This window comes from Cynocephalus volans, chromosome 2, assembly GCF_027409185.1.
Source record: "Cynocephalus volans isolate mCynVol1 chromosome 2, mCynVol1.pri, whole genome shotgun sequence".
Lineage (NCBI taxonomy): Eukaryota > Metazoa > Chordata > Mammalia > Dermoptera > Cynocephalidae > Cynocephalus > Cynocephalus volans.
In genome coordinates, this window is record NC_084461.1 from 123604561 (window position 1) to 123727268 (window position 122708).

The 122708-nt window shown below is 42.2% G+C and overlaps 2 protein-coding genes and 1 non-coding gene across 3 annotated transcripts; 1 reads left to right on the forward strand and 2 right to left on the reverse strand.

Annotated features, from left to right (window-relative positions):
• Positions 1 to 2295: 2295 nt before the first annotated feature.
• Positions 2296 to 2399, forward strand: LOC134371413 (small nucleolar RNA U13). The gene has a single exon (XR_010022836.1). It is a non-coding gene; the product is annotated as a small nucleolar RNA U13 (small nucleolar RNA).
• Positions 2400 to 38469: 36070 nt separating this feature from the next.
• PFDN1 (prefoldin subunit 1) lies at positions 38470 to 89157 on the reverse strand. Its single transcript, XM_063087194.1, has 4 exons — positions 89092 to 89157; positions 86473 to 86639; positions 67161 to 67245; positions 38470 to 38892 (listed from the first exon to the last, which is right to left on the reverse strand). Exons 1-4 carry the CDS (start codon positions 89122 to 89124, stop codon positions 38809 to 38811), a joined length of 369 nt encoding a protein of 122 aa, XP_062943264.1. The 5' UTR covers positions 89125 to 89157; the 3' UTR covers positions 38470 to 38808.
• A 19337-nt stretch (positions 89158 to 108494) lies between these two features.
• On the reverse strand, positions 108495 to 120398 carry HBEGF (heparin binding EGF like growth factor). The gene is made up of 6 exons (XM_063086432.1): positions 120031 to 120398; positions 119640 to 119813; positions 116608 to 116785; positions 111106 to 111261; positions 110280 to 110370; positions 108495 to 109931 (listed from the first exon to the last, which is right to left on the reverse strand). The coding sequence occupies exons 1-5, from the start codon at positions 120074 to 120076 to the stop codon at positions 110298 to 110300; spliced, it is 627 nt and encodes a 208-aa protein (XP_062942502.1). The 5' UTR covers positions 120077 to 120398; the 3' UTR covers positions 108495 to 109931; positions 110280 to 110297.
• Positions 120399 to 122708: the final 2310 nt, after the last annotated feature.

Consider the following 122708-nt stretch of genomic DNA (forward strand, 5'->3'; position numbering starts at 1 on the left):
CTTTTTCAAAGGAGGGGGAGGATCTCCTTTAGCCATTCTTAATTGGGGTCTGGTAATTAGTAAGGGCTTAATAAAGGTGTGATGAATGGATGGGTTGGTGGGGTAGATGGCTAATCTAAGTAGAAGCTTCTTTGGTCATCAGTTTATGATTCAGAGTTCATTTTGAAGAAATTATAGTAAAAAATACCTTTTGTTTTTCTCAGGAAACCAGGCTTTTGGAAACCACGTGACTGGAAGCATCAGGTGCTTGTGGGAATAAGGCTTCCCTGAGAGCACAGGTTATGTCACGGATCTCCTGGGTGGTTTTTAATAATAATAGCAATAACAACTTGAGCACTGTGCTTGGTATGTACCTCATGTAATCTTCATAGCAACCCTGTAGTATCAGTCCCATGATAGAGAAGTGGAAGCTGAAGTTCAGAGCGGTTGTATTTCAGATCTCTGTTGTGTAACGTATACTCCCCAAATCAGTGGCTTAAAACAGTGTTTAATTGTTTCTCATGATTCTCTGAATTTGCTGAGCAGAAATTCTCTGAATTTTCTCTTCTGCTTGATGTGATCTCTCCTGGGGTCACTCATGTGTCTTAAGTCATCTGTCAGCCTGGCTGGGACCAGATGTCCAAGATGGCCTCATGCTCATGACTAGGGTGTTGGTTTGCCTCCATAAGGCCTCTCTCTACACATAATTTCTCATCATGAGGTTGTCTAGCCTGAGTTGCTTTACGTGGCAACTAGCTTCCAAGAGGGTGAAAGTGGAAGCTACTTTTGATGGCTAGGCCCAGACACCACAGCATCACTTACTCCATAGTCGGTTGTTCAAAGCAAGTCACAAGGCCAGCCAGATTCACCAGGAGGGGGAATAGATACAATTTGGCCTCTGCCCCCTATTTTAGAAACAGCTTCATTGAGATATGATTCACATACCATGCAATTCATCTATTTATAGTGTACAATTCCCTGGTTTTTAGTATATCCAGAGTTTTTCAACCATCACCACTATCATAATTCCAGAACATTTTTATCACCCTAAGAAGAAACCCCATACCCTTTAGCAGTCACTCCCCATTTCCCTCCAACCCCTCCCCTCTATTAATTTACTTTCTATCTCTGTATATTTGCCGGTTCTGAACATTTTATGTAAACAGAGGCATAATATTTGGTCTTTTATAACTGACTTCTTTCACTTTGCTTAATGTTTTCATGGTTCATTCATGTTGTAGTATGTATCAGTACTTCATTTTTTTCCATTGGCAAAAATATTCCATTGTATGGATATACCACATTTTTAAAAATACATTCATTAGTTGATGAACGTTTGGGTGGTTTCTACTTTTTGGCTATTATGAATAATGAATAATAGCTATTATGGACATTTATGTAAAATAGACTCCATCTTGTTTGGAGGAATGGCAAATACAGGGTGAGAAGAATTGTTGGTAACCATCTATGCAGACAGTCCACCAGATTCTGCCCTTTTGGGGGGTGGGGGGACTGGCCAGTACAGGGATTGAACCCTGGGCCTTGGTGTTATCAGCACCATGCTCTAACCAACTGAGTGAACCAGCCAGCATCTCTCTCTCTCTCTCTCTTTTTTTTTAATGCGCCCATATCAATAAAAGTATTCTGCCCTTTGCTCTCAACAATTCATGTCCCTCCCATGTGCAAAATATATCTGCCCCCTTCTAAGACCTCCAGGTGGCTCATCGAATAACTACATTAGCTTAAAATCCAGGATGTTGTCATTGAAGTAGTCAATATATAGATGAAGCCTCTGGCCTGCATGCTGGTCTGTACACCCTACCTTTGCTCTTGCTGCTCCCTCCACTCCCCTCCCCTCCTTCCCACTCTGTCCCAACCTACGGTACACATCTCTGGAGATCGGAACAAAATATCACTTCGTCCGTGAAACTTTTCCTTAGGTATACCACACCTCCAGTAGAACTTACCACTCCCATGTGCTTCACCTCCCCCGATACAGATTTCTCTGAAAGCACCTCTTCTTTTTCCAGATTCAGTTAGTTTCCACTTTATGTCCAGGTTAGCTCTTTAATGTCTGAATTCAATCAATCTTGCTCTTACTATTGTAGTTTAGGCTTTCACTATTTGTTTTAGTCAAGACTCTTAAGGCTGCAAGTGACAGAACCTCAGCCTTAAATATATTAACCAGCAACAAAGGATTGCCAGACACCTGAGTAAAGAAAGCCTCCAGAGTGAAAGATGGTGATCCGAACAAACAGAAGAAAGGAACAGGCAATGCAAGAAACAGAAACCCTCCTACAAAAAAAGGGGAAAAATGTCCTCTTTTGGTTCATAAGCATGATGATTGGGTTTTTGCGCTATTGTGTGAGATGTGCCTCCCTCAAACCTTGTTACAGTGTCAGCACATTACCCATGTGACGTGAACTTAGAAAAATAAAATAAAAGGGGAAAAACCCTAAAATATCCTTAAGATACAAGGAAGTAAATGTTATTGAAATAAGAGGAGTGCTGTATTAAAGGAACTCAGGAAACAAAAGCACTTAGCCAAGAAGAATGTGAAACTGACCTCAGCCTAAGGATTAGATCCAAGAGACCCATTTGGTAGCCAGATTTTACCAAACCAGAATTTAAGGCTTTTTGCCACAAGTGGAAGTTTGATGTATGTTTTGGTTATCTATAGATATGTCACAAATCACCCTAAATCCTAGAGGTTAGAGGTTCTGTAATTTGGACAAGGCTTAGCAGGAAGAATGGACTCATCTCTAGTCCATGTGGCATCTACGGAGGCTGGAACATAGATGGTAATAACCAGTGTGCTGGGTTGGGTATGTTGCATTTCTGCCCTCTAATAAGATTCATGAACTTTTCTCTTAGCTTTGTATCATGTCCAAAGGGGTAAAGTTGGGTTGACTTACACCTACAATAAAGAGAAGGAAGCCATTTGGCTTGGCAGATGGTTCAGAAGGGAGAGAAGGATGGGAGCATGATGGCAGGCTGACTGCTGGGAGGAGTCAGAAGATACCCATACTGAAATGCTCACAATCATCCCTCTGTGTGTTCCAAACCAGTCTTGGTCTGTTCCACTCTTGATGGCTTTATTTGATCCGCTTATTTCCCTTGAAGGTTTAATTAAGTTCAGCCACATTCTGTCAACGGTTTCAGTTTCAATGGAATCTTGTACTTCTGGTTCATTATATTAAGAAATCACATGTCTGGCATCTCAGCTGAAATGGTTGGATCAGCTGGGAGCTGGATGTCTCTCCCTCTGCCACTCCCTGCCCCTCTGTCTCCCTCCCTCTGTGTGGCCTCTCAATGCTGCTATCTTGGGCATCCTCACAGCATGGCAGTCTTTAAGTAGGTGGGCTTCTTCCATGTTACAGTATAAGAGTTGAAGCTGCCAGGCCTTCCTTTAAAAAAAAAAGAATAAAACAAAAAACTTTTTATTTAACTTTTAATTTTGAAACAATGTCACACAAAAACATTGCAAAAATAGTACCAATGATTCTGTATACCTTTCACCCAGAACTGCCCAAACCTTACATAACTGTAATACAATGATCTATCAGGCTTTTTACCCCCTGGTCCCAGAGGTGTCAGAATGTCACTTTCATCTCTGTTGGTCAAAGCACCCACAGGTCTGTCTAGCCTAGTTTCAAGGAGAAGGGAAATAGACTTCATTCCTTGATGGGGAAATGGTAAGATCACAGTGCAAAATGGCACACAGGATGGGAGATCTTTGGAAACACCACAAGTTCCAGTGGTGACAGACTAATTCTTTCAGTGAAGCATTCTGAGTAACAACTATTTCTAGATTATGAATATGCCATAGTAACATAACTGTTTAAAGTGAAAAATTAAACACAACAGTATCTCTAGTCTTATATCAGAAGATAGGCGATCAGGCAGGGTGCTGATAACACCAAGGTCCAAGGTTTGATACCTGTACCAGCCAGCTGCCCAGAAAAAAGAAAATAAGCCATTTGTCTTTTTAAGGAAAGTTCTGGGAATTGGTTAGAAGCTCATGAAAGATGGGGGTTTTTAACTCTATCATCACGTTAAAAGGACTCCCACTCAGATACTTCAGATCATCGGAAGTAGAAGAGTCCTCAGATAATATCCAAGTTAATCATCCTTCTGACCTCATGGCACACGTCCCTAGGCAGTTATGGCTCTTTCTGCTACCCACGAATGTGGCTTCAGAATCCTTACACAAGCGTTTAGGGAGCCATGTGAATAGGTATGAATTGTTAGTTAAGATGAACCCATTCACCGTTCCTTGCGAGGCTAAGCCCTTCTTCTTTAGATATTCAAACTGAAGGCCAGAGGGTTTAGTGACTTGCCAGGTCAGTGAGTTTTGACTAGGATATAAGTAAGCCTCCTGATTCCAAACTAAGTGCATTTCCCCATCATGCCCTGCTGCTGAGAGTCAGCACAGATTCCACAGACGTTCTCAAACACCTACCAAAGGAAAATGCTCTCTTTTCAGCCCTTTTCCTCCCTTGTCCTCTCCCCGCTACCCACCCACACAAAACAAAACAAAAAAACCCACTTAGTAGTTATAGCAGGACACCAGTTTCCTGTTAGACAGAGGTAAAGAGTGTAATAAAGCTAGATTCAAATTCCATTATTAACACTATGAGAATATATAGGAATAAAAAAAATGCAAAGTGTTTTTCCTGCAGTCTTACTCTGCAACAGTCAATGCAGAAGACTGTGACCAAATAGGTGGGGATTTTCCTCACACACCAAGCAAGCCAACAGACACCAGCTGGGTATCCTCGAATTCAATTCAGTCTGACACTATTTACCTAGAGATAGTTTCAGATCACACAGGTTGAGGTCTCTCCCCCAAGACTCTTCCCGCTTCAGATTCCAGTCGTAAGTTCGGTCCTCTGAAGTTTTTGACCTACCAGCTTCAAATTGGGGTTCCCATTACCCTCTTGGGTTCGATTAATATGCTAGAACAGCTCACAGAATTCAGGGAAGCACTGATTTATTATAAAGGATATTTCAAAGAATACAGATGAAGAGATGCATACGGTTAGGTGTGGGGGAGGGGTGGGGAGCTTTCATGCCCTTCACAGCAGTGCCACCCTCCAGGAACTTCCATGTGTTCAGCTGTCTGCTTCTGGAAGCTCTCCGAACCCTGTCCTTTTGGGTTTTTATGGAGGCCTCATTACATAGGCATGACTGACTAAATTATTAGCCATTAGTGATCAACTTAGCCTTCAGTCCCTCTTCCCTTCTCGGAGGTTAGTGGGTGGGGCTGAAAGTTCCAACTCTCTAATCTTGCCTTGATCTTTCTGGTAACCAGCCCCCATCCTGAAGCTGCCAGCCAGCAGCCAACTTATTAGCATACAAAAAGACATCACATTGGAGATTCTAAGCATTTTAGGAGTTGTACGCCAGGAGACTGGGATGAAGACCAATATATATTTTACAATATCACTCCCTAAGACATGGACAAGTTATTTAACCTCCCTGATCTTTGAGTGTGTTACATCTCCCCTGGTAAGCTTCATGAAGGCAGAGTTTTTCTGTCCTTCATCTCTGCTTCCACAACACCTAGAACAGTGCTGAGCACATGGGGTGGGGGGATGCACTAAGTAAATATTTATTGGATGAATAGAAATATTACCATTTCAAAGGATGACTGTGAATTTATGTTAGATGTCTGGTCCCCTGGCCACTTTACCTTCGAGACCCTTCCCTTGCTATTTAACTCTTGTAAGTCCGGATATTGGGGTTTTATACATGCTCTTCTGGGTTAGGACCCTGTTATCTGGCAACATATTGATTTAAGATAAAGTAAGTTGTTCTTCAGCACAATCCTTTGGGATGCCCCCATGGAGCTCAAAAGCCCAGTTGACCTTTGAACCAGCATTCTAAGCCTGTAAGTTGGGAACTACTTAGTGACCCTATTAGGGTTCTTTGCAATTTGAAGAAATGAAGGAGGAGTGCATCTTCAGGAGTACCCTTCTGGGCCCATTAGCACCAGCACAGCATTACTTTATAAGAGGCCTCTTTCATTCCACAGTCAGAGATGGTGGGGAAGGTGATAGAGGGCATATTTTTCCTCCTGTGCACTCTTCTTAGTGTCTCCTGCTGCTTTCATCAGTCAGTGTGAGGATAGAAGAGGAAGGAAATTTAATGATCTGGCATCTCTGGCTAATTGGCTTGGGGTGTGGAATTACAGCCTGGCTTGTTTGAGCCTTTTATGCTTTCTTTCATCAGAAACTCCAGTCAGGCATTTTTATTGCCTGGGAAGCCTTTCCAGCATAGGCAAGTCCAGTGCCGCCTTTCTTTACCAGGTGTCAGATAACAGAATGTCCCAGCAAGGATGCTGCATAGTGCCACCCCCAGGTCCATTGGGTTAGGAATCTAGGAAGAGTTTCTCCAGTTCTCTGGGCTTCTGCTTCCTTATCTGTAAAATTTGGATTATAGGACCATGGAAAAGAATAAGGTAGTACCCCTTATACAGTTTATGGCACTTTGATGGGCAATGAGGAAAAGTTAGTACCCCCCGCGCCTTGGCCCACAGAATTTTTGTATGGGGATGGATGGGTGTGGGGAAGACAGGAAGCTCTCAGAAGAGAGAGGAAGCCAGTTGCTGAGGGTCACTCCTCACCTACCCTGAGAATCACCACTGGCCTGAGGCAGCTAAAGTCATCTCTCATCTGCAGTCATCGCCATGTAACTGGTTTCCTTCCTCCTAGTCATGTCCCCTGCTGTTTCTCTTCTACTAGACTCCCTAATAGCTTTCCCACTTCTCTTGAGTAAAAAGCCAGGATCCTTGTGGTGACCAGCAAGGCCCTCTGAATGGGCTGCTGCCGCCTCTCTGACTCCTGCTACTCCGCCCCCTGCATGCTCTGCTCCACCTTCCCTGGCCTTCCTGGCACTCACCAGGGTCAGTCCAACTCCAGGGCCCTTGTACTTGCCATTCACTTCCTTCAGACATCTACTTGGCCTCACTTTCTTTTGGTTCTTGCTCCACTATCACCTCGTCCGAGTTCAACAACCTCCTCACCCGCCCCTTTCATATAGCATCCCAGCGGGTGCTCCCTGTCCTTGTCCTCTGTCTCTTTTTCCTGCCTAACATGTTCACTTTTTTATTGGCTGCCTTTCTCTTCCCACTGGCATATAAGCTCCTTGAAGTCAGAGACTTTTGCATGTTATGCTCTCCACTTAACTCCAAATATTTGTTGAATGGTTGAGTGTGTACTCTCTCCTAATGTCCTCTGGCTGCACAGGATATCTTGTGAGGTATTTCTCCTTCAGGCCTTACCTTGGATTCCTTTTCGTCCTCATTTCATCTGTACAGATTCCTGGGGAGGCCCTATTGAGCTGCTCCTTACTGAGTTACTGCCATGTGTCAGGCCTGGTGCTGAGCACTGTATATCTTTTATCATTTAATTGTCATGACAACTCTGTGAGGTGAATCATATTAAAGAAGTTAATTTGCCCAAGGTCAGAGCTAGTAAGAGGCAGAGCACAGTTCTAATACAGCGTATCTGACTTCAGAGCCTATGCTCTGTGACAGTACTGCCTCAATGGCCCACTTCCAGGATGGTCACCAGCTCCTTTGGGCTCTGCTGCATTGCTGCCTTCCCATTGCAGATCTGGCTGAGGGCCACACTTGGCATGCTTTGTGCCTCTTTGCTGCTACTTCCTTCTTGGCCTCCTAATTTATCCTCTGCCTTCTTAATGAATAGTAAGAGTTGACTGTCATGCAAAATATTCCTCTATAGTTTGTCCTCAAATTATTTTTGTTCAGTCCTTTTAACTGTTCTTCCGCTTGCATGTCTTAGCACATATCCTGGGACATTGACTTGAATCTTCTAATGCCCAAATGATATTTTCATGGATCCCTTGGGAAAGTACCTTTATGCCTCACATAGGCCTGGGCCAGCATCTTTAAGACTTTAGCCAGGCCTGTCAGAGGCTTAAGAAGCTTGTGGTTTCTGACCCAGGAGGTACGTCTGTGTGCATACAGCTTTTTCAATGAGAAAGGGGAGAGAGAGTTCCAGTGGCCACAAGGACTATCTTCTCTGACCCATCAACTGGGAGAAGACAGGCTGCTTATAGGGGGCCCTCCTGGGATTTATGATTCCTGAAAAGGTCCCTGACAGCTGTTTCTCTCAGCCATCTCGAGGGCTTCCCTTTCCCTACCCCAGAAAGGACGTTGGGCTTAGAGCTTGGTGATTCATGGTTTGGAGGGAAACCACTCCTCCTTACTTTGTACAGTGTTCTGTTGACCTCCATTTAGTTTGGAGGCTTGGCCACTCTACAGGGCTTTGGTGTGATTGGCGAGAGGTTTTGACTTACCTGAGAGTACAGAGGTTCAAGTGGGAGCAGGTGCCTCACCTAACCCTTCGATGTGCCATGGTAGTACTGTATGTACAACTTAAGGGTTTAAATATATATTTCTTTCCTCCTCAGTGGTTTTCTATTATTCTTAAAGAATAAAGACCAGCATTCTAAAAGGGCTTAGGGCCCTTCATGGTCTGGCCCTGCTACCAGGTTCAGTTTCGGTTCCTCAGCCTCACCAGGCTTCCTTCTCCCACATGGCTTTTGCAAGTGCCACTTCCTCTGTATACCTTGGGAAATCTTCTCTCTGTTGGCTCAGTGCAGGTAACCCCTTTTACTTCTTCACATCCCCCTTATGCATCACTTCAGTGACACTGAGTGGAACACCCCACCTCCCAGTCTGGGTCAGATTTCTGTCCTTCATAGTACTATCTTAATTTGTAATTTTATAGTCTTTACTTTAGTTATAAAATTAAGGTCTTCCCTACTCTCTGAAAGCTCTATGATAGGATACCTTGTCTAATTTGACTGACCAATGGATTCCCCAGTAGCTACTTGTTAAGTGATTAAAGATGAAGAGCTTAGAAATATGCAGGAGAGAGGATAGGGTGAGACAGGAATGAGTTTTTTCAAATTATTAAATTCTGGGCTTGATTTTGCAGAAAAGACTATTTGGACTACTTTTCCCTCCCTCACCTTATTCATTTTTTGGTCTGGGATGTGAGCAGAATATTTATTGTGTAGCAGGGCGTTGGAGCACTGTTATGATACTGGCAGTCACAGATGTCTGAACAGTCAGAACCAAGAGATATAGTTTGCAGGCATTTTTGCTTCCACTGAGTCTGGCCTTCATTGTTTCTCTGGTCCTTAAACATAGTAATAATGCTCATAGAAAATGTTTTTTAAATTTCCACTCATAACCCAGATACCCCATCATCTCAAAATCATTTCCATGTTCTTGTTTCCTAGGTAGTTCTTGCTTACATGCATGTGTCATTTGTCCTTGGCTGCCACTGTAGTGCAGATACCACTGTGTATTCTGTTTTCCCCCACTTACTTTGTCATAAGCAACTTTCTTATAGGACAGGACTTTTAAACCACAGTGCTATTGACACTTGGGCCACATAATTTTTTGTTGTGGGGTCTGTCCTGTACATTGTAGGATGTTTAGCAGTATCCCTAGCCTCTACCCACTAAATGCCAGTTGTATCTCCTCAGTTATGATAACTGAAAATGTCTTCAGACATTATCACATGTCCCCTAGGGGTCAGCTTCACCCTCCTTTGAGAACCACTGTTATAGAGTCTTAATAATTAAAAATGTAAGTAGGCTGTTGCTTTTGAACCCAGCAAAGGAAGACGCTTTCCTAATCAGCTTCATCAGTAGCTGAAAAATACATGACTTTTTCAAATGGCCTGCTGAGGGAGAGGGTTTTGGGAATTTGGAACTATAAAGAACTCCCTCCTAACTGGACAGGCTTTGTTTCTGAGCCTCTCTGTAATTTGGGGCTAGAGAATCTGGATGTTTGATACCAATTCCTAGATTAAAACCATCAGAACAAAAAGAATTTGGGGTGGTTCAAGTCTTTTAATATCAAATATTATTAAATAATAGTACTTATTAAATAACTAATAAATAGCTAAATAATATAGCTAGTATTTGTCTAGAGGTTACTGTGTTAGGCACTTTTATATATTAACTCATGTAGATGAAGAAATTGTAGCATAGAAAGGTTAACTTGTTCGGGGTCACACAGCTAGTAAGTGGTGGAGCTGAGATTCAGATCCAGCAGTATGACTCCAGAGCCTCTGCTCCTCAGTAACTACTATTTACTGAGCATCTATTAAGATCCCTGATAGAGGGCTGAGAGCTTTATAGACATGGCTTTCGATTTTTACAATAGCCCTCCAGGGTAAGAGGTATTATCTCAAATTTTACAGATCTGGAACCAGGGTCTTGCTGTCATGTCTTGCCTGTGGTCCCTCAGATCTCTGACCCAGAGCCTGAAATGCTTCTATGTATCATGTGGCCTTCCATGTATGAGTAAAAATTTTTTATAACCTTGTCTTCCTTTTTCCCTTGGAAACCACCACTCACTTGTTCAACAAATACCAGTTAAATGCCTTTTGTAATTTAGTGCCAGTCACTAAATAAATGTTACCATTTTTAATTAAACCTTATTCAGGTACTTTGTGTACATTATCTTATTTAATCCATACAGCAGTCCTGGTGGTGTCCCATTTTAGAGATGAGGAAACAGATTCAGAGAAATGAAATAACCTTTCCTAAAATCTACTTAAATAATAACTGGCTGAGTCACGAATTGAACTCAGGTCTGTCTAGTTTCAAATTGTATTCTGAACTGTTGTGCTCTTTTGCATTTCATTTGGGAATATCCTTAAAATACTTCAAAATTAGTAATAACACAGCTTGTAGGCAGTGGTAAAGAAGGAGGACTCTATGAGCGACTGTTCTCTCTGGTGGCACTCAATTGCAACTCTTCACGAAAGTGGATGAGAATGGCCTTTAGTGAGTACATTAGAGACTTAGCACTAACTTTGGCTTATTCTACATACGTTTGACTCCAGGCCTTAACTCGACAGATCTGCTCAGCTAGGCCCCTCTTCGATGATGGTCTTCCTAATGACTGCACTCAGTTTCATAGACCTTTTGTATCATGTGAAGACATTCTGGTCATGATGACAGTAGGGGACTGTAGACTACTAAAGATGGCCTTGGGTTTTTCCATCTTTTGGGGGATAGGGACACAATTTGCTTCAGTTAAGTACTTTATGCTAAACACTCTCTTTTGCCTTTTCCAAACTTGGTTTGCCCAGCACTCGGAGGTAATGCAGTACAAAAAGACAGCCGTTCTTTGCAGGTCCAATTTATAGCTGGCTGGTGGGATGTGCCCAGTGCCTCCTAACTGAGAGCAGGCTGGGTTGGCCAGACCTGACTGGCCTGGGGAAACAGAAGGTGTTTTGAAGTCACGCTGCTTTCCAGACCAGCTCACTTCATTGTGCTTCTTAGCCCCCTTGTACCCAGGAGCTGCCTGGGTTTTCTGCAGGAATACTACTTTTACACAGCCTTGAAAACATAACACCCACATTCCCTTCACCTCTTGCATAGCTTTCTTCAGTGAGGTTGAGATATACAATGAGGACATAGATTTGAAGGGCAAGACAAAGACAACTACTTTTGGTTAAAAGGTGCCTAAGGAATTGGAAGGTGCAGGTGGGATAGAGTAGGTCAGACTCAGGAAGATTTCAGTCAAGCAGGCTCTGTTGGGACCTCCCTGTATCAGCTCTACTCTGCAGAGCAAGTCTAGTGCTGCAGGTCATTAGTGTGGGGGACACCCAGGGTGGCTGGGATCTTCCCCTAGGATATACCCTTCCAGATGGTATTCAGGCATTAGCTGTACTGGAGGGGCCCAGGCTCCAGCTCCTGTGCACAAGGCAGTGTGGCTCTCAACACACCAGCTGCCTGAGTGGCACGGTGCCCACAGGCACCTAGTGTCATCTTCCCAGTGGTCGATGTTGATGTGGTTAGCCACAGGGGAAATTTGAGGAGGAACACCTTAAAAACTGACAGCTTTTTCATTCCCTGAAGCTTCTCTTAGGTTTTTATGGAAGCCATTCTCAGGAGAACTGGCTACTGTGGTAGAACTTGGTACCTTTTGAAAAATCTATATTCTGCCTATATTGCGGCTGCCCAGAGTTGAGGTGCTCTAAAGATCAGGACATGACACAGGATGATTGTGATTAAAATGCTGAAAATGGAGACAGTGAGGATTGGTGTCTGTATCACTGGATGAGGACTTAGCCCAGCAGACCATAACACGAGTGTGAGGACCAGGTCTAGAACAATCAGTGGGCCAGCAGAGCTGGTTTCTTCCAAACCCCTACTTAGTTCAGCTCTGCTAATACCGCAGAGCTTCTGCTCCTGGGTTTATATCCAAGCTCTAACACACAGTAACATGGCTGCTTTTAAAAAAATAACCTTTTAAATTATAGAAATATTTCTTCCTTCTTGAAAGTAAATAATACCCGTAATTGTACCAGCCAGAGATGGCAGTTAATATTTTGGTATACATTTTTTAATGATGCAGTCCTTTTTGAAATTCAACTAGTACATTTATCTCTGTCCATGGGATATATTTGCAGATAATATAATGCTATATAAACGTGGTGTTGGGTGTTTTGTGTTTTGTTTTTCATTTTAAATTCACCAAATCTGTATATCTTCAGCTGCATTTTGACCCCTCAGCATATGCAAGTCTTCAGGAGTAGTTACCAATTTTTACCAAGGTCTCCATTTCAGATGTTAGTCTCACTTACTATGCTGACTTCATGGTGGCTTTTTCCCCCTAGTCTAAATTATTGTCTTTTTTCTTTTTTTTTGCAGCTGGCCGGTATGGGGATCCAAACCCTAACTGAGCTAGTCTACAATATAGATTGCTTTTCCTTTTAGCCCTTTATTTAGTTTACTGAATAACAGCAACAACAATAGCCATAATTTATTGTCTTTATTTTATAAAGGCACTGTGCTAAGTGCTTTTCAAGGAATATCTCATATAACATAACCATCCCAAGAGGTCGAAGCTGTTATTGTCTCCATTTTCAGGTGAGGAATCTGAGCCACAGAGAGGTTAAGAAGCTTGCGTTTTACCTAAATGAACTGTGTCAGGTATATTAAGCATAACCCCTGAATCCAGTGAACCCGGACCTTGGGGAATACAGAGATGAAGAGGACCCAGCTTCTGCCCTGTGAGCTGAGCTGACAGTCTGGTGGGGGGCCAGGGGTCAATGGAGACATACCCATTGAGGATTATGACAGTATTTGAATAAGCCTGTTCTGGTCTTCTGCTGTTCCAGTCTTGCCTTTGCTCCCTGGCAGAATGGGCCCTTTCTCCAGGAAATACTTAATTTGCCTATCAACTCTTATGGAAAGTCTTATCAGTTTGCCCCAGGAAGCTTGCTGCTGTGTGCTGTCGGGGCTACAACCCATTTGATTTTGAGAGGCCACTACTGCTCCCCTCCTTTTCCCTTTCTGCTGGGCTCAGTGGCCTTTTCCTCATTTGATCAAAGGTGTCTTCCTCATCCAGGCTGGGATCCTGATTGGAAAACGTAACATACTCCTGGGGTTTTCCTGACCTCAGCCTTGTAGACTTTAAGGGCTTTCCGAAGCTGGGAGAGGGAGGACAGCCACCCCCCTACACCCGTTTTCTTGTTCTAGGGGTTGTACCCGAACTTTCTCCATGGGGTTCTAGACATCAGACCCTTCCTTCCCAGGAACACACCTTCTTAAAAACCATAAATTGGGAACAGCCTAGAAAAGATTCCAGTGCCTTTCAATTGCATATTCCTTAGGGCAAAAAAATCTCCATTAAGTCTTTTTTTTTTTTTTTTTTTTAAGTAGTGTCCATTTACCCTTGAAATGAGTCCATTTGGTAGTGCGCGTTACTTGTCATGGGAGATTTTAGAGAGAGAGTGAAAGATTGTATTATGAGTTCTTAACAGGCAAAAATGGATTTTTGCTTTTGGGGGTATGTGTATCATGGGTAGTTTATGAAGGATCAATATTCCTTTCCCTTTCTCCCAAGCCTCCAAAACCCTATCTAAGTGCCCTCAGGCAGCCTGTGGGTAACCATGAACTCCCCAGGGCTGTGGGCAGGAAGCCCTGTGGCTGCAGATCCACGGAAAGGCTGAAGGAAAGGCTCCAAAGAGGCCTCTGTGAGAAGGCGTATTCTGTGGCCGCAGGGCCTGCTCTCCCTGGCCTAGCCTGGGACCCTGAGCTCTCTTTGCTTACTTGACCCTCTCCCCGATCTCCTCCTAGGCAGATTATTCCATTATAGTATAGAGTGATTGCTCCAATACCAGGGACTGCCTCTCAGCCTCTTTCTGGAAAGTTCAGGGGTGTGCCAAGATCTCTTTTGAAGGGTTTGAACTGACAGAAGTGGAGTGACTCCCTTCCTTAAGAACTGGAGACTGACTGGGTCTTCATGTTTTTTCTTATTAATGCTTTCTAGTTGCTTCAGAGAGTGGCCAGCTAAGCCCATATCTGCAGCTTACTTACAAGACAGGCTAGAAACAGCTTTTCCAACTGAGGTAAGAGGTGCAAGGCAAATTGTTCATTAGTTCATTCATTCATTCGGTGACTTCTGTGTGCCAAGCCTTATGAGTGCCCTGTGCTAGGCTGTGGGCATAGAGTGAAAAGTGGCATTGGAATCCTCAGCATTTTTATCCAGGAAGAATTAGTAGCTAAGGGTCACCAAGGTTCATCTTGGAGATCAAAAGGAGTTCTAAAAAGGACCTCTCCCCTGTTCAGTCATGGGAGAAGAGTGGTGAGGGTGGGGGATAGGTAGAAGGGTTCTTGGTATTTGCCAGCTCCAGCTTGCTGATATGGTAGGTGTAGGTGAGAAGGACGCCTATGGGTTGTGAATGTCCTTAGGAGGCAGCACCCTGGCATCCACAAGGAGTTGTACTATACCTTAAGGAGGTAGACATCACTTTTACCCCATTTCCATATCTCTTGTTTGTTCTTCAAAAAGATCTTAATTCATTGTGTCAAACAGATCTACCAGCTTTATGTAATTAGTGTCCATGTTGCTTCCAGGTGTCTTAGCAATTGGGGAGCCCTGCCTTCTGTCTTCCAGGTCTCTGTCTTGGGAGAAATAATAGCAGCTAACATATAGTGAATATACTGTATACCTGCTGTATACTAGGCACTGGCCTATGTGGATTAACTCATTCAGTCCCTGAAGAACCCAGTAAGGGAATAGTGCTATTCTTATCCCCATTTTGCAGTTGAGGAAACCAAAGCTGGAAGAGGTTGTCACACCCTCAAGGTGGCACTGAAGCTGGACCCCCTGGCCTCAACTCTAGCACTGGCTCTCCTCACCTCTGTATGGTGTTCCTTGGCGGGCTGCTGGGCCCTAGAAATTGGGTCTGTTTGTGCTGTGATATGGGTGGATGGCAACAGTAGCATTGCAAACAGACTGTCCAAGTGTGCCCTAGGTTGAGTCCTCTATGTTGGTCTTTTGCAGTTTACTGAGAGTCCTTCTGTTCTATCTCCTAGTTCTCCAAATTGGTGGTACTATAAATAAACCCATCACTTTGGGCAGCTGAACTCTGCTCAGTTGCGAGTAGAAATCAGATGCCTTCTAGCCTTCCTGGCATATTGGAGGCTTCCTACATTCCTGCTCTACCTACAAGGCCAGTCCCACTTAGTTTTCCACTTTAGGGTTTTCATGGCAATGATTAGCCTGTTTTAGTGGAAGGGTGGTTGGTCGTGATGTTGGAGACCTTTTTGACCTGGCTTCATTAACAAGCTGGCCAGCACTGATGGAGTTGATTGTGGGAGGAAGTTGTTGCCCGAAACTCCAACTCTGCCTCCCAGGCTAGCAGAGTTCTAGTGATAGTCCTACAGGACAGTCCATTCCTTCTGTCTCCCTTTCTCCACTGGGAAAGTCTCTGGTCTCACATTTGCCAAATAAGCACATCTCAGTAAGGTGGTGGTTTTTAGGACCCTTTATTGATTTTTGCATGGATGTTGGCTTGTAGCAATGTTACAAAACAGCTGGAATTGCTGTTGATAACATGGCAGAGCCCAGGCACCCCACATGGTTCTTTCCAAATCTACAAGGATGACCTTTATTTCTCTGAGATGGTGCTGCACGGAGTAGAGGGAGACAGTCCTTACAAGTGAGGTCTGCCTCAAATCATCTCGCCATATTTGTTGAGAATAGTCATCCTGTCCCATCCCTGACCTCAGAACTTTCTGTGTACTGGACTTTAAACTGAGATGCATTTAGGAGAAAACAACTACTTTTACTGTCATAAAATTAAGTCTGACAGTGGAGGAAGAAAACAACCTGGAGTGTTTTGTATAAATATATGTGCTGGAGCTGTTAATCAGTAACATAGGAATCTGGTACGTGTAGAAACCAGTTGTGGTCTGTATACCTAAGATAAAACACACTTTGTGTTCAGTACAAATGATATGGCAGTTGTTTGCCTTCTTAGAAAATGCGACAAGTCCTATTTGAGTGAGACTCCTGGGGCCAGTGCTTAGTGTGAGTCAGGCTAACATTGCTGATAACAGAGCAGCCTGTGCCTGTCTGTGCTTGGACACTAATTGGAAAAACCCAATAGCTACCTCCTTGGTGATCTTTGCCCATGTGGGCAAGTTCCAAAGAGCCAGCTCCCCTTAAAGTAACCACCCAGTACCTGAAAACCAGGAAAATAATCATTTTCCTGATTTCTGTTTAGCCTTCTAAAATCATGGCAGTAGTTGTTTTTATATTCCTGCCATTGGGGTTTGTGGTTTCTTTGTCATTTTCTATCCCTGTTCCACTCTTACCTTTTTTCTCCTTGCTTTGTTTCCATGATTCCCTGGTTCCAAACATCTCTCCTGCTGTTGGGCAGGGTATGAAATAAAAGGTCATGCATTAATGACCCTTACCACCATTCCATCCTGGGGCTGCAGGCACGTCGTGCCACAATGGCTCTATCAGCCAGGAGAAGTTAGAGATGATGCCCATTTCATGGTGAGCCACTCACTAGCCATTGTTTACTGAAATTTTCATGTAGCAGCATAAGGGAAAAGAGCGAGGACAGGGCAGTAATAAAATTGACATTCTTCCCACCTTAACTCATTGAAAGGATCTATCCCGACTCTGAATTCCAGTTGTGTTTATTGTTGGTCCTGCTCAGTTTGGCATGTGACTCTGTGCTTCCTCAGATAGGTCTCTCTTATTTCCTAGTGGTCTGTGAGCTGCCTGAGTCAGGGACAGTGTCTTTTATTTCTGGACTCCCCTGCAGGGTTGGCTGTGTCAGGAAAATGAGAAGTGAGCATGTGAGGTGGCAGGAAGACCGAGCAAAGTGTCAGCAAAAGCAGCCTCTTCTTCAGCACATTTGCTGGACCTAAGATATAGTTGCAGCAACCTGGAAGAGTCTTCAGACAGGTGGGCACACAAGCAGGAAGAGAAGACTTACTTTTTTCGGTGGCCAGGACATGCCTCTGGCTGGCAGCAGTCCAGGCTCGCCGCAGTAGACTGCAAAACCGAAGAGAACTGAAGCTGCTGCTGGAACAGAATGTCCCTGAGCCGCCAGCATACAGAGTTTTGCCTCCTGCAAAGCTCAGCTCTTGTGTTTCTCCTCCCCAGCGTGTTGAGGTGCCCTGGAATCCTCATGAATAAGCAAAGGATGAAAGAATGAAGGTTTTATGAGTGTGGTAAAATATTCTTAACATACAATTTGCCATTTTAACCATTTTTAAATGTACAGTTCATTGGCATTAAGTACGTTCACGCTGTTGTGCAGCCATCACCACCATCTGTCTCTAAAACTTTTCATCTTCCCAAACTGAAACTCTGTTCCTTTGAACAGCAGCTTATCATTCCCCTCTCCTCCAGCCCCCGGCAGCCACCATTCTACTTTTTGTCTGTATGAATTTGACTGTTCTAGGTACCCTCATAGTAAGTCGAATCATACAGCATTTGTCCTTTTTATTTCACTTAGCATTGTGTCTTCCAGGTTCACTCATGTTGTAGCATGTGTCAGAACTTTTTAAAGCTGAATGCTATTCCATTTTATGTGTGTACCACTTTTTGCTTATCCATTCATCCACTGAGGGACACTTGGGTTGCTTCCACCTTTTGGCCATTGTGAATAATGCTATGAACGTGGATGTACAGATATCTGTCGAGGACCCTGCTTTCAATTCTTTTGGGTAAGGGTTTTAAAGCATAAGGGGAAAGATGTCTTTGAAGATGAGTTTCTGATGAATCACGCTTCTCTGCCGAGGGCTATACTTACAGACCAAAGTCAGCTTTACTCACCATCTAATTTTAGACTCCGACATAACCACCATGGGTCACTCGTTAACATCATGCTTCATTCTGATATTTGATAGGTTTTCACAACATGTAATAATTCCAGTTTTATATATTACCTTTCATTGACTACACTTCAATTGGCCACTTACTGATGGTTGTGGGGGCACTTTTCTCACTCAGTGGTGGGTACTGGGTGAGGCAGTGCACTTTACTGCAGCTGGCTTGCCCTAGGGATGCAGGCTTTTGCTGACTTTGAAACTACTTTTTCATAAGTTAGACGGGTCTTTTGGCCTTGTCCCTAGACCTGGCTCCATCTTGGGACCTGAAACCCTAGAAGGCTTTTGGTGCTGTGTGTGTTGACTGACACTGCAGCCGCTCATAGTTCCCATCCAGCCTGTGCTGCCCTTCCCTGTATCTCAGGCCCTGTGGGGGCAGCCTGTACCCCACACTTGAGGAACTTAGAGTCTAGTTAGGGCCAATAGAGACACTGACAGTAAACCAGGCATTTTTAAGAAAGTCCTATTTTCTTCTTTTCTGATGAAAAAAGTAAAACTGAAAACATTACTGGCATACAAAGAGAATATTTCCTATTATTAACCCCCAAGCTTTGTCTGTTTCTGACACTGTACAGCGTGTACAGACTGTAGTCTACCTTCTCATCTAAGTATTTACCATGGGCACATCTCCTACTCGGTGCTATATCCTTCTTAAGGGCCGCTGTTCTCAAGCGAGTACTGGCAGGAATTCAGAGTAAGGAAGAACCCTGATGGGCGTGGCAGGTCAGGAAGACCTCTTATAGGAGCTGCCTAGAGCCCCCAGGTGGTGGGTAGGATCCAGTGAGGCAGTGCAGAGGAGGAGGACATCCTCTGCCTGCTCTTCTTGTGGCTGACTTGCCTTCAGCTGCTGCTCTGGCACATGGCTGCTGAGGCAGGGACGGTGAAGGATCAAGTCAGATTTTGTTACCAATGCGTTTTCACCTTTGGGGTCTCACTACAGACACCACTAGTCAACCCTGCTTTTCACAGGTGAAGACACTGAGGTTTGGAGAGGTGGTGGGGACAGCCCATCGGGCAGAGCTATGCTAGAGCCTACACCAGGAAGGGAGGGAAGGAAGGAAGGAAGGAAGGATGGGTGTCAGACTGAGATCAGCAAGTCTGAGCTGGGGTGAGTTGCAAAAAGGGACTGGTACAAGTTTAGTACTGTGGCTGCCGTTTTATTCCCCCAGCGGTTGCCTTATTTGAGTTTGTTCTGGATGCTAGAGGATGAAGGGAGAAGTCTGCCAGAAAGCAGATCTGTGTGGGGTGTGGATGAAGAGCCTTTCACACAGTAAGTAACCCAACTTTGAACTGGATCTCTGGTCTAAACTTGTGAAGGGCCTGCTAATGAATCAGGCAGCTAGCTATGAGTATTTCTGGAGCTGAGATGGAGGAGAGGGGGTAGTTTTCTGCCCTGGGCAGGCGAGCCATTCCTCTGGCAGGGAGAGCAGAATGAAGAGGTTGTTCAAAGGGTATGCAGCCAGATCAGTTCCCAGAGGCAGGCTAGCATCTGCTCACAGGTGTCACTGCCCATTCAGAATCAGCGGAAGGCTGAGGACTGGCAGGTGAAACTCACTGTGGGATTTCCTGCTGGGGTATCCAGGCCTTCACTGGGCGGGGTGGGTGGTTATTAGGCGTGGGCCTGGCAGTCAGGATACAGGTGCGTCTGTGGCCCCTGGGCCACACTCTGTGCTGCCGTATGATTGTTCCCGTGTTGTTTGTTCCCTCTTCTGTCCCAGGCTCAATATAGGAGCTCCCCATTCCCTGACCTTGGAAACTACTCTGCACTGGGCCCTGCCTGAGCTTCCCAGAGTCATACTTCCTAAAAATGTGACCATGTGTCCCTGACCCAGAGTCTGGGTTCTGATGCCACAAGGTTGGTTGAGGCCAAAAAACAAAACTGATGGAGACTGTGCATGTGTACGTATGAGTTGGGGCAAGGGAAGGTGTGAAGAGGCAGGGCTTGGTTTTCTAGCATTCCCCTCAGCATTCTTATATTCTCTCGCCAGGAATCTAGAGGAGAAGGAGGCCTTCTCCCTTCTTCCCTCATAGTGACTTTGGGCACATCCTTCCCTTGCCCTGGAACTCTGTTACCTCCTCCGTACAGTGAAGGGCTAGCTGCTCCGGCAGGCCCCCTGTTCCTGGAACAGCCTGTGACTCTGCCTCCTGGCCTCTTATTCATTTCTGCAGATCCTCCCTAGAGTCCAGGTGAGCCCCCACTTCTCTCTCCCTGTCTAGGTCTGTCTACAAGAGACTCACTCTTCACTCAGTCAGGGGAGGGGTCTGCCTGAAAGGTCACAGTCTTTGAAAAATAGAAATAACATCAGTGAACATTTATTGAATGTTTTACAATGTGCTAAGTGCTGCACTAAGCATTTTACATGCATGATCTCTTAATTTTCCCAGCAACTCTATGGGGTATAGATTACTAATATTACCCCTATTTTACAGCAGAGGAAACTGAGGCTAAGAGAAGTTGGCACCTATCCAAGGTTACCTGGCCAGTGAGTAAATGACCCTATATTTAAATCCAATTTGATATGTCTTATTAAAATCTCTATTCTGAAATCCTTATTGTGGTGCCGTCCATTAAATTGGGACAGGTTGTTTGAAAATTGTGACCTGGATTGGGAACGTCCCCCTACACACAGTGTCGGGTAAGAAGGGTTCCTTCCCTGCTTCTCTCTGAACTTCCCACTGCCAGAATCTGATGAAAACCCACTGCCTCTCTCACCCACACACCCCACCCACTACTTCCTGCTAAATCTAAGGTTCCTGGAAAGAGATGCTTGGAACAGCTGGGGTCAGCTTTGCTAAAGAGAAGGACTGGGGGGCTGAGGACAGAGGCTTTCTGAGAACACTCCTCAGGTTGTCTTTTTGCGTGTTGCAGGGTGGGTGGAGGGTACATTGACTCCCTACTCGGGCATGGGGCTGGTCTGTGCTAGGCAGTCCATGCCCACTGGAGGGGTGTGCTGCTGTGTGCCTTGCCACTGCAGCCAGCAGCATTGTTGGTTTGGGGCAACTCTGTCTCTCTGCTCTGTGAATACAGCCCTAAGATGATTCCTGCCTCCTCATGGCAAGACTGCACTCATACAACTTTCCACAGAGACCAGAGTTCTGCAACCACCAAATACAGGCCTTGTTGCTTGAAGCACAGAGGAATTTCACCACACAGAATTAACGCTTGCCTTTGGATTATTAGTTAGCGAAGTACTTGCCTTCACACCGTGCATGTGCCTAGAACTGGGCTCTCTGACTCCTGTGAAGAGGAGGTATTGGCTCTGCCTTTCATAGAACCCTGGAAGATCTCCTGAAAAGAGCTGTGCTCTATGAGACCAACTGAGTCAAGCCTGTGCCATGCTGTGCTAAGTAAGAGGCAGCCTTCCTTGTAGGACAGGTAGGCCTGATCTAGGTCTTACAAGCCAGGGGGATTTGGCTCTGAGGTATCTGAGGCCATGGGGTTAGGGCTGGGTATTGGTGTTGCTGGACCTGGCCAAGAACACATGGGATGCATGGAATCTATGGAATCTGAGTGAACTGTTTGGGTGGCTAAGGAGAAAGTGCCAGGACGTTTTTGAGCAAGCAGTGACATGATGGGTAGTAAGTGTGCTGCAGGAGGAGTCAGGAGACTGACACATGCATGCTACCTTTGAGTTGATTTTGGACAGACCACACAACCCCTCTCTGAAGCAGTTTCTTCTTCTGTGAAATGGGACTATAATGTGTTCTCTATCTATAAATGTGCAGCACTCTACAGACTTCAGTTGATGATGATAAAGAAAAGAATGATGAAGGCTGAGTCTAGGAGCAGCAGATAGTCCCATATCCCAGCAATCCGGGGTGTTGCTGGAGGGCCCTGGAGGAAGAGCAAGCAGAGTAGAAGTGTGGAGTGGGTATTTCCAGGGCAGAGGAGAGGATGAGCCCAGTGCCAGTGTTGCAAAAAGACCAAGGGGTGGGGCGGGTACTACTTTCGGGGTCGGATGAGTAGGCGGTGAAGCTCCTGACCTGGGTACTGCTGAGGTCGCAGGCTGGCAGGACAGAGAGCAGCAGCAGGGGGAGTAAGAATGGAGGGGCCCAGCTAAGGAAGTGAGAGGAGGAGGAAGAGGATGATGTTCCCACTCATTGGGGTGAGCAGAGAGAGGGGAGCAGGGGCTGGCCAGGGACCTGGAGGTGGCCCCTGGAGGATCATGCACACCTCAGAGGGTGTACACAAGCAGACACTGACTGCCGCTTCCTTGGTGACCTCTCCTCCAGGACCCAGCTCAGCTGGGCTCCTGACTACCTGCAAAACCCAAACCCTAAGAAGAGGAAAAGAGGCTGGGGGTGGTGTGGTAAATTCTGAAGTGCTGCCAGTTGGTGTTGCTGGAGAGGGAGGAGGGAGCAAAGAGAACCTTAGCAGTGAGCTGTTTGGGACCTGGTATGGGTTCAGTATGTCTTTTTTATTCACAGGGGCTCAGTCTTAGGGACTGCACCAATGTAGGGGCACTTTCTGGGCTCTGAACTCCTTGGAGGGAGGAGTGGTGATTTGATAGCATCTCCTGCTTGCCAGCTTTGCCCAGGGCTGACAGAGGTAGCAAGGCCTGAGGGGACTGAGACTTGGATTTAAGGCATATCTGATAGGTGGGGCTACAGTTCAGGCTGTGAGAGGGGCACAGGTTGAGTGGAGCTGGGCTGAATGGGACGTCTAGATAACGGTGACGGATGAAGGCAGTCCAGGACTGAGGCCAGTGCCACTGGGGCTAGGAACCCAGATCATCACTGCCAACTGCGCCAAAAGCCCCTGGAGCTGGCACTTGTGGAAGAGGCTAGAAGAGGTCCCAGGTGTGATAAAACTGGACAGGCCTGCCCTTCTGCCAACAGCACCCTGACAGTACTGGAGAGGAGCCACTTTGAGTTTGGCTTTGGAATCAGACAAGACTGGATTTGAGAAAAAAATTAAAATGCAAAATGAAAACCTCCATCTCTCTCTACATCCTGACATTTAAGTTCTTGTATTCTTTGAGAAGTGTATGTGTGTATCCTTTTTATTGCACAAATAAAATGAAAGCACTGCTGTATACCTTGATTTCATCCCTGGCTTAAAGTATTGGCCACATGAAAGAACCACCCAGTTCTTTTAAATGGCTGTTTGATACTCTATTATATGGTATGCCTTAATTTAGCTAATTGGATTCCAGTTGATAGACATTGAGATTGTTGCTAGTTTGGGGTTATTTTGATGCAGCTGCAATCATACCTTAGATAGATCTCTGAACGCTGAGACAATTATTTCTGTAGGATAAATTCTAGATACAGATGTTCTGGGTCGAAGTTGTTGCCTCCTCCCCCCCCATTCCCTTTCAAGGAGGCCCCACTTCACACTCCTGTGAGAGTTATGAAATGATGACAGGAATGCAGAACTGTTGTGAGGATTAAATGAGATGATAAAGTTTTCAGCCACTGCCTGCCACATCAGATGCAGGGGTGGACCTGAGGGCTACGCTTGCCTTGCAAATCAAATCACTTTGGACAAGCATCAAATAAGGTGCTGGGTGGGCTTCGTAGTTAGCTTGGGGAAGAAGAGATGGTGGGAAACAGTGGTCTGACAGCTGCCGAGGACCTGAGGTGTGTCAGACACTGGAGCGGGATAGAGCAGTGAACCACATCAGCTCCTGTCCTGCCTAGTGGAGCTAATAGTCCGAAGTAAACAAGTCTCTGTGAGTGTGGTGAGTGCTAGCAGGATGCTGTGACTCAAAGTCCCCTCTGACTGGGTGTCTCTCTCCCCTGCCCGCCCCTTCCTTCCTCCCGCCCTCCCAGTGTACGTGTTAGAGGGAAACGAAGACGGACAGTGGATGTCAGGCAGTCCTGGCCGCATGCTGGGCTGCTCTCTGCTGCTGCTGCCTCCTGGATACCTTGGACCGAGCAGCCAAGACCCAAGTGTTCCCCACAGCCCTGCTACCTCCTGTTCTGGAATAAACAACTAGTGTTGCACAATTTCATTTTTTCTTTCTCTGAAAAATATCTAATCTACAGACTTTTAAATTTTAGCACCTAAGATAGGCGTGAAATGGTATCTCACTTTTAATTTGCCTTTCCCGGTTACTAGTGACCTTGAACATAGAGATATAAATTTTTGGTGATTTGTTTGTACATATCTTGTGAATTGCCTATACATATTCTTAGCTTATTTTTTCTATTGCTTTGTCTTTTCTTATTGGTTTGTAGGGAATCTTTATATATATATATATATATTCTGTGCACTAGTATTTGTCAGTTTTATAGTGTTTCCCATATAGTCTTTAGTCCACCTGAATTTATTTTTGATCATGGTGTAGGATAGGGTTCTGGTTTTCTTTCTCCAGCCCCATTTATTGTATAGGTCATTCTTTTCCCCATTAATTTGAAATAGGATTTGTCATATACCAAGTTCCCATATACAAATGGGCTAAAATCAGGAATTTGGTATGATAAGCACCTTCCCTACCACCAGCACATGTGTGAACCCATACACCTTATTCTTTTTCATAATTTTCCTGGCTATTCTTGGCCCCTTACTCTTTAATCTTGATTTTGGGATGTGTGCTAGTTTCTACAGAAGATGATGTTTGGCTTTGATTGGAATGGCAGGTAATTTACAGAATAATTGGGGAGAGTTGACACATTTATAATATTGTCTTCCTATCGTGAATAAGATCTCTTTATTTTTGTCCTCTTTTATGTTCTTAAATAAAGTCATAATTTTCTTTACATAGGTCTCGCATATATGCTTTGTTGGTTTTTAAAATTAGATTTCTTCCCAGGTACGTTATAATTTTAATGCTATTGTAAATGGATTCTTTCTTTATAATAATTTTTTTACTTGGTGGAAATAATTTTTCATTCCATTGGGGTCACAGATTAGAAAATTTTATCCAAGTCTTTATCAAAACATTGCCTTGGGGCTCTTTAGCTGTGGGAGGAGCAGTTCTTCAGCCTGTCCCATGCATACTCCAGGGGGACCATCCAAGTTCTACAGGGACAATCATTCATTCTGTAAACACTCCAGACACAGCTTCAGTGTATTAGGAGACAGACCACACAGAACAGACCCCCATCCCTGCCCTCATGGGGCTTATACTCTAGGAAGGGAAATGGACATTAAACAATCCCATAGGTAATCATTGACATTACACTTTCCTATGAAGAGAAGAGATGTAATGCTAAGAAAACATAAAATATGAACAGCCTGGCTCAATCTGGGAGGGCTTCCCCATGGAGGTGATATATGAGCTAAGGTTTGAAAGATGAATAGGTGTTAATAGGCAAAAAGGTTTGTAGGAACAGCAGATGCAAAGGCTCAATAGCAGGAAAGAACATGGCTCATTTGAGAAACTAGAAATTGGTGTGGCAGAGAGCAATGGGACATGGGGGACAGATAAGAAACAGGCAAGAGCAAGACAGGGCTCAGAGCCCAAGGTACGGATTTTTGGTCTTTGTCCTGTAAGGAGCGGGAATCCATTGAAGGATTTTAAGTAAAGGGATGATATCAAATTTGCATTTTTAAGAGATCCCTTTGTCTTTTGTGTGAACAGTTGGGAGGGGAGCACACATACACTTGGCTTTGGTGGAGAGAAATTAATGCATTTGAGATATTTGGAAGAAAAAACAACAGGACTCGGTGATGGAATGGATATGAGGATTGAGGAAGAAAGTGAGAGGGATGACTTCTGGGCTTCTGACTGGAACTGGATGCCTGGTGGTGGTATTCACAGAGGTTTGGAACAAGGAAAAGGAACCCTGTTTGGGTTGAGAGGAAGGAAATCATTTTGGCCTCTGAACATGTTGGATCAGTTTGAGGTGCCAGGAAGCAATTGTGTATATGCTGCAGCTGGGAGCAGAGGTTGGGCTGGAGATGTAAGCATGGAAAGCTTTGGCATGCTGATGGTAATTGGAAAAAGATCAAGTTGGGTCAAAATATGGAGAGAAAAGAACAGGTGGCAGTAAGGGCTGAGCTTTAAGGAATTCTGGCATAAACCTGTAGATAATGAACCTTCAAAGGAGTCAGAGATGAAAAACCAGGAGCACTGAATGTCCTGGAAGGTCATCGAAGATGTATTAAGAAGAGGGGAGTGACCAGGAGCATCAGATGTTGCTGAGAGGTGAGGTAAGGTGAGAACTCAAAGTATCCATTGGAGTTAGCCACACTATTGTCACTGAGAGGTGGACTTCTCTCCAGTTCCTCTTCTGTGAAGGATACCAACAGATGGAAAGACAAGACAGATGCAACTAGAAGCCAGGGCTCCTTAGACCTGGAGGAAGGCAGACGTTCGTGTAGGCATGGAACAGGTGAGCTCAGAGGTGCAAAGAACCAGCTGGGGCATGAAGGCTAGGAACCTGTGCTAAACTGGAGAGAAGCATGCAACAAAACATTGAGTTCCAGAAAGGTCAGGCACCAAGTAAACGGGAGTTAGGCTAATGTCACTCAGCTTTGAGCCTGGATAGAGGAGACATTGTTCCTCAAGCAGATTGTATCCTCCGGGTTAGCTGTTAGAGGGTCCAGCACATACATAACCAAATAGATGGCCATCCATGCTCTGGGGAGGCCCTTCTGAACAGCAACAGTCTAAATCCTTCATGACCCCATTGCAGATTTTGCTAATATAAATCTTGACCCCATTGCAGATTTTGCTAATATAAATCTTTTTAAAAGAAAATTTACATGCAACTCCAGTCTGGAAAATAGATACTGTGGAATTGCTGTGGTTAGGGCATGACCACCACCTACCTTTTATGGAAGCCCAGGGATCTGAGGAATATATTGAAAGCCTTTGGTCTTTGGGGATTTTCCTGGACATTTGGCCAAGGGAGATTTGGGCTGGATATGTTTTGCCCTGGAATGTCATCCTGGGATACTGCCTTGCAAGCAAAATCATCAGGGTGTAACTGCTGGCCTATTCTGTAAGGATCCGGAGGGTGCTCTGTGACTGAGTAGTATTCCATTGTATGAAGGTACAATTTATTCATTCACCCATTGAAGGACCATTTAGGTTGCTTCCACTTTGGGCAGTTATACATAAGACTGCTATAAACATTTATGTGTAGGTTTTTGCATGAATGTAAGTTTTTATTTCTCTGTGGTAAATGCTCAGGCGAAGAGTTTCTGGATCATATGATAATAAGTGTGTGTTTAACTTTAACTGCTACTGTTTTCCAGAGTGGCTGTAGCATCTTGCATTTCTATCAGCAGTGAATGAGAGTTCCAGTTGCTTTGCATCCTTGTCAGTATTTGATATTGGCAGTATTTTTTAATTTTAGCCATTCTGATGAGTGTCATGGTGTCGCATTGTGGTTTTAATTTGCATTTTCTTAATAGCTAATGTTGACGTCATGTGCTTATTTGCTCTCCTCAGATCCTCTTTGGTGAAGTGGGTCTTCAAGTCTTTTCCCCACTTTGAGTTGTTTTCTTTCTATGGAGTTTGGTGAGTCTTTATATATTCTAGATACAAGTCCTCTGTTGGATGTGATTTGCAGATATTTTCTTCCAATCTGTAGCCTGTCTTTTCATCTCTTCACTCAGAAGTTTTTAATTTTGATAAAGTCCAGTTTATCAATTTTTTTCTTTTATGAATCATGCTTTTGGTGTCAGATCTAAGAACTCTTTCTGTAACTCCAGGTCATGAAGATTCTCTTCTGTGTTTTCTTGTAAAAGTTTTATAGTTTTATGTTTTACATTTAGATCTATGGTCCATTTTGGGTTAATTTTTGTGTAAAATGGGAAGTTTTAAATGGCTGAGGGTTTTTTTGTTTCTTTTTGCATACCATACCAATTTTTTTGACACCCTTTGTTTGATAAGACTATCCTTTCTCCATTGAATTACTTTTGCATATTTGTCACTGTCCTCTCTATTCTCTTCCTTTGATCTATGTGTCGGTCCCTTTGTCAATACCACCCACTAACTGTCTTGACTACTATACCTTTATATTAAATCTTGTTTTGGTTACTCTAGTTCTATTGCCTTTCCATAAACTTTAGAATTAGTTTATCTCTATAAAAATCCTGTTGGGATTTTGATTGGAATTGCATTCAGTGTACAGATCATCATGGGGCCTGATAGGTATTTAGCTGGGATTGCTTCCTTGTTCTTATACACTGTAAACTTTAATGATGCAAGGCAGCCTTCTCCTTCACTTGCTGTGTTGTGATTATTCCAGAGCTGAAGCCCCCGGCATATGATTACACTGGTGTCTTTTGAAATTTGGCATAAATGAGGTGTGATCTTCATCAAATTGGGTAGGAACAGCCATTACAAGATGACCGGTGTGTTGAGGGGCTGTGTGCCAAGTTATGCCCTGGGTCAGGTCAGCCACCATCGACCACAACCTAGGACTCTGTGTGTCTCACTTCTGAGCAGGACATGAGCAAGATCATGTGCTGCTTGCCAGCCACTGGAGGATTCTCCCTGCCTCAGGGTCTTTATACCTGTCACAGGGTCACAGAACTGTCATGCAGTAGGCATCATCAGGTTTTTTTTGAAGATTTTCTTTAATTTCTTCTGCCTGGCATTAAAAGCTCCATTCATAGTTTCTTCTGTAAAAACTATATTAGGGATATAATGAATTGCTTTCTCCCTTCTGCTGTAGTAATGTCTCGTGACATTGGATCTTCACCAGAAAAACGTTTTGTCTCTTCTCAGGTGCATTTTGGGGCTTCTCATATTTGTTGGCCCCTTTCTCCCCTTTGCTCTTAACAGTGACATCTTCCCATGGTTCCTCTGGCCTATCTATCTGAGGCAGTGGTAGTAGAGGACTTGGAGCAGAATAGGGGTGCTAAGGATTTGCTTATGTTCTGATCCTGTCCTGTGTACTCTTTCCTGTTACTGCCCTTCAGTCCCCTTCTGAGTGTCCTGGCTGGCTTCAAGACAAAAGAGAAACTTTTTTTTTCCTCCAAACTAAATGTGAAACATTTAATTTAAAGGGCATCTCTTCCCCTCAGGATATATAAAAGATCGCCTGCTAAAGTCTTGTGCAACAGAAATGGGGCCAGCACCTTAGTAAAGCATTTGAGATCCCCTTTTGATTGCTTCTTTCCTTCTCTCACCAGCATTAGCAGCTCTTGGTTATCTCAGATTTACAAAAATAAAATGAATTATTTAGGTTTTACTTAAGTGAAGTTGTCTGTAAGTCTTTCATCTTATAGACTTATCTGGATCCCCACTCCCCACATGGGGCTGTTGAGCCCTCCAGCCAGCTGGTGGCATTTCTGTGGATGTGCTGGTCCCTGCACTCTTGGGGCTTGGAATGCTGGCTGCATTGTTTTGGAAGACCAAGCTTTGTACGTGCAGCTGAACCAGCAAGCAGGAATGTGTGTGCCGCACTACAGTGGCGACGCCTCAGTCCTTCGGTAGTGCTGTGGACAGAAACAGTGCAATGTCTATCAAATTATGAAAAACTGTTTGAAATATACCATATGATCTCACTATTTAAGAAACCCCATGATGAAACTCTCCTGTTTGTAAATTGAGAGATTTTATTTTTGTTCTGTCTTAATGAGGTTAACCTTTGTCCTCATCACAACATTTTCCTGTGTTAGGCAGTAGCTTTCACAACTCTGTCTTCCCATCCTGTAGAGGAGGAAGCAGAGGCTCCAAGAGGTCAAGTGACTTACCTGACCCAGCTATGGAAGAACAGAGCTAGGACCTTAGCTCACGTCTGCCCAACTCCCAAGTTGGTAGCAGGGATGTGGGGGCAGGCCCTGGTTTTAACCTCTTCTTTTGTTGGTTTAAAAAAAAAGCCTTTATTTTCTCCATCTTATTTAAATGGGGTGATGCCTGCTTGTAGAAGAGTATGTTCTTTACTGGAAGATACCAAGCACTTCTGGATCTTCAGCCAGTTGCCCCCAAATCGTCAGCTTCCAGCACCACAGTTGAGTTCCACATGAGAAAAGTTGACATGCACTCGTGCATTCTCTCACACGCCTTGTTCAGGCTTCTCAGCAACCTTCTTTCCTTCTCCAGCATCTCCATCTGGGAGGTAGAGGCATGGGGAGTGGAGGAGGATGAACCTTTCACTTTATAATGTTTTGTGACTGTGTGCAGAAAATGTTGTCGGCTCCTTTACTGCACTTCTGAGTTTTCCTAGGCCAGTACACAGACTGGAGGGATCTGCCTCTCTAAAGACACTCTCTTATCCCCAAAAAGTCAGTCCTCTTCCCAAGATTCAGTGAACCAAGCTGTGAGTCTTGCTGGAATTTTTGACATTCACTGTCACATTTGATTAGCTTTTTTTTGAGGCATGAGGAGAAAAACCTTACTCTTTAGTTTTTAATCTTTTAAATGTCTTCTACCTTGGCTATTCTCTGGTTTCATATTATGTTCTATGGACCTTAGTGATTGTGATGTGTTAATGATAGTCATAGACTCATCACACCTAGGAAAATGCTCACACATATATGTATGAGGCTTTCCTTATTCCCTTTATCTCAGAAAATGGGATGTTTCTAAACATTTCACCCTCTCCAGTCTCTGAAGGGGCTTAACACCTAAAGCTGGGTGTGTCCTGCTGCAGCCGCTGCCTCCACCACATGCACAGGCGGCCTCTTGCGTCTCCCCTGCTTTCGTTTCTTCCCTCCCCTTTCTCTACAGGCAGCTGTGCTGCACATGGATTGCCACTTCCTCCGCCTTTGTCATCCTGTAATGATTTGGAGCCACATATGTAAATACTGATTGAATATGGATTGATTGGAGGAGCCCCTCCCCTCATACAGACCCAGAATAAGAAAACGTAGGTTTTTCATGATTTCTTTTGTAGGATGTCACCGCATAGTGGCTCCTATTTATTAAGTACTCCCTCCTTCACTCTGTGCCAGGCCCTCCCTGAGCCAAGCACTTTACCTTCTGTTTTTGTCAAAGCAGCCCTCTTAGGTATTACTTTTCTCCCATTTTGCAAGTGAGAAGACTGGAGCACAGGGAAGCTGTGACTTGTTCAAGGTCACATAGCCTGTCAGTGGTGGAGCTAGTATTGGAACTTGAGCCCATGTACATAAGCCACCTGTCCTTAGCTCACAAAGCAACCCAAGGGGTGGGGGTGGCCAAGAAAAGTCTGAAGTAGATCTCTTGAGGGTCCAGCCTCCCCAACCCCTCCCTGGGGTGCCTTGTCCTTGTTGTGGGCCAACGCATGCACTCACCCACCATGTGGCTGCCAAGAGGAAAGACTGACATTCATTCCATCTCCCTGTTGACTGCTGGTCCAGGTCATTCTGAGGTGATGGGCCCTCACTCCCTTTGGGACACACTCTGGAACAGGGCGAGGTCTAGATCTTCACCTCACAGACAGGCATTGGATTCAGAGGGAGAACAGAGGCACAGAGAGGAGAGAGGCCTTTAACCCCTTCCATGCATGGCCACATTTCAGATCACATGCAGCCAGGCTGCTGTCTGACTTGAAGTGAGCCTGAGATTGATGTGCAGAGAGCACTGAGATAAGAGGGTGGAGTGACAGCCCAGGACCTGCCTTTAATTCACTGTATGACCTCAGTCAGGTTACTTCCCTTCTTTGAGCTCATCATCCTCTTCTTACCAAAAAGTGATCCCTAAGGCAGTTTTGTCTGCAGTTCTCAATTGTCCCAGTGTCTACAAACAACTTTGTCCTAATGGCCCCAGCACCTCTACCCCAAGGATAGGGCCACAGGGGGTGGTGACAGTACAGTCCCACTTGTTAGGCTGGTACAGTTTGTCCAGATGTACTTAACTGTTTTTGGGGTTTTATCCACAAATTGTTCTATCAGGTCTACTATACACAGAACTGATTGGGGGTGGGCAGGGCTAAAGTGCCAGCTGCCCTTGTGACTGAGCCTGGGGCTTGTCTAGGACAAGATGACCCATTCACCTGGGGTTTCTAGGCTTCATCAGCCTCTCAGAAGGCTTGGTCTTGGCCCTGGGATAGCTGCTTGGTTTTGTCCAGGGGCTGTCTCCCTCACAGGATGGTGGCAGCTGCACTTCTGGGTACTAAGGAACAGGGACCCACATACAGGTCACAAGCTCTCACCCTTTCTAGACCAACCTTGTAAACATCTGGCACTCAATGTCTGGACAGCAGTGACAGGCTGAATGATCAGTTGAGCACAGTCAGTGAATGTACAGTTTAGTGGGTAAATTGGTTGGCTAGCTCCTAGTCTGTTCTTACTTGGAATGGTTATCTTGGGACACTAAAGCAGGGAGAGGGACAGGGACTTGGGAGACATGGTCTCATCTGATTCAGCCTCACAGAAGAGACAGTGAGGACCGAGCTGAAACTGCAGGAAAGGAGTCATGAGGAGTAGGCAGGCAAAAAGGCACGGGAGGCCTGAGGAAGGCCCGGAGCTTAGCAAGCAAAGGCAGCGGCTGTTGCGGAGCCTGGGCCAAGGCTGTGCCAGGTCTGCCAGCTCTATGTCTTCCTACCTGTAGAGGAAGAGGAGAGTGGAAGAGGTTCCTAACCATTCCTGCCCTTAACCTTCAATGAGTCCAGTGAAAACCGCAGACCTTTGATCGCCTCTGCCTGGATAAGCTCTGGAAGGGTAGAAGTTGGGCCAGTTCTTCTGCTGTTCTGGCCGTCCTTCACCCCATCACTCTCCCTGCAGCATACTTACCTGGTGCTCACTGGGCTTGAGCAGGTGGCACTGCCTTTAGGACATTTTGTTCTCATCATTGCAGCCCCTTTGTGCTGGTTGTGAATGATCCCTCTGCACATGCATATCCAAAGAAAGCTGAACCGAAGCCTTAGCAAGCTGTGTTCTCCTCTGTCCCTGCATGAAAGGACAGGAACCACCTCATGGCTGTCTTGAGGTTTTACTTATTCCATAAATGCTTAAATATTTCCCCCTCCCTTTCTGCCTCTTGGTCTGAGCAGTAGAAAGCATCCTCTGAAACCTCCCAGAAGGCTAGCTGACCTTCATCTGTTGGTCTAGATGCCCAGTGTGGGGCAAGGGCAGTTGAGCAAAGACTGCAGGTCCTCCTGCCCCTGACAAAGCTGTCATCTCCATGGGCGGTTCTTCTTGGGAGGTGCTGTGGCTGTGGTGGTCTTAGCAGTTGAGAGCCAGCCCTGGGTGCCGATCATTGGTCTGGGCCCTGAGGGGCTAGGGTGCTGCTTCCTGGCTCTGGGAGCAAGAAGGTCTTAGGCACTAGAACCCCCTAAGAGACTCATTTTTTCTGACTGTTTGCCTCTCCTACTCAGCTCTCTTGGGTTGGGACTGTGTGCAGACACAGTCACAAGCACACACAAACAAGAAGGACCTGGTAAGGCTCTATTACCACGCCAAAACACTTGATTAATCATTTAAAACGTCTGAGCTGAGCAAGTAAAGGTTTCAGATGCCAGCATGTGCCTAAGAATTGGAGCCTTCACCTGAGAAGGCCTCAGCTCATGTTTCTGGTGGCCATCCCTGTCCTGGCCCCTAAGGGGGCCTGGAGCCCCACTTGCCCATTGCCTGCCCAGAACCAGGTTTCTCAGTAGCCCTGTGAATGGCACCTTTGGGACTGTTCAGTATGGTAGTCCTAGATCCTGGGACCAAGGGGACTACTACAGTGGGCACTGGTGGCTCTGGAGAAGACCCCAGGGCATGGTGGGAAGGCATTTGGTCACAAGAGACTGCATCCCTCCCAGCATCTTCCATCTATCTCCTCTGCTTCCAGCATAAAAGCAAGAAGGTGGGTGGGAGCACCTGCTAGGAGTTGCTCAGCTCCTCCCAAAGCTGCTCTGCACCTGAAACCCAAGGCTTCTCTGGGCCTTTCTGACCTAGTCTGGGCCTCTGGGTCACACCTATATGCTCACAGACCTCTCTGCAAGTCTCCCACCCCCACTCTTGCACTTCTATCCACCTGGCAAAACTCTGGGTACCTGTACCTCTGTAGGCCCCACACTGGGCTGAGGCTACTGAGGGTTGATTCAAAAGACTGAGGGCAAGAGAGGCACGCCAGTGAATGGACCCCTGGACCTTAACTGTAGTCCCCTGCGAGTAGAATCCCTTCAGTCCCTTCTTGCCTGGGGCGAGGGCACAGGCCCCTACCACAGGCTGAATAGGGTGGGCCCAGAGACTAAATAGTGAATGGGACCGCTAGCCTTTTGGCTGATTCCTATAGAAGCCAACCCATAAGGCCCTGTGCCCATCAGAAGGAGCTGGAGCCCACAGCCTTTGTCCCCAGACTGGCCACAGGAGGGCACTTAATCTCCAAGAAGGAGCTCAATCTGAGCAGCCACTGCAGGCACCAGAACCTCTTCCCAGGCTGGCCATTGACTGCTTAACATACTCCCACCCACTAGCCATTTCTCTTTTGACCCCTCCCCTTTTTTTCTTTAAAAAACCCACCAAACTTTTATATTTTAAAATAATATTTGACTTACAGAAGAGTTGCAAGATAGTTTCTGTATACTGTATAACATCTTACATAACAACAGTTCTACCCCCTTTTTATGCTCTGCATGGCAGTAGAGAAGGAGGTTGCCAGCATGGCCCATCTGGCCCAACTGTGGAACACCTGGGTTGGAGCTGTCTCTGCCCCAGCTCCTGCTGGGTGGCTAGTACATGGGTTCCCTGGCTTCAGGTTCCTAGAGTGTCATGGCCCGGGACCCAGGCAGCATGGAGTGCATACTGTATGGCCAGCCAGGACAGTGAAGGATTTCTCAGGCAGATTCCTCCATTGGGGGATGGGAATGGTAGCAGAGCAGCAAGTGATGAACGGTGAGGCCCCTGGGGTGGACTGGTATCCTGGAGCAGAGCTAGGCCACGCAGCGCTCAGTGCAGCAGGCACCCTCTGAAGATGCAGTTGTAAAATATGCCGTTTCCAGGCCCCACAGCAAGTACTATGAGGAACTGTGAGGCCTTCCTTAGAGCTTTCTCCTAGGCCAGTTACCCCCTGCTTTGAGTGATTGAAAAGCAGGGAAAACACAGATCACTCCTATCTCCAAACCCACCCTGCCCCTATCTTCCCAACAGCTTGAGGATGGAGGTTCAGTTCTCAGCTAATTAGAAGGGAAAAGTCATAAGGGCTTCGGAAGACTTGGTGCTCCAGGAAATAACTGATATGGTCCCTAAGGTATGTGTAGGCCCTTACCACTCCTGGTGTGGCTGACGCGGCTTTCTGGTTTGAAGTTCTAACTCTGTCAGCATCGTCTGGGAGTAATGAGGTTGAAGTACCTAGTTCCCCAGGTTTCAGAGTATGCTATGTGAAATAAGCCCTGCCAAGGCCAAACTTGACTAATCTGGAGGAGAAAGGTGCCAGAGGAAGCAAGACTGGGACATTTTTGTTTCCCTGACCGAGCCGCTCAAGGTTCAGTAGTTCTGACAGAAGAGAAAGGCACAGCCGCCTTCTCGGCCCTGTCCCTGGGGACTGGGGAGAGGGGTGGGAGAAGGGGAAGCAGGAGATGGGTGTCCCGTTACCTGTCCCACAAGGTGGCTGTAAAGACTGAGCAGCACCATGTATAGAAGGCCTTCAGCACAGGGCCTGGCACTTGTGAACACCTCAGGAAAGGGTCGCCTGGGAGAGACTGTGGGACCTCTCACACAGCAACAGCTGGCCTCGGGCTGCGTCTCTGGCTGGAATCCCAGGGAAGGCCTGCGCATGAATCAAGCAGGCTATTTCTAGAGCTGGCAGGGGAGGGGCTCTTGTGTCCCAGTGGCAGGAGTGCCCATCCTGTGGCAGGAGAATACAGAGAAGGGTTATTCAAGGGGGTCTGCAGCCCATTGTGTTCTGCGTGACCCCAAGGCTTGGAGTGCCCAGGCTTCAGTGGGCGGGGTGGGCTCTGGCTGAGTATGAGAGAGGACTGTGCTGTAGCCCTGTCACTCCTATGCTCTCCTGGTCCCTTTTCTATCCCAGTTGGGTCTGAGCAAAACTGGCTTGCCAGAGGTGTTAAGAGCCATGAATGCCTGGGTTCAGTTCCTTCCTCTGCCTCTGCCTGGTCATGTGTGCTTGAACAAGAGACTTAACTTCTCTAAGCCTCAAGTTCCTCACCTTTGAAGTGGGAATGATGGTAAGATCTATCTCAAGGTTATTGTGAAGACTAAAAGAGGTGATGTACCTTATGGAGCCTCAGAATAAATGGGTCATTCTCTTCCCTTTGACCAACCATCCTTCTCAGACCTGGAACAACTTTGCCTATATTTTTGAGCAGGGCCAAATGAAAGTTATCTGGGACTAAACCAGCTCCACAAGAGAAGGAAAAGGAACATCTCTGTGGTGTGGAGGGTGACTGGTAACAGTGGGAGGTCTTGAAAAAGCTCCCTGTGTATCCAGTGCATTCTAGCTGCATCACCAGACTCCAGAGAGAGGAGCTGCCAAGAAAGGAAGTATAAAAAGAGATATAAAACACATAAATAGAACTAAAAAGAAAACTGCCAAAGGATTGGTTTAATTTATAAGATTCATGAGTTCATGAACTTTGAAAGTTTAAGATCCTTACTGCTTACGAGTTTGATGGTGATGGTGGTTTTCAGATTTTTTTAAAAGTGGCCTATCTGCCATTTAAAATACGTCCTCATAGGAAGAGAAGCTAATACTGGCCACAAGTCACCTCATGAGTAAAGTGTGGTCAGGGTCCTTCCTGACCCCTGGATTTGTTTAGTACTTGGATCTCTTACCAGAGCACTTAGCCCTGACAGAGCTCAGATTTCCAGCTCCATTCTGAGGAAAAGCAAGAGCGCCAGACTCAGGAGACGCCACCACACAGGCCCAAGCCAGCTGTCCCACTAGAGATTTCCATCCCTGCCCTCCTTCATGCCTTGTGTCAAAGTGTAGAGGTCGGGAGCACATTCTGAAACTGTATATTGCCTAGGTATGAAAAACCTAGGTTCTCGGTTATCCTTTTAGGGCTTAAAACCCCTTTTTAGGTTTTAATTCCCATTCCTCTTACTCTTGGGTGATGATTTACCTGTATCTGAAGAAATTCCCCTCAGTTCCTCTATTGGGAAGAGGACATAATGGTACCTGGTTATAAATCAAGTAGGTTAGCCAACTGGCTGCTTTGGTGTGGGGCCATTCTGTAAGTTCAGTAGTCCTTGTCCCTGCAAAGAGAGTATCAGTCTGGAGCAGCAGGAGGAGGAGAGAAAGGAGTTGATGAGCTGAGCCACCCTTCCTCCATTCATCAGCAATAGCAGGAGCAAAAAAGGTGGCATCCAGTCTGCTTAATAGTTGTTGCTAAGCCCTCTGCTTGGTCCTGGGAGGCTAACTTTGTAGGGCCTGAGGTTTGTACTAGTTCTTTCTTACCCTCTCTCCCCCTTCTCCCTCCAGTGTATGTGGTGGAAGACCAAAGAAGAGATGACGTGGGCCCATCCACCTGCCTCACAGCCTGCTGGACTGCTCTCTGTTGCTGTTGTCTCTGGGACATGCTCACCTGACCAGACCAGCCCTCTTGTCCTGCCAGCTCTGCCGCCACCTCCAATAGGTGTGCCTGCCCCCATCTCTTCTGATTGCTATAACAAATGACTAGTTCTGCACAGACACCTCTACCTTCAACACTATAGGATTCTAGATTAATGGGGGTTGCTACTGTTTAATTCAGTGACTTGATCTTTTTAATGTTAAAATCCATTTCTTATTGATCTTTAAACAAATGTGCTAAATGACTTTCCTTTTTTTTTTTTTTTTTTTTTTTGGCCAAAGGCTTAGTTATGAAATCTATATTTATAATTTAAAAATTATATGTTCAAGGTAGTGGCAAAATGTAACACCACTGAATGATTTCTCTGCTAACACCCTGTATGTTTCAATAAATTTGTCTAAACCTTAATTGTCTAAATTATTCCAGATATAACCTAAACTGCCCTGGGTCTGTGCTTCTATGTCTCCTGGACTCTTACCATTTCTAACTACTCATCTGCTAAGGCTTGAAAAATGTGTCTATCTCAGCTAGTAGCCACTGTCCAGTATATGATGAGGAGCCTATTTACCCTTTTCATTCTGGCTACTACATGAACCGTGGGGATGCCTCTAAGGCAGGCAGGTTCCCAGGCCGGGTGTCCTTCAGCCAGGTCATGGGGCTCTAGGGTGAGCTAGTGTTCTCTCCCTAGCCCCACTCAGAGATGGGCACAGCCAAAAGCATTCCCCAGCACAGCTTGCACTGGCCTTTTACCCAGAGCCTAGGAAAGGGGCCTCCTGGTAACTGTGGGCTACCCATGGCTTCCTCTGTAAGCCCACCGTCACATGGGGCCAGACCTGAGCCTTGCTTTTCCTACTATCCCCTACCACCCCTTCACCCCAAACTAGTCAGCTATGCCATTCATCTCATCCTTGGCCACAGGGTGGCGCTGAGCTGCCACAGCAGCAAGTCACATTTTAATTGTTCGGCATGCCTGCCCATCCCTGAGTTCAAGAAAAGCAGACTTAGCAGAGTGGGACATATGCCTTTTATTGGTCTGACCAGCATGCCTAGTAGAAGGCTCAGAGCTTCCCTATCTGTCATGGCTCCCATCTTCCTTCTCCTGGGAGTTCATAACTCACCCCACAAGAAAGGAGTGTCCTGGGCAGAGATGGCAGGAGAGCCAGGGTAAAAAGCACAGTGTTGGGATCTGAAAGGAGCTCAGGGTTATGCAGAAAATGCAGGGTTGCTAGGCCATCCAGATAAAACATCCATCAGGGCAGAGGGGAGGCTGTTTCTCCACAAAAGCCCCTCTACTTTTGCCAGGAATGGGAGGGGTCAGGAAGAAGAGCTTGCCCTAGAGGCTCCCTACTGTGCCCTTCGTGCCATCAGCATCTCCCGGATGTTGTCCTCAGCTTCCTTGACGCTCCGCTCCAAGTAGGATTTTTTCTGCTGTAGTATGAGAAAGAAACAAGGGTTAGGACCAGGGTGAATGGGCCAAATTGGCAGACACCACTTCTCTACCCAGTGTTTACGGCTTCTTTGATCGGTAACTTCCAGGAGCACACTATCTATTGGGAGCCAAGTATGCACACCTGCCCACAGTGCTCCTCCCACCTCCATCCCATGGGTGGACCCATGGTCAAGCGGGGAGGAGATTGCTCAGTACAGGAAGGAGAATTACTCTGTGGAAGACAGGCAGTGGCACTCTTCCCCCGCAGAAGGAAGTAGACTCTAAAAACAGGCAGCTCCGTACATGAGGTTATACCAGACAATGGCCAGGAAATTCCAAGACAAAGCTCCTGCTCCATAGCAGACTGTCTCCTCTCAAGGTTTTCCATGGCCTGGGCCAGGCGCCTGTAGCCACCACTGCTGCAGAATGGACAGTGTACACTTGCTCTGTCCAGCAAGACTGCAGGCTGCTGTGAGCGCTGTGCAATTGTACCACAGTCTCACTGAGGCAGATGAGTCAGGATGAAATCTGCTTTTCTAATGAAACTAATGCCCACCAGCAATCCAGGGCAGTGACACGCTGGATAAAACAGACCTTTTGGAAGTTCGTCTCCTATCCCATCTGGGTCCTAAATTAAAAATCTCAATTTAGACAAAGAACTTTACTTTCAAGAGCCACATATGGACCAGGACTGCAAAAGATTAGTCAAAGGAAATTATGTCTGTACATTATCTGCCCTGTGCTCACCCGAGAAGTATGGTGGCTTTACCACTGGTCCCTGCCCTGAGGACATAGTTGTGGCTGTACTCCCACTTAACAGACATGAAATGAAGGCTCCTTTTTGAGGATACTACTCATGTCCTGAGGGAATGCTCAAAATTATGGCCTCCCAGGGTGCAAGTGACTGTCTGAGCCACATGGAGCCAGTAATGTAGAGCCTGGTCCAGGCAGCCCAGGTGCAGCCAGTGCCCTCCTATCACTCCTGCTCCCTCCTCCCAAGCAGCTGTAGATTCAGCTTGACCATTAAAGTGCTCACAGGACCCAGAGACACCAGGGAAAGGTTGGGATGGAGGGCAAGTGAACTACACATCACTGCGTCACATGGCACCACAGCCTGGTCTGACTGCCCTCACTTGGGAGCTGATCCCCAGCTGCTGATACAGGAAAAATGAAACGAATGTCCCTATTCCTCGAGGCCTTCAGCATCAAACCCCACTGGTGCCCCCCTACAGACCCCTGCCTCTAACATCTCTATATCTCCATTCTCTGTCCAGAATATGATATATTTATAGCCTTTTTCCTACAGAAGCCAAATGCTGTGAGTTCTTGTGTGAACCTCTCATCCTGTTTGTCCTCTCTGAACTTTAAATTTCCTTAAGGCTAGAACAAACCCTTTCTTTACTCATCTCCCATCTGTCCAACTTGCACACAATTCCTTACAGCACAACAGGAGCTCCATAAAAAGTCCCAGTGACCATAACAATTCAATAGCCACAAATGTGTATGTTGCTAAGGAATTCTGTTTGACTACATTGTTAAACCTGATATAGTCCTATCACTGTGATAGACTGGGAACTTAAACTTCCTTTGATAAACAACTCTTAGACTTTACTTGTGGTGAGTTAGAAAGAGGCATATACAAATAACTCCTGACACACCACCAAAGAATGTACATGCAGTGGGTGTTGCATAGGGGAGCAGCAGCGAGGTAGTTCCACACACCACCCGGGCAGCCCCGCAGGAATCTAAGGGAAAGGCAAGTGGAGCCAGCAAGGTTCTCTCCCGCAATGGCCAGCCAGTCAGTGCTCAGGGACCCAGGTCTGCTGTATTTGATCTCTGCCAACTTGCTGGCACAGCTGGCAAACTATAAACTTGGAACATCAGTAAGAGCTTTTCTGCCATACTGCCAAAGCCTCGGTGAAATTCAGGTTGTAATTCCCAGCTTTAAGAATTCTTTATTCCATACCATCTCTTCCCTTCCACTTTCATGAATTTTGCCACTGCATATCCTAAAGTCTTCAAGTTTCAAAAAATAATGCAAATGATTTAATCCATCTTTAAATATCTGGTTTAAACGTAATGGGCATTTCTAAAAAAAATAATTCCAAAAGATGGAGCATCCCTAGCACAGCAGGATCTGTTTTCTTACTGTACTTCAACAGCACCTGTCTCATCCCCAAGCACATCTAAGCCCAGAAGACCCTCGTGACCAAACCCAGACCAAGGCACCTGTTGTGGGTTGAACTGTACCTCACAAAAAGATATGTGGAAGTTCTAATCCCTAGTACCTATGATTGTGACCTCATTTGGAAATAGGGTCTTTGCAGATGTAACCAAGTTAAGATGAGGTCATACTGAATTAGGGTGGACCCTAAATCCAATGATTATTTACAGGAAGGCCATGTGAAGACACAGGGACATACACAGAGGAGGAACCCCATGTGCTGATGGAGGCAAAAACTGGAGTGATGCGCCTACATGACAAGCAATGCCAAGGACTGTCAGCAACCACCAGAAGCTGGAAAAGGCAAGGAAGGATTGTTCCCTAGACCCTTCAGAGGGAGCATCGCCCCATAACACCTTGATTTTGGACTTCCAGACTCCAGAACTGTGAGATAATAAATTTCTGTTGTTTGAAACCACCAGTATGTGGTAATTTGTTACGGAGCCAGGAAGCCAACAGAGCACCTGAAATGAGAGATGCCCCCAGAGACAGAGTCTATCCCGAGGCTCTTCTGGACCCAAAGGACCCTATCCTGCCATAGCTCTGACCACACTGAATTGCAGAGGCCCGGGTAAGCGGCCCTAGTCCCTAGAAGTTTATATGCTGGGATCATATTTATCCCCAAAATAACTGCGGTAGAATTGACCCCAATCCAAGTGGGCCTGTCAGAGAGGATGAAGAAAATTAAGGAACTGATGATTAAGTCAAACTTTTTCTTCCTTGAGTCTCCGTAACTTATTCCCAAATCTATTAGTCAAGCCAGAAATTCTGTGGGCCCCAGTCTTCTCCACTTCTGTAAATGACAACTCCATTCTTGCAACTGCTCGAGACAAAAACTTTTCATTGTCTTGAGTTTTCTTTTCACACCCAGCATCCAACCAAGCAACAAAATCTGTTAGCATCATCTCGAAAGGTAATCAGAATGACTTTAAAGAACAGCCTCCAGAAAGGTCTCCTTTCTTTTGCTCTTGAACTCCTTCAGTTTCTTCTCCATACAGTGGCTAGAGTCATCTTTCAACACTCAAAACCCTCTAATGGCTTTCCATCTTCTCAGAGTAAAAGGCAAGCCTTTTTGTCTTAGTCTAGGCTGCTATGATAAAATACCATAGGCTGGGTGGCTTATAAACAACAGAATTTGTTTCTCATAGTTCTGATGCTGGGAAGTCCAAGATCAAGGCAAACAGTGTCTGGTGAGGACTCCCTTTCTGATTCATGGATAGTGCCTTCTCACTGTGTCCTCACATGGTGGAAGGGCAAATGAGCTACACTGGGTTTTGTTGCTTAGTTGAAAAAATGTGACTTAATCATCAGTTCCTTAATTTTCTTCATCCTCTCTGACAGCCGCACTTGGATTTGGGTCAATTCTACCACAATTATTTTGGGGATAAGTATGATCCCAGCATATAAACTTTTAGGGACACTTACCTGGGCCTCTGCAATTCAGTGTGGTCTGAGCTACGGCAGCATAGAATCCTTTGGGTCCAAAAGAGCCTTGGGATAGACTGTCTCTGGGAGCATCTCTCATATCGGGCACTGTGTTGTACTCTTTTATCAGGGCAATATCCCATTCATGGTTCATGACCTAATGATCTCCTCAAAAGTCTCACCTCCTAATACCATCACCTCAGGAGTTAGGATTTCAACATGTGAATTTTGGCGGGTCACAAATTTTCAGATCATACTACTTTTTAACTGCCAAAAGCCATGCATGGTCTTGCTCTTGGCTAAGCCTCTTATCTCACCTCCAACAGCTCTCCCTCTCACTTTTTCAGCTCCAGCCACACTGGCCTCTGTGCTGTTCCTCCAGTCCACCAGCTATGTTCCTGCGTGGCCTTTGCCCTTTGCTGTTCTGTGAATGAACCCTCTTCCCCAGATATCCACATTACCTACTCCCTCACTTCCCTCAGGCCTTTCTCAAACATCATCTTATCTAAAAGGCCTTCCATATTCCCTACTTCCCCTACCCTGATTTTTCTCCTTAGCACTTATTGCCACCTGAAACAGTAACTATCTGACTCCCCTTATCAGATGAGATTGGGCACGTTCAGGGTGGTATGGCCGTAGACTGACTCCCCTTACGAGAAGGAAAGGTCCATGAGGGCAGGATTTTGCTCTGTTCCCTGACATAGTCCTAGTGTTTAGAAGAACAGCTGGTACATAACAGGAACTCAACTCTTGTCGAATAAAGTGCATTTAATAGAAATGATGCCTTACTAATTTACTTGTACATACACCTTTCCTTTTTTCTCTCCCAACCTGAATAAAAGCAGAACACCCACCAGAGGAAGCAAAGGCAGAAAATGACCATTCTCCATCAAGGTGGTTTTCAGTTTCTGATAATGCTAACCTTTGCCCCTGGATATATACAAATTTAAAACTCAAACCTCACAGATCTGGTGGAAGCATTAAAGACTTGCTCTCACAAACAAAACACGCTCTAAGGGTAAGGCCCTTATCCTTTATCAGGCCAACTTGTAAAATTATAAAACAAACCATTCCAATTTCTCCTGTCCTGGACTGTGAAATCCTTAAGAAACTGCTCCATCCCACGTCAGCCTCAGGCTGCTGTGAGCTGCACAGGGACAATGATTGCTGTGTGCGCTCTGAAACCCACACCTCCCACGAACAGTCCTGGGAAGGCATTTGCTGTCCTCACAGCAGCATCTTCCTGTCTTGCTAAGCAATTTCCCTCAGAACCCTTTCCCGAGGAAATTCTCTAGTGGCATCAAACCACAAAGCTCTGGGTGCAGCAACATTCTTGTGGGGGCCTTGTTCTGACAAGAAATTCTGAGATTTCCTGTGGGGCTCTGCACGGCCAGGGAAATGACATTGCTGGAGTTATTGCTCATCAGCCTGAGGTTCTTTTTTCTGGGAGTCAGACAGGGGCTGATGTTTCACTCTCATACTCTCACGAAGGAAACAGACTGAAGTCCCTAGAACTTTTCTGCCATGACACAATCTCTCAAATAGACTCCTGAGGTAATTCCTGTGTTCTCTCTGTCTGCAAAACTGTAAAATTGTCAGAGCGTTCCAGCTGCCCACAATGGGGAAATTTAGCAAGAGGCCAAGAAGTCACTGAAGGCTAAGAAGCATGTATTGGCAGATAGGGGACGAAATGTGGAGGAAGGCAAGGGAAACAACAGGAGGAAGAAAAAAAAAGGCAATGAGCAGATACAATCAGAAAAGTCAGAAAGGGAAATGAGACAGAGATGGGAAGGGCTGTAGCATGCAGAAGCAGCGCAAGCCTGGAGTGAAGTGCTCTGCGTGCCTGAATGGGGAGGATTGCTGACCAGAGGCAGGAGAGGCAGGCAAGAGGCGACCAGGGATTTGAAGCTAAGAGACAGGGTACAGTGATCCAAGGATAGTCCACTTGTGAACTCATCTGGGTACATCCACTTCACCACTGAGGACACAACTAAGCTATATGGTAACTGCTAAACTACACTGCTGGGAGACAAGCTCAAAGAAAGAGAAAGCAATCTTAGACATGGAGCAGGAGAAAAAAGACAAATCTCAGAGGGGGTTACCGTCCCTGGATCTTCTAGAAACTGCTTTTTCTAGTACTAGAACCTGCTGAGAGACTCTGGCACTGCTACCATATGGGGTCAGACTCCCAAACCCCACCTAGGATCACATGCTGGCCAACTCAATCTGCCAGGACAAACCTCTGCACTACTCAAGCACCTCACAGCAGAGACTCACTGCGGAAAAAATTCCTATTTCCTCCAAACATAGCCCCTCAATCTCCCTAAGGTTTAGGTGATCTCTACCTGCTGCTGCCCTCCCTGACACATCAACTTCATTTAGTCCCAGAGAAAGAGCAGTTTATCAGACAACCTGGGAAAGACAAAGTAGAAAGCAAGCTCATAGCTAAGCACAGAGCCAGGAGCAACTGTTCCAATGCATATGGATAATCAGCGTTCATCCAAAGAATCACAGGCACCATGCTTAAAAAGGATGATGACAATCCAGTAAATAATGTCAAGTGATAGGCAACTGAAGTAGGTAGGGACAATTGATTCAGAGAAGTTTAAGGTACGGAATCTGATCACTATCTTAAATATCTAACACAATGACTCTTAAAGTGTGGTTCCTATATCAGCAGCATCAGCATCACCCGGGAAATTGTTAGAAACACACATTCTTGTCCCCAATTCAGACCCAAAAAACTCTGGGAGTGGGGTTTTTACAAACTTTTTACAAGTTTCTACAATCCAAGTTTTTACAAGCCTCCAGGTGTTCTGATGCACACTAAAGTTTGAGAACCACTGTTCTAAATCAGGAGTCAGAAAATTTTTCTACAAAGGGTAGGTAATAAATATTTTAGGCTTAGTGGGGTTGTCTCTGTTACAACTACTTGACTCTGCCATTGTAGCACAAACGCAGCCACAGACAATGTGTAAACAAATGTGTGTGGTGTAAATGAATGGGCATGGCTGTGTTGCAAAAACACAAAAGCAGGCAGTAAGCTGAATCTAGTCTGTGAGCTGTAATTTGCCAATCTCTGTTCTTAAAAAAAGATGGAACTTTAAAGAGTAGAACTCGGGGCTGGCCGGTTAGCTCAGTTGGTTAGAGCTCACTGTTGATAAAGGGAAGGACTAAGTCCAGTCGGTAGAGATTTCTCATATTTTAAACTTTCAATAAAAGCTACCTAATAAAAGGGCCAAGCCCGTGGCGCAGCGACGCTCCCGCCGCGGGTTCAAATCCTATATAGGAATGGCCGGTGCACTCACTGGCTGAGTACCGGTCATGAAAAAGACAAAAGACAAAAGACAAAAAAAAAAAAAAAAAAAAAGCTACCTAATAAAAGCATAAGTTTCCATTCATTTATCCTTCCATTCATTCATTCAGCTCACTGCCAAACCAGCTCTCCCCCTTTCTCTCTCAAAAACTCCGGTTCTTGAAATTCACAGCACCATGCTTTATCTCCTTGTTGCTGCAACCTACCAATATCCCGGGTACTGTCCCTCTGTAAGGAAAATGAAAACAGATAAGATGGTCAAGCTCCCTCAGCTGTTCAGAATCTTGCCAAGCATAACTTAGCATGTCTATTGTAAATACATTAATTGCGCACATGTGCTCAGGTGTTCCTTGGTCATCTGACGCACACCCAGGTGTTCCCGGGTTATCTGACTTAAGTGTAAAGGACAGACGGCTCTGATCCACAGTGCCCCCGGGACGCCCAAGGGAGGCCACCAGGGGGCCACTGGGGCTGCTGGAGGCTGAGCTTGCATCCAAATAAAGTATGTCAACCTTGAAACTTGCAGTAGCTTCCAGGATATTTTTCCAACTACCTAGCTCGCAACCTGCATATAAGGGGTCTGTGACCCAGTCTGCACAACGGGTTTGAAGGGTCTGTGTCCCAGCCTGACACCCTCCATCATCGATGGCTTCCTGTGTTCCTCTCCACCACAGCTGTACTATTCAAGGTGACTTCAACAAGAACATAGATGATCCATCCAATAACATGACCTCCTCTCCCCTCAGTTTTTACCTTAGTCCACCAGCAGCCACCCAGCCCATGGTCTTACCCTAGATCTCATCAACACCAGTAACTGCACCACCTCCAAAATTTCAGTTTCACCACCACTACCTTATATTCCAAGTCACTTCTATCTGATACTCACTCCAGCATTTCTTCAATCTCATCACTAAATAACAAATTTTTCATTATCCATATGCTTCCATGCATGGCCTTTCCCCCTCTTACCCAGCCTAGTTTCCACAGCCCATCATTTATGTTTATTCTCCTTGTAAACAGCCTTTCTTCTTGGTCCCTCACTCCCTCTGTTGCATTTACATGGCAAAATGCCAACCCAGGTTAAGCCCAACCATCTACCCACTCCATGCCTGCACCCAAACACCTAAACATTGCTGGAAGAAATCACCTGTGCTGAATGGTCTTACTTTAAATTCAGGGCCATGAATCTCAAATGGGCACTTAACACTGTCTGGAAAATCTGTTAAAACTTCCTCAGTATGTTCACTTGTCTGCTCTTCAAAATAACGACTCATACTTGTTTTTTTCCCTCAAATCTCCTATACTCCCTCCTCCCCTCAGCTAAGAAAATAAGAGCAACCTTAGGAAAACCCTCCTCCCACTACCAAATATACTAACCAACCTACACCTGTACACATAGTCTCCTCTTTCCCTACTGTTAAAATGGATAGTGTCTCTCTATTTTTACAGGAATCAAAACACAACCCTTCCACTTGGGAGCTGATTTCATCCCTATGCATATTCTCAGAAACTTCACTCCCCCTGTTTTCTTTTCTCTTTCTTCTTAACCTTCTATTTCTTTCACTGAAAGATCCTTCTTGGTGAGGCAAGTCATTAAAAAACCCTTTCTTAACCTCACAGTCCCCTGTAGGTACTGCCCCCTAACTCCCCTCCTCTTCTCAGCATAACTTCTTGAACCAATTGTTTTTAGTCACTGCCTCCACTTCCTTAATCCAGTTGCTCCACAGACCTCTCCAATCACATTTCCATCTGTTCTACTGAGCTGACTGTGGTCCAGGTCCAGTGCTCTCTATGTTGCCCGAAGCAGTGGTTGCTTCTCTGTTACCTTCTTACTCAACCTCCCGACAACATATAACACAATTCATGAAATACTTTCTCCGCTTAGCTTTCATGACACCACACTCCTATTTTCTTCCTACATCACTGGCTACTCTTTCTAAGTCCTCCTTTGCTGACTACCCCTCCTCTGCTCAACTTCTAAATGTTGGCATTTTCCAGGAAGGTGTCCTGGAACTCATCTTCTCCACATCTACACTCTCTTCAAAACTCTCATCTAGTGTCAAAGCTTTAAACATTTTTTGACTCCCAAATTTATATCTCCAACCCTGACCTCCCCTTAAGTCCAGATTTACATATCCAATTGTTTACAAAACATACCCTTTTGGTTGTCAAACCTGCACTTAACATGTTTAAAACAAACACAACTGATTTATAGTCACCCACACCCCTCTCCCAGTCTTCCCCATCTTAATGAATGGCACTCATCCAATTGTTCAACTTAAAAAAAACAAAAACATAAGAGCCATCTCTGATCGTTTCCATTTCCTCGAACCCCACCTCCCCCATCCAATCCATCAGCAAATCTTATTAACTCACTTCCAAATATATTCCCAAACTACCACCATCCTACTCCAAGCCTCCATCATCTCTTCCTTGGATGTCTGTCATGGATACTTTCACATGTAAATCAGGTTAGTCTCAGCTCAAAACTCTCTAATGGCTTCCCACCACACTTATAATAAAATCCAAACTCCTTAACCTGGGTTATAAGGCCCTATAGGATCCAGCTCCTGCCAACCTCTCCCACCTCATTACCACTTAAACAACTCCACCTCACTTATTCTTATCTTAAGACATTTGTATTATCTGTGCACTCCATCTAGAATGTTCTTCTAGATACTTTTAAGTGGCTGGCTGCTTCTTTTCATTCAGACCTTAGCTGAAATTTAACCTTTTCAGAGAGGCCTTCCCTGATTACTCAACTAATGGAGGGCCCCAATAACTCTCTAAAACATCACCTTTACTACAGATGGTTTCTTACTTATTTCTTTATTGCCAGTATCTCAGTGTATGCTCCATAAGAGTATGGATCTTGTCTGATTTGGTTAATGTTTCAAGCCTAGAAGCAAGAACTGGTACATAATTCATTTAACCAACATTTATGGAGCACCTGGGATATTTTAGGCCCAAAGAGCACAGGGATTAGAGCAGCAAACAAGTCACACACTTATTCATAGAGATTACACTATTGCAGGGCACACAGACATTTAACGATTGTTGTAATAAGGGCTCTGAGGAAAAAGCACAGTCTCTAAAGGAGGAGGTAATACCTGATGTAATCAACGAACTCACAGAAGCACTTTTAAACTTAGCTCTGAAGGATGAGTAGGAATTAACTAAGTGGAAGGGTCAGAGTGGGAGAGAGAGAAATTCCAGGTAAACAGAGCATGGCATGTTTGGAAAACTGAATGATGGCTAGTGAAACTGAAGCACAGGGTGACAGAGAGGGAGATAATATAGAGAGATGAGGCTGATGAAGTTGAGTCAGATCATGCAAGGTCTTAAGCCATATCAAAGTTCTGGTATTTATCTTGAAGACAGTGGAAAGCCACTGGGTTTTAAACAGGAGTGACAAAAATCAAATTCCCATTGAACACAGAATATCACTCTGGCTGAAGCAAAGAGAATGAATTAGAACAGCAATTCCCACAGAATGCCCTATGAGTCATGCATGGGTAACAGATATGTCTAAGATATTGATCCCTTCAGCTCCTGGAGTGGATCCAGGGCAGCCAAAGCTCCTCTGCGCAGTTGTTCCAACCTTGATCACTCTTTTCCAGTTACTCCGGTGAACCAGGCAAATACAATTTTCTGAGTGCTGTGATGTAAAAAAAAATTGGGAAACATTGGATTAGAGAATGTAAGTGTGAATGTTGGAAATCTATTAGGAGGCCACTACAATAATCTTGGAAAGAGATAATAATATCTTAGTGGTGGCAATGGAGATGGAGAAAAGCAGATAGATTAAAGAAATATTCAGGAGGAAAATCAGCAACAGTACTTCACCAAGTCTTTCACCATAATCTTCATTAGTTATCAGAAGTTGGGGTGGGGGTGGACTGTGTCAGGAAACTCCCAAGATGCCTAGCTTGGGCTTGCACACTGGCTGGATAATGTTGCCTTTCACTGAGATAAAGAATCTTAGGAAGAGGAACAGGTTTGGAAGAGAAGATTATGGGTTTTGTTTTGGACATACTGAGATTAAGGTACCTACCTGTGAGAGATCTAAGCGAGATGTGAAAAGGAAACTAGATAGGGTCTGAAGTTCATGGAAGAGATCTAGGCTAGAGATATAATTTTGCACACAGGTAGCACTTGAAGTCATGAGAATGGATGAAATTCCTAGAGAAAGAGAACATAGAATAAGAGGACATAGCCCTAAAGAAATTCAACTTTTAATACTGAAAGGAAGAGGAGGAAGCAACAAATAAAGCAGTACTAAAAAGAAGGGAAACTGTGTCATAGAAACCAAGAGAAAGGTAGTTCAGGAAAAAGGATGAGATCATTAGAAATCACTGGATGTGTTCAAATAAGAACAGTGACAACATGTCAGAAATGGTGAAAGAGTGGCATGCTACATCAAGTGGCCTATAGGATATCTTCCAACTTAAAAAAAATTGAGACCTGACCTCCATGATGGAAAATTAGCTGATATTTTAATTGTCACAGATGAGCTTTAAGAACACATGTAATGCAGTATCAGGCCAAATAATTTTACCTCCTATCTTCAATAAGACACTGGGCTTTGTGCAGGTTTAACACAAGGGTTGTAGAAGCATCAGTATAGTTATGCTCAAGGAAATGATTACACAGGCTGCAATGCTATGTTCAGGAAATAAAGGAGCAAAGAGAATGTCCTTCAGAGACCACACAGTGCCACAGCTGAGAATTCTGTGCATTATAAATGCACCAAAGGTATACTAAACATGGCAAGTATTTGTCTGTTTTGGGAACTGAGCAAAAGAGATCAGGAAAAGGAAGCAGAGAGCACTACAATATCCCACCCAGAAACCCAACCCTGGGATCTTTAGTTCCTTTCTAAAACAAAAAAAAACAACAAAAACTAAAAAGTACAGCCTACATAGAACAGACTTCTGAATTCCATCATATGTGAAAAATAAGTGTACACAGTACACAATAAAGAAAGGTCAGGAAGACAAATTTTACAAAAGCAAGAAGTTTCCCAATATAAATTATCTTTCTTCTGTTTTTCCAGGATTGAAAAGTCAAGCATTCATCAATAAGTGGAACTATTAAAACTCTACAAGTCTTCCAAATAAGTAAAACATAAAAATAAAACAATAAGTCCCACTATTTAAGTTTGTCTTTAGTTTGTCTCAGTCTTATAAGAAGAGCAAGAGGATCAAATCAACAGTGTTTACAGCGGAGTTTGGCCTGTAGGCATGGCAAAGGGGGAGGTGAGTAAGGGCGTGCCTGCTGACAGAGGAAGGAAGGGCAACACCTTGCATTCTTGGAAGTGGAGGTGTAATTGACTCAACTGTGGGGGCAAGACTAACATGCAGGTATGTGGGGCAAAAGCCTGAAGTCAGTCTGATCTTGCTCTCTGCTCCAAGCAAGTCCAGAATTCCTATTTTCTTACAACTAGACAGCAAAAAGACAAACAACCCAGTTAAAAACTGAGCAAAAGACTTGAACAGACATTTCTTTAAAGAAAATATATTAATGGCCAACAAGCACATGAAATGATGTTAACATCATTAATCATTACAGGAATGCAAATAAAAACCACAAAGAGATGCTACTTTATACTCATTAGTATGACTATAATCAAAAATGGAAAATAACACGTGTTGGCAAGGATGTAGAGACCCTCATATATTGCTGGTAGTAATGTAAAACGGAATGTAAGGAACCCTCATATATTGATGGTAGTAATGTAAAACGGTGCAGCTACTGTGGAAAACAGTTTGGTAGTTACTCAAGAAGTTAAAACATAAAATTACCACATGACCTAGCAATTCCGCTCTGAGGTACATTCCAAGAGAAATAAAAGCACGTGTTCAAACAAAACCTGTGAATGTTCATAGCAGCACTATTCATAGTAGCCAAAAAGCAGAAACAAGCCAAATGTCCATCAGCTGATGGATAAACAAAATGTGGTATATCCATAAAACAGATTATTCAGACATAAAAAAGAATGAAGTGCATATGCTGCAATATGGATGAACCATGAAAACATTAAGCTAAGTGAAAGTTACAAAAAAGCCACACACTGTATGATCCATTTATATGAATATCCAAAACAGGCAAATCTACAGAGACAGAAAACAGGTTAATGGTTGTCAGGTACTGGGTGGGGGAGGGGGGAATGGGCAATGACTGATGAATGGGTAAGGGGTTCCTTTTGGGCATAATAAAATGTCCTAGAATCAAAAAGTGACAATGGTTATGCAACATTTTGAATTTTATGTTATGTTATGTTATGTTACCTCAATTGTTTAAAAAAAGAATCCCTATTCTTCTCAAAATGCTGCACCACAAGGGGGAAAGATCAGACATTAAAGCTTTGTGTTTGAATATAGGCATGGCAAGGCAAGTTCCTGATGAATTATTTTCGCCAGCAAATCAGTCTGTACCCACCCAAAGACTTAGAGTAATACATATACAACTGGCCAGGGTAAAATAAACTGACATATTAATTTCTGAAAATTAACTTTCATTTTGTAAGTAGAAGCACTAAGCATTTAGATTAATGAGTTAGTACAATACTCTAGGAGAGCCCATGGACAAACAAGGGAAAGGAAACTTCTTTGTGATCACATTACTACTTTCCAACCGAGTAATATATTTAAACAACTAAAAAAATACAGATATGGCAACCGGAAACCCATAAAAGAGCCTGGAGATAGTGAAAACAAGCAAGAGCTCAAAGCAAGCACAAATGCATGACTCATAGGCACCTCCCTGGCTGATTTGTACGGGTCAGTGCAGGGCACAATTGGAGAACTACAAATACACTCCGATATCAAAGGGCTATTTATAAAGCTTTCCAAAAACCCCGGCTGTCTTTTCATTAAGAAAGAGAAAAGGAAAACTCATAGTTATACCTGTCAATATCACCCAAGAAAATACTGTCCTCTGATGCTAAGCTAAACTTCTAGGTCAGGCAAGCAACCCATGATCTTTGTTCATAATGCTGAGTGTTCTGCAAGGTACTGAGAGGTCAGGTCCACATCACCCAGTGACACTTCCCACTCCAGGGGCACAGACCATCATGAAATCATTCTACAGACCAAACGTCACAGGTGCCACTTGTCCCCAACTCCACACCCACCAAGTTACCATGGAACTGATGTAAACAGAATGGAGTTTAATATGCTAATAGCTCTGATCTAATAGCTGACATAACACCAATTAAATTTATAATGACACTGGAGTAATAAAAGAGCACACTTCTCTTTGCAAACATGATTCAAGGGGTGGTTTTCATTTTGCCCTTTCTTCAATTTCCAGATGCCAGGCCACTTAGAAACCACTTATCTCTTTCAGAGTTGGTGCTTAGGGGGTTTATCATTTTATAAGAAAAGGACCACAAATATCAGAAGGCTTAGCAACTCTGGAGTAACCAACCATGACTTAAGAATCCTCATTCCTTTCATAGTAAAAGTGAATGATACAGTGGTTGGAATCTAGAACCTGGAATCCTGGGTTCCCACTCTGATCTCCCTCTCATTCCCTGACTGATTCTGGTTCTAGGTCTGTGAAGGACACACGATATCCACTTCTAGAACATGAGCAAGTGCAACCAAGTTCATTAGATGGCTTCAGTACATAATCCATAGCTATTAAGAAATAAGAGCAGTAGATATCACTGACCTGCTGGCACTTACATCCTCGAGCCCATCAACTAACCCTACCAATGGCTATATTATGCTTCACGTGGAAGGAGTCACTAGACCCTTTGGTCACACTTAACACAGTGTATACTGAAGCTATCAATAGTGAGTCCTTCAAATAAAATACAGAAAGTTATGTATTCTTACGGAATTCTACAGCAGTTAAAATGAATGAGCCATATATATTAATGTGGATAGAGCTCAAAACCCTGCTGTTGAATGAAAAAAGGAAGTTAAAATTTAAAGATATGAACATGTCATTTGTTGAATATAAGATGCCTATAAAACGTGGAATGGAAAAATACAGACCAAATTCTTGATAGTAGCTGCTTCTGATGAATGGGAATGAGATTGGGGTGGGGAAGAGAGGAAGGATATAAAGAAGACTTCAATTTCATTAGTTTTTTATTTTTGTAAAGAACAAAAAAGTAAATATTACAAAATGCTAACGTGTTAATTCTGGGTAACGAGTGTGCAGCTGTTTGTTAAATCAGCTTTCATAAATATATGTATCTTTAATTTTTTTTCCAAATTAAAAAAATACCTTTTATCTTATAAGTACTTGGTGGCAATATGCTCAATCAGTTAATAGTCGCTGAGTACCCACCACACGCAAATAATAAAATCTTGCATTTAGTACTTACTATGTGCCAGGCACAGCACTAAATGATTTACATATATTATGTTATAAGGCAGAAGTCTGACAATTAGGATTTGCTTGCCTATGCAGAGAGAGACCTGGGGTTGTCCCACACTTCCAGAGATTTTTGGGGGTAAGTTCATCTAACTTGTATGCCTAACTCTGGATCAGTATTAGAAACCCATTATTGCAGCACACCTAAGCCATGTCCTCCAACCTAATTACTGAATTACCTTCAGTAATAAAGGTAAAATATACAAAGAGGTAAAAATTTTATATCCATCTGCCTGACTTTCAACTGATCTCATTCTTAGGCAGGAGATAAGAGAGTTATTTATTGTCTCCCTCCATCCCAACACTGCTACTGTTGCTATTTTATAAATGAGCATATTTAGGCTTAGAAACACTAAGTAATTTACCCAAGATGGTAGTAAGTGGCAGAGTCAGAGTTCAAATTCATATCCATCTGATTCCAGAGTTCATATTCTTAATTATTATGCCAAGGCACTGTCACGCATATCAGAGCAAAGACAAGCAGTATCCATTACTTGCTAAGAATCTTCAAGATGAACTTGAAAAATATTCTAAAGGTTGAAGTTTTCTTAGTACATACTTGGATTTCAAAGAAGGTAGGAAAGGATGTGTGCATATGTGTGAGTGTGTATATGGAATAGTGAAGGTACTAGTAATCAAATCCCTTTAGGGACCTTTTAACCTTCAAAACTAGTTCAAAACTAGTTGGCATGTTTGCTTCTGACCATGTAAGTAACCACCTCTCTCAAATTTTACTCAAGATATCATAGACAGATGGTAGGGTTTCTTATCTCCTATGCTCTAAATGGACTGTATTCAGCCATTACCTCCCTGTAGTGTGGTCCCAAAGACAGAGTGCTCAGCACTGGCCCTTACTTGACATCAGCCTCTACCTTCTGCAGTCCCTCACAGGGAGAACAAATCTGCTTCTCTCAGCCAACAGGCCTGTCCAGCTCCAGCGTCAGTGCTAGTAAGGAAAGGCTACAAAGTACTTGCAACTCAGACCTTATAAAACAGCCCCCGCTGCTACACCAAAGCCATGAGCCTGGACAGACCATAAAAAAGCAGTCCCCTGACCATGGAGCTGGTCCCAACCCTTCAACTTGGCTTCTCTCAGCAGAGGCTTGCCCATGTGGGTATTCACTCAGTTCTCTGGACTCACACTGCACACTGTCCACACTTCTGTAAAGCACTTTATATCCCACTACAGCAACCTAGGGTTCAGTCCACCAACCTTATCCCTTTTCTAGCTGCTCTTTCCCCTTAGCAGTGAGGGAGAAATGCTTATCCTCCTTTCCCCTTAGTTAACCTAATCCAGATCTATGACTTGAAACACAATCTATAAATTGACAATTAATAGACAATTCTCAATTTTATTTCACTAGCCTAGAGTTCCAGATTCATATAATCAACTGTCTATTCAACATCTCTACTTGGGTGTCTAATAGTATCTGAAAGCTAACACGGCCCAAACAAACCAAACTTTGAATTTGCTTTTAAAACTAGTTTTGAAACTTGAAAATTGACTAGGAAACACTGATCTATGAATTAGCAATAGCACATCTATTCCTACTGAACATGTGGAATGTCTTCAGCAAGACAATCTCTGTGGAGCCTAGTATATACATGGAATGTTGACTGGAAACCACACTGAATGAATAGGATTGGCACTGCGAATAGCTACTTGCCCAGAACAAGTGGTATTTAGACAAAGAGAAGAGAAGCAATGCTGCTTTCATTCATTTTACCGTTAACTCTTTTCCCTTAGACCTTTCCAGCCTCATTTCCCACTTCAACTATCTGTTCCAACCACCACTCCAATTCCAGACTTTGGTCCACCCTATCTTTAATTTAAAATGCCCTCTCTGCCCCAACCCTATCTAGCAAAATTCTAAGTGACCTACAAAGCTCAGATGAAATGCTCCCTCCCCTCATGAACCCATCCCAGATCTCTACAGCAGTAGAGTAAGTGGTATATGTGTGAGGAAGAGGGTATGATTCCTTAATAACAGGTCCAAAACTTCAGTCTTTCTTGACTCCTCTCTTTCACCCTACACCCAATCATGTTGGCTCTACCTTAAAATACTTCCAGAGTCTGACAAGTTCCACTGCCACCATCCTGGTCAAGCCACCATCATCTCTCACCTGCATAATGCAACAGCCTTTCATTAAACTACAGAGTAAGGCAGGTTGGTGACTTAAGAAGTATCTAAAAGTAAGCATTCCTAAACACTGCAGTGTCTAACTGCTCAGACCCCAAAGCTTTAGGTAAATATGAGAATCTTCATTAATGTAGACTTTCTCAAGGCTTTTTCATGGTGCCTTTCCCACAAGAATCTCTAAACAATCCATTGTTTTATTTGGTGCTAAACTGGTCATGTTCAGACATCCCTACCCCTACTCCCACCCACAAAAAAGAAGAAAAGGATTTTGGATGAGACTTCAGAATACAAAAATCAACAGGCAACTTCAAAATATAAAAATCAATAACCTTCAGGTGAGTAAACACAGCATGTAAAATACCAGAAATACAACTGAAAATTTGCTCCTAGTTTTCACACACTCCAGCACTGGTAAATACATGGCAGGGGATAGGAAAGGCATTTAAATCATTCCTTCAATGATCTTCAACAGCTTTACAAACAAGTACTAGATTGCTATTTCAACTTTACAGAGAGTTATTTCTATTATTAGGAAGAAGTTATGGGTTAAAATTAAATGCAGGTGTACTGGAGTCCCATGTGTAGTTAATTTTAGCAAACAACCTGACTCTGAGAGCACTAAATAGAAATATTTCTTTAGCCACAAGCTAACTCACTCATTTCTAACCATTGCCCTCCCTCTCACTCTCTCTCACAGGCTAACTGCACATTTCCACTGTCAAAAGCCACATTAAAAGACAAGCACAAGACCACAATTGCCTGGTTAATCTCTAGTAAAACCACTGAAATGGAGCATGCTTTTTGAGCTCCCAGACTCTGGCTCCACACTGTAAGTGAATGTTGGTACATGAGCCCTATGAGGTTTGGGAAAAAGGAAAGCTCCAACAATGTCCTTGTCAGCACTTTACACAAAAAATCCATTCAATGAGAATGGCACCATGTTCTTCTTGCCCTTTCTCCCTAGGAACTAAATTAAACAGATTACAGACAGTGGCAAAGGCTGGCCTTAGAACAGCCTACCCCTTATTTGTTATTTTTAGCAATTTAGTCGACAACGCCTGACAACTAAACATGCCTAGAATAGCTAAAGGGAGGGGGGATTATCAGATATTACCAGCAAAAAAAACACTAGTCATCACTTCCTCCAACCCTAAGAAAGAATCGTTTTCCATGTCTTTGTAGCATTACACAGAGTTTGAGCCTTTAGGATCTCATATAAAAACAGAATACCTATAAAACATTAGTGGAAACCGATAACATTTCCTGAACTGGAGTACTGTTCCACCCTTACATGTATTTTCTTAAAAACAAAAGCAGAATCAAATGAACTAAACTGTTTTACACAAAAGTTAGGAGTACAATGCATCTATGTCCATTCTGGAAAAATTCCCTCACAAGATGATTAGGTACCCAAAAGAAAGGCTTCAGGATAGTAATGGAATTCAAATATTTTTATTGTGTTGTTGGCAGGTGAGAGATTTATCTCAAAGCAAGACAAAGTGAGATGGTAGAAACTCCTTCAATTAATCATAGCCCTAAGAAATTAGTATTAACTGTCTGCATCAACAGATCAAATAAAATTCATAAAAAAATACATTTTGTAAAAATAAGACACAATTTATAAAAAATTCATGTACAATCAAGGAATTTAATCATTTGTCAACATTTTCTGAACACAGGGACAGCATGCCACTATCCTAAGTATCATGTATTTTATAAGACAGCATAGGATAAAGCACTACAAGTGAATAAATGATGTCTTCCTGGGTATGTTAATTTATGTATGTGAAGTTAATAAGCTATTACCAGCTCTATCCAAAAGTATGTATCTCTAAAACAGGTGATGCCTAATAAAAAACTACCTTTAAGCCATCACATGTACATCTGGGTGAGTTAAATACTACAAAAATCTCAAAGGAGATGCCATCACGTTGTATTACATTTTAGAAGGCAAAGCTGTAGGTAGACTAGTTTTATTTTAGCATCAAAAATATGATTCCAATTCACTTTTTAAATTAAGGTAATGATCTGGACATGAAAGAAAACTGCATTGTTTTGCTTCCTTCCATCTTTTCATTTTAAGAAGACATTTTTGCTCTTAACCTGGCAATTCAGAAAAAGACCAAGTTTATAACAAGAAACTTAACAGAAGTGACTGGAGTGACCCTAGAGATCTTCTAGTCCAATACTCTTATTTTACAGATGAGGGAATTTAGGCTTAGAGTACAGCAAGGGCTAGAATCAAGAACTCCTAAATGAACATAAGGCTTTTAAATTAGGAATTTAGGGTAATGAATGCTCTGCTATAAATCTAGTAGACTTGTAGATCTCTATTTATGGCTCAAATGTCAGCCCTTTGGATCTTGTTTTTTTGAGCTGACATGTGTAGTGTGATCATCTGTATAGCTGTGGCCTTCCCCACATTGAGTACTGAACAACTCACTTTTTGTGGACGGTATCTATTACCTGAGGAGGATACCTGTGATGTGAGAACAAAGACTTATCAGAATAAGAATCTAGAATAAGGAAAAGTACACTTATTAACTTCTCCTTACCATAAAGTTATAAGAGTAGGAAGGTATGCAATAACATAAAAGAAAATTAAAAGTCTAACTCTTCAAAACAAATCATTCTCTAGGCAGCCTGCAAATGACTTGAGGAACTCTCAGGTATGGGAGGGAAGGGGCTAAGGACATATACTTATGGCTGGACAGAGAAAAGTATAGACCATGTAAAGCATATAAACAGTGAAGGCTGAGGTCAACAACTCTGAAGCATTCAAATGGATAGTCTGGTATGGGCACAGAGAAATATTCCAAGAAGGGAAACAAGGCACCCTGGGAATGTATCCAAGAAGGAAAGAATAACTGACTCGAGATGCAAAAAACTAAACTCTGGGCTAATTAGAATGCAAATCCAATTATCTTACATCTTTATTTTAATCATAAAATGAAGACGCACCTCGGGGAACTGACCAAATCGAAAATGTGTATGTGTGTGTTAAATATCTGTAATATATATTTTACAGATAAATAAATAAATAAGAAAGGCTTTCTAGTTAAAAGGACCAGTCTATCTGAACTATTTACATTTTAATTCTCACCAGATCTAAAATATTTCTATTGAAATGAAATACATCACAGGTAGTTTAAATTTGGGTAAATTTTAGCTATTGGATTAAAACACACATACACTCACTAAGGCATTGATAAGACTGATAATAAAGAATGCTCAACCAGAAAAAGAGCATATGGGCTTTTTCGGACCCATGCCTACTCTTCTCTGAAATCAACAAAGAGGATTCTGCAGCTACATTAAGCCCTAAGACACAAAGACATAGAGACTACATTTAGTTCACTATAAACTCTGGGGTTTCCAACCATCAGGCTTTTTTAGACCTAAGTCTTAAATAAATAAAAACTATTTTAAAACAAACATCCATTTTTATAAATGCTGAGAATGCAAATGAACTCTATAATGAGTTAAGAATTCACATCTGGGATCCCAATGTATGTGACAATAAAAGAAATCACTTCACCCAAGAGTCCCCATGTCAAAACAACACAGAAAAGAGATTAATTTGGCAACTTGCATTTATTTTTTAAATTAAAAACAAAAATACAGCCACGAGTGCCTAGCTATCTAGCTACTACTGAAGGTGGGAAATCATCAAGCTAATTTTTAGAGTACAGACATTTTATACTTCTTTCCAGGACTCTAACTCCTGGGGTGAGGGTGGAGGGTGTTCTCTGAACATAGATCCCCTCAGCAAGAGGCTGAGAAAACCATACAAACATACTATGAGAACATCTTGGCTTTTTAAGGATAAAAATGGACTGACTAGATAGAAAAATTGTGGTACTTCTATATAATGGAATACCATATAGCAATGAAAATGAATACATTACAATCTCAGGTAACAACATAGCTGTACTTCACAAAAACAATGTTGAGCAAAAGAAGCAAGGTAAACAAAATACAGTGATTTTTTTCACATAAAGTTCAAAAACAGGCTAAACTAAAAGTTGTTTTAGGGATACATTTGTAGGTAGTAAAACTAGATTTTTTAAAAAAGGAAATAATTATCACAAAAGTTAGGGTAGTGGTGACTGGGAGGAGGAGGCAGGCAGGGACAGCATTGTGATTAGGAAGTGGGAAACAAAAGGGGTGGGGGTCGGGATGTTCTGCCAATATTTGATTTCTTGGCCTGGATAACTGTTACAGGTGTTTGTTTTATAAGTATTGATTAAGTTATATATATTATTTAACACATATTTCTGTAAATGCTATATTTCACTACAAAAAGAAATAAATGACTTTTTTAAATGGATTTTAAATGCTGAGCTCTGCAAACAGATGAACCATTGGGCATACTTCTTGTTTAATGTTTAAAAAACAATCTATCATTGGCTCTACTCTCACCTGCCCTCCTTTCTTTATTGAAATCACAAATAAGAATCAGTGCCTTTCATATAGTAGACTCCACTTGACATCACCTCCAAAGAGGAGCTCCTATCATATACACAACAGTATCAGCACAAAAATGAAGTACTTAGGGCAAAACTGGATATCCATCCAAATGCCTACTAGTCACCTCCCATGCTATGGAAAAAATGATCTTCAAAAGGCAGAGTAAACTTTCCTCAATGATGGGAATTCCTCCAAAACATGTTCTCATCAGAGTATCAGAACTAAGCCAACTGCAGATTGTCATAGGCACCTCCTATCCAGCCCTTTCATCACTATTCTTCCTACTTATTTCAGGAACCACTGTCTGACCAAAATTGTCACTTCTGTGGAAGAGTCAAAACTTTTAGAATCAGGACTTTTAGACAGTTTTTTAGATTTTACGTATAGCATGGGCTGGACAGCTATTTCAACAACCCTGGGATTGCAACATTGTGCGTCAGAAGTGGCACTAGGCAGGCCAGAATGTCCTGGATTTCTTTATTCTTATTCTGTCATTGCTGAGCTAACTAGGGTGGTGGGAGGGGGAGAAACCATGTTGGAGATAGAAGGGAAGGAAGGTGGTTAACCAGTACACGCATGTGCCTAAAATAAACAGGGACTTTAGATTGAAGGCAGATGAGCCTAAAGCCGTAATTGTTTGGCCCCCACCTGAAACAAAGGAGAGAACATAAGGCAATGACAGCCAAAATGTGTTCAAATAAAAGCATACATGCTCACTAAAGCATACAGTTACTTCAAGGATTCCCAATAGTTGAGATTCATAAGGTCAGGAACTGAGCTCTAGCTCATCTGAATGCTGGACCTAAGTTTTCCCAACTGCAAAAGATGCCCTTAAGTAATTATGTCCTCCTTACCTCCAAAAACGTGAGCAAAAATATATGATGTATATTTCACTCTTTAAAGATACAGATCTCCTCAATCTATCAACTGTTGGGAAAAATAGGAAAATGTCAGGGCCCCTCGGACGTCCAGAGTCTTGCCGAGCATTTGCTGTAAATGTCCTCAGGTGTTCCTTATTACTGCTTAATGTAAGTTGTGTATGGGCACCCAGGTGTCCAGGGTTGTGGACTTAAGTATAAAAGACTAACAGCTCTGAGTCAGTGCTTCTCGGAACTCTCAGAGAAGCCACTAGTACAGTTGCTCCTAGATCTGATTAAAACCCATTCATTTTTCTATACCCATGGCTCCCAGAACATTTTTTTCTCTATTACCTAGCTCACAGACCTGCATGTGGAGGGTTTGTAACCCAATCTGGGCAACAGACCCGGCCCTCTTTACAATCAATAGTCTTAACTCATTTTTGACAAAATTCAGTTTTAGTTAAATAAGGTTTCAACTTTCTCTTTATAGCAATGTTATATATTTTTAAAAGAAAATTATTTTACAAAGACAAGACTCCTAAAAGTCATAATTCCAAATCCCAATTATATTCATGTTATTTTTAAAATTATGCTTTTGCACCTTTCTAATAACAATGTTTGTATTGTACACTCAGAGCCTTCTTTAAAAAGTTGTTTAATTATCAGTATTTTTTTTAAAATAGAGAATTTCCTCAAATAACGATATAAAAACATAGTTTATCTTACTAAAGCCATAATTTTGTATTTTCTCATAGATAGGATCAGTATCATTCATTGGTCTACTAATCACCATTAGGATAAAATGGTGGCATTCCCACCTAGAACTTTATCTATCATCTTTATGAGGGAAAGATAAAATCTATATAACACTACCATACTGTGAGCCTGTTATGAAAATATTTCCCAATTAATCCCATTAAAGTAATTATGGTCTGAAGAATAACTCAACATAGGGGTATAAAATGTAAATATGGAGTTTTAAGAAGGAAAAGACGGTAAGACTATCTTCCCACAGTTAAGATAGTTCTTGTCTTTACCTTTCTCATAAGGAATATGACTCCCTATCAAGAGGACATGAGAGCAAGGTTATAGCACCCCCACCCCTGTCCCATAAAAGAAAAGGGCCATTGAGGAGACTAGGTTAGCTGACAATGTAGGCATAGCATGGCAGAGTTATCAAAAGCTAAACAAATTCTAGGTAAGCTTTGCACTCATAAATAAAGACAAGGAAAAAAATGTGAAGAGGAGAAACATAAAGAAATAGCAAGAACAGAGCTGGGTAAAAGGGAGTCTAGGAAATAACAATGAAGATTTGCTCTCAGACAACCTGAATCAGCCCAGCACTATGTCCTAGAAAAGGTCTGTCACGGTGTCATCGATATAAATTGTTAGTAGGAGGTGGGGAGGCATACACAGTGGGCTGAAAGTAAAACAAGTTAACAGATTTGATCAAAAACTTCATCTATGACACAGATCAAAAAGAACCTTTAAGAGATGAAATCTTTCAGAGATGCAAATGTGCTAAATGGAAATAATTTGGCCTTTGTCTGCAGGGTTAGGTATAAATTATGCCTCCACAACTTAATTGCAACGTATATGAGGACAGAAATTAATGATGATGATGATAATTATAGAGGATTAAAAAATAAGTTGGACTGGCAAGAAATACTAGGGTCCAGAAGAAGAGACTGTAGATTTCAAAGGAGGAGCAACAACTGGTATACCTTGGGAAAAACCATTTAGACCTCTGAATCTGTATCAAGCTTCCCAAGTAATAGAAAATCGTATTTGTGATTTACTCAACCAGTGACAGTCCCAAACTCCCACATTGTGCTAAGAAGCTAATAGAATAATCAGAAAGCACAAGGAAGAAGCACCTAACTTAAGACTGAGAAATCTGAAAATGCATCTCAGAAGAAGTAGCCCTATACTAAGATGTGAAGGATCAGTAGATGCAGCTGGGCAAGAGAAGGAAGTTTCCAGGTGGAAGAAGCTACTTGTACTTCTTGTTTGTTTGTTTTGGCAGCTGGCTAATACAGGGATCCCAACCCTTGACCTTGGTGTACTCGTACTTTTCTAAATCTAGTAGAAACAAAGAAAGCACAGCAAGTTACAAAAACAGAGATTATTTCTGCATGGCTGGAGCACACACTGTAAGAAAAGGCAGAAGAAACGAGGGAGATGAGAGAAATAAACAGGAGTCATTCCATACAGAGCCTTGAATCTATGTTAAAAAGTCTGAACTCTACCCCAAGAACAATGATGGGTTTTATAAAGGGGAGTAACAGACAAGATTTAACATTTTAGAAAGATCATTCTAACTTAAATATGTTAAAAGAATTAGAATTGGGGAGACTGGAGATGGGAAAACCAATTCAAATACTATTGCAGATAGTGGGGGCAGCTGGTTTAAAGTTAGGAAAAAGTGCCAGAAAAAAATACCACTAATAGACACAGTAGAAGAGAAGTAATATTCAGAGATAATAACCAACTGAGCTAAGTGACCAGCCCCCAATATTCTGAAATAATAAGAATTTTCCAGAATTGATGAAATAGACTAATCCTCAGATTCAGGAAACCCAATAAACTCCAAGTAGGACTAAGAAAAAAATTAAAAGAATTAATACACACCTAAACACATCCCAGAGAAACTACAAAACATGAAAGACAAACAGAGAATATTAAAAGTAGCCACAGAGAATATTAAAAGCAGCCACAGAGAAAAGATAAATTAATAATTAGACTAACAGATGACTTCTCAACAGCAACAATGGAAGCCATAAGTCAGTGGAATACTGTCTTTAAAAGAGCTGAGAAATCCCTAAAAAAAACAAAGCAAAATAAAACATATGCTCTATTAAAACAATAATGAGCACTTACACACCCAGATAGTAATTTCTAAATACCAATGCCCACCAAACTGACAGACAAAGGAGGAATTGATAAATACCATCATAGAAGGAGATTTATCACATCTCTTAGTAACTAAATGAATAAGCAGAAAAAAAATTAGTAGGAAACATTAAATGTGAACACTACAATTAACAATGTATGTGTCCATGAGTGCACATGTGGGTGTGTGCATGTGCATACATTTCAGGCTGAAGTAACAAAACCAGAAAGGTATGGCAGTGGAAAAGTATAGGATTGCTTCAGGAAAGAGAAGGGAGTGTGCAGTGGGTGATACTGTTAAAAATACAGCTTAGGGCAGTACTGGAGAGTATACTAAATGCAGAGATAGAGCTTGTGCAATAATTGAATGTTGAGGTAATAGGAGCCTGAAATGGTGGGAGAAATGGAAAACAATATAAACTAGATTCATATTACTAAAGAGGAAAGACAAATTATCAAATGATGAAAAACAGTATATACAGCATAATTCCTCTTTATTAAAAAAAACTATATATGTATGTATGAATTAGTTTATATAAATATAGAAAAAGTGTGTAATAATACACACCAAACTGCAGAGGTGACATTTGGAGGTGTTCGGGGAAGAGGGGAAAGTCATATTTTCATTGTTTAATCATTTGTTTTATATTTTGTTTGACTGTTTTTCTTTTTTTATTGTGCACTTGTATTACTTTTATAATATAAATAACATGTAAAATTAAAAGTTAAAAAGAAAAAAGACAAAATAACTTCTTAGGGTAGAAGGTATAGTTTAACTTTCTAGTTTTTTGTAGCTGTATTTAGCATTACAAATGGGTACCAACAGCCAGCTAACCTACTTCTACTATATGAAAGCTAACAGAATATCAGTATTTGAAAGACTCCACAAAAGGAAACTTTTGGAAAATAAATTTCCTAATACTCACCAGAACTGAGTACTATGCTAAAATCATCACCTGTAGTGATTTTACCTTGATAATATTTTCATTATAAAAGTTAACTCATAATCTATTCAAAACAGATTATAAGAAAAAAATCATTTTATCTCCATGTGCCATCTAATTTCCTTAGGGTAACCAGTGTTAACAATTTAATATACATCCTTACATATCATTTGCAATGTTCATTCACAGATCTTGATTTTTTTTGTTTGTTTAAAAGAACTATATACAAGGCTGGCTGGTTAGCTTAGTTAGTTAGAGCGTGGTGCTGATAACACGAAGGCCCAGGGTTCAATCCCTGTGGCCAGCCACAACAACAAAAACAAAAAGAATTATATACACATTACTTTCATCTTGCTACTTATTCATCAGGACAATTTTTTGATATATTTACCTATAGTTGCAAAAACACATTTTTTGTTTTTTCTACATGAAATGGCTTTGCTTGGGTTTTTAAAGATACTTTTATTCCTTTGAGTGAAAACACAATAGGATACAAAATTCACTCTAGGACAGTTACGCTGATAAAAATGATGAAATAGGATACAACAACTTGGTTAACCCAAGCTCATAGTTTTTTCTTTACTGGGTTTTTCTGTTTGTTCACTTTTTTTGTTTTGTTTTTATATCTTTCTAAGCTACAAATCTATTATCAAGTTTTTAAAATTATCAGTAGTCAAACAAAAATAAGCCTAAGTAACATAAGATACTACATGCTCCCAGGCCATGCCAAGTCAGTGCCCCTAGGAAATCCCCAGGAGGTGACAGTGGTGTCTCCTCAATTCAGCAGAGAGCTGAGTCAGATTCTGAACCACTGCCTCAAATAGTACTCACAGAAATTAGATAAAGTGACCTATGAAGTCATTGTATACACCCGCATCCAGGAACTCTTGGTCCCTAAAAAATAATAACCAGTTTTTCGCCCAGTCTAAATTTTACTATATACAGGATGGACCTTTCACCAAAGCACAAGAAGAATATCCCATCAAAGGTCTTAATATATAAGAAAATTGTAATAATAAACTCCAATTTTCCAAAGATTTATTAATTTACTCTTACCTATCATCTTTTTCCCTAGCTAAAAAAAAAAATTGTTTTCCTCATCGGAACACCATCCTTCACATAGTTAGTTATACCCTACTACTTAGTCCTTGTCTAGAACCTAACCTAGATTAAAGGAATTACAATGTATGAAAGAAACACTTTACCACAATCCTCTAACAACTTTCATCATTACCCACCCTCCTGCCCATCCACCACAATCCATTACACATATGTGGTATTTAAATATACATTGCACTTTTGTTTATGCTTTTTTTAGAGAATAAACATGTTCATTCAAAGGCAATGGAGAAAATAAATTCAGGTTAACAGCATCCTATCTTCTTCAAGATTCCCTACGGTTCCAAAGCAGAGGTTATCCTCTTTTTCATCTTGTCCATTGCCATGAATATAACTGCTTCATGGCTCTAACACATTCAAAAAATAAATAAATAAAAATATGAAATGACTTTGGCAGGCACACATTTTCGTTTTATATCATACAATGAGGTTATTACTTTTTCCTAAAAGTTGACTGCTACTGCCAATATTCACTCAAAACTTACTTCTAACTCTTTAATTTTTTCTTCTGCTATTTTCTGTTTCTCTAACAGCTGACTGTGAATGACCTCCTTGGATTGAAGAATAAACCTACAAAACACAAAGAAGTTGAAAATTAAGCCACATAACCACTGTATTCATCAAAATCAATAGCTATATTCCACAAATATTAAACTAAAAAATCTAAAAGGATGATCTCCCAATTCAGAACAAATAAAATGCATGTTATATTAATATGACAAACTCAGGAGACCACCACAGGTCTTAAACCTTCCTGGATGAGAAAGAATAAAGGGTTAAAGCAGATTTTGCTTTTTTTTCAGAAGGGAATCAGGTTTCAAGTAGATTCATAGATACAAGAAAAAATAATAATAATGATATAAAAATCTACCTCAGGCTAAGAGAAAAGACAACATAAAAACAATAAAAATTCCCTATAATTTTTATTTTTTCAGTTATCTGATTTAAATCTAGATTTTTTTAAAGCCATATTTGTAAATTGGAGCTCCTCTCCATCTTTTTTTTTTTTTGTAACAGCAGTAACTCATGACCTTTTAAAGTCACAATCAAGTACTGTGTTAGGATCAATGCATTAGTGTTTATATGAGTTCCTCACACAAAAAGCACTGTATAAGCCCGAGTATCTTTTACTATTATTTCTAGCATGTATAATACCTCTGAAAAGCTCGAAATGTACCAGCGGAAAATTTCAACTTTTTCCATTTCACAGTCAGGCACATTATTTATCACGGACAAGGGTGGAAATCTGGGAAAGCTTTAAAAGTTAACGCAATCTGTTTTGTGATTTTATGTTCATAATTCTTGCTGTGGGGAAAGTAAGAACAAACTTTTATAGCCTCAAGTAAGTGAACTCAAATACTTCCCTTCTACTGGAATCAAGGGAAAACCCCAATTACTCAAATCTCTTTCATGATTGTCTAACTAGGCTAAAACAGATTTCAATGAAAGATTACAATTAATTAAGCAGACTTTTTCTTCACTTGGTACTAACTTAGAGTTCAGCACAAAGAACTAAATGTTCTCTTTTAACAAAAAGCCAAACAAGAAAACATATTAAGGTAGCAATATGCAGTTTCCTCTGTCAATCCCACAAAAACAACATTGTACCTACAAGGGTTCTTACCAAGAGGGTCTGTTATTATAAATGTAAGTAAGAATAGAACAAAAAGAGCAATTAGCTATGTCCTGACACATGAGAGATAACTGCTTTTTTCCCTCCTCATGAATACACCTTGCCACACATATTAACACAATCTGACAAGCTTCTCTTTCACTCCACTAGTTACTAAGCTTGTCTCCAGATGTGTCCAGCCCAGATAATTTAACTGGTGATCTTAATCTTCAGAAGTAACTTGATCCATTGTAAAAACCCTACTCATACATATACTGGAAAGACAGCCCACATTCATGTAAAACAAAGATTAATTCTAGGTCTTTTACTACAGAATCCTTCATGTCTAAAAACGTCCTTACAGGGTCCAAGAGATAGGTGCTATTTCTGATAAGACTATGGTTAATAGAATATTTTTCTCAGAACTAGCTCATGCTAGTATTTGAGAAGAGTTTTTTGAACTGTATTAAGTCTTGGTGATTGCATGTAAAAAATACTATAAAACAAAATCTTAGAGTCACCAATTTATATCATTACATACACAATTTTACCAAGAAAGGCTGTTAGCCGTGGAAATAATTTTCAGAGTAAAATATACACTTTTAAATAGCATTGATTGCTAGCCAATGAGTAGTATTCTCAAATAATATGTCACTAGACATCATCTTTATTAGTGTCTGGGAAAATTTCAAAGCTAAGATTAGAGGTCAAGTCATTACTTATGTGGCCTTTAAAAATAAAGTATCTGAACAGATACTAAATCCCTTGAGCAGAAAATAAAATTACTAGAAAGCAAGAACACTCAAAAACAAAAACATGTTTTTCCATGTCACACTTCCCCTGAGGTAGCTATATTGGACTGTGACAACTTCAAAGGCCAGAGAAATTCCACCAAAGCTGGCCAACCTACTACTATAAGGACATCTCAGCCAAGCAAGTTTTAAACAAGATGCATATTGAGTAAACTCAAATATTTACCTCAAAGAGTAGTTTCACAGTCAAAATTCACACATTATGGAATATTTGACTTAATCCTCATTTCAAACACTGGCAAAGATACATTGATGGAGACTTAAAAGAGCTCCAAAAAAATCTGAATTTCTGAAAAAGCCTTATCTAAAAAAGGCATTGAATTATCAGATGCTATTATATCATGATAACATAATTATGAATCTTATTATCATGAACAAATATTACGTACATAGTTTCTCAAAGTAGAGAATCTCACAGAGATCCTGCCTGATTATTTATGGAAAGCCAAATGGTAGATAAAGGATTCTAAAGTTCAAAATGTGTCACAAAGGAAAAATAAACTATGAAGAAGGAAAGTATTTTCATATGATAATGATATGCAGATAATGTGCTTACATATATATAGGATTCTATAACCTGGATTAGAGTTGCTGCTTTGTAAAAGGCCTCTACTTTAACCAGGAAACCAATGCCGTGTGGCCCTGTACTGTCAACTCTCAAAGACTTGTGACCTGCTGTTTCACTTCCTCATTTATTTGTAATTATGCCATCTGAAAAACATAATTCTCTGATGGCTTTTGGTTTTGATTATTTGAGGAACACCAGAGCTTATGTTCTGAATCGTCCTGTAGGCTGGGTATATGACTTCCGCTTTCTTATAACCCAGTATGAACCAAAAGTGTTGTTCACCTGCCCAAAACACAATCCAGGATCAGTGGCAATGTTGTTTTTTGGGTACAATTCCAAAGTATGGTCACCTGAACATATGCTATTCAGAGACAAAAAAATGCTTATGACAGTGAACTTTGTTTGGGTGGGAAATTTTTACAGGATGTCTGAAAACATAACCTAACAGCATTTAGGTTTCAGGGTATCCACAAATTAAGAAGTACAAAAGAGACTGAATAAGAACAAGCCTATCTTGCTTCTCTGCCTCACTCCACTGGTGATGAAAACTATTTGCACATGTACACAAAGATCTATGTGCAAAAAAATTTTACTTCACAATTTTTTAGTAAGAAAAAAAGTAGAAATAACCTAAATCCCTAAGAAAGGAGGCAATTAAAAAATTATGGCACAGTCATATTGTGGAATGCTCAGCGAGTTAGAGATGTCTGTTATTGGCATAATGCACAGCAGATACCCTGAAAACATCTCCTGATTAAAAACAAAGCAAAAAAACTTCGCTAACATTTTTTCTGAGCCAACACAAAGGAAGGATTCCACAAAGGTCCAAAATAAGGTGAAATTAGAAATTCAAGAATGTAAGAAAGCAGTAAATTGCCTTTCATCCTGAGAGTTTCTGCTAAATCCTGGAAATCTTTAGCATCCACACTGGCACAGAAACAGGATATAAAACAGGCAATAAAACCAAGGGGTCATCCAAAGTAAGGATGCTCTCAGGAGAACCCTCTATTAAAGCCAGGTTTCCCAAGAATTCCATCTTCAGTCTAAAAGTGAAGAAGAAATAAACTTAGTTTTCAGTAGTGCACAATAAAAGAAACTCTATCTATACTTTAGTAGTGAATAGAATGAAAAAACAAAAATATCCCTAAGACCGTTTATAATCATAAGCTGTCCTTCTTTTAGGCTGTGGTCAAAATTCAACCACTTATATGGTCCAGAAAAATCTCAAGAACAGAATTTAATTTACAGTGCTCCTAGTTTAGGTGGGTGGCAAACTTCAAGTAAACTGGAAAATGGGTTAATAAAAATTAACCAAAACACAAAGAGGAAAAAAATGTGTAAAAACAACAAAATAAAACAAAAAAATTGGATACAGCATCAAGACCTAGGAGATAATATCAAGTGGTCTAACATGAAGGTATATTGAAAAGTTCCATCAAAAAATAGAATTAAAAGATAATACAAATCTTTCTGTGAACTTTTTGAAGTACTCTCATATTTGTGTAATTACAGACCCAGAAGGAGAAGAGATAAACAATGGGGCAGAACAAACATTTGAAGAGATAATGGAGAATTTTCTAAAACAAAAAAACAAAAAAACAAATCACAGTTCCAGGACATGCAAGAATCCCAAGCAAAACAGATACCAAAACAACAAAACTACACACAGTATAATCAAACTACTGAAAACCAGAGATAAAGAGAAAATCTTGAAGGCAGCCAGAGAAATAACACATTACATTCAGAAAAACAAAGACAAGCAAACTTCTTGTCACAAACTATTCAAGGCAGAAGACAATAGTGTGACATTTTAAAGTAGTGAAAGAAAAAAGCTAAACTCAGCATTACATACACAGAAAATATCTTTCAAAAATGAAGGAGAAATTCAAACAAAAGCTGACAGAGTTTATCATGGCAAACATATACCATAAGGAATGTTAAAGGTAGTTCTTCCATCAGAAGAAGTATGATAGATAACACATGGCAACTTACAAAGAAATGAAAAGCAATAGAAATATATAAATTAAGATGAATATAACAGGTATGTTACATAATAGACACTGTCTCATGATGACAGCAAGAAACACCATTTTAAAAGATAGTTGACTGTCTAAAGCAGGAGCGGGCAAACTGGTTTGCAGGCCAATCCAGTCATGCTCATTTGTTTACATAACATCAGTGGCTTCTTTCTTACCACAATGGCAAAGTTAAGAGAGTTGTGACAGAGATCATATTGCCAGCAAAGCCAAAATATTTATTATTTGGCCTATTACAAAAAAAGCTTGCCAATCCCTAATCTAAAGCAAAACCAGTAACAATGTATTGTGGGCTTTATAACATATGTAAAATGTGTAACAATATAACAAGGAATGGGAAGGAGAATTTGACATGATTTTATAAGATGAAGTAGTACATTATTTGAAGGTAGATTACAATAAATTAAAGATGTCTATTTTAAAACACAGTATAACCACTACATTTAAAAAACTTTAAGAAGAATACCTAATAATCCAAAAGTGAAGATAAAACAGAATCATAAAAAATACTCAATCCAAAACAAGGCAGAAAAAAGAGGGAAAAGGAATAAAGAATAAATGAGACAAGAAGAAAACAAGTATCAAGGTGGTAGATTTAAACCCTATCATGGCAATAATTACTTGAAATATAAATGATATAAATACTCCAATTAAAAGGCAAAGATTGTCAGACTGTATTAAAAAGCATAACCCAGGACGGGCCCCATGGCTCACTCGGGAGAGTGCACCCTGGGAGCACCGAGGCTGCAGGTTCGGATCCTATATAGGGATGGCCGGTGCGCTCACTGGCTGAGCGCGGTGCGAGTGACACCACACCAAGGGTTGTGATCCCCTTACCGGTCAAATAAAAAAAAAAAAAAAAAAAAAAAGCATAACCCAACTAAATACAGTCAATAAGAAATCTACTTTAAATTTTAAAAGCACATTAACAGTGAAAGGATGATCACACCCACAAGGATGACAATAATCAAAAAAAACACAACAAGGGTTGAAGAGAATATGGAAAAATTGGAACCCTTACACATGGCTGTGGGAATGTAAGGTGGTACAGTTGCTGCAGAAAACATTCTGGCAGTTCCTTAAAGAGTTAAACACTGTTACCGTATGACCCAGCAATTTACTCCAAGGAATATACTGAAATGAAATTGAAATGAAAACATATTTCTGCCCAAAAACTTGTACACAAATGTTCATAGCAGCATTATTCATAACAAACAAAAAGTGGAAATAAATCAAATGTCCACCAGCAGATAAATGCATAAATAAAATGTGGTATGGTCATACAGTGAAATGTCATTCAGCAATAAAAAGGAATGAAGTACTGATACATGCTACTACATGAATGAATCTTTAAAACATAACACTAAAAAGGCCCTGTGGCTCACTCAGGAGAGTGTGGCACTGGGAGCACCGAGGCTGCGGGTTCGAATCCTATAAAGGGATGGCCGGCGTGCTCACTGGCTGAGCGTGATGCAGACAACACTGTGCCAAGGGTTGCAATCCCCTTACCGGTCAGAAAAAAACAAAACAAAACATAACACTAAAAAGACATAATCACATATTACTGTATGACTGTATGATTCTATTTCCATGAAATGTCAAGAGGAGGCAAATCTATAGACACAGAATGGTTTATGATTGCCTGAGGGAGGCGGGGCATGAAATAACTGCTAATGGATATGAGGATTCTTTTTGGGGTGACAAATATATTCTGGAATTAGACGGTGATGATGGTTTCATAACTTTAAGAATACACAAAAAACCCCACTGAACTGTGTACTTTAAGATGGATAAAATAGCAAATTTTATGTTATGTAAATTTTAATCAAAATTTAAAATGGTCAAAAGATGTAAACAAACACTTCACCAAAGAAGAGATAAGGATGACCACTAATCTTCAATATTATTAGTTACTAGGGAAATGCAAATTAAAACCACAAGAGATACCATTAGACACTTATTAGAATGGTTAGAATTTTAAAAAGAGAAAAAAAAAAGACAATATCAAGTGTTGGTGAGGATGCAAAACAACCAGAACTCACACATTGCTGGTTGGCATGCAAAGTGGTACAGCCACTTTGGAAAAGAGTTTGGCAGTTTCATATAAATTTAAACAATCACTTATCATTCAACCCAGCAATCCCATTCTTAGGTAACTGTGGTGCAGCTATACAATAGAATGCTATTCCACAACAAAAAGGAAAAAACTACAATATATGCAGCAATATGGAGAAATCTCAAAAGCATTATCCTAAGTCAAGGAAGACAGATGCAAAGGATACATATGGTATGATTCTATTTACATAGGATTCTAAAAATAAGGCAAAACTACAAGGACAGAAAACAAATCAATGGCTGCCAGGGGGTGGGGATAAGAGGCCATGAAGGAATGCTTTGATATGATGCAAATATTCTATAACTTGATTGTGGTGGTAATTACATAATAGAGTATATTTGTCAAAACTTATAGAATTACATAGTTAAAAAGGATAAATTTTACTCTACATAAATTATATCTTAAAAAAATTAAAAAGCTAACAATCCAGAAAATGACTTCACTTCCAACAAAAAGAAAATAATAGACTAATCATAAAACGACTTTAACATAAGTATGATTAAGAGTCTCAATATGACTATGGAAAAGAAAAACATCCATTTTTTTTTAATTGAGCTGATATAAAATCAAGAATGATTGATAACAAAAAGAACCAAATCCCCAAAATTAAGAAAAACAAACAAAAAAACCCCAGTATTTTTACTGACATGTAAAGATGTCATTATATTAAGTAAAAACTCAAGTTTAAAAAATCAGGCTGACTGGTTAGCTCACTTCAGAAAGCATGGTACTGGTGACATCAAGGTCAAAGGTTTGGATCCCCTCACATGCCAGCTGCCAAAAAGTAAAAGGTTTAAAAAATCAAGATGTCATATTCAAGATGAAAAAATATGTAAAATATAAAAGGATTTACACAAAGATATTATCACATTAACCTTCAATTAACAAGTTGGTTACATTTGTTTCTCAAAGGAGAAATACACTTATGTTAACAATTCTGAAATTACTTTACATGTATACTGGAATAAATTCAAAAGTAAATGGATAGTGGATAGCAAGAGCCAGGTTCTTCACTGTCAGAGAGAAGTTAGAGATAAGCAAGAAAGGAAGGCTAAAATAAACCTTGTGGAACTGAACGAGAGTTGCAGATGTCAATGTCAACTCATATTTAGCTTAATATATGGATACAACGGATAGGTACAGAAACAATTATAGATATGTATGTTCACATGAGTTAGTATATACACATATATTTTCTATTCACTGAGAGGGCCTAGAAACAGTGATACCTCAGTAGTAACAAACACACACAGAAATTTGATTTTGGTTTCTAATTACCATTTTCCAATAAAAGGAACCAGGGCTTCTTAAAGAAATGACTGATTCTAAGGCTTAGGCAGGGAAAATACAAGATGAACCTGAAGCATCTTACAGTATTAGAAAGTCAGGAAGTACTCTAAAAACAAAAAGCTGAAGAAAATGAAAAGAAAAGCCATAGAAAGGAGAAAATATTTACAAAACACCTATCTGATAAAGGACTTGCACCCAAATTGTATAAAGAACTCTTAAAACTCAACAGTAAGTGGGCTGGCTGGTTAGCCCACTTGGTTAGAGTGTGGTATTATAACACCAAGGTCAAGGGTTTGGATCCCCATACTGGCCAGCCACCAAAAAAAAAAAAAATTAAAAAATAAAAATAAACAAAAATGGGCAAAAGATCTGAACAGACACCTCACCAAAGATACACAGATGGCAAATAAACATGCGAAAAGATGATCAACATTATATGCCGTTAGGGAATTACAAATTAAAATGACACTGAGATACCACTACACACCTAGCATGATGGATAAAATACAAAACACTGACACCACCAAATACTGATGAAGATGCAGAGCAACAGAACTCCCATTCATTGCTGGTGGAAATGCAAAAATGGTACAGCCTACTTTGGAAGACAGTTTGGCAAAGCTAAACATAAGATCAAGCAACTGCACTCCTCATTATTTACCCAAATGAGTTGGAAACAGGTGCACATAAAAACCCACACACAAATGTCTGTAGCCATTTTATCTGTAATTGCCAAAATTTGTTTTTGTTTTTTGATTTCAGCTGCCTGCCAGTACAGGGATCAAATCCTGGACCTTGGTGCTATCAAAGCTACATTCTAATCAACTGAGCTAACCTGACAGCCCGATTTCCAAAACTTGGAAGAAACCAAAATATCATCCAACATGTGAATGTATACACAAAATGTGGTACATCCATACAATGGAATATTATTCAACCATAGAGAAATGAGCTATCAAGCCATGAAAAGACTCAGAGGAACTTGAAATGAATATTGCTAAGTGAAAGAAGCCAGTATGAAAAGACTACCTATTGTATCCTTCAAACTATATGACATTCTGGAAAAGGCAAAACTTTAAAGACAGTAAAAAGATCAGTGGTCACCAGGGAGGGGGGGTGCCAAAGGAAGGAAAGAAGGATGTGGGGCAGTGAAAGATGAATACGTGGGGCACAGGAGATTTTTGGGACAGTGAAACTATTATGCGTGATAGTGTGAGGGTGGATACAAGACATTATACACATGTCAAAACCCAGAAATATACAACACAGAGTGATCCCTAACAAACTATGGATCTTAGTCAATAATAATTTATCAATATTTCTTCTTCAATTGTAACAAATGTACCACACTAATGCAAGATGTTAACAATAAAAAAAACTGGGGGCAGGAGGGTGGAAAAAGGGTATGTGAGAGCTCTGTTCTTTCTGCTCAATTTTTCTGTAAACCTAAAACTGTTCTAAAAAAAGAAAAAAAAAAAGGCTGGGGGACATGTTAAAAGGACACGAGACAACCTGAATGAGCTCCCAATGGCCAAATATGAACTACTTGAGCAACAAAATAAATCATATAGTACTAGATTATAACCCAGAAATATAGCACCTGGACCCACCATACCTCAGGCAAAAGAAATCTACAGAACACTGTATGCTCAAGTCTAACTCTGAGGAATAGTGCTGCATCTTTGTACTACACCATCCATGTTCCCCTCATCAACTACTATATCCCTAAGTCTCTTATCTCTTTTTCTTCTCCAGTGCCCATATGCAAGCATTATGCAAGGCTCTCTGCTAAGCTTTCTCTACCCAAAGCCACTCAGAGAACTCATTTATTTTCAAGGCTTCAGCTTGGCTAATGACCCTCAAAATAATATCAAACCTTATAACCTACACTATGTCCAGTATCTAATAGTCATTTCTACTTGTATGATCCACATCTCCTCAAATTCAACAGGTCCCAAATTAAAGTCCTTTTATCAGTCTATACCAACATTCCCTACAAGCAGTTTCACCAACTCAACTTCATCTTCTATCAGTGATATCACTACATGCCCACTCATGTAAGTCCCAAAACTGCAGTTATTCTCCTTGTCTACTATATACCCAATTTATAACTTGCTTTCATACTGGCCCTCTACTTCTTCATTCCACCTCTACCACCTTAATTTATGACCTTATTACTATATTCCTGAATTACTTCAATAGTTTCCTAATGCTACAGTTTGAATATCCTCTCCACATCTCATGTTGAAACTTAATCCCCATTGTAACTGATGAAATGGGAAGCTAAGAGGATGGTATTTGAAAGGTAGGGCCTTAGAGAGGTGATTGAATCATGAGGGCTATGTCCTTGTGAATGGATTAATGGGTTAACATGGAAGTAGACCAGTGGCTTTATAAACACAGGAAGAGAGAACATAAACATGTTCCTGCCCTCTTGCCACGTGAAGTCCTGTGCCACCTCAGAACTCTGCAGAGAGTCCCTACCAAAACAAAGGCCCTCACCAAATGTGCCCCCTCGACCTTGGACTTCCTAGCCTCCAAAACTGTAAGAAATAAACTTCTTTTATTTATAAGTTACCCAGTTTCAGGTATTCTGTTATAAATGACAGAAACGGCCTAACACATCTACCTGTCTGTATTCCCTGATTAAATTCTACCTAATTCATCCTAAATATATTATCAACAGTTTCCATCCCCGCCTTCAATTGTTAGTCATTGTAATAACTGTTTGCTGATGATTTTAGCAGACACTCCTGGTTGGCTCCTAAATATCTGTTTCTCTGTTGATAGAGACCCAATTTTGTTTTGTTTGGGTACCCCCCCACCTCCCCAAGTAATTCAGGGAGGTAAATCCTAGGCTGAATCTTGAAACTTACCCAATCATGGCAGTTCCATCCCACAATATTTAAGACTAAGCATATGGCTCAGTTGTCATGAAATATGAGGCATGGCTCATTAGAAGACTTCTGGGAAAGATTTCTTTGCTCCTATGAAAATAACACCACTAAACTTGGTACTTTCTAACTCTGGGTGGTGTCACGTCTGAATGAAATCCTTGGAACTCCCGCAGACAACCTGAAGATGAATATAGCAAGTACAGGGCAAGGGCAGTGGCAAGGGTACTGAAATAAGTGGAACTGAAACCCAAGATACAGTCCCTGAGGAGGCCTGATTAACACAACACAGGTAATCTCTCAGAAGCATTATGCTCAGTGAAAGAAGGCACACATACTATAAAGACTTCATTTACATGAAGTTCTAAAATAGGAAAAATTAATCTACAGTTTAGCAGATTAGCAGTTGCCTAGAGCAGGGTTTGGGGGAGGAGAGAATTAACTTGGAAAAAGCAAGAAGGAACTTCTAGGGTAATGAAAATGTTCTACATCATGATTGGAGTGGTAGTTACATTTGTCAAAATCCACCCAATTGTACTCTTAAAAAGAGTGTCTTTTACTAAATATAAGTTATACCTCAATAAAGTTGATTTAAGAAAGATAGACAATTAGTACTATAGTATACCACATGGTAAGTGCCATGGAGAAAAAATAAAGCCAACAAGAGTCAAATAAGTGGGAGTATGGGTTTATGTATCATTTTAAATAGGATGGTCATGAAAGGCTTCATTGCCTTTTTAGTTAACACCCTGAAGGAAATAGAGTAAGCCATGTAGACATCTGGAAGAAGGCTTTAACAGAGAAACCAACAAGTGCAAAAGCCTTTGTCTTTTTCACTGATGAAATAGGAAGCCATCTGAAGATTCTGACTAGTGATCTGACTTATGTTTTAAAAGGATTACTCTGGCTGCTAGTTGAAAACAGACTATAAAGTGGTAAGGATGGAAGCAGGGAGCCCAGTTAGGAGGCAACTGCTATAATCCAATGGAAGCTAAGGGAAGAAAGTGCTTTAAGGAAGAAAGAAAGATCAACTAGACTAAATGCTACTGACAGGTCAAATAAGATTAGGACTGAGAATTCACTGGAATTATTAGAGAATCATGGTCCCTTCAAGAACCCAATCCCATATAAATGTTCCTTGTTCTAGATGAGCAACACACACCGCTAGGTTCACTTTGTACTAATTAAAAATCACTGTCTATTTTTAAAACAAAACTATTACTCTTGAAATGGAAGCAGTAGTATGTTAATCTATTTTAAACATGATGTTTATTTTGGGTTACTATTTGGTATTCTAAGTATTCTAGTAAATAATCACCTCTGATGTTTACCTCTTTTACTCTGGCCTCATCAAACCCCAAACATTTCCACATATAAGAACTGAACTATTGTACAACTTTTTCCAAGATGTGATCATTATTTTACTAGCAGGATAAAATATAACACTGGATAAAAATATAACCACTGCATAGTAACTTTTTACTGAAGGACATGTACAGAACAGAAAACGCTTGGTACAAAAGCGGAAGTCATAGAGAAATATAAACATGCTTTGGCACAAATGCAAAAGTCTCACTCAGGCACACACATACAGGATGCATATTGTGGTCCAAATCGTTTCTAAGCCAATGTAAAAAGTTGGGCTTAGGACAGTCATGCTCCTATCTATTTAAAGATATATTTTTAATACTAGGCTCCTGCTGGGAAATTTTGATATCAGACATTTCAAATCCTCCTCAAAGCCAAAAGGATAATGTCTTCCAAGTAATCTGGTCCATTTCAAGGTAACTGATCTTCCTCAGAGGAAGAGTTGGTAATAAGAGTTACCAGCCAGGACAATGAGATAACGTTCTCCCAGACACAGCCACTTGAACTTAAATTCTAGAAGTAAAATAAGCATGCACATTCACATAAGCACAGGTACTAATCGATCATGCAACATACTACAATCCTAATTATGCCATCAGGGTAAACGATATTTGCAGTTCACAGCAATTCTTGATACAAGTAATAAGAAAGAAAAGTATGCTAATAAGTCATACTAAGTATGTGTTTCATAGATATATGAACTTACTCTCACCTTCTAGGTCAATATTTTTCTGAGCTACTTTTTGGATATTTCATTAAGCAGATTATGTTCCTTGACATAAACATTTCAGTACTCTCTCTCAAACGGGTTAGATACCAACTTCTAAATTTGCTACCATGAGAGAAGCAGCAGCTAAAATCAGAAAATTCTTGGTATAACTTAAAATTGACTGTTCTCTTTTCAGAGAAATTCAGTTAGAGTTAAGTCAGTTGGAGCACATAATTTCTCAGTGACAAAGTAACACAGTTCAAGATTGCTGCTACCTTTATTTTTATTTACACAGGAACAGCAAGTAAATAGTATTTTTCACCCTTCCCTCCGTTGACTACACTCATTCTTGCTGATCACCAACTGGGATACAGTGTAGTATCCTGTAGTACGGCTGAATAACTATTACTTTCATGCAACAAAGGCACGTTTTGTTTAATAATTTGTCAACTAAAGAAAGTCAGACCTTCTGATGTCAGTAAATGCAGAAGCAAAGCCCTCCAAGTAACTAAATGAATCAATTAAACCTATGTTTTTAAAACAAGTTCAAAGCCTAAAATTAGTAACCCCATATAAGGACACATTAAATAAAAATTTTATTTTAGCATGTTTGTACTGTCAAAGATAACAGACTTCTTTTTCTTTTTTAACAATAGGCTTCTAATTAGCACATTTTCAAAATTACTTTCCTGTGTTTTGGTGAGAGTGTTTAGACTTCGGGGGACATGGGAGATGAAGAAGGGAAAGAATTATTAAAAGTACTCTTCTGCAGAAGAAACATGACTATGTAATTCTTACTCAAATGTTTGTTAGCTTGCCCTGGCATAATAACAGTGATGTCATTCTAGACAGCAGTAGAGCAGAGTTATAATGAACATCAAGTTTTTAAATCACTGACAACTTAAGAAAATTAAGAATGTTACTCAAAAATCTCCTTTCCCCAGAGTACTACTACATCTGTGGAATAGGACGGCGTGCCCATCTGGGGCTATATACATATTCAACGTCAACAAAACTGAAGTCATTTTTCCCTGCATCACAGGAAAAGTTGTTGTTTTTTCCCTTTAGAACTCTGAGCAATGAAAGCCATGACTTTAAATGGCTCTGTATAAAAACACAAGAAGGGTGGGTCATGTTCTATTAGTGAAAGCGGCTGAACACGAAGAACTTCTCTCCTTTAAAATAAAATCTAAAAAAATCTAAAAATTTCTTAAAAACTAAAAGATCTCTTCTTGCCTTTGACAATCATTTTATTTTTGCTTTGTTTTCTCTACTCTAAAATACATATTAATACCTTTGGAGAGAGTATAAAAGGAATTTATAAGTTTGCATATGCAATGTGGCTCTCACACCAAAAGGAATCCACACATTTTATTTTTTTTCTCCTGTAGTAAGCACTAAATAAAATATCCAAATGATTCAACAATATAAACTATTGAAAGCAACAATATAAACTATTTTTATTATAATATCAAAAGTATTTATCAACAATATCAACTACACCAAGATTTTTAATTTTATTTCTTAATCTATTAGGAACAAAATGTAGTATGACCATTTCTTCAGCTCTAAAACTACCTCAAGTTGACTGAAAGACCAACTCTACAGCTACATGAAATTGTTAAATGGTTGCAAAACTTGAGACAGCATGAAACACCCCTTTTTATTAATATTTAACATAAGTAAACGTACAGAAACTGCAAATATTTCATCTTGCATTTATTAAATGTCATGATTCAAATTACAGGTCAACATCCAAACTAACAAATAAGATCACAATGAAACCAACAAAACATTTTAAACAAAGGGCAGTTCAACCAAGCTGTCATAAAAAGTTCAGATTCCCACATCCTAATTAGTTAAAAAACTGCTTAACTATTTAGATTTTTTAAATTTGTTACCTGTCAGGAATATACCTACTGTTTCACTTTCTACCTGTGCCACATTTATCTTAAGTTTTATACTTCTGGATCTTTCAGCCATTAGAGATCAACCATTAAATTACTTCAACAAGTAGAAATAGCAACACCGCTCCCAAACAGCAATTTCTGCATTGCTAGACACTTATCCAGTTGGTAGATTTATACCATTGTTCATTCTTAGTTCCTTAAATGTAAAAAATACCCACAGAATGGTAGCATACCTCTAAATTAGTTTAATTATGGTACAAAGTTATTTTTGGTTAGGTTCAAGTTTTAAAAAGGCACTAATCATTCTTCTCAAAGGCTAATCTGCTCAAGTTCCTCCTACATTAAAAAAATAAAAGGCCAATTTGTCTTTTTTAGAAAAAAGAAATGTTATTTATGTAATGCTCAAGTAAAAAGCGTTATTAGAATAAGCCACCTGACATCAAATTGGGGTCAGGATACAACCTATTGTTAATAAAAATAAGTTTGACATTTCTAATGATACCCCTTTCTAACACTAGCATGGTTAAACGTCATTTACAAAAAAATATACTCTTATCCTCTACTATGCAAAGTAAAAGGAAGAAAATTCCCACAAGTGATTATAAACTGGTTCTTATTCATGAAAAAAAGATACAAGAAATAGTCACATAACATTTATTCGAGATCTGTCTATTCCCTCCTTGCATGCTAGAAAGATGCAAAGACAAACACTTCCAAATATTCAGACAGATCATTCCACAGTTGTAACTTTCATCATAGTTCTCAAAGCAGTATAGTGAGGTCAGCTCACAAACAGCTTAAGTAGCAAAACTAGAAATTGGTGGTAGTAGTATCAGGCTACATAACAGCTTCTCCAAAGAGTATGAAGTAAGAGAACTAAAATGTGCTGGCAACGTGCCAAAAGACTGGATGTTATAGCTTTGAGCAACAAATACTCAGAGCTTACATTATATAGCAATTCATCATCTATTACCCTGTAGCTTAACTTTCCTTGTTTTAAACCCTCAAATAGCCATATATGAGAGATATTTAACACTACCAAATTACTCTATACTTAGGAGTTGAAAGGCATCTGGGCTTACAATGATTTGTTAAACTAAATACATACCCTAAAAGAAAAATGTGACCTCCATTCTGCGTGAAGATGAGGAAGGTAAAATAGATCAATTCGATGGACATTATTCTGCATAGAATAGCCTTTACTCTCCAAGGATTATACTACTCTCAACATAATTCTAAAGGTTTGGGTTTTTATATTTTCAGTTCTGTCTGAATATCTCCCTAACAGGCTGATACTTAGAATTAGTCAATCTTCTCAACAAATTTAATAAAGAATTAATCCTAAAAAAAAATTAATCCTGTCAGATCAAAGCACACAATTTTAGTCAGAATCATTTCCTTTGACCTTAGTCAAAATATATGTTACTTTTATAATTTCATCTTGACTGAATCATATATTAAAATAGAATAATAAACTTTAATTCTTAAGTCTCTGACACTTTTTAAACATACTTTCTTTCTAAAGAACCAAAAGAAAATGTAGTTATTTTAGGCAAGAGAATCAGATTCAATTCAAATCAACACACATTTATTTAACAACTATTTTGTGCCAGACATTCTGTTGAGAAGTGAGGAAACAAAGACAACATATGTATATAGTCTCACAGAGTTGACAATCTAGTTAGGGAGACTGATCCCTTTAAAACACACATACAAAAATAAAAAGTAAAAATAAAATAAAATAAATAAATAAAACACATATATAGACTCAATGTGCTGCACTAGCTATAAGACAAAAGCCCTAGTATCGCCAAGGAAAGAGTGAATAGGTCTGCCCCAAAAGCTGAAAAAATCTTCAGAGGCAAAGTAAAATTTGAGCTATGCCTTAAAGGATGAGAATTTCTCAAGAGAAAGCGGGATATTGCCAGCCAAGGACAGAATGAGCAAAAGCGAAAAAACACAAAAACACAGCATATGCAAGGAAACCCACATGGCAAGGGTAGAGATAACAATTTCTGGTACATGTGCTACTACTACTCTTCTACCCTCACCCCGTAACAGACATCACTAATCAATTAAAACATGTTTAAAGCTCATATGAAATCTCAAAATCCTTCTCAATAGAGAACACAAAACCAGTAGAAGGAGGTACGTCTGTGAGATGAAATATCCATGCTACCTTGAGCCTGAGAATAGAAAGCAGTGTGACCTGAGGACAGAATAGTAAATTAAGGATAGATTATGAACAACAATGAATGTTAGGCTAATGAGTTTAGATTTTAGAGGATGAATAAAGGATTTTATAAAGAATATTGACGTGATCAATTCTGGCAGATGTGTGAAGAATGGATGTGGACAGACAGAATGAAGGCAGGCAGAACAGTTAGGATGCTATTGCAATAGTCTAGGGAAGATTTTCAGTAATAGAAAAATCTACTGCAGGGTCTACAACAAAAATGGAGTTTTAGATTTTATAATCCATGGTTTAAAAAAAAATCGAGGAAAATTAATATTCTAAATAAAATTCCCAAATAACACTCAAAAAGAAAAGAAAAGACAAATTAAGGTAAAGACTAGAATTAAAGAAGTGAATCACAATGATACCCAAGATTACTCAAGACTATAAATTCAGAAATAGATATTTCAGGTTTAGCATCAAGAAAGAGAACATCCTCATGACCAGACTAATACTCAGCAAGTCTTTTCTTCCTCTCAGGGCACTAATACTCCAGCCAAACAACAAACGCTACTCACCTTACATGCCCCTACAACGCAGGGTCAAACTCACACTCCCAGAGAGATGCAGAAAGCACAAAAGTTAAATTTAAAGCCAAAGTTTGAAACCAGGTAGGAGCCCCACTTTATCCAAACATTTAAAACCACATATTTCTTTTAAGAAACATAATTTATATGAAATAAATCTTCTAAAAATAATACCATTCTACCACTAACAAATTCATATCCCAGCCTTTAAACTCTAAAATTCTTTGTGTACAATACAACCTATCTGTAGTACTTTGGAACATATGCAAAAAAAGCAATTCTCCTATCGCTTCTACAGAACATTTAATAGATGAAATTATTCTAATTAAAAATAAAAACTTCACTGTAGCTCAAAAGGCCAAAGACAGTGAGTTTTCCTATTTTGAAAAAGGCATTCTTCAGTTGTTGCAAACAAAGGCTAGTATAGTGATGTGAAATCCAAGTACAACATGTTAACAGGCATGCTAGAAAAGCTAGCATTACTGCTTTAAGACCTAAGGATATTCACATTAAGGATAAAATTATCCTGTAGTGAATGCCAACAATGCACTTCATACTACATATATACATATTCAAGGGTTCTACTTTGTTCTCCTCAATTATTTTGTGTACCAGTAACAAACTCTCAAATTGTGACTCTCATCCTCTTAAAACAAACTAAAATGAAATATATGAACTCAGAGATAAAATTCATTTGTGGTATATTGTTTATTCTAAGAAAGCAAATCAGATGAACAATTTACCATACTCTATCTCTTATCCAGAAAGATATGGATTAGTCATAAGCAGGGTCTACTTCTCATGATGTCATTCCAAAGCCATTACTAAATTTACACACGTTATGTTTCCTTCAAATCAATCACAAAACAAGTCCTCCCAAGACTGAGGTCAAATTCCATTCTAACTAAAAGTGAGATCTCCAGTCTTGAAGTAACGGTCCACTTACTAAGTAATACTCAAAGACCAAATTCCAAAAAAACCCTTCACCCCCTACCTCCCCCACTTAAAAAAAAAAAAGTCAGTCTTCTCCTTTTAGGTCATTGTAATGGAATGTGACCTGTACTTAAGGGCTTTTCCATTCCTTACTTTTTGCTTAGAGAATATAAAGAAAACCTATTCTCTCTCATAAAGTAAATATGTTTTTTAAAAGAAAAAAAGTGAAATGTAAGTGGTTAACTGTACAATAATAATTAGAACAAACAAAAGGTAAATTGGTTAACTAGATTTCTCATGTGTGAGTTATCATCCTATTAGAACAATGCATGACACTCAGAATGAGTATATTTAAATTCCAATTCAATTTTATTTTTATTTTACAACACTGGCCAGACATCTAAAAGATTTATGACTTGCAGGACTCCTAATAAATTAGGTAAGGAAAACTACACCTACTTAAATAAATCTTCACACACAAAATTACTACAAACATCTTTCCATGACAACTCATACTTTTATCACTGAAGTTACACACTTAAGTACTTAATCGTAGAAAGAAGAATAGGGAAGTATTTATGAAATGTACTGCAAAGTCTAAAATTAAACACATCTCTATCTGGGGTCCAGTTCCTCATTTTTTAAAAAAAGAAGGTATTTGACTATGTGATCTTTAAAGTTATTTCTATGATATTTTAACCCAAGTTTTATAATAAATGAATTCTATGATTTAATTCAGACAAAAGCTCTTTCAAGATAACCCCATTAAAGATATATTTTACTTACATTCTTCCTACACCTTCAAACATGTTAGTCTCATCTACCAAAGTCATAATCTCTGTATCTGTCAGATGTGCATGCTTTTTCGTTCTGTTTAGTTGTTCAATCTGTATGTCAGCAAGCTTCACCTTCTGTTGAGTGTCAATAACTTTGGCTTGAAGCTCTGTGAAGGCCTAATAAAAACAAGTCCTTGATTTAGGAGGTAAAATATTTTACAAGAAACATTTAAGTCAAATCGAAATACATTAAAACAAACCATGCTAACTAGAGACAAAGTTGTAAAATTTACCAAAGCAAACATCAATAAAAGTCAATATAAATGTAAACGATTAAGTCACTATGCTAAACACTGAATGTAATAAGTCCTCAGAGGATGCATCAAGTAGAAGTAAAACAAAAGCACATTAATTAATAACCGTATCAAGTAGCAAGTATTCAAGGAGTAATAAAAACAATAAATGCAATAGTCAGAGGATGAAACCCAGAGATTCAAAACAAGAATCCTAAAAATAACAACTCACTACATGTGCATTACACAACTAGGTTTCAAAGCACTTTCCCACATTTGTTTGAAATATTAACATGGGAATATTAATATGAGAACATCAATGAAGGATAAAATAATAAATATCTCATTTACTCCTCTCAGTAATTCTATGAGTTAGAGATGGCAGATTCATCATCCACAATTTACAAATTAGTAACTAAATGAGTTGAGAGATAAAAGTGGCCTGCACAGGGCTGAACTACTAGGCAGAAAGGCAGATACTTAAATTCATTTCTTCTACCCCTTAGTTCAGGAATCTTTCCATTCTACTGTCTACAGTAACATTCAGAATAAAAATATTTTTAAGAGAATTACCAAAAAAAGAGAGAGAGACAGAGAGAGGGAAAATGCAAAGTGCTGGCAGAAGAATTGCATCATAATCTTCGTCCACACATACCAGGCCAAATTTGACCCTTGCGTACACTTACTTAACTTGAAGATAAACACAGTTCTTGGATATTCTTGTTGAAGTGCCTGGAATGACTTTAACATGCTGTCAAATTTATGCCTTAATAATAACATTTGTGACTGCAATACATGGCAAGGCTACTTCCCAATTTTTATTTTGACTTTGTTCTCACCTACCACTAATAGGTTTTCAAAAGATTTACTCTGGGGAGGAGAGGTGCCTGAAATTTCCTATTAGTCTCTAACCCCCCTCCCCCCACAAAAAGACCTTGTAAAGACATTAGAAGACAAAACCTTTAAACAAGTTTCTTTTTTATTTAATTGTTTGTCAAAACTATTCAATTTAAGTCTGTAATCATTTTCTTAGTTTGCATTCACTGTCCACATGTTTCTTAGCAACAAATTCAAAAAATACTGGGAACTAAGTCCATTCACAGCTGTACTCTTGTTTAGCTCTTTCACTAAACCCTGACTTAAATTTGAACTTTTAACACAAAAAAAGGTAAATTTTTAGAGTGCACAATTTTGTTGGAAATGTAAAATTCCAGGTATTATCTGATTGCTCTTTAGCCAGTTTGCTAACAAAGCTAGTATACTGTTAAAGCTGAAATATTACAGCATTAGAGAACACTACGTTAGGGCTAAATTTACAAGTTTCTAGACAAGAATGGCAAAAAATAAGACACAAACATAATATCCTCAGAACAAAAACAAACAGCTTCATTTATTAGGAACAACCACTATCTAAGCTATTTCTTACACAAAGGTTGACCAACGGCATTCTTAAGTAAGATGTTGCTCATCTGAAGAACTTATACTAATGGTCAAAAAAATGTGAGGGAAGAAAGAGAACCCTGGATTCTAGTCCCAACCGTTGACAGACTTTTCTGGAACTGTTTCCTTTTCTAGAAAAGTAGATTTAAACTACACGAATTCTAGGGTCCTCGCCAATCCGTCCTCCCATCCCCAAAGAATATGGCTTTGGGTTGGTAGTGCCTTTAGAATCCTAACAACACACTTATAAGCAACTGTTTGAACAAAGAGAGAAATCCAGTTCCTTCTGATACTGATTTTACTTGTCACATTTTACTGGCCTCTTTTATTAGTTGACAAGTCCTTTAAAAAAGGGAGGGGAGTGGGACCAAAGCCCTGAAAAGAACATTGCTATAACAATGTCTGACTTTCTGAACTGTAAATACTGCGACCTTTCAAGGTATGAAATCAAATAAATGGCCTAAAAACAAAGACTGGTCTTGGAGTTTTTCAAAGCAAATGAGAAGGCAGAATCACAGACACCTCTGCTCAGGCAAGCGGTCTGAAGAGGCTTTCATTTGAAACTGAAGAGGCTCTCTTCAGTTCTTACTATGAAACTGAGTTCCTGAATGCTCCAAACGCAAAGAAATGGCTCTGAAGCTCCGAAGCAGAGGGCAGGCCCGAGAAAGGTCCACAGACTTACCCGCCCCAGCCCAACCGGCTCCTATCCAGCAAGAGCCACTCGCCCCCCACCCCAGCTTAAGGAGATCAGGCCCGGCCTTAGGACTTTAGGAAACGATTCCCCAGTCCCCCGGACCCTTTTTCTTCCGCAAAACTCAGGCTTCACTCGATATTCTTTTCCACAGTCCCCTCAGCCTCTAAAGAGAGGATTCTGCCTGCTTAAGACCCTCTTTTACCTTCTTCAATTCCAGATCCACGGGGGCCGCCATCTTGTTGCACTCTGTGCGCCTGCGCAGTGGAAGAAGGCCGTAAAGAGGACGGGGGAGGGGCGCGCCTTGACAGTTTGTGCACCTTCCTTCTGCGCCTGCGCTTGAGTCTGACAAACGGGGCTTATTCCTCTCCCAGAGCGGGTGACCCTTGAAATATTCGGAAGTCCGTTCCAATATGTCTTCCCCTTGTGAACGATCAGGTCTGGCTTGCCCCTCAACATCTTCCAGTCACAGCCCAATGCGCAGATTTTGGGTGAGGCTTTAAGCAATTTGACAAGTAGCTTAGTTTGTGCTGCTGTATTGAGAGGCATGTGAATGAGATCAAACCCTCATCAGTGGTTCAGTCCTTCACCTAGTCCCTGTGCTGTCAGGGATGAGTAAGAATAGGACCCAAGCCTAAGGCATGGCAGTATGGAGAAGACTATTTGAAGGTTTGATTGGAGTGTTCTTCTAAAGAACTTATTTTTACTGAATGTTCCTTGAAGACCTTCTAGACACTGGTTCTCAAGAGAAGCCAAATAAATTTGTTAAATAATACAGATTCTCTGGGCCTCATCCCAAACTCACTTAGAATCTTTGAAAGTGGGGCCTGGAAACTTGCAATTTTGCAGACTCCCCCGATGACCTGATGATTTAAGTCGTCTGTGGACCACATTTTGAGAATCTCTGCTCCAAAAGGACCTGGTATATTTGAACCAGAAGAATGGATAATAATTGACTTTCGGAAATGAAAAAAATGGATGTTTTGCCTACTCTGAAAGCTGTCAGAGAGGTGAAAGGGCAGGGAATTTGGAACCAGCCAGATTTAGATTCAAGAATTGGTCTAACTTGAGCCGAGATCTGGTTCCATTTACTAGCTGTGTGGCTTTGAGCAATTCACTTCTCCTTGATTAGCTTCAATCTCCTCGTATTTAATTTGAGAATAACAATATTTACCTAAGAGGGTCAATATTGTGAGGTCAATAACTTCACCCTTACTATCTCTCTGTTTCCTTATGCTAAACACTGGGTTTCTACAACTTTCTCCACCAATTTACTAATTCTCTCAACTATGCCTAGTTTACTGTTTAAAGCATCCATTGGGTTTTTGGTTCAGTAACTATAATCTTTAATTCTTAAAATTCTACTTGGTCATTTTTCAAATCCACCTGCTCTTTCCTTTTTTGTAATGACATGTTATTGCCTAATACTGAACATAATTAGAACATAGTGAACATTATTTTAAACTTTCTTTACAATGTCTTATCATGTAAAGTTTTTGTATATGAATTCTTCCATTGGGGGTATCTACTGAGTCTCTCTTGTGATAGTTGATCTGCCCATGTGATTCATAAATTTTTTACTAAGAATCCGTCTTCATTGTCTAGCATGCCCTGGGCTGTGGAAACATTCCTAAGGATGGCTTTACATTTCAGTTCTACCAAAACCCTATGAGATTTATGGTTTCCAGATCAGTTTTTATCTTAATTCTTGGCACCACATGAGTGAAACAAATTTGGGGAAAATAAAACTTGTTCTGAGAATAATGTTGGTAGTATGTGATATTCATTCATGGACCGGAAGTCACTGGAGTATGTTTCTATATCTCCCTTTCATTTAGAGCTTCAAAGTAAGTAAGTTATTTCCCTTCTCTCTCTGAAACTTCTAAAACGACAGGAAGAGACAGTCTGAAAGCTCTGAAGAGCTTGCAGTCCTTGGAAACTTGCCCAAAGAATAACCATGATGTGCTTGCTTCTATTATTTTTGTAGAAAAAACAGACTCAAGTCTTAACTAGTACAAGGATGTACTTCTTCTAAGGTTAAATCAGTCCATAGTTGTGGAATCTAAAACGATGATCTCCTATTATCCCTCGTGTCTGCTTACCAATGCTCAATACATTTTTTTCATTGATTCAACAAATATTTATTAAACATCTGCTAGGCACTGTTCTAGGCCCTTGAGACACAGCAATAACAAGAGGCAAACTCCCTGACCTCATAGAGCATACATTCCATTAGGGAAAGACAAACAACAAACTTGCAAACAAATAATTTCATATATAAATAGGTATTATTAAGGAAGAAAAAAACAACATGGTTAGAGATCGACTAAGTAGAGGCCACCTAGGTGTGGGAAGTTCTCTGGAAGGACATTACATCTGAGATGAGACCTGAAAAATGAAAATGAGCCAGGTATGTAAAGAGCTGGGGAAAGAACACTCCGGACAAAGGGAATAGCAAGAGCAAAGGGTTTAAGATGGGAACAGGCTTGGCATATTTGAAGAACAAAAAGGAAGAAGCTAGTGTGGCTGCATGGAGAGAATGGTAGAAGATGACATCAGAGAGGTGAACAGGGGGGCCAGACCACTTTATAAGCTACAGTTAGGGGTTGGAATGTTATTGAGTATGATTGAAAGCCACTGAATGATTTCAAGCAGGAGATTAATATGATCCCACTTTAAAGGGAACATTGTGAGTTCTTGATGGAAAATGAATTGCGGGGAGCAAGAATGGAAGCAGGGAGTCCAGTTAAGAGACTACTGCATTAGTCCAAGAGAGAGATGATAGTGGTCTGGATGAGAATGACAGTAGTGGAGACAGAGAAAAGTAGATGGATCCAGGTAGAGGTTATTGAATTTGATGAAGGAATGAATATGTGTTGGTGGGAAGGGGGAGACAATGAAAGAAAGAAAGAAAGAAAGGAATCAAAGATTATTCCTAATCTCCAAATAAGTATGCTGAGTGAAAGAGGACAGAAAAAACAGATGACATACTGTAAGATTCCATTTATATAAAGTGCAAACAAATCTAAAGTGATAAAAATCAGTGGTTGCCTGATAAGAGGGAACAATAGAATGGGGGGCTGGGGAAAAGGCAGAAGGAAGGGATTATAAAGGAGCATGAACTAACTTTCATCATGATGGATGTGTCTATTCTCTTGACTATGGAGATGGTTTCCCAGGTGGGAACTTATCAAATTGTACACTTTGATATATTCAGTTCATTGTATGTCAAGTATACCTCAATAAAGCTGTTTAAAAAAAAAAAAATACAGGTCATGGGTTCAGATCCTCATACAGGCCAGCTGCCAAAAAAATAATAATAATAATAAGTTTTTGACCTGAGCAAACTAATTGAATGATAATGTTTTTTAATGAGAAGGGAAAATTAATTCTTACAATATAGCCTGTATTCTGTCTCAAGGCTGCTCTGTAGGAATATTAAGAATAATCCTTCCCCTTGTGAATAGGCTATAAAAATTTGAATATAGGTTCAGCTGCTATAACAGAGATCCAAAATAGCAATGGCTAAAACAAGACAGAAGCTTGTTCCTCTCCATCACAATCATCCAGAGACAAGCAGTCTGGGGCAAGTATGTGAATCCCACAATGCCAGAGTTCCCAGGCTCCTTCTATCTTATCCATATGATCCAAGATGACTCATCACTACCATGTTCATAATCTAGCTCGAAGGAAGGGGAAAAGAAAGGGGAAGCTTACCCGTTTCCTTTAAAGTCATATCCCAATAGTAATAGGTGTGGTTCTGATCACATCACATTGGCCAAATGGAACCACATGGCCATTCCTGGCTGTGAGAGAGGTTAAGAAATTTAGTTATTATTATGGACAACTATGTGCCTAGTTAAACACCAGGAATTGTATTATTATGAAAGAGGGATAGAGGACAGATATTTAGGGAAAATTAGCAGTTTCATTTACAAAGACTTCATTATGTAATTTGATCTTCACAACTTTGTGAGATAGATCAACCCCAAAGGGTTCATTCAGTTTGAGAGGAAGTTTAGCAGAGTGGATAAGAGCATGGGCTTTGGAGTTCCAAATCCCATTTCTACCATTATACTAGTGAGATCCAAGAAAAATTGCTTAACTTCTCAGAGCTTCCATTTTTTCATCTGTAAAATGGAAATAATAATAGTACTCATCCCACAGGTTGTTATAAAGATTAAATGAGATAATGAATGCAAAGTTCCTAGTATATAGTGGCATATAATCAACATTAGACTATTATTATGTGTTATGTATTTTGAACCTACAGATAAATAAAAGAGCGATTCACAGTACAGTGGGAATCACAGATAAATGAACAGAGAGTTGTAAATAATACAAAAATTCTGCTGTGCAGGCTGCGATTGCAGTTGCTGAAAGAGCACAGGGGAGGGGCTCTTAACCCAGGAGTATTACAGGAAAAATAGGTGTTTGTGGCAAAGAGGGGAGAAAGGATATTCCTAGTGGAGCATGCTACCCACTAAGAGAAGGGACAGAGACAGAGCTGAGGGCCAGGGGTGGAGGGCCTTCCAAGTCAAGCTCAAGAGCGTGGGTTCTATCCTGTGGTCACAGAGCAATGGAGGGTTGTAAGCAGGGGAGTGACTGGTCACATTTACACTCTAGAAGATTACCATGGCTGCTTTGTGTAGAGTGATTCCCAGGAAGCAGAAGATGAGAAACCAGGTCAGAAGCTGGAGCAGCCATCCAGACACCAAGGGCCAGAACTAAGGTAATTGAGCTTCAGAGTTCATCTACTCTTCAAAAATTATGTCCTTTCTTGAGCTAGTTCTCTCTTAACTCTGCCTTATCTCAACTGCTTTTGCATCATTTAAATTACTAGAGAAAGATCTTCATTGTTAATATTTCTATATAAGGGTGACCAACCAACACAATGTGCCCAAGGTTGTCCCAGTTTTTGCACTGAAAGTCCTGTGCTCCAGAAAACACCTCAGTCCTGTGCAGACCAGAACAGTTGGTCACTCAACCTTTAAAGACTTATGGTGAGGCAGTGTGGTGTAGTGGTTAAAATCAAATTCTGGAATCAGCTTTTATGGCTTCAAATCCTAGCCCCATCATATAAGAAAAATAAGACCTTGAGCAAGTTACTTTATCCCTCTATAGCTCAGTTCTCCCACATAAAAAATGGGGATGAGGCAGTGTAGTAACTACCTCACAGGGTCATTGTGAGGATTATATATATTGATATATTCCGCCTGGAGCATATGTGGTGACTGAAACATTGGATTTGCTCTGAGCATTTTGAAATTATAGCTATTATAAACATATTGCATTCTGGTTTATTTCATTTCCATCCCACACATCCCCTTGCTGTGTCATCCTGTCTTACGTGTCTCCAAACCTTTTACTTCCAAGCTCTCAGTTATCCCAACCATGAGAGGTGAGAAAATGCTGTTCTGTGACACTGGTTCCTCTCTGACTTATAGACAGCCTCTGAGAGTACTGAATTGAGCTAAACAGAATTGAAGGCTTTTAACACTCTCTCTCAAGTGGGCCACCTTCTGATATCCTTAAGAATCGGCAGTCTGTATCTGTTCCCTTTGAAAATGAATCCTGCATGATGATCCGCTTAGGGGTAAGATAGGATGGGGTGGGGGCATTTGTAAGGCTTGTATGGTAGCTCTGTGAGGGCCTTAGGGACATGAATGGGCAAGAAATTTCCCAAGTGACACATTCTCCAAGAAATTCTGAGCTAGTCCTTCCAGCTGACATAGTAAGTTGGGGGCTGGGACCTTCCTAAGAGGGAAAGGGGCTTTCACTGTGCCCACCAAATGAAATGGTCATAGGAAACTCTGTAAGGCGAGGAAGTGAGTTGACCTTAGCAGGAACTGATGATAGCTTTTCCCAGGAAACTTACCATATCAGATTCAATCTGTTTATGAAAAATACAAAGAAAATAAATATTTTCAATCAATCCTAATGATTTAAACCTGTGTAAGAGATAAAGATGGATAATAAAGCATAACAAAAGCAATTGCTTATCTCATTGCTTACCAGAGAAAGAAGGGGTGTGGAGCCTTCCAGAAGTGAGAACCAAGAATAGAGACTCTGCCCAAGATTAGGAAAGTAATAAAATCAGGGAAACCAAAAGCCTCATGGAGAATCTATGCCTCTATCACCCCAGAAAAAGTTCATGGTTCTTGAGAAACAAGAAGAGGAATACGATGGGGTTGGGCTGAAATCTGGACCAAACTCCACACACATTATACAAGTACGCATCAAAAAATACTAGCACAGAGGAACGCTTTTCTACTCTTAAAGCCATACCTAGGACAAGGTGATTAAGGCTTTTCCCGAGGGCTCCCCCTTCAGCAGCTCCAAAAGTTTATAAACAAAGATTTAAAAACTTGTGAGAAGCTAAAAAGGTTAATAGTTTCTTTTATAAATTAAAAGAGTACGAGTGAATGTAGCACCTAGTAAGCAAGGAACTTACTTAAAATAGGAGGCTCCGGATCATCCACTTTGTTACTAACTTTCATATATGGCCACAAGCAACTCCAAGCTTACATTTGGCCAGTTTAGCCTCCACGGTGGAAAGAGGCAATGCCTCTTTTCTTTTTCTTTCTTTTTTTTTTTTTGCAGCTGGACGATATGAGGATCTGAACCCTTGACCTTGGTGTTATAACACCATGCTGTAACCAATTGAGCTAAACAGACAGCCACTATTGCCTTTTTTTTTTTCATGGTTTCAGAGAGTCCCAGAATTTGATTTCCCTGGCCTAGCATGGGTCACATGTCCATCTCTGTGGAGTATACGTAAAGCAAATGTATTCCACAGGGCCTGGTTTTCCAAAGCCTTGCAGTTTCAAATATTAACCTTGCAAAAGACAGGAAATTTTACACAGGCTATAGTCTCTGTTGTAAGATAAAGAATTGTAACACAGCAAGGTTGTTGGCTCAAAGACAGACAGGCTACTGATTGATATGTAAAGATACTGGGAAATTGCTGTAAGAAGAGAATGTTTGCTAAGATCAAGCTTTTGTTGATGGATCAACTTAACTTTTTGCAAATTGCATTATGGAATATCACCTTGTTTGTTTTACTGAATGTTACCAGCTTCTATCGTTAAACTTGTTAAACTATACTTAGCAAAAACCCCACCTATGTTCTCTTCCTGAAACTTCCTGGTCTGGAGAATAAATGCAGGAAGGGAACCCCAATTCGTGGTTAATTTCCCAAGGAAGGAATGACTTGCCCTTGAGGGTTCTGGGAGATTAACCCCTTTTTGGGGCTTCTCACTGCTCAGGAGAGATGGGCTTTGAGTAATCTTTGGTGGCTCCGTCACCCAGGGGAAAAAGGGTGACAAATCTGTGGGAAGCAAAGCAACACATCTCCAAAACAATCCCAATGGCCAGAGGTATAGAATGCTTTGACTGACCAAGTGGAGGTCATATAGCCATTCCTGGAAGGTTAGGGGTATCATCCCCATCCAGAAAGCACATGAAGAGAAAGATGTCTTCTTTCCAGAAGAGTAAAGTATACTGTCAAAGGAAGAGGTATTGGATGTTACAAAGGGAAAAAGATAGATGCCCACTACACCATCAGTGCCAAAATTTTAACATTTCCGTCTTCTCTCCTAATGAATAGGTCAATTCTATTTCAATGCGTACATAAACTTCATGATGGTGATATCCTATTCTTCCCCAGATATGATGGTCAGGGACCTCAAGGAAATGGCTTTGCTTTTCTGTAGTGTTCCCAGATCATTGAACACGAAGGGTCCCATCCGAAGGATCTAAGCCAATGCTGTAATGTTGTTTGGCTTTTCTAGATCAGAAACACTAAGTAATATGTCTCTGCTTCATTAAAGACAAATTGTAGCAGCCACTGTGGATGGGAGGTGGTAATTACCACTTTCTTTTGTCCCCTCAACTAAGGTCAAATGCCTCTGTGTGAATTTGGGAAGATGGCAAACTTGGCTGGCTATGGGTGAGTAGCCTCCATGACCTCATAAGTCTTTGTCGTCTAACCACAGTGATTAGAGAACACAAGAGGTCACTAGCAGGAATGCTTATCCTAGAACATCAGAATCTAAAGGCAGAAGGCCATGTAGAATCAGGGAGCAAATTCCCCAAGGGACCCTCTTAGTCTATATATGTGGAACCTATCTACATTGTGTTCTGTCATCTGAAAGTATAAGGTCTTGTAAAGATTTCCAGAGAAGAATCCTAGACTCAAAGAGCTGGAAGGAACTTTTGAGTTATTCTTGTCCATCTCCTTACTTTATAGTTGAGGGAAATGAGGCTCACAAAAGAGAAGGGATTTACCACAATTGCAGCAAATTGGTGTCCAAGCTAAGACTAGAACCCAGTAGTCTTAGATCCTCTTCCAGAGTTGCTTCGGTTTTACCTTGTGGCCACTCTTGGGTGGGTTGTGACAAGACTACGAAGTTTCAAGCAGAAGAAAAATTTGGAGTCAGAAGGTTCCATTTGTCTTGGAAATATGAGACTCCTTTTTGTAACCATTTGCTCAGATATGTGGCTCTTGAAAAAGGCCTCAATCCCAGAGCACAAAGAGAAGATGAGGTAGAAAAAGCTCCAGAACTCTGCTCCCTAAAGACAGGATAAACATGGTGTTCCTTCAGATTTGGCCTACCTATTGGGAATTCTGGGGACTCCATAGATACACTAGAATGTCTAGGATATGCTTGGCAGTGTATGCTAAATGTTGTGTCAGCCAGGTGTTTTTCTGGTTCACGATCAGCACAATCTCATAATCTCAAAGAGGCCCATAACCTTCAAAATGTTAAGAAACACTACTCTAAAATGATGTTCCCAAACATGGCTTGTCATCAAAATTACCAGAGGAGTTTAAAAGCACTAATACCTGGGCCCCTCCTCCTGAAGGGTGAATTCAGTGGATCTGTGTTGGGGCCCAGAAAATCTACACTCTTTAGAAGGTCACCAGGCTCTAAGCTCTAGACGAAGATATTAATGGAAATGCTTTCCTGGAAGGGAGAAAGAAAAATTACCCCAGGATTTGGCACCTTAAAGCTATTCTGATATAAACACTTCAGGTGTTTATGGCAAAGAGAAAAGTAGAATTCCTGGGTAGGAGAGGGAGCTGAAACCCAAGAAGCCATAGAGAAAATAGTGGAATTCAGAAGACCATGGTTCTGTTATGTTGCATGGTAACCACAGCTTACATCTGGCAAATCAGCTCTTTCACCGATTTGTTTAGCCCATATTTTGTTTCCCTGGCTGTACCCTCCAGGAACTGTCAGATTCTGTGAATCCCTAGTCCTCAGGGTGGTAGAGCACTAGCTCAAAGCCACCACTTCTTAACATTTTTATAGTTCAATTATGCATACAGTAAGAATTTAAGTGCCTACAGGATGCTGGGTACTGTGCTAGCAGTGAATAAGATACTCACCCAGTCATCATCATCCTTACGGTCTAGCATAGGTGCTGGATTTTTTTCATAGACTGAGAATTGGGTTTATAAAGAGATATTTTCCTTCATTTTAATGGCTCCATAGCACTGGTTTCCCTGGGATTCCTAGAACACACCAAGCATTTCCTTGCCTCCAGGATGTATATATGCTGGGTTCTCCTCTAGAACATTCTTCTCTGCACTCTGCCTGGTCATCTACAACCTAAACCTAATGGGTCTCAGCTTCAATGGCTTTTTCATGAAGAAACCTTAAACTGACTTCTCAATTTAAGGTAATTCCTCCTGTTACCATGTCTCAGAGTACCTTACACTTTTTTTTCATGGCATTTATCACAATTTTTTATAGTATATTTATATAATTATTTTTAAGCTTCACTTAAAAAAAATAATTCATACGATACCCATATATAAAATACAAACAGTAAAAATGGTATACCAGGAAAAGAAAATTAGCTTCCTGCTCCTGACCCTATGATTCTCAGTTCTCCTTCCCAGAGGCAAATGTTATCATCACTTACGTATCCTTCCAGAGACATTATTGGTATTTTTATGGGTCTCTGTAATCATTTATTAAGCAGCTCTCTTCTCTACTAGACTGAGGGTGGATACTGTGTCTATTTGTTCATCGACTTATCCCAAGTACTTGACATATAATTAGAAATTTGTACGTGTTAGTGGAATGAATGAAAGGGTTAAAAGAACAGAGATTGGGTTAATATCTAAGCTGCCAGCTCTTGTATTGAGCACACAGTAAACTTTGTTGATGTTCCTGTGGACACCCAGATAGATTACATTTTCCCACTTCTCTTGTAGTTCAGCGTGACCATGTGATGAGATTTGGTCAGTGGAATATAGATGGAAATGGTAGAGTCTCCCATGCATGGTCCTCCATGCCCTCTCCCCACCATAATGACTTTGGAAGCTGTGTATTAAAGATGGCAGAGACACAGATGGAAGAACCTGGGTCTCTGGACCACTACTTGGAGAAGAGCCTCTCACTTATTAGGAACACCAGTTTAGAACTTTACCTGAGTGAGAAATAAACTACTGAGACTTGGAGATTTTCTGTTAAAGCAGCTAGCGTTATCTTATCTGTACACTGCCTTACTCTCCCCTGGCCAATGATACCTCTCCCCAGAGCCTTTCCCTGGGTTCCAGACTCAACTCTGCAAGTGTACACTGAACATCCTTACTAACATGCTGGTTACTACTTCAGACTTAATTTGACCAACACTGGGCTTGCTATCTTCCCCCCCACCAGCTTCTCCTTCACCAGTGTGGCCCATCTCAGTGGGATGGCACCACTTTCCACCCAGGCGTACAAGCTTAAAACTCAGTGTGATCCTGGATTCCTTTTCTTATCTCTCATCCTCCACATATCCTCTGTATATATTTTGGATTCAGATACTTCTCTTCTTCTCCATTTGTATTACTCTGCTTTTTGTCACTTATAACAGAATACCTGAAACTTGGTAACTTATAAAGAAAGGAGATTTATTTCTTACGGTTTTGGAGGCTGGGAAGGTCCAGGAAGCACATCTGGCAAGGATCTTCCTCTGGTGGGAACTCTCTATAGGGTTCTGAGGCAACCAAGTTATCACATGGCGAGCATGGCACAAGCAAGAGTTAACATGCTCACTTGCTCTCCTTATAGAGCCACCAGTCTGCTCCCTGATAATCCATTAAACCATTAACCCATTACTCCATGTATGGATTTATCCATTCATGACAGTACAGTCCTCACAATCCAATCACCTCTTAAAGGCCCCACTTTTCAAATACCATAATCAGATTTCCCACCCTCTTAACACTGTTACAATGGGGGTCAAGTTTCCAACACATGAATTTCTGGGGGACGCATTCAACCCATAGCACCACTGTTACTACTATCAGTGCCTAAATACTACTGTAACAGCCTCCAACTAATCCATCTCCCTACTCTACTGTAGCTACCCCTCCAGTCCATTCTCCATTCTGAGTTATTTTCCCAAAAATAGATCCAATAATGCCAGCCCCTGCCCATACTCACTTTAATACCCTAGGCTGGCTCCCTTCACCTTGAGGATCTAGTCCAAAATGATTTTGAAGACCCTGTGTGATCTGACCCAGCATCCACCCTACAGCTTCTTCTGTGACCCCAGCCCCGCTGTCTGCACTCCTGTCACACCAAACTCATTTTTGTTCCTCATTCACATCATCCTCCCTCTGCACTCTGGCTGCTCCCTCAGGCCTGGACTACTCTAGAACTCCCTCTTCACTTGCACCACAGCTGCTCATCCTTCATGCCTCTGCTTGAATTTCACTTCCTCTGATAAATGGCCTCTCTAACCCCTGGCCCAGGCTTGTCACCTGACACCTCCTACTGCCCATCATAACTCTCTTGACACTTGATTGCTGTGACTTAATTGTCTCTTTCCTGTCAGAGTTCAAGTTCCTAGAGGGCAGGGCCTGCATACTGTTCAGCCTTGTCTTCTTAGCCTCTAGAACAAAATAGGAATCACTCTTTGTCTGTTAAATGAATACATGTGAGCAGTGAACTAGTTCAATAATTGTCCATTTAGGAATATCAGTGCTATTTCATGATAGCTAATAGTTAATTCACAGAGTTTCTCTGCAATTTGAGTCAGAGCAATTTGTCTGTACATATTAATGAGAAAACAGAACCCCAAGGAAGGGCACAGGTGATCTGACCCAGGGAGGGCAGGTGAGGCAGTCACAGGGCTCTGGCTATGACCGCACTATCTCCTCCTCCCCCTCCTACTTTTCTTGTTTCTGAGCACCAAGCAGAAATGTAATGTCATGACACATTGGGGGATTTCTTTCTTCCCTGCATTTTTCTGATGTGACTGCAGCCTGGGGGGTTGGGGGAGCATAGGCCCTGGGAGGAAGAAGGCGGGTGGTGGGGAGGTTAGCTGCTGCATTCCTCAGCAGCCTCCGTTTGCATAACTCACAGAAAGAAGAAAGAAGTTAGCAAGATTTGGCAGACGCTCTGGGCATTCAGCTCCTGTTCTGGCAGCTGCAGAGGCTGGGCTGAGCACACGCTCTGCCAAGGCCAGGGAGACAGGCACTCTTTCCTGGCCCAGTCTGCCAAATGAGGTAAAGGGGGTCAGAGCCTTTGTCTAAGATGGTGTTCATAGAAAGAGGTCCCTTCTTTCTGTCCAGCATGGCAGCCAGCTGGCCATGAGCCATTAAGTGTGTATGGGGTAGGGATGGGTGGTAACATCAGGGCCTCAGTGCAAATCCTTCCAGTTGAGGGGCTGGTATGAGCATCACACAGCCTAGGAGGCTATCTCAGCCCCTCCTCCACCCTGGAGATGTTGGAGGGGGCAGACCCTGGGCAGATGTCCCCTCCCAGTTTCTGGGGCCACTGCCATCACATTCCAGAGCCGACTGAGAGCCACAGAGCATAGCTTGAGAAAAAGCGTGAGGCCCTGCTCACCATGGAAACCAGGCTTCCTAGGAAAAGGTCACATATTTGATGTGGCTGTCATCAGGGCACCTTAAATGCAGCACTGTTCCTATTTTCCTGAGGACGCTGCTGGCAGGGAAGGCCTGAGACATTGGCGGTGGTGGCTAATCTGTTTGCCTGGCTTTATGTGGACCCCAGTCACAGTTTCCCCTTCTCAGCAAAGCCTGGTGCTGTACCCACTTACATAGCCTGACCCCAAATTATACCCACCAGGCAGCCCTACAGGTCAAGCCTTAAGTCTGGACAGGCCCTACTGTGCCTAGAATCTAGAAAAAGAGGTACAAACAAGACTCATGAGGGTAAAACTGGCAGACCTTGTTAATAATAGTAACAGCTTGTTAATAATAGTAATAGCTATCATATAATGAGTTCTTATTCCATGCCAGGCCCTGTGACACGTGCTTTGTATGCACTGTAAAGAAAACTGAGGTTTTGGGAGGTTAAATAAGTTGTCCGAGATTATTATACAACCAGCAAATGGCATGGTCAGATTTTGAACCCAGGTTTGTCTGATCCAAAACCTGAACTCTTAACCTCTACTGTATTTTCACTCATTCATTTATTCACGCATTCATTCATTTATTCAATTGTCCATTCATTCATGTATACATCAATCATTTAGTGAGAGCCAATGATGTGTTTATAGACTGGACTGGATGCAGGGATTCAGAGCTGCAAAAAGACACACTCCATGACCTCCAAGAGTTCACAGTGGGTGAGCAAACAGATAATGACAATATGTAGTGTGATGAAAGCCATGGGAGAGGAACACCAAAGCTGCTGTGGGAAGAGGACTAATTTTCCTTCCATTGTCCAAGGCTCAGTGGTGTGAGAGCACAGAGAAGGAGTGACTAACCCATCCAGGACTGGGGGTGGATGGCAGACTTTCTCCACAAGGTATTCAAACACACACCTGGAAAAAGATGACTGTGTGTGGGGGGGTTGAACTTGGGTCACACTCCTCAAACCTGGAGTCTCAGGACCTGGAGCTGCATCCACAGCTAGAAGAGAACATTACTCCCAAATGAACCTGATCAGGCCCCCCTTACCAAGCACAGTGCTTCCCAGAGCCTCCCAACCCAGCCAGTGTCACCAACAAAATGGAAAGAAGTCAGGTCTTCCCAGAGAGCCTTGGGTGAGTACATGGTTTACATGACATGACCATCCTTAACCCAGACACTAGTGGCATGAAGGAAGAATGGGCTGGTAGCTTCTTCCTTCTTTCACACTCCCATTGAGGCCTGCCTGCTGTCAAAAGCTGGGGGACAGTAAAAATAAAACTAGTGCCTCATTGCAAGGAAAACAACCCAGTGACTTCTAGGTTGGGCAAGGAAATAAGGGTTAGGGAAGAGGGTGACTTAATTCCTCCCGTCTGTCTGGTTAATACACCCACATCATATGTCTTTGGGGAAGCCTCCCACACAGGCTGTGATCCACTAACGGCAGCACTCCAGCCCTGAAAGGAGCCCTTTTCCTTAGATGCTCTGTTGGTTAGTAATAGCGAAAATGCTGGGAGGGAAGAAGGGAGGGAGAGAGGGAGGGAGGAAATGATGGTCTCTGAAGAGCAAGAGGACAGCTGGCTTTCTTCACAGCTGTGTGGGTGGCAGTGAGCTAAGAGGTCCCTGTTCTCTTCTCCATCAATCAAGGGGGCAAATCAAGAAAAATGAGCAATTTTAAAAGTTCAAGGAAAAACACTAAACCACAACAACCTCCAAATTATATTAATTTGGTGGTGGTCTGACACTCCGGAAACCAATCATGGGAAGGGGCAATTCTAATTTCCTCCTCCTGCTTTTGGATGAGGTTAGCCTTTCTTTCTTTTTGGGGGGTTGGTCTCCATGAAGCAACATTGCCTGGTGCCCTTTTCCATGAAGGCCTGGCCTGGGTGCCTCACCACAGCAAAAAGGAAAACACAGAGCCTTGTCCTCTCCTCTCTGGACAATGGTGTCCAGGACAGGAGTTCACGATCAGTGAGGAGCTTGGGCCCTCCTGGGCAAGGTCAGCATCAAGTAAAATTGCATCAGTGAATAGTAGTCTTGTGTGAGTTACTTCACCCCTCTGAGCCTCAGGGCCCTCATCCATTAAGCTGGGGATAATAATACTACCTACCTCCGTAGGGCACTGTGAGGATTAAATAAGATCGCATAAGAGAAATGCACTTTAGAGCTGGGAAACACTATACAAAAATTGTGTCCTTATTTTTTCTGTCTTCAAATTCTTTTTGTTTTCTTCTTTTGCCTCCTTTTTCTCCTCCTTGCATCCCCTTTCCTCCCACTGCCCTCTCTGTAGTGCCCTCCTTTACCTCATAAGGACTTAACATATCTACAAAAGAATTCCTGATTTTCAGGGCCCCTGTGAACTTGCTTCTTCACCCATTCCTTCCCATCTTGATGAACAGAACCAGCACATACCTTGTTTCTCAGACTAAAATCCAAGAAGTCATCTTTGATTCCTCCCTTTCCCACAACACCCACATTCAATCCATCAACATGTCTTATAGGTGATTCCTTCCAAATATATCCTGAATTGGACCATTTAGCTACCTCCTCTGCTACCACCATCATTCTGGCTACCATCAGCTCTTGCCCAGATGACCACAGAGGTCTCCTAACTGGTCTTGCTTCTTTCACTTTTGCTCTCTAATACCCCTTCTCTGCATAGCAGAGTCATATTTCTGAAACATAAGTCAAATCATATCATTGCCCTGCTCTAAACACTCCATCGGCTTCTAAATTGTTCACCATGGCCTAGAACGGTCCATGTGATCTAGTTCTTGCTTCCATTTTCCTCCATGACCTCCGAGGATTATGCTGCAGCTGCAGGGGCCCCTTTCTGTTCCTAATACATACTAAGCTTATTTTTGTCTCAGGGCCTTTGCATGTCTGATCCCTTCTTGTCTGAGTTCAGATGTTACCTCCTCAAAGAGACCTTCTTTGAGACATCTATATGAATGAATTCTGTCTTAACCAACTCTCGAGTACATCACTGGGTGTGTGTGTGTGTGTGTGTGTGTGTGTGTGTGTGTGTGTGTGTGTGTGTGTGTGTGTGTGTGTGTGTGTGCGCGCGCGCGTATGTTACTTATTTCTGAAATTGTCCTATTTTATTTACTCATGTACTATTGGTCCATGTGTCAGTGTTGTCCACTGTTATTCTCCAGTCACAAGAATAGTACTTGGCTCATTCTAAGAGCCCATTCAATTTTTTTTGAATGAATAAATGAATGTCCTTACTACAACATCACTTCTTCTTTTCTTTCCCTACCCGCACTCCATCAAAATGCCCTCTTCTTCAGAGTGCAGATCTCATTTGGAAGGTGATAGGGAGGCCTCCACAAATATTTGCTGAATGAATGCAGCTAAAATGAATTACACCAACAAAGAATGCCAGCTTCTTACAGCATAGCTATTCCCCAGGGTATTAACATTCTCAAACAGGAAGCTTGAATTTCAGGCATTGTTGACAAAGGGAAGAAGTTCAGGCCAGCCAACTTTAAGTGGTATTTTTGGACAGAATTGCTGTTCCATGGCTTCTTAAATCCACAAATACTAATTAAGACCCTTTAGGACTCCTTTGAAAGCAAGGTTAACATTAAAATGTGAAACAGCAATGAAAAAGCACTGTTTGTTTCTAAGGAAAGACTTGTGGACTGGGAATCACAGAGCTGGATTTCAATCCTAGATGTGCCACTAATTAACTCCTTAGACAGGTTGCTTAGGATAACCAACATTTACTAAGCATCTAGTCTGTGCTTGGCCCTGAACTAGGCACTTTATTCGCATGTATAATTTTTGCAACTCTTCAAGGTAGATATTTTTAGTGTCTCTATTGTATAATCAGGGAGACAGGTTTAGAGAGGTTAAGTATCATGCATGAAGGCACTCCCCTAATAAACAGTGGAGCCTGGACTCAGACACAAATTTGGGCCTGCCTGCACGCCTATTCCTTCCACTGTACCCGAAGGCACCCTTTCGTGAGTCTGTAAACTAGGAGCAACAGAAGAAACTCTTGAGCTCTGAGGAACTGCTCTTTAAGATCTTTTTTATATGATGTCTTCGCTATATTATTTCTAGATTTGGGAATAAGAGAAAACAAGTGTGGCACAGAGAACTCATTTTGGAGTGTAGCTTAATGGTTAGAATGCAGGCTTGGGAATTAGGCTTCCCAAGTTCACATCCTGCCTTTACCATTTACCTTAAGCATACATTTAACATTTCTGTGCCTCAATTTCCTCATCTATAACATGACTACAGTGAGAGCACCTGCATCCTAAGTGAAAATGAAATCATGCCTATAAAGTATGCAGCGCAGTGCTCCATATACAGTGAGCACTCCATTAATGTTAAATGCTTATTAACATAATAGAGATTATTATGAACATTATAAGAGAAAGTATGTCAAAGGAGGCTGAAAGGGAAGCCCACAGAGAAGAGGTAGATGCTTTTCAGTGCTCGAGGGGCCAGATTTCTTCTGATGGCCAATCTTGAGAGGTGGCTGCAGGTTCAGAGGCTCCCAGGGCCACTGTATCAACCAAAGAGATGCCCAGAGACCTTTGCCAAGGAGAACTCCCATCAGCAATAGGGGCAGGAGGAGAGAGAAGCTGAAAGGCAGGAAGCCCTGAACCTGCAGGAAACATTATCTGGAGAAACAAAGTATGCTTGAAAAAGCCCAGCCCACTGTAAGGGCTGGAGATTGGAAGCTTGGAAGCAGGAAAGGGAGCCCCAAGGAGAGTTCAAAGTAACTCACCACTCCAGTTATTTCTGACATCTTTACTGTTTTTTCTCTGATAACCAAAGTAATACATTGGTACTTTACAGAACTTTATGTAATGTAAGTAGCAAAAGACTCTTCTGTCCAAGTTAAAACAAAAGGTTTTTTCAGTGGCTAGCCAGTAGGGGGATCCGAACCCTTGACCCTGGTGTTACAAGGCCACGCTCTAACCAACTGAGCTAACCAGACAACCAAAAAAATGTCTTTTTATTGAAGTATAATACATACAGAAAAATGCAGAAGTCATACTCAATGAATTTTCTCAAAGTGAGTACACCTATGTAGCTAGCATCCAGACTATAAAACAACTTTATCAGAATACCTGAAGTCCCCCCTCTGCCCTCTTCCAGTTATTACTGATCCCAATGGGAATCTATTTCCTGATTTCTTTCACCATAGATTAGTTTTGCCTGTTTTTAAATTTTAAATAAATGACGCCACATAAAATGTACTCTTTTGTGTCTGGCTTCTTTCACTCAGCAATGTGTTGTATGATTCATCCATGTTACTATTTAGTGCTTCATTGTATAGATATATCACAATTTGTTTATTCATTTCATCACCAATACTAATGGGCATTTAGGTAGTTTCCAGCTAATTATTGTAAATAATGCTAAGATCACTCTTGTACAAGTCTTTCTGTGAACATATGTACTCATTTCTCTTGTGTATACTCCTAGGAGTGGAATTGCTGGATTATAGGGTATGCATATGTTTGACTTTGGTAGTTACTGCTGCCCGAAGTTTTAAAAGGATATGTAAAGTACATACATGATCTCTGTGTGGTCTTCTGGAAAAACTTCAGAATGTCACAACTCTCTGAGAGAAGACGATGAGGAGGGGGCAGTCCAGGGGCACTTTTCCATTGGCCTCCCAGTGATCTATTTGCCTCCAACTACCCAAGACACCATGCTACATGATGTGCCCCGAATTCAATTTTCTTCCTGTCATCCCCATCCACCCTCCCCAACAGAGGCCGCTCTCTAAACCCAACCACACTTTCAGGGCAGCATTGGATGGCATGTCTGTCCACTTGCTGGCCTTAGACTGGATTTTAATTGTTTCCTATATTCATTGTTCCATGTAACAAATATTGAGTGCCTTCAGCTCAATTGTATTGTTTCAGAATCTTGGATTGGAGCAATGTACATACCCCTATCCTCATGGAGCTAATATTCTAGTAGGAGTAGATGGACAATAAACAAATAAGAATATGTTAGTGATGATAAGGGCTATGGATAAATATCAAGCAATGTGAGGAGAATGAGAATGGGGTGGGGGAGGAATGTGTTATTGTATAATAGGGTGGTAGGCAAGGCCTGCAGAGCAGACAGGATATGAAAGACATGATCACTCTGGCTATTATTTTGGAAATATGCTATATGGAAGCCAGGTGGAACTAGGGATGAAGTCATCCCAAGAGTCCAGGCACGGGATGATGAATTGGATTGGGTGAAGGTAGCTGCAGTGATGAGAAGTGGTTGCATACAGCATATACAGCATATATTCTAAAGGAAGGGCTGACAAGATGTGCTGATAGATTGGCTGTGGAGCATGAGAGGGGAATCAAAGATGCATTGTTCATGCCAGGAGCAATGTTGATTGAATGAGTGGACGTCTTTCCTGGGTACAGCCAGCCAAACTTCTTATGTGAAAGGTCTATTCTTTCTTGTCCCGGGGGTAGTATGATGTTAGTATTAAGACAAAATAATTGGAATCAGACTACCAGTCCCAGCTCTGTCACTTACTGTGTATCCTCAGGCAAGTTACATAATCTCTCTGAGCCTCAGTTTCCTCTTCTGGAAAAATGGAACAGTAATAGTACTTCCATCACAAAGTTGTTGGGGATACTGAGGTAGTATACATAGATAGGCCTGGTATAGATCCTAACACCAAGTCAGTGCTTCAAAAATACCTATGTTAAACCAGTTCCCAGTTAAAACAAGCAGACAGAGGGTGTGGAGTAAGGATTATCTTTATTTGGATTGCGAAGTATAAATACGAACCAGGTTTGGAAATACAGGTTGTAACAGTTCAGAAATGGCACCAGAAACTTCCAGAAGGGACCATGACAGCATACCTTTGTAGTTTTGGTGAGGTGGATGGGGTTACACAAAAGCCTTCCCTACCTCCAACCTTCTCTGTAGCAGTTGGTAGGTAATCAATTACCAATTATCAGTCAGCTTCAATGTTCCCTTTTCCACCTCGACCTTCTTCTTTGCTAAGACCTTCTCCAGACTGTCCTCTGCTGCACTGACCCCTGCATGGAGTAGCACCAGAAGAATGGCAGGAGTAAGAGAAATGTCTTGACACAAGGGAGGGTGAGTTCCCACTCTGTGGGTCTGGAGCCATAGGGTGAGGGAAAGCTGCAGGCATGGAAGCCCAACCTCTTCTGAGATTTGGCAGGGAGAGGACACAGGGAAACATCGATATCTGTTACACTTTGACATCAGCACCTTGGGCTTTCAAAACACAAACAGTAGACAAAATCGCCTAGACAAGACTGCAGTCCAACTCATAGAGCGGCTCTGACCAAGTTAACCCTACATCCTGACCATACAGAACTCCCCATGTGGTACTTTGATCATGGAAGGTCTTAAAAAATGTGGACAGACAATAAATTACTACAGATGGGTGATAGAGCCATCTCAGATTTGCAGCAGGGGAGGATGACACCGAGCCAGATGGTAGGGATGTGGGGTGGAGGGCCAGGAAATTGCAAAAGTAACAGTCTAGGCACTTGAAATATTATTGTTAGATTGTTAAAAACTAAATAAATTAACATACATAGAATAAAATAAATATATAATTTAAGAGGCATTTTACAAACAAACAAACAAAAAATAGTTGTTATTTTTCCATCTGGGTAGAAGTCCCAAAATTCAGAGTTCTCAGGCTTGTGGTATTTCACAGTTAGCTCATCAAATCCAGCTCTGGAGGGTCCAAATGGCAGATCCCTCAGTGGCTGCTTGAGTACATGGCTTCTCAATCTTTGTTGCTTTCTTTCAGTTTACAAATCTTTCCTTCTTGCTCTTCTTCCTTCTTTTTTTTTTTTCAGTCAAAGATCCTGGAGCATATGGAATTTAACTGGCATTTTAATCCAGAAGAGAAGCATTTAAACAAACTTAGGGGAGGGAGTGGGGCTTGGTAGAGGAGAATCAGAAGGGCATGAAGGTTCCTCATTTTTGCTTTCTTCTGACCCAGATCCCACTGGACATATTCTGTTTGGCACTTGAAGGCTCTGGTATTTTGGCAAAGCAATTATGGGAGGCCCAATCGAGATAGCAACTGGGGATGAAGGAGTCTTTGTGACTAGTTGTGAAGTCCTTGCCCTCTGCAGAGTCTGCAACCAACCTGTGTCTTCTCAGAGGTAGCAGCAGTCCCCAGCCGATTCCTAAAGCACAAGAGAAAAGCATTTAAAGTCTAGTCCAGTCTATAGAGGTCTTAAGAGTCTCCTGGGTCCAGTCTTAAGAAGTGGATTGATCATTTGGGAAGGGGAGGGAAGAAAAGGGGATGGGTGAAGCTGTCCCATCAGGCATCTTTCTTGGGTATCTCTCTAGCAATTTTCATCCTAAGTGGAGATGAAGCACCAACAGTCTTTTCAAAAATAATTCTGCAATGGGACCCTGACTCCACATTAGCCTGCCCCCCAACTCCTAGGTCAAGAGAAGAATTAAGCACTCATTGAAATAGATCCCAGAAAGGTGATGATGATGCCAAGGGGCAAAGGATGGACCATTACCTTGAGCACAGGTCTCTCTCAGTGGGTATTAGTCACGCCCAACTTCACTTTCTCTTCATTTTCCACATCGTAACCTCCTCTCCTATGATATCTGAGGAAGATAAGTTTTGTGAGCAAGTCCTGTCTGCTATGACAAACTGCAGATTCTTCTGAAGAATTCTGCCACAGTAGTTCCCTCTACTACTTGGAAAAGCCTAGAGGGTATGGCAAACCAACCGCCCTGAAGGATGCCTGTTTCTGACAGCAGCCTACAATTTACAATGAATTTTCACCTCATTTATTTGATCCTCGCAACATCCTTATGAGGTAGATAGACAAAAATTACAATCTTTGAAAGATAACAGTCCTAAGACAGACAGGTGACTTGTCCTAGGTCTCATGACAGATGAGTTGCACTGCTTGAAAACACACATAGAGTACTTGGTAGGTCTCCTTGCATGGAAGCATGGTCTGAGGTCCAGATGCCTCAGAATTGGAAGGATATTCCAATAGCACCACCCATGCCTTGACTACCAAACCACACACAAATGCTATCAAAGAACAGATCCAGGAGAAAGAAATGTGTGAAGAGGTGGCCCACAGAAGTAGGAAAAGAACTCCTGTGAGGAACAGAACTTACTATGGCCTGGCAAGTTTTACTCTGTCCTCTAGACACTGGACTCATATCATGACAGAGAAACCAGGTGTTTGGAGAATCTGCACCCAGGAACTAGCCCAGGATTTGTGAGGGGATGGAGAGTGTCATGTGATGATCAGGTAGAAGACCCAGGAAGAGGAGGAAAGGAAGTGTTTGCAGACACAGCACGCAGGGGCCCCCAACACTCACCTAAACATGAGAAGCCCTGCGATGACAAGCAAACAGACAGATGACAGCACCACAGCCACCACAGCCAAGATGGTTGTGTGGTCATATGTATACAAGCGATTTTCCACTGGGAGACTCAGCCCATGGCACCTTTCTCCGTGGTAACCCGGGTGGCAGCTAGATCAAGACAGAACAAGAAAGAGATAAGGTTAGTTTTTTGGCCTCTCTCTCTTGGCAGTGGCCTATCTACATAAGCCAAACCCCATTCCTCACACCATCAGCCTAACAACCCCTGACCATGATCCCTGCCCTTCCTCTATTCTTCTCCTTTAGTAGGAGATTCTTTAAAAGCCCCTCTGAATGTTCTGTCACATTCCTCCCTCACTTGGTGCCCTCCCCTCTTCCATTCCTTCTGGTTCTCTGGCCTAAGAGCCCTGCTCCAGTCAGGGAAAAAGCAAGAGTGAACTTGAAATTCTCAGCTAGGTATGTTCCACATGTGGCCGACTACACGTGTGTTAAGGCATTCTGCTTAAATGACTTAAGAGGAATTGGACACAAGAGCTGGTGGGTTGAGTAGTGGGGATTCAGTATCACTCCCTCTATTGAGGCCCCTCAACATTCTGACTCAGAAATAAACCCAGCTGTGCCCATCAATGCGTCCAGCATCCAGTCCCTTGCCACCACTGCCCAGCCTATTAATAGGCCCTGTTCCTTTGCCAGGAGTCGTTTTCTCAAGTTTCCTTCATTTAACTCCCAGCTCCTCCTGGGTGCAGGGCCCAACTTGGGAGCTTAACTTCAGCCTTTGGCCTCTGAACACTGGGTTATCAGGCCTCTTTCATCACAAGACAAAGTAAACAAACCAAGACAACATCTTCCTGTCCAGCTGGAAGAATGTCAGAAACAATCCCTTGGCTCTTCGCACTGAAGAAATAAATCACATGGCAACCGCCACTTTTAACACAAAGCATTTCCTGAAGCTCTCAGGAAGACTTGGAAGGGCTTACAGTTGAAGACGCAAATTCACATCCCTTCATTTATCTGAGCACCTTTGATGTAGGCAGGAGACCAATTTTACAGAAAGGTGGAGTTGCTTTCCCAAGGTCACACAGCAGGACAGAAATGTGGATGTGGATTGTTGAACTCTGAGTTCAGGTGCTATCCACTCACATCCCCCGACTGCCCACCTCTCAGCCAGGGGATGCAATGGCATTGTCTGCCTGGGGACTTTAGGCCACTAGCTGCTGAAGGAAGCCCTGAGAAGTTGGTGGTCCTCTATTCTGAGCTGCACCTTCTCTGGGAAGGAGGTTGGGCACCTGATGCCTCAGAGCGAGGAATCCCTTTTTCCTCCTGAGAGGGCAGCAGGCAAGCTGCAAGTAGGCCTGTCCAGACCTGGCAGTGCCAGAGGGGCCAGGCTGGGTGGCTCTACATCCCTGCCCCTACGTTCTTGCTCTGTGCCTCCCCTTTCTCAGCTCTTCCTGAGCAACCACCTCACTGCAGGATAAATGTAGGTCAGGCCCATTGTACACACAGCATAGTACACAGTTCCTTTCCAGCTGCTCCATGCATCTGTCCCCCCAGCCCAGGTGGGGAAAAACTGACCCCCATCCTACCAGGACATAGAGGAAGCTCCCAGGAGTACCCCTGGGAAATCACTGTGTACAGAAGTTTATAGTTAACAAGCTACAACCCTTATTAATTAGTTCAACTTAGCCTCATAACACTCTGGTAGGTAGTTACAGCCTCATTTTATAGATTGACAGGTTAAGATTAAGAATCAGAAAGGTTAAGTGATTTACCAAAAGTTCCACAATTAGGAAGCAGCAGAACCAAGACTAAAAACCAGTCTTGGCAGATTCTAAATTCATGATATTTTCTACTGTGAACAGTGCTGGTAACCCTGAGGAAACACCTGTCTAATAGGTTCCTGGGGCTGTCTGACCAAACTTTCTGGATGTAATATTATTATCATTATTATTTATTATTCACAGCTTGAATAATAAATAATAATAAATAGCAAACATTAAAGGCTTACTACGAGCCAAGTACTCTGTGCTAACTGCCTTATAAGGGTCATCTTATTTACTTTCTTTTGGTGGCTGGCTGGTATGTTGGTATTATAACACCACAGTCTAATCATCTAGTCTTAAAGCCATCACTGTGAAGTAGGAGGTACTATCCCCATTTTAAAAATGAAGAGACTGAGGCTGAAGTTCTGTTAAACAACCTACCCAAGATTACAAAGCTAGTGAGTGGTAGAGTCAGGATTCAAACCAGCAGTCTGGATGACTTCAGAGACTATGCTGTCCTGGGGGAAGGGAGGCTGTAGTTGAGTCTGTTTTTCTTGTCCAGACCATCATTCAAACTCCACAGGTAGTTACTCAGATGATAGAAATAAAGCTTGGCCTCAGAGTCCTGCAACTCAGTTACATAATTCCTCCACCCCCACCCTGAGTCAAAAGGATAATAATGTAAACATCCTAATATTAACTGCCCCTCTTTGCAGACGACTCCTGGCTTCCCCAGGGAAGAGGGTGGAAAGATGAGTACATTCCAAGCATCCCAGAGTGGGTGCAAGATTGTGTGTCTTGCTCAGAGCTAGCCATGCACCAAACTAAGACGTACTTCCTAGCCATGTCTGTGACCCACTTCTGAACCTTGTATAACAACAGAAGCAAGAACTCTCTAGGGTCCAGAGACATCTTCCAAACTGGATTTCTCTGCCCCTACCCCAGGAGGTGGAGGGGGCACCATTTGATGGAGGAGATGCAGAGTACGTGAGTTCTAGACTGGTCCTGCTGCTATTTCTAGGCCGGTGATCTGGGACAAGTCACATTACCTTTCTAAGCTTTGGTTTCCTTGTGTAAAACACAGGGATAATACATGCCTAGCTCACTAGAGTAGTGCAAAAAGATCAAATGAGATAATATTGACGAAAGTGCTTAATAAAAGGCCAAGACCCACATGTGTATAAGTTATTACATAAGCAGACTCCAGAAGGTACTGCCCATATCCTGAGGAATGGGGCATCAAAGTCACATGGAGCCAAACAGAAGGGGGCTCGCCATTCCTTCTGGGCATTTGGGCAGTGAGGCCAAGTGGAGACCTCAAGCCTGTCTCTCTTCTAGCTCTAAGTTCTCCTCAGCCCAACTGTCCCCAGGTTTCCTCCAGCCCCAGGAAACTTTGCAGTCAGAAACCCTAGGAAACTACTCTTTGAGGGCAACTTTTGGCTGGTGACACGAAAGGGTTTTCCTGTTCTTGGTGGCTGCAGAGGACAGGTTTAGGAAGCCGGCTAGCCTCGAGCTCACCCCAGTGGCCTGGACACACCCTGGCTAGCAGTTCCTGGGTCTGGAAGCAATGAAGAGCCAGAGTGTCCCAGACGTAGGTAGGCAGATGTCACATTCCCCCAAACCAGGAGCTCTGGGTCTTCTACTACATTCTGCCCTGAATACCAAGGGCTGGAGGCAGGAGGCCGCCAGACTAGAAGCAGAATCCACCCCCTGAAAATCTGCTTAGCAAGCTGACATAAAGTCTTCAAATCAGATTGCTATGCTTTTAGGCTAGTAAAAGCCTAAGAGACCTCTAGGACAATAGCTTCCCTTTATAAAATCCTGCTCAAACTCTGTAAGGACAGAGATAGAGAAATATTATGAGAGCCAACACCCAGTGTAGCCTGGGGACATGAAGAGCATGCCGAACCAGGAGGCAGGCACCTGAGACCCTGCCCTGTTTCTATCCACTTATTTAGCTATTGATCTCAGGCAAATTACTTCCTACTTCTGGCCTCCAGTTCCCTTGTCTTTCCAGTAGTGATAGCAAGCTCTGCCTACCCAAGAGAGGGCTTTTGAAAATCCCAGATGACTATATCTCCCCACCTCCTACAATAGTGTATAGCACCAAATAGGTGCTCAACATACCTGTTGGGCTCAACTCATACTAAATGTAAACCCTGAAGCTCTAGGACAAATGAGAAAAGGCATCATTATGGTTATCATCACTATCCCTAATGCCACCAAAAAGGTGGCCCTGGGCACACTTATCAAGTTCTCTGAGATTAGGTGGTCAGTTGAGCTCAGCTCTCCAGGAGAGCAGCCTTACAAGGCTTCTCAGCCAAGGAGTGGAAGCCCCATCATCCATCCACCAAAATGTCCTGGACCAATTTGGCCCAGACAGATTCTTGGCCTCAGTCTGTCTTGACTACCCTCACAGTTACTTTCTCCATTCTGTGCTAATGATGCCATTTAATAAATTCAAGACAAACATTTCCTGCTCTGTCCCGAGACCCGAGGAAGGATAATATGGGGATTCTCTATGCCACTCTTAAACAATCCCCTCTAATACCAAGCTCCTGACAAAAATGTTATAGGAAAGGACACACAAGGATGTTATAGGAAAGGATACACAAGTGACTGTGGACATGATGGGGAATGATAGGTCTGTCTGCCAACTGTCAAATACAAGGCAGCTCTGCTGTGTGTGATCAGACAGGACAAGGAAGATTTAAAAAGCCAAGGGATCTGTACTAATCATGGGTAGAAGAGACACCAGGCAGCCAGACTTCTTGATGGGTTGGGAGGCAGTGTGCTCATAAGAGTCCTGGCCTTATCCAGGGTTTCCTGGGTCACAGGCCCCCACAGCCTGCCTCCCCACAGGGAAGAGAGTGGATGTTTGCAGCCTGACGTGGGGTATTGGCTTCAGGCACAGTGGTGACATTATGCCTGCCAGAGAGCATGGCAGTGCTGTCATCCCTGAGGAGTTGCCAAGGCAGCCGTTTGCTGGGTTTAGCTTAGGAACCCATGGCCCCTCCGCCCACACCCCTGCCTAGGGAGGGGGTGATGCTGCCTAACTGGTGGCTGATGCCTGCAGGGTCAGGTTCCATTTCCTGTTAATCCTACACAAAGGAAGTGTTCTCCACCCCTATGGCCAAAGGCCAGTACCCTCCATGTCCCCCACCTCCTGGACCTTGCTGGGGTAAGGAGTAAGGGAAAGGGAACTTCAACCCACCCCCATGATGATCCCTCTCTACACAGTCCTGCCATGTATTAGAATCAACCCACATTTGCTCTCTCGTGTGCACACATACCCAAGTACACACACATCTGCACAGTGTGTGTCCACATGAACCTCATACCTGCCTGTAGGAGCCCTACCCCACCCTGGAAACCCACTCTGCCATGCTTCCTACTGGTGTCTCCCATCCAGAATGGGACATGTGGCAGCAATAAAGGACCTGACTTCATGTGCCAGCTCTCCTAACCACAAGCTCATTTTTGGGTGAGGAGGAAATGTCTCCAAGGATTAAAGAGTGTCACAATCCCGTGCCACAGGACACTGTATCCTATTCGGGGTTGGGGGTTAGGGGCCCTTCCGCTGACTAAAAATGTTTCCCCTCCTCCCAACTTCCTCCTAGTGGTTGAGAAGAAACTGGGTGAAATTATGAACTCAAGGAACAGTGACACAAGAAATAGCTACAGGGCTGACAAAAAGTGTAGTGACAAGATTCAGCCCTAGGAAAGGGGCACTTACATGCAGGATGGAGCCCGGAGCTCCTTCACATATTTGCATTCTCCATGGATGCAGAAGTCCTTGTATTTCCGAAGACATGGGTCTCTCTTCTTCCCTAACCCCCTGCCTTTCTTCTTTCTTTTACCATGTTCCTCCTTGCTCGGTGTGGCCAGAGCTTGTGGCTTGGAGGAGAAAGCAACTGCAGGAGAAAGGCACCCTGTTAAGTCTTTGACTATTTGTGGGGGGAGGGAGGTCAGAACAGCATAGCGGTTGGGAGGAGTATGTACCCTTTGATCCCACCAGAAGTCAGAGGCCTGGGAAGGCCCCTTGGCTCAGTGAAGGGCTGAAGGAGGATTAAACAGAACCACCAGAAAGAGGGAACCTCAGGAGGAAGTAGAGGCTAGGGTGGGTCTGAAGGAAGTCATTTCACAAACTCAGTTTAAGAACCTTATTCCCAGAATACTAGCTTCTGTCGAGTAACTGCAGCTCACTGGGCAATTCCACCAACCTCACCTCCACCCCATTGTCCACCTTCCACCCCCATCTCCTACTTCCCTATGCCCACTTTGTTCTATTTTGGCCTTAAGTCAGCCTCATTTCCTGATGCTGCACTCAGTGACCCACTTGCAGGAAGACAGTGTCACAGACAAAAATTGCTTCTGGAAAAGGTACTTGGAGGTTTTGGCGTACAGGCCTCCAAAAATTAGAACAGTGTTCATGTCCTCAGGTGGCCCCCTCTGGGGTACCCATTAGTACCAGGGTACCAGGAGCCCAGGGCTGAGCCTGACTCGGGAACAGTAAACAAGACATCTCTGGTCAGGGCCTTGCTTTCTCAACTTCAAGCAACATAGTTACTCTGCTCTATGCCCTTTACAGCTCACCCACTTTCTCAAAGATCCATTTGCCTTTATTCCCAAATATCCTTTTTATAGCTCTCTGGGATAGGGGCACAGTATGTACAAGGGGTAGAGAGATGCAAAGTAAGGAATTTCCAGAAGGAACTGGAACAATGATGACTCCCCTCTTCCTTCCAGGCTTCAGAGAGACTGAGAAAAAACAACTTTGCTTAGACATGCAGCTGGGACTGACCATGGGCTACACCTATCAACCCAGGGGTCTGATGCCAATCCCATCCCACTCTCTAATTCCCCTGGGTCACCAGAAGGAAAAAGGTACCCACTGTCCATGGCTACAGCCACATGTCTTGCAGAAGTGTGAGCGTGATATATTAGACTGGGGACCTGTAATCCGCAAGCTGGAAGCAACTTCAAAGAATATCACAACCTTCCATTTTCAGATGAAAAACTTGAGGTCCCACAAGGCAGAGTGATTTGCCTAAGGTCATGCAGGATTGGTATTAGAAATGTGGTCTGTGGACTCCACATCCAATGTTCTTTCCCACAACACCAAGCTCCCTCACACACCCCATCTCATCCCTTCCAAAAGTCTGGAGCACCTGAGATGTTGAGCCAAGAATGAATGGTCTCTGAAGTTAGCAGACCTGTGCTCAGATTTCAGTCATATTAGCTTGGACAAGTTGCTGAAACTCTCTGAACCTTTGGGTTTTCCGTCAAATGTGTTTAGAAAGAGTTACTATCTCAGAAGATTGCTAAATTAACCAGGATAATATGTCAGGTGCCTAGAACACAATAGGCATTTAATAAATGGTAGCAGTTATTTGTTTTAGGTGATAGGATCCCCAGACCTGAAAAATAGTCCTCACCCAGGAATGCCAAGAGAAGGGAAGAGAAGCAGATGACAGCAGCCCCATAGTTCCTAGTCTCCTCTGGTCTAATCCCAGGGCCCTTCAGAGCTCAGAAAGTGAGGCGGGTGGTCAGAAGAACCCAGTGACCAGGGCTGTGGGAAAGCAAGGCAGGAGAGCCAAGCCAATCAGAAACAGGAGGGAGAGAGTGGTGGGATGACAGCTAGGCTCCTGCTGGGGAGAGGGAGCAATGAGTCAGGTCTGCAGAGGTATGAGGAGCAGCCAAGTGGGTGGGGGGTGAGTCACAGCCCAGCCCAGCCCTGCCCAGCCCAGGAGAGTTCAGGCTGTTCAAGGCACGCGTGACCCCAGAGGGCCACTGTGAGAGGATGGAGTGTGGGAGCCCAGGCTCAGCTTGGGAGCAGACTTTTGATTTATACAAAGCACAGAGAGCACCCAAAGGAAGCTCTGGGTATGGAGGGAGAAGGGCAGCTGAGGAGCAGGTGGGGCTAGAACAGGTGGGTATTTTTTCCAACCAAATATATAGTCATTCTGGGGCCACAGGGCTTAGTCCCTGCTCCACCCTAGAGAATCGTTGCAGGTGGCTGGGGGTAGGGAAGCGGACAGGCTCTGGACTCTGCCCCATGCCTGTACTCAGCCACAGCCACATATGCTGGTTGGAGGATTCATCATGGCCTTTCCCCCTTGGAGACTCCTCAGGGGAATCAAGGTGATCAGAAAATCTCCAGGCTTTGGGTAGCATTCATAGACACCCACCATTTCAATTCAGCCCCCTAGGGTCCCAGTGCTCATCATTCATAGCCTCCCGCAGAGGTGCCAGCCTCACTCAGGGAGGCCAAGAGTTCCTCATTCCCCTCTGTTTTCCCAACCTGGAGACAGGTGGATGGAGGAGATTAACACTGCACACTTTCTGTGTGCCTGGGCATGTCCACATCTGTTATCTCTATCTTATACATAACACTCACTTGATGTGGGAATTAGGACTGGTGCCCGTTTTTACATAGGAACTCAAGGGAAAGCATCTCAACCACTCCTTGTTCCTATCACCCAGCTTATCTCAAAGGAATGTACCAACCCCTGATAAATTGCCTGTTTCAATTTGCCCCGAAGTACCCAGAAAGACAGCAACCAGGCAGGTGAGGCCCAAGGAAAAGAAACATAGCGGGGCTATATTCCAGGATCCCTCAGTTCCCCTGTCAGGCCGATCAGCCTTTTCTTGAGGTCCTCCATTAATACCTCCAACCCACAGGGGAACCCAAACAGCGTGAATCTCAGATCCGCGTATTCTTCAACTGCCCACCAGGGTCCGAGGATGGGCGGTCCCCACACCCACCTCTGAAAAGATCCAGATCTGCCTCTTCCAAGTCCAGGACTTTCCGGCCCCGGCTGCCTCCCTGGGGTAGCAGCTGGTCGGTAGATCCAGTGGGAGGGTCCGGATTGCTGGTTCCAGCCGCCAGCCCTCTCCGAAGCCGCTCCAGGCTCTCGCCAGTCACCAACGCCGAGAGCACTACGGGGGAGGGGCGAGGCCACATCAGACATCCCCACCCAGACCCCCGACCACGAGCACTGATGCCGATGCCCGCCCACCAGGGCACACGGGCCCCACCAAGTGGCGCGCGCCGGAGGCGCTGCAGCGACCTTTTCCCGTACCCCCAGCACACAGCGCCCCCAGCACACAGCGCCCCCATCCCCCAGACCATCGCGGGTGTCAGCAGCCCTTTTACCTGCAGCCAGAAAGAGCTTCAGGACCACCGACGGCAGCAGCTTCATGGTCCCGGACGAGGTGGAGGCGACAAGGCAGCAATCACTTTGGAGGCGGCGGCCACGCGGCGCTGGCACCAGAGCGGGGCTGCAGAGCGCAGGAGATTCCTCGGGGCACCGTCTACTGCCCGCCTTTGGGCGCAAGCCTGGCTGGGACCTGCACGCAGCTCGCGGTCGCTGTGCGTCTGTCTGCTCGCCCCTCAGTTCAGTGAGTCCGCCTGAGCCCCTGCGTCTCGGTCAGACAGTCCAGCCTCGTGCTGAGCGCAGCTCCCAAGGCAGACGAAGGGCTCCCGGCGCGCGGCCGGGAATAAGCTCCCGGAGGCGCCGAAGCTCCGCCCCGCCCGGCGCCGCCCCTCCCCCCTCCCCCCTCCCGTGCTGGGAAGCGCGCCCGGCTCGCGGCGCCGGCAGTGCAGCCCGCGACCCCGCGCGGCCGGGGAAGTGGGCTGGAGGAGGGGGCGGCGCTTACATTTTTTGGGACCAGGCCAGAGCAGCCGCGGCCTGACTGTAGGTGGGGCTACTGACTAGCAGGTGGCAGAGGACCGGTTCCTACCTTTCCCCAAAAGCCTGTCGCGCTGCAGCTTTGTGACTGCTGAGCTGAGCTGTGCTCAGGGTCTGGTGGTCCCTTGGGCCGTCCCTGCTCCATACCAGGTGTCTGCACCCGTGTCACTTTCTGAGTTTCAGAAGCCCACTTTTTTGCCTACCAACACAGCAAGTAGTAAATAATAATAAATTCGTTTATCATTTAAAAATTAGATGCATGAATGCCAGCAGATCTCGTGAGCCCGAGATAACCAGAGTTGAAGTTGCAGGCACTTGGTATCAATCCAGCAGAAGCGAAGGAAGTTAGTGTTCTCCCAGATGCTGAAGTGGCTCCCCCTCCCACCCTCCCTATTCCCCTGAGGGACATAGTCTACATTAGGATTTTTGAACTATGAATTATAATTCCCAGGCTTTGGGGATTGTAGAAACACAGGTGTGAAACAAGCCTCATGCTTTCCTTGCCTATGAACACCACCTTCTTCCCGACACAAAGAATGAGCCCCCCTCCCACAGGACCCAGCTGGCTAACCTAGATTGCTATGTTCAACAGGTGCCAGGAGATGGATGTGTTTCTCTTCTAACCCATGTATTTTTACAGGGGTCTTCTGGAGTCAATGTCCTGACCCAAAGAAATGACTCTCTCAGTAGGTATTTCGGCTCTCAGGGACGTGCTGGGGAGGGATTTTCAGAGCCCTCAAATTGTGCCAGATAGAGCACTTGCCTGGTTCAGCCCTTGTGTAGGGATAAAAACAGGCCTGCTATTTATATACTGTCTGTCCCACTGTCCCTCCCCACCCCCACCTGTGCAGGGGTCAATCTGGTTCTGCCCTCTTAACTTGCCCCAGCAATCCTCCCCAGGCCTAGGTTTCCATAGTGTGCTGGAATCACTACAGACCTGAGTTTGAATCCTGCCTTTGCTACATACTGTGTGACCTTGGAAAAGATACTTAATCTTTCTGACCCTTTTTTCTACATCTCTCAAATAGGAATGACAATAGTAATAATAATAATAACACCTACTCTGGAGAGAGCTTTTTGAGGACTGAACCAGAGAATAAAGCAGTTAGTACAGTGCCAGTCATATTATAATATGACTCCCATGAAATGTGACCAATTATTATTATTGTTATTATTATCACTAAGCATTCTACCTTAACCACTGTATTTCTTTAGAGGCCTCTTTTCTCTCCCTTCCCCAGACCCCTTGCCTGCCTCTAGGCCAGGTCTAAGGCTCCACGTTGTAGCTGAGCTGGTTTCAGATGGAAGCTCACCTGCCACCTAGTTGGCCAAGAGCCATTATGGGTGATTGGTATTGGGCCTAGGATCTCAGGGGATGGCCACTGCCCAGGCCACACCTTTGTGCCTCTTTCAGTTGCTGCCTGACCACCTGCTTCCCCAAAACAAAGTCACCTTGGGGTCAGGGCTCTCCTCAGGGGAGGGTGGAGGGAAATACTTCCTGACACACGGCCAAATCACCCCCCATTTCCCCCACCCGCTGCCAGATTCACACCCTGCTTTCCTGTCTCAGCCTGCCTCTCCCTTGCGTGCTCTGTCCTTCCGCCTTCTCACCCCCACATCAGCCTCATCCCTGTTCATGGGGCAACTCCAAGCTTTCATCACACCTGGGAGCCTCACCCCAGCTAGGTTTGTGTGTCAGCCAGGTTTTATGGGAAGGGCCTGGAAAAAGACAAAAGGCTTGAAATAGATTTGGGATAGTCACTTCCTCTCTCAGAAACCTGGGTGTCCTCTAACAGAAAAAAAGGAATCACAGTTCATGCTGGAGCAACATCATTAACTCATTTATTCTACAGACTTTCACTGAACACTTTTTAGGCACTGGGGGGGCGCATCAATAAACGAGATAGCCAAGGACCTGCTTTCATGGAGCTGACATTCTATTGTGAGGGAGACAGGCAACACATTAAGTAAATAAACAAGGAAAAATATACATTATAGTGATAAGTGCTAAGATGAAAATTAAAATACAATGATGACACTTTAGATTTGATGACTGATTAGCTGAGGCCTGAAAGAGAAGAAAGAACCAGACTTATGATCTCCATCACAAAAGTGTTCTAAGCTGTGCAAATAGTGCAAAGAC

Coding starts and splice junctions, on each gene's coding strand:
- HBEGF (XM_063086432.1), bottom strand. CDS start 120,076: ATGAAGCTGCTGCCGTCGGTGGTCCTGAAGCTCTTTCTGGCTGCAG. Junction 119,814..120,030: donor GAAGCTCTTTCTGGCTGCAG/GTAAAAGGGCTG, acceptor CCTCCCCCGTAG/TGCTCTCGGCGTTGGTGACT. Junction 116,786..119,639: donor AGATCTGGATCTTTTCAGAG/GTGGGTGTGGGG, acceptor TTTCTCCTGCAG/TTGCTTTCTCCTCCAAGCCA.
- PFDN1 (XM_063087194.1), bottom strand. CDS start 89,124: ATGGCGGCCCCCGTGGATCTGGAATTGAAGAAG. Junction 67,246..86,472: donor TTTGAAGGTGTAGGAAGAAT/GTAAGTAAAATA, acceptor TGTGTTTTGTAG/GTTTATTCTTCAATCCAAGG. Junction 38,893..67,160: donor AAAAAATTAAAGAGTTAGAA/GTAAGTTTTGAG, acceptor CTCATACTACAG/CAGAAAAAATCCTACTTGGA.